The 144,179-nt window shown below is 39.7% G+C and overlaps 2 protein-coding genes across 6 annotated transcripts in view; both read right to left on the bottom strand.

Moving 5' to 3' along the window:
* Positions 1–12,496: 12,496 nt before the first annotated feature.
* igdcc3.L (immunoglobulin superfamily, DCC subclass, member 3 L homeolog) lies at positions 12,497–79,156 on the bottom strand. Its single transcript, XM_018253289.2, has 14 exons — positions 78,266–79,156; positions 63,884–64,189; positions 38,031–38,175; positions 37,667–37,797; positions 36,753–36,890; positions 36,159–36,317; positions 28,458–28,623; positions 26,528–26,775; positions 23,394–23,558; positions 22,283–22,471; positions 19,133–19,237; positions 18,615–18,753; positions 17,203–17,410; positions 12,497–16,570 (listed from the first exon to the last, which is right to left on the bottom strand). Exons 1-14 carry the CDS (start codon positions 78,327–78,329, stop codon positions 16,439–16,441), a joined length of 2,295 nt encoding a protein of 764 aa, XP_018108778.1. The 5' UTR covers positions 78,330–79,156; the 3' UTR covers positions 12,497–16,438.
* Positions 79,157–92,475: 13,319 nt separating this feature from the next.
* The window catches only part of igdcc4.L (immunoglobulin superfamily, DCC subclass, member 4 L homeolog), a 59,768-nt gene continuing 8,064 nt past the window's right edge, over positions 92,476–144,179 (bottom strand). Inside the window, exons 1-20 of one of the 5 annotated variants that reach the window (XM_018253291.2) lie at positions 140,938–141,138; positions 118,871–119,164; positions 115,164–115,305; positions 114,189–114,322; positions 112,483–112,623; positions 111,970–112,125; positions 109,170–109,580; positions 108,878–109,042; positions 107,067–107,204; positions 106,347–106,517; positions 106,015–106,239; positions 105,417–105,524; positions 104,411–104,594; positions 104,131–104,258; positions 103,127–103,297; positions 101,898–102,035; positions 100,547–100,652; positions 96,892–97,126; positions 96,638–96,802; positions 92,476–95,303 (exon numbers count right to left, since the gene is read on the bottom strand). In XM_018253291.2, coding sequence (XP_018108780.1) covers positions 94,794–95,303; positions 96,638–96,802; positions 96,892–97,126; positions 100,547–100,652; positions 101,898–102,035; positions 103,127–103,297; positions 104,131–104,258; positions 104,411–104,594; positions 105,417–105,524; positions 106,015–106,239; positions 106,347–106,517; positions 107,067–107,204; positions 108,878–109,042; positions 109,170–109,580; positions 111,970–112,125; positions 112,483–112,623; positions 114,189–114,322; positions 115,164–115,305; positions 118,871–119,164; positions 140,938–141,007 — 3,792 coding nt within the window. In that variant the 5' untranslated portion in view covers positions 141,008–141,138 and the 3' untranslated portion in view covers positions 92,476–94,793. Of the gene's footprint in view, positions 95,304–96,637; positions 96,803–96,891; positions 97,127–100,546; positions 100,656–101,897; positions 102,036–103,126; positions 103,298–104,130; positions 104,259–104,410; positions 104,595–105,416; positions 105,525–106,014; positions 106,240–106,346; positions 106,518–107,066; positions 107,205–108,877; positions 109,043–109,169; positions 109,581–111,969; positions 112,126–112,482; positions 112,624–114,188; positions 114,323–115,163; positions 115,306–118,870; positions 119,165–140,937; positions 141,139–144,179 lie in introns of those variants that run through there. The other 4 variants (XM_018253290.2, XM_018253294.2, XM_018253293.2 and 1 more) reach the window with 4 other exon arrangements.

The raw sequence follows: 144,179 nt of genomic DNA on the forward strand, positions 1-144,179 counted from the left end.
CAGACAAATAAGCTTTATAATAATGCACAAGGGAATCTACACCTGACCAGCAAGATATTTAATCTATAGCCCAACACTTCGGGCAGATTTATCAATGAAAATTCTAATTTTTATATTCAAATTTCAAGCTATTTTTAGTGTACTTCGACTAGGAAATATTCTAAATTCAAATCGAATTTGGAAAAAAATTTCGAATATTGAAATTTATCATTTACTGTCTCTTTAAAAATTCGACTTCCACTATTCGCCATCTAAAATCCTGCTAGAACCTATTTGGAGTCATTTGGTGGACTTTGAAAAATCATTTTGAAAAAAACTTTGAAAAAAGTTTATTTTCGAAAATACTTTGAATCGAATTCGATCACATAATAGATTTGAATGATCAAATACAGCCTATTCACTTGAATTTTAAAAATTAAATTTTTTTAAATTAATTTTGGTTGTTACAGTGCTTTTGGCAGAGGAGTGCTGGGACCACAAAGGTCAGAGCTTGGACATTCCTTATATTTTACCTAATTATCTTACAATTGTTACCTAATATAATATGTCCTTTGGTGCTTTTATCTGAGTTTTTTTCCCTAAAGAAGTTAGTTAGCTAGCCATTCACTGGCCTTCTATCAAAAACATTGACTTTCAGGGATCCCGTACCTCTTGGTAAAAATTCAGTGTTTGAAAATGTTATGAGAAAATATGGCATTTCTTCATCCTGTTTGTTACTGTGTTTTTTTCCACCAGAACTTACTGTAGTTAAAACGACCAAAGTCCATCACAGGTTTAGCCCCTCCCAATGAACCCCAGCACACATACCTACACACACACACTGAAACTATATACAGTATACCAATATCTATATTGTAGATATGTTAGTAACACTGTAGCCTTGGCTATTATGCTTGTCCGAGAAATCATGCAGGGCATTCCACAACCTCACTGTCCTCACTGTGAAAAACCACCTACGTTGCTTCAAATCAAAAGTTATTTTCCTCTAATCTAAAGGGGTGGCCTCTGGTACGATGATCCACTTTATGGAAAAATAGATCTCCCGCTAGTGGTCTATAATGTCCTCTAATGTACTTGTAAAGTGTAATCATGTCCCCTCTCAAACGTCTTTCCTCCAGAGAAAACAACCCCAACCTTGACAGTCTACCCTCATAATTTAAGTCTTCCATCCCTCTAACCAATTTAGTTGCACGTCTCTGCACTCTCTCCAGCTCATTTATATACTTTTTAAGCTTTTTTTTAAACTGCACTGCATACGCCAGATGAGGCCTTACCAGGGACCTATAAAGAGGTTGTTTGAGTTAATGCCCTTTTTTTATGCAAGACAGAATTTTATTTGCTTTAGTAGCCACAGAATGACACTGCCTGAAATTAGACAACTTGTTATCTCCAAATACCCCTAGATCCTTCTCATTTAAGGAAACTCCCAACACACTGCCATTTAGTGTATAACTTGCATTTATATTATTTCTGCCAAAGTGCATAACCTTGCATTTATCAACACTGATTGCAACAAATGGATTGGATGTGCTCAAACTCTTCGCCTTCTTTTTCAAAAGGGAAGTAACTTAAATTGATTTATTAATGTAACCGCTCACCCTATTACTGGGTGGGTCCAGGTGCAAATGCCCTGGACCTTCCGCTTAAATAATTGCTTTCACAGGCATTCGTTTACAGGTTACTCACCGCTCAAGGTCCTTGTGCAACGCCCCAAACTCACAGCTTAGGGAGACTTGACAGCCAATATATTTCCAATGTTGCGTGCACTTCCACAGACCAGCAGACGACGGTGATTAAAAAGAAACTTTTATTAACCCAACACTCCTCCTAACGCATTACGTGTTGTGTCACACGTACTCATCGGCAATGCCTATGCGTTAGGAGGAGTGTTGGGGAAATAAAAGTTTCTTTTTAATCACTGTCGTCTGCTGGTCTGTGGAAGTGCACGCAACATTGGAAATATATTGTTTATCAACATTGAACCTCATTTTCCAGTTTGCTGCCCAGTTTTCTAATCTAGTCAAATCACTCTGCAAAGTGGCAGCATCCTGCATGGAAACTATAGTTCTGCACAATTTTGTATCATCAGCAACAATAGAAATGTCTTCCTAAACTTGTACGTGGCACAGGCAAAATTTCAGAAAAAAATAAAATTGAAAGACCATTCCTTAATCTTTGAGCCTAGATCCCTAAATTCATACCTTATTTTCTCATTAGTACCAATATGTACTAAGACAGCTGGGTCATGCCCAGCCCCACCCAATAATTTGTCTACCCGATCAACCACATGCCGAACTGGCACCAGGAAGACAACAAACTGTTCCGTTGTAGTGATTCGGAGGTCAGATTATCCTATCCACTTTGCTAATACTTGAATCCCCTATAACCCCAATCTGTTTTGGCCTAGCTCTGCTCTCCTACCCACCACTACTAGAGAAACTGGTCTCCCTGCTGTTAGAGAGATCAGCCTCATCTAAAACTGCCAATCCAGGGTTCACGCTCTCATCTTTTTCACACAATCTGGCGAATGTGAGCAGCCTCTTCCGTTTGCCCACACTGAGGGGCTGATTCACTAAGCTCGAGTGAAGGATTCGAATGAAAAATACTTCGAATTTCGAAGTATTTTTTGGGTACTTCGACCATCGAATTGGTTAAATTCGTTCGAATTCGAACGAAATCGAACGAATCGAACGAAAAATCGTTCGACTATTCGACCATTCGATAGTCGAAGTACTTCCCCTTTAAAAAAAACTTCGACCCCCTACTTCGGCAGCTAAAAGCTACCGAAGTCAATGTTAGCCTATGGGGAAGGTCCCCATAGGCTTGCCTGTGATTTTTTGATCGAAGGATTTTCCTTCGATCGTTGGATTAAAATCCTTCGAATCGTTCGATTCGAAGGATTTAATCGTTCGATCGAACGGAAAATCCTTTGATCGATCGATCGCAGGATTAGCGCTAAATCCTTCGACTTCGATATTCGAAGTCGAAGGATTTCAATCCGAGGGTCGAATTTCGAAGTATTTTTAACTTCGAAATTCGACCCTTAGTGAATCGGCCCCTAGATTTTCTATAACCCACCCATCTGCCTCATCATCCTGCTGCTGCTCTGTTGCCCCCAAACTATCTGACCCAGCTAAGTCCTGCTCGGTGAGCAAGAAACTCCTTTAAAGATTGCCAATGGACTGCAGTGTTGCAATTAGTTGCTCTGATATAACCCTTTAAATTGGCAATTTGTTCATAACCGCCACAGAGGTAAGCAGTGGAACTCTTGCTCCAAATCTGCATACATATGGCAGACTGTGCAATGGATCAGACCTTCAATCTTGCTAGCACTGGCTTTGTTAAATAATAGCATCAAATCCGGCCGTTCAAGTGGAGTAAAATAAAACACACTCATTAAATAATTCCCCATTTACACAGCTTTTTACACCGTTTTTCTTCATTGCTTGTTTTGCACAATATGAGAAATAGGCCTGACAGTGTACCCTCACCCTAGTAGAAGTGATAATACCTGTTGGTTGGTTTCACTTGGTTACTAGACCGTATGTGACTTTTATATTAGACATTTTGTCTGAACAGCCTATCATTCCATTTCATTACGTCTTTGCAAAGAGCGTGATATTCTCTCCATGCTTCCCACATTATTCAGTCTCCCTGGGACAGGAGTGCATGTGGTGGAGGAGGCTGCGGCAACAATGAGATGGAGCGGTGCGAGGGGGGGTGGCGTGTGTATGAATGGATATGGAGGAAGGCTAGTACAGCTGCTCCCAGTTAAATTTTAATAAGAGGAGACATGAAACGCTTTGAAGCTGAACTCTGACATCTCAGATGAAACGCTTGTGATCCTGTAAAGACCTGGAGGTTGCACAAGTCAAAAGACAGCTGTGTCCATGTAGCAGCATTCCCATAACCAGAGAATGAGTGTGTCTACCATTCATCCTCCCACCGCCACACACTGAAGCGCAAGTGATGGAATCTACTCATAGCAAGATGCCTTGTTTGACATAGATGTGTTTACGCTAGTGTTTTTGTGTAGAGAATATATGTGGAGAAACTTTACAGCTCCAGTCTAAGCTTTTGGGAATGCCGTGTCTTGTCACTGAGCGACAGCTGCAGAGGCCTATATTGGGGCATGTTGGGGCCTGTATATAACTGGGATGCGATGGAACGACCGTCACCCATAGACTCCATTTTATCCAAATAATCCACATTTTTAAAAATGATTTCCCAAGGTCCGAATATTCTGGATAACTGGTCCAATACATGTACTAATAAATTGTCTTGTGCTTGATCCCAACTAAGATATAATTAATCCTTACTAGAAGCAAAACCAGCTTATTGGGTACATGATTTTCTAGTAGACTTGGGGGCCCATTCACTAAGTTTGAGTGAAGGAATAGATGGAAAAATACTCGAATTTCGTAGAATGATTTGAATAGATCGAGCGCAAAAACTCTGCGACTATTCGCCCATTCGATAGTCGAAGTACTGTCTCTTTTAAAAATACTTTGACTGCCTACTTTGCCACCTAAAACCTGCCGAATTGCTTTAAAAGCCTATGGGAAAATCCCATAGGCTTGTTTTCTAAGTTTTTGATCAAATAAAAAAGGCATTAGATCGATCATTCGATCAAATGAAAATCCTTCGATCAAATATTCGATTGTGCGACTATTCGCCGGCGCGTAAATTCGCCCGTTTGCCTATTCGATTCTATTCCCCAGTCGAATTTTGAGGGATTTAACCCCTCGAAATTCGACCCTTGATATATCTGCCCCTAAAGGTATGAAGATCCAAATTGATTTTTAATTGATTGTATTTAGAATTTTGTCCATAAGATAAGGCTCATTAACTTTTCATCTTTGCAGTTTCTTAAGACCGTGAAACTGAAACTGTCTCCGAGAGAAGGATTCTACGATTATAGGGGAGGTTACTCCATTTTGCTACATGGGAGATTTTGTTGGATGTTAATGCATCAACAAATGGGATCCTACCAGCTGCACACATCTAAAAATAACATAACTGAAATTAAAATCTGAGCAGCAAATGAAATTAAACATTTACCATCCAACATGGTATGACAGCTTGTAGGTAACACTACGGGGAAGATTTACATAGGGTCGAATATCGAGGGTTAATTAACCCTCGATATTCGACTGCCAAAGGTAAATCCTTCGACTTCGAATATCGAAGTCAAAGGATTTACCGCAATTAGTTCAATCGAACGATCAAACGAAAAATCGTTTGTTCGAACGATTAAATCCTTCGAATCAAACACTTAGAAAGCCTATGGGGACCTTTCCCATAGGCTAACATTGCACCTCGGTAGGTTTTACTTGCCGAAGTAGGGGGTCGAAGTTTTTTTTAAAGAGACAGTACTTCGACTATCGAATGGTGGAATAGTCGAATGTTTTTTAGTTCGAATCGTTCAATTCAAAGTTGAAGTCGCAGTCAAAGGTCGATGTAGCCAATTCGATGGTCGAAGTACCCAAAAAAAACATTCGAAATTCGAAGTTTTTTTTTATTCTATTCCTTCACTCGAACTAAGTAAATGTGCCCCTACATGTTGGTGTTTTCATCCAAAAAAAAAGAGGATCGATGGACTTTCACTTCTTATCAAATTGATCATCATTGATTGTATGATGTAGAGGCATCAAAATAAGAAACCATCCCATAGTATCTGATTAGACTTTACATTCTCAGCCCAGAGCATGGGATTTTGTAGTGTCCCACAGAATCTCATGCTGTTGCAATAAAACATTTTGTTGGATTGATAAGTCTGTCAGTCCAAAGTCTCATCATATAGTTCAACCCTTAAAGACATTGATCATATAATTTTACAGGCAATGAATGGTGGGCAATTGAAACAGTGAGAGAGTACACTGAGAGGTGGATTAAGGTGGTAGGTACCATCGCTTTTTTCACACAAAAAAATCTAATTTTAAAGATTTTGTATGCCCCAAAGCAGCAAAAAAATCAGAATCTGAAAATACTCCAGCTGAAACCTGCGAATTCATGTAAAAGTCAATGGCAGAGGTCCATGTTTTTGCCTTCACAATTTTCAGGTGTTTCAAGGTGTTTGACGCTGGTTTTTGCTCGAAATCTCGAAGATGTTTTTTGCCTTTGCGATTTTCAGGTGTTTGCTCGAAATCTCGATAAATAAGAGCTTTTTAAGCCTATATACTCAATAAATTTGAGGTGTTCATAAAAACGTTTTTTCAATCCAATTTTTTCGAGTTTAATTATTAAAGGAAAACTATACCCCCAAACAATGTAGGTCTCTATAAAAAGATATTGCATAAACAGCTCATATGTAAAACCCTGCTTCATGTAAATAAACCATTATCATAATAATATACTTTTCTAGTAGTATGTGCAATTGGGTAATCATAAATAGAAAACTGACATTTTAAAAAACTAGGGCCACCCCCTGGGATCGTACGATTCACTGTGCACCCAAACAAACTATACTTCTTAGGTCACATGAGCCAATTAACAGACAGAGTTGTGTCTTTTGCTTCAACACTTCTTCCTGATACAATTAGTGTTGTAGTATTTCTGGTCAGGTGATCTCTGAGGCAGCACATAGACCATCACGAAATGGTGGCTCAAGGCAACAGACATAAAACGCTATATTTACTTAAATATATATACCAGTTTGATAAGATTCTTTAATATGTCACTTAATATGATGTTAACTATCTGTTGCTTAAGTGTTCTTTTTGGGGGTATAGTTTTCCTTTAATAAATTAGCCAAATTCGTAGATGGGAGTTAGGTTGAGTTTGTTTCTGGTAAACTATGAGAAAAGTTTTAGTAAATAACCCCCTTAAACATTAAATAAACCCAATAGGCTGGTTTTTGCTTCCAATAAGGATTTGTTATACTGTATCCTAGTTGGGATCAAGTATAAGGTACTGTGTTATTATTAGGGATGCACCGACTCCACTATTTTGGATTCGGCCCAACCCCGGATCCTTCGCGAAAGATTCGGCCAAATACCAAACCGAATGGGTGGGAAGGGGCAAACATTTTTTTATTTCCTTATTCCTTCCTCTCCAGCCCCCAATTTGCGTATGCAAATTCGGATTCAGAAGGATTCAGCCAATCCGAATCGTGCTGGAAAAGGCCAAATCTGCACTGAATCCTAGATTCGGTGCATCCTTAGTTATTATCACATAGAAAAGGAAATCTGTTTTAAAAATGTGCATTATTGTGATAAAATAGAGTCTATGGGAGACGGTCTTATCGTAATTTGGAGTTTTTGGATAATGGGTTTCCAGGTAACGAACCCATAACTACTTTTTATGAAGAATAATTTCAGGAATGTTTGTGATGAATAAACATAAACGGTATTTTAATCTGATATATATTGCAATGGGTATTAAACACACTGAACTGTTATACTAGGACTTTATATATATATATACAGTATATATATATATATATATATATATATATATATAGATATATATATATATAGATATATATATATAGATATATATATATAAAAAGTTTTTTCCCAGGGGTAACCACCCTGATTGCTGTATGTATTTGGGCATATATTGGTTCTTATGTTTTTTACAATGCTGGAAATAATATTGTGCTGTCATAATGACTCAAATGTTCCCATAATGGTGGAACTAGCATGGCCTCTTCACAATGGCTGATGATATCATTATGATAACATTATTGTGCACATGTCATTGTGAATGGCAGGACATCACAACTAAATGTGTTATTGTGTATAGTGTATCCTAATGTACAAGTGACAGAAGGAAGTGAGAAATCCAAGAGAAAATGTGGCCTCCCAGTCTGCTGAAATGCAGCATTTAAAATAAAGTGTATGTAAACTGAACAAGGAAGCCTTTTACTTCTGATATCCTATTAGATTTCCGCGCAAGGCTGACCCCTGGAGCAGCTCAGCACAGTATGCTTTGCAGTCAGGCATTAGACAAGAAGGATCTTTCACTCTGCAGAGCTGTAATTTCTTTTACGCCTTCAATAAATCCTCATTATTTTTTTACTGCTCCATAAAACTGTGCATAAAAACATCACTGCACTTGTTTCTTTGAGAGCATCTGAAAGTCGTTAATGGCTGGTTGTATCTTTATTTTTTGGCCTACTTTTTTGATATGCAGAGATGCCAGTGCTTGCATAATGAAGTAACCCCAATGTCTTGAAATGGGCCTTTATTTGGACTAAAAAAAAAAGATCTACACCTTCTTGTTAAATTGACACCCATCCAGCTACATCCCAAACCTTGACTTATTTGTGTTCTTGGATTTATCTACAGCACTGGTTTCCAACATTCATTTAAGGCCCATAAATACTGAGCAGCAAAGGTAGCAAGCAACCCCACAAAGCAGCAAAGGTAGATCAGAAAGATGATCTATCTGTGAAAAAGATATTGAGCTGGAGAGAGTGCAGAGATGTTCAACTAAACTAGTAAGAGGGATGGAAGATTTTAACTATGAGTATAGACCCTCATGGTTGGGGTTGTTTTCTCTAGAGAAAAGGTGCTTGTGAGGGCACATGATTAAAGTAGAGGCAGGGCCAGAGCTAGGCAGAAGAGAGAAGAGAAGTGCCTAGGGTGCAAAGCTTGGGGGGCACTAGGCTCTTACCTCTTATGCAGCCTACCCCTTTTCTAGGGCCTTGTCCCTACACCACCTGAAATTCGGATTTTCATGTCCCATGGGCAGCTAGTGTGTGCACACTCTTGTTCATGCACTTACCAGTTTATTCAATGAAAATGTAAAGAAATCTATGGAATTCATGGACAGGCTACAGGGCACTACACAATTCAGGGATCTTATTGTATGGTCATAAAGGAGAAGGAAAGTTGTCTGGGACTTGGGGGTGCCAAATGTTAGGCGCCCCCAAAGTGCAAGACGACTTTCCTTCTCCTTTAAATAAAATATACTAAGCAGCTGATAGAGGCACAAAGGTGGATAGTACTATGGGCTTCATCATTCCAAAGACTCCAAAACAACAGGAGCATTTAAAGTTGAACAACCCCTTTAACTTTCTGAATAGCAGTCTTCAACGGGTTTGGAAATGGTTTTCAGAATACAGACTTGCCGGGACGTTAGTTATATAAGTTTGTTTTCGGTGTTCAAGTTGTGGCTCTTCTTCCCTTCATTGGAAATGTTCCCACTGGACCAATAGTTGTTGTTTCACCGGGAGCAGAATCGTATCTTGTGTAAACAGCACCCAGTCTAATCTGGACATATATTGGCAGGATGTGGGTGCAGGGAATTCTTGTTCAGCAACATTGGGAGGGCTATAGATTTCCTAAATCACACTCTTTTGTACAAACCATCATTCATCACGCACTCGATATGTGTACAAAATATAGTTAAAAAAAAAACAAGACTTTGGTCGAGCTAGATCTATTTTATTTTCAATTACATGTAGCCACGGGCTAAATTCTAAGCAGAACATTGTACAAACTGTCTATCCATTCAGTTCTAATTACCACAGATCCAAAGTGATTCTGAATATCCAGACAGACATATGCACCACCAATCAGGAACATATTCCACAGTAGAGCAGCAAACTGAGCTAGAAATCTTCTACTAGATCACAAATCATCTGGGACACACGTTTACTATATTCCCTTTAGTGAGAGAGGAACATGAGATACTGTAAATTAACATTCAAGTGCTTCATTGTTATCCTGATTCACAGGTTACCTTAACAGCATTTAGAATCCAGGCAAGCTTACCGCTTATAAAAGTTCAAATAAAATAATAACAAAAAATGAAAATGCAGCATTTGACGGATGAACCAATGACACTGCTGCTGCTTGGAGGATGCTGGGAGGAAATAGCTTAGAGAATGGCAAGATGCTTATCCTTGTCTTTAAAGGAGAACTAAAGCTTAAATAAAGAAGTAGCTATAAATGTTGTACATTATATTTTGTGCTTCTGTACCATTCCAAGGTAACCACAGCCCTTTAGCAGTAAAGATCTGTGTGTCCAAAGATGCCCCAGTAGCTCCCCATCTTCTTTTCTGCTGATTCACTGCACATGCTCTGTGCTGCTGTCACTTACTGAGCTTAGGGACCCACTCACAATATACAGTACACATAGAATAGAAATGTCTCAATATAAGGCTGATTAGTAATTAATACCGATAATTACTACATGGCAGCACAGAAACCAGTGCAACTAGCATCAGCCTTGTAGCATTGTAGCATCATCTTATATTACAGACCAACCTCATTTTCTGCTTGATAATTTGCAACACCCCCTAAGTTTAGCTTCTCAACAGCTGCTCAGAGCCCACTGAGCATGTGACTGTTACAGACACTTTACAAGATGGTGACCCCCTGTGACAAGTTTGAAGTCCTGGATCATTGCTGCTATTGACAAGCTGAAACTTTAGGCTGGTGCCTAAGTTTAATATATAAAATATGGCATTTTTAACCATATTCATTGTTAGGGTTTAGTTCTCCTTTAAGAGATATGTGCTTGCTGTGACATATATCTCAATGATAAGTCTCATCTAGGAAACTGGAAAGATGTGCAGTCATGTGTCACACCCAGATCATATATGCATTCTATGACAACAGTACATGTAAACAATCCCACAACTGCAACTACATGCCAATTTCTTCCAGCACTTCCCTATTTTATGTATATTTCTATTATATATATATATATATATATATATATAGCTATCCAACATGTCTTTCAGCAACCCGTATAAAGCAGGGGCGTTCTTGAAAAATGCATAATTCAGACCAGAGGGGTCAGATGGACCCATAAATTGGACAGAGTCTTGGTGGATTGTGACATGTCTAGTTGTAGATGGCCATGGTTAGGCCAGAATGGACAGGGTCTAAAATGTCATGGTTTTTAAATGGAACTATTGGGAGGTATAGGAATTTGAGTTTAATGTGACCAAGCTGCATAGAGGTCTGTAGTGTAAAGTCTAAAATGAATGATAATAAAAAAGGAACATGTTGAGATATATTTTTTGACAGGTTAGGCAGAAACCTCTTAAGCAGATGTCACTGATTTCTTCTTCCCACCCCAATTGCATGAGAGACATATCCTCTTCCTCTACAGGCTGTGATTCCTTTTTGTCAGATGCAAAGAGACAGAATATGCATGTCCCTTTAAAGGGAGGAAAATCTGTTCCTTCAATGGTTAAATACAGTATGACATCTAAAAGTGGCACTATCATAAGCCAATAACATGACTTCTATGCAGTATGGAATGTAATCGATATTTTGTTTGCTCTGTACAGTATCTGTCACTATCTGACTGCTTGCAATAAGCATTGGGGTTCTTTATATTTAGGGCTTGCATTGGCTCATGAGGTTGCTATGCAGTGAAAGATATTGGAGCTCACTGCATATACAGTATGTTTTTTGGGTACACTGTTACATAAAAGAAACAAGAAGTGTTTAATAACAAGCTTTGTTTTCTTAAAAGGGTTGTTCACCTTTAAACTAACTTTTATTATGATGTAGAGAGTGATATTCTGAGACAGATTGCAATTGGTTTTCATTTTTTATTACTTGTGGTTTTTGAGTTATTTAGCTTTTTATTCAGCAGCTCTCCAGTCTACTTCAATTTTAGAAATCTGGTTGCTTGGGTTCAATTTACCCTGGCAACCATGTACTGATTTGAAGAGAGGGCCTAAATAGTAAGATGAGTAATAAAAAGTAGCAGTAACAATAGATTTGCAGCCTTACAAAGCGTTTATTTTTTTAGACGGGGTCAGTGACCCCCATTAGAAAGCTGGAATGAGTTAGAAAAAGAAGACAAATATTTCAAAACTATAAAAAATGAAAAAAAGGCAGGCCAGTTGGAAAGCTGATTAGAATTAGCCATTCTATTATGTAACTGTGTGACTTGTATTATTGAGTTCAATAAACCACGCCTGAATTCAAAAAAAGAATTAGCCATTCTATACCATACTAAAAGTTAACTCAAAGATGAAATACTCCTTTAAGTCATCCCATTCATATACATTCATAGAGAGGGAATGTATGTGCCCAATATGAGATAGGCGCTCAAATGTTCCTGGTTTTGTAACAGAAAATGAATGAAAGAACAGCCCTGCTCCATAAAATATATTTTCCCTTTGATGACATGGAGAGAGCTTTAGAGAGATATTTCTAACTCGTGTGATCTAATACAAGTTTTTTTGTGAGCAACCTGAGTCTTCTTTCCTTTTTTAAACTAAAGTAATAGTTGTCTGTGGGTCCTGATGACGATATGAGTAAAGATTGACAGATTCAATACCACTACAGCTTTTCTATATCCTACTGAATTCAGAAATAGTATTGTTCATGATAGTGCCCCTTTAAGTATGAGGAATAAAGATTAGCCACATTTTTGGAAGAGGTTTCCTGCAGTATAGAAAACATGGAGTCAGGTCCGGACTGAGAATTAAAATAGGCCCTGGCATTTCAGGTACACAGAGGCCCAATCAGCCCACATAGAGGCCCAAACAGCCTCCACCAGCCCACTAAATACTGACTTTCTATGGGACCTTATAGCAGCCCCTCTGGCATTTGCCAGAACTCACAGATTGCCAGTCCGGGCCTGCATGGAGTATTATATTGTGCCATTGTTGCTATAGTGTTTCAGTCCAAAGGCTTTGGGCAGACCATATGTACATAAGTGCTATAGTAGTTCATTGTCCATACACAGCAATGATTAAACATCACATCACTGAGTATTTCTTTAGGAATATTCATCTGCAACTAGAGTTGAGCCAACCCAACGAGGGCACAAAAGAGCACCTTTATGTTATCATTATTATGGCAGATGGCATGTTCTGGATTCCACTGAAGGCAATCTCCATTCAGAAAATCTTGACCTGGTGCCAGGGAGAAAAAAAAATAAAATATATGCACCACCAGTTATTTCTCCTCTGACTGAGAAGTATGACAGAATAGGCATCAGACACACTCTGAGATTGCACATCCGCAATCTCCTATTTATCAAAGCAAAAAAAAAAAAAAGAAAACAAAATGAGGTAGCAGTTTGTGTTCAAAGTTTGGATGTGCATCACATTTAACTAACATAATGAAAAGGAAAAAAAAAGACCTTTGCATTCAAAAAACATTATTTGTGAGGAGCTAGTATAAGGAAATGTTCCTTACTGAACTGTACTTACTGCTCAAAGCATGCTTCTTCTAGAATCTAGAAATCACATCAAAGTACATTCATCAAGTGGTGCCATCATATCTCGCATTTTTTACTGGTTAAAGGGATCTCATCTTCCTCAGTGATATCTTTAAGTGAGTAGTGACCAACATCACCCATAATTCTTTTGGATTTGGCAGTTATGCAGGCCATGCCTGGAAGGTGAGATCTGGCTATATGACCCCGTAGCTGAATGAATAGACTTGTGGCAAATATGGTTGCAGATCTGCACAGGTAAATTATTTGGGTAGTTATCTAAAGGAGCAGAGCAGTACGGTGCCCCATGATAGCCATTCAGCCAACGACCTCATACTTGGGTTGAGGAAACTAACCAACACTTACATTTGGAGTCTATTCTATTTCAAGCACATTCCAGTTGGTTCTTGGGTTCTTTTAAAATCTGTGCACAGGTAAACATTTAGTTTGGTTGATATTGGCTACTAGGCTTAAGATGTGAATAAAAGCAGACTACTCCAGCTGATATGGTAATGTTTATGACTACGATGGACAACCTATTGTTTAAGATCAGTAAGGGGACCCATACAAACCAATTAGGCCAGTAACCTCATACTTGGGTTACATACAATCTATTCAATTCCAAGCCTATTTTACCTGGAATTTTGGTTCATTTTGAACCCAGTGTGATCACACTGGACATAACTAGCCAAATGTTTGACTTATGATAAGGTGAAGCAGTCTCTGTGGATGGGATATACTGGTTGTGCATGAATAAGTCACTCTCAGCAGCGTAACTACCAGGGGTGCAGGGAGTTCAATCACAACGGGGCCTGCTTGGGGCCTGCCTTAGCCACGAGTAGTGGTATTCTGGGTGCAGGGAATTTTGTTGGTGCATGCTGGGCCCATTTGTTGCTAGTTACCCCACTGGTCCCTCTGAGAAACTGCTGAAAGACCAGATTTCTGAGTGTAATAAACCCCTCATACATGTTACCAACACTGCTCAATGATCTGGGCATTTCACAATTTACATTAAACAATAGAGATGGAGTCCCAAGTAATGCAAAACATGTCTTCATTTGCTGTGGGTGCCCAACCTGAAAACCTACAGCTGCTTTTTAACTTCCAGCTCCCTATAAATTAATCTTACATTGCTGAAATGAAATGTACTTTTTCATATTGTTTTAATGTTCTGCAATGTGATGTTCCCTAGAATTCTACAACTGGCTATTGATGCCAATGCCACCATTTGATGAATATACCGCTTACAGCAGAAATGTTTGATTTTTTTTTTTAAGACAAAAAAAGAGTAATATAGCAATCTCTTGGTATAGAAAACCAAAATATTCCAAACAGCCATTTTCCTCTGACATTTTATATCACTGGAAAATGCAGAGATGTATTTCTAAAAAAAAGCATAAAGTAGACATTTTTTTTGCCTCTGAATATACAAATTTGCAAAACATCAGCGCACTACGATATAATAATCTCTTTCTAGGAGTAATAATCTGAAATACTACGCAGTATAATACAGGTTAATCAATCCATAGCACACCCAGTGCATAGTATAGTAGGCAAAGTGCGCAGAGACAACCTGCAAGGACTATTCACACATTTTTGCATTGTTCAAACTGAATGATATAATATTACAAATAGTATAGTTACACTACGGAAATGTGTAAATAACTGATTTCTAAAGTAGCAGAAAAGGGCTGTATTTTAATTTGCTGCAGTGTCATTTGCATAATAGCCCTGTTAAAGGAAATTATACCCTCCAATAGGCATTATATCCTAAAGATAAATATGCAGGCATAGCTTTTTATGTGCAAAAAATAAACATTCATCATAATTGCCTTTATGAGTGGAAAGTATTCTACTGCTGGCGCAATAATGGAATGCCTATGCACAGAAAAATCAATGCCCTCCTACTATAATGTCTTTCAAATATAACTACAGGCTTAATCTCATATAAAGGGTATAGTATCCTGTATTCAAATTTGTGCTGAGATACACTACTTTCAATTCTGCTTCTATCTGCTACTATCAAAATCTTATCAAATCCTTGTTTTCTAGTTAAGTACAATTCATTATGTGGGATGATGCGCACAGGCTGATATTATAAGATAAAATGCAATCAATGCATGGGGATAATTAAGATGGAATAATAGACTATGAAAATGACTTTTGTTTGTAGCTTACAACTTCATACTAAATTCAGTATATGTAATACATATTTTTGGGAGGGTCCTAACAATTAAATCCTTATGTTCATTGTTTGCTCTGGGGCATGTAATCAGTTAGGTCCCAACAGGAAACAATGAGATTTTTTTTAAAGTCAGTTACAGGTAGTGCTACGACTCTCCTTGTATTAACTAGGCATTATACAATATGGGAACTATGTCACTACTATGTCTTTGAACTCTCCTGGCATGTGCAGCCTTGTGTACTACTATATTAAGAAAATGGAGCAGAAAGCATGTATCTCAACACACTGGGCAATAAAATGGCACCAGCTCTGTATTTCCAGTGCAAAAAACAAACACATTTCACATTGTTATCAAGGATTGGTGATGGTTTCACCGCTACTTTTTCACTCTTACTGTACAACGCAGAATATACCTTATTTTTGCATTCCTTATTTTTCATTAGATGCACCCTTCTACCAAATTCGAGCTAATGTTTTGCTGTATTCTCCCTGGAATCCCAAAAATAAAAATAAACAAAAATCCTAAATACCAGAAGCCCACTGTAGGGCAGGTGTCTGTACTGGCCGTCTACTAGGCAGACAGGAAAAAGAAGCAGATCGTACTTGAAAACATTCATCCCGGTTGAGGTAGTTTTGGAGAATGACCTCTGTATGGACTTCATGTTATTCTTTTTATCCTTCATTCTTCTCTTCCTTAACAGTCAAGGAATTACAAAATGAATAGGTGACCAAACTTAGAGAGCAGCAGACCTTACTGGAGTATCCCAAAGGCCATAACAATCATCTCTAATAAATGTAATTATAAACCAGTCGCAACATAAAACATTCCCAAAAATGTCCTTCAGCCCTGCAACCAAAGGGCTTAAAGCAGGTAAATTATATGTGGTGGTTGACGAAAAAAATGGCTGCTTAATGTCTTTTTAAGAACAACAGTCCATAAGTGCTAAGTTCTCACATAGAAAAAAAAGTACAAAACTCTATCAAAAAGATGCCAGGGGCTGCTGGGTTTAGAAAATGGAGACCTGAGATTGAGTAAAAAGCTCTGCCAGATCAGGCTGGCTAAAGCAGCGAGGATTTTGGGTGAGTTCTGATTCAGAGGGAAGTCAAATAAGATCAGTCTCTTTTTATTGGCGGAAGGTTTGGAGTCTGGGGTCCAGGAGGGTCTTCCTCAGAAAACTGGACTTCATCCGGCGTGATTGTGGACACCAGTGTCTCATCCACAGTGGGTGGGCTAACTGGGGGACACTAAAGGAAAAGAAAATTATTTGAATTTACCCCAAGAATCAGTTATTTTGTATACAGTACAAACCATAGATGAACAGCATCATCATTGACACAGAAGAAACATTGAGGTCTGACCTGCATGACTTATAGTTGCATTGCTTTCATATGTTATGGGGATATAGGCAAGTATGAAGTTTGTCATGCGGAGCCCAGTGGTAAAGCCACTGATGGGGTTGTTATTACGTTTGAAACGTTTTTAACAACTAAATCTGCAAACATTTGGGGGAATATCTCCCATTGAAAAGTCATATAATGATTGCTGGAATACAGCAATAAAAGCAGTGTCGGACTGGGCCAACTGGAAATTGGGAAAAAGCCCGATGGGCCACAGCCTTCAGGGGCCTCTTCCCCAGCTGAACCCAATCACAGGGGATTAGGAAAGTAGTCACATGCAGGCGGGCCTGGGAGTGGCACGAGGTTGGGTGCTGGGAGGAGGGCTCTTCAGTTCTGACAGGGGACTGACAGTCGCACTCTCGGTGGGCCCCGGGTGCAACATTCCGATCGTCAATATGTGACACCAATACTACATACAAAGAAGCAAAAGCATAGGTTGCTGAAAGGACATTGTTATAGGAAGAAGTTTGAATTCTCACCAAAGTACTGCCATCTTGGTGTGGAGATGCATGAGGAAAAAGATGTTCCATCTCATTGAGATCGCTTACTTTCTCCTTAGAACCTGGTGCCTCATAAACCCTCAGAAGAGTGCCATTTTGACTGGCTCCATCCGTAGTCCTTCCACTTTCAGCACTGGTTGGCTGTGGGACAGAGCGCTGTTCTTGCACAGATTTACACTTCATGAGCCTTTAGTTAGTAAGGAGAATAAGAAAGTCATGTATTTGTGCCAAATATGTTTCTTCATACCCAAATAATACCTCAGAGCACAGGGTTACAGATGATTGCTTTGTGTTACATGACCAAAACAAAGTTAAAAACACCATGGTTCCTTTGGCTGGTCCAATAGAAACTATCCAACATAACTGGGACACAAAAACAAAGAACGGGGAGTGAAGCACTTTCCATGTCTTTTAAGGTTGAGGTGGCAGCCCCAAAAGGAACAGACGCAACAGGAAATAGGAGAGGGCGAAATGGAAATAAGGGTTAAGGGGAAAAATAAAGGAGGAGATTCAGGGAGGGAAAAAGGGGGCAGAGCTGGAGTGAGAGAAAAGAAATCGCTTTGTTGCCCAGTACAGTTAAAGGAATTGTTCGGTGTAAAAATAAAAACTGGGTAAATAGATAGGCTGTGCAAAATAAAAAATGTTTCTAATATAGTTAGTTAGCCAAAAATGTAATGTATAAAGGCTGGAGTGATTTGATGTATAACTTGTCAGTCAGAACCCAACTTCCTGCTTTTCAGCTCTCTTGGTTTACACTGACTGGTTACCCTGGCTACCAGGCAGTAAAGTAACCAATCAGAGACTTGAGGGGGGGCCACATGGGTCATATCTGTTGCTTTTGAATCTGAGCTGAATGCTGAGGATCAATTACAAACTCACTGAACAGAAATGTACCATGTGGCCCCCCTTCAAGTCGCTGACTAACTCAGAGTTATAGAGCTGAAAAGCAGGAAGTTGGATTCTGGCTGTTTTATTAGAAATCTGTTCACTCCAGCCTTTATATATTACATTTTTGGCTAACTAACTATATTAGAAACATTTTTTATTTTGCACAGCCTATCTATTTACACAGTTTTTATTTTCACACTGAACTATTCCTTTAAGACATTGCCTAATAGTCATGGAAGCACAGATGCCAGCTATCAAAATGCACCTACCAGAAAAGAATTCTTGGAGCATTTGGCCACAAACATGGCACACCCTCTTGAAACTCAGCCATACCCTGTTGCTACCCAGCCACACCCAGTTATACCCTGACCACACCCCTAGCCTTGCCCAGTTTGGAATATCATTATGGATGACTCACAACACATATAGGAGGGTTAGCAGTTCTGTAAATGTATGAAAAACATGATTAGAGTTGGCTTATAGTAAAACGTTTAATTTCTTACCTCCCACGATAGCTGAAGATTAGGAAGAGCACACAGAAGATAATACAGGTCACTCCAATGTGAATACCAATGATGATACCAGTAGTAGAGGATTTCGGCCTCTGTTCGTCACTCACGCAGTTACAGGATGGGTTTAATACTGCAAATAAGTAACAAATGTAATTGCACTACAACATTTATAAATGTTATTATAAATATGCTCCACTAGGTGTCACTCTGGGTCATTTTATATAATTCCAGTAGTGTACAAATAAGAATTCATATCTATAAATTGTGCTTCTTTCTCTATTAAAAAGGGGGAACATATATCCATTAATGCCTATCTTGCAATAACATGCCCTTAAATAAGCATGTATGTAAGTAAGCTTTAGCTATGTGTAGAATATTTCTTTGTTGCATATTTACAGATATATGTGCACCACCTCTGGGTAAGGGGGATATCCAAAACATATTTATTTTTTCAAAGTAGGGGTAAAGAAAGGCTAATAGGGCATTTCAGTGCTCTATAAATTACTCACCTGCCCGTGCTGATGCTTCCTTTAAGGACACAAAGCGTACAGTAGAATTGCCATCTCCATGTTGGTTGAATGCCAGAAGCTTCACCTCATAAACCACTAAGGGGTCTACAGAGAAGAGATTAGCAATAATGATGATTATACTATCAAGTTGTTACTCATTCAATTGATTTATTTCTAAAACAGTTGAAAGGAAGATAAATGCTAGAGATAAATGCAAAATATTGGAAGGAAAGTCATCTGTACAAATTAAGCTGTTAATATTTAGATCTAAGGTACAGATTATGCCCAGACTGACAAACTGTGGATTCTGGCAAATGCTGCTATTAGATGCCATAGACAATAGTGGTTATTGGGCTGGTGGGATACAGTTTGGGTCTCTATGTACTTGAAGTGCCAAGGCCTATTTTGAATCCAAATCTGGACATGGCACAGATGCAATAGATGCAGACATGATGGTCCTTTACACCTCTAGTTAGACCTCAACTAAAATTTTGCACTGCTTTTTAAAACATATTACTGTCTGAACTTGAAGGCTTTAGAGAAGACAAAACAAATCAAGGTTCTGAGAGATGTGCAAGGTTTGTTTCCAACAGGAGAAAACAAACGGCACATGATGATAAACGTCTATTAATACAACCGACAAGGTCAATATTAAGAATTCTCATAGGAACTCTTTATTCAAAGCGATTTGCAGGCAGCCCATTGTGGAAGTCTCTGTGACAAATTTACTTAGGTGTGAATTTTCACTTTGGGAAACTTTGCCATAACTTTGCCGCAACTTCTTTAGATGTTATTTCGTAGAGAATAAGAGTATTTATCAAAATGTGAAACTTTGTCTCAGCAAATGAACACTGGTGTACTTCTGCCCAGTGAAAAGTCATCAGCACGAAAGTTTCTTACTGAATTTTATCTAAAGTTACTTTCTTCTAAACGAAACATCGTTAACATGCTTACGTTAATTTAAATATGGCGGATCATACAGTTTATATATGTCTTTATTAGTGATGTTAGTGAAATTGCTGGAAGTGGCCACTTATTATTAAAAATGTCCAAGGAAGCAAAATAAAGACAAAATAGATCTATTGTGCTTGACATGAGCCTACACTAAAACAAATATGACGTCAGCTTCAAATAGTCAAAAAAGTATAAACTCAAAAGGATAAAAAAGTAAAAAAAAAAAGTATAAATAACATACATTTAAAAATTACTCCTTTTAAACATAATCCCACATTAAAATATCAAAAAACTTGAGGATGTAGTTTCATTTTATCAATTCGCCAGGTAGACTTTGATGAAACGGGTAATGTATTGGAAAGTTCTCACGTTGATAAATTCAAGGATTGAGGGTAAGGGTATACCTGGAGATTCGGGGAGATTTAGTTTCCTCACGACTAAACTTTGAGTGACTTCGGAAATTGAATTGCTGCGAGTGATTTGGCAAAGGCGTTTTTTCATTGAAGCAGGAGGAAGACACGGGGAAGCAGTTTGGGGAGATTAGTCACCCAAAGAAGAGGCCATTAGTCGCCAGAGCGACTTAATCTCTCCGAATCTCCAGGTGTGCCCTTACCCTTAATGATCGTTCTCCTGGGTGAAAAATTCGACTGGCGAAATGGTGCAAAACTTCTCTTGCTCTGAGCTTTTTGGCTTCACCTTTTAGTAAATTAGGGATGTCGCAGCACATTATCTACCTTTAAAAAACAAACCCCTCCCTTTCCTAAGTTTCAGCCTTCGAGCAGCTCATTATCAGAGGCTATCAGAGGTTATCAGCTATTCATCTGCTCATTGAGACCAGGAGATGCTAAAGTGAAACTGGTTGATTTTTTTTGTCCTGGAAAGGACTTAGAAAGACGGCAAGGTCAAGGAGCAGGGCTGGCAGGGTAACATAGTGTGGAAGTTAAATGATAAAAGGCATGAAGCAACTGTGGTCAGGTAGGTAATGGTGAGAGGATCTGCAGGATCTAAAAAATTTGCCCAGTGTTTTTAAATGCCCCCTAGATGGTTTAGGTGACCATCTGTCTAGGATTCTTCACTAATTCAGTAAATAGCCTGGTCCATATAAAGCTAAGCACTCAATTATCCCTTTAGTTAGACCACTTGGCATATTTCTGAATCAAACCTTGTCCTTGTATGTTAGTTCATCCCTTGTTTTGATCTATTCTGGCAGTTTATGCCCTCCTCGACTATACCCTCCTCTTTGTCAGTCTCAGTCTCCATCATCTGGTGCCCTCTTATTCAGTGTGATCTCTTGACCCGGACTCCAACTTCCTGACATCTGGCATACTCAAGTTTGCTAGTGTTGACTTCTAGTCTGTTTTCTGACAGCTAGTATTCTGCCTGCTTTCACATCCTGTCTTGTGGTTGGGCACAGCATGAATTCTGCCTGACCTGGCCAACTAATGCTATGTCTGGAATTTTTGGATAGGGAAACACAGGTGGGGTAAAATGAGGGTTAAAACGGTTAATATAATCACCAGACAATGTTGGAGAGAGTGATGGAAACATAGGAGGTGATGTGTAAAAGAAGGAGAGGTGGATGCATGACTATAGAAGAAGTATGACTTAGGTATGTTATAGTAACTGGTACTCTATAGAAAAGTTCAGAAAAGTTCAGAGCTTGGGTTTATGCTTATGTAGTCTTTACCCGTGAGTGGGTATGAACAGGAGTTGGAAGCAGGGTTAAAAAAACAAAATCCTGTTTTTAAAGGAAACATGACTTGCCACATTTTGTCCTGTAGAGTCAGCCTCTTACATTCTTTTTATGCCATCATTTTCACATCATAATTCCAAATGCCACCCTTTCACAGTATTTTAACTGCTGTACCCTTGCATATCTTTTTATACAATCATCAGATCACAGTCTAAGAAGAAGAACTTCCCCAGGTCTCTTTTTTCCCCTTACACAATAGAATATTGGCAACCTTAGGAACACTGTGTATTCTTTTTTACTGACACATAGTTACATAGTTAAATCAGGTTGAAAAAAGACAAAGTCCATCAAGTTCAACCCCTCCAAATGAAAACCCAGCATCCATACACACACCCATCCCTACTTTCACATAAATTCTATATACCCATATCTATACTAACTATAGAGTTTAGTATCACAATAGCTTTTGATATTATGTCTGTCTAAGAAATCTTGATCCTTACCAAGCCTACAGATGTTATAAGCTGTGATATTGCTGGGCAGGAGCATGGGGCCAGTGTAATTTGGTGTTGGTACCTTGCGGTAATACAATTTAAAGCCCTCATTCTGGCCCAGTTTTATTGATGGTTCCCATGCGGCCTGGATGGCTGTACTGTTCAAGACCTTAATGTACAGGGATGGTACAGCAGGAACTGTAAAAGAGGAGAAAGTACAAGATGTAATGACAAGTACATTGCAACTTCTTCCCCAATCTATCAACTCCTACAATCTTTACCTCAATAATATTACATGACACCAGGGTTGAAAAAAGAAGGCTGCAGTTATTATTTAATAGTAGGAAAAACATTAGATAATGTGTAATATTAGTAAGTTATCCTTGCAGCATAATGGTTTGTAATGAACATATAACAGTTGTAATCAATACCAACTTTCCTCCAATAGGAATGATATGAGACTTGCTGTAAAGCCTAGTTCCTACCTCCTTTTTTTCCAATCCCAGATGCTGACTACCTTCCCCCTCAGGACCCCAGGCCTTCCAAGCTACATACAGTTCTTGTCAAATATCCCCAAAAATTTACCCCTGCAGCTCAGTCAGGGTACACACACCACCAACTGTAACAGAAAATACTCCAACTGAACCTCATAGAGAGGGAGGGTGGGATGCTATTATTAGCTGTAGGTCCTGCGACTGGCTGGAACAGAGAAGGGAGGTAGGAATACACTAACCAGCATGGAACTTCTTATTTTTGCCCAGGACATCCAAACTAGCAAATTCAAAATCCCCAGGGGAGGTGAACAGGGCTGCTTTCCTAACCCTGTCATGGCTTACATCCCTACAATCAATTGTGGGTCACTGTAACCACAGGCTGTGAATACTGATTTATTAATCATTTTTCATTTGGCTCCACTAAAATCAACCAAAGTCTTTGGGACTTTGCAACATCAATACCATTTGGTAAAGTCAGACCCTAGAAATTGTTTCCAGGTTGTCTTAAGAACAAGAAAATACATACTTCAGTTGATGTGTAATAGGAAAACAATTTCACATGGTTGCGGCACCCAGTAATGCTGCACTCTCAAGATTTCTTCTATAATATGTGACCAAATACCTACCTTCTCCCAAGGTGCTTTGATGTACACTAATGGATGCTTTGCTGGCACCTCTGGAGGTATAAGCTTTTATGTAAAAACTATAAGTAGTGGAAGGTTCAAGGTCTGTCACCAGTTGCTGGAAAGTGTCCTTGCTCACTGCCTCTTGATATTCCATTTGTACAGGGTCTGTAAGAAAAATAAAAATCTATATTGTTAAATTGCCCTAGTAACCATGATTACAAGTAATGATTGTTGCATTTAAGCACTGGAAAAAGTACATTATATTATATTGTATATTAATGGTGAGCCCCATGCATTGGTTACCAGTGTTTCAATATCAAAGCTGTTGCTCCCATTATAAGTCTAAACGAGCAGCAACTTTCTATTCTATTATCCATTAGGACACTGCTCAGCTTTTGCCAGTGAGATTTTGACTCCCCCCATTCTACATTCGTGTTTTGTTTACTCATGATGCCTATCTTGGTTTTCACCACAATGGCTGGAGATGTGTAAGTGGATGATATCAATACATTACTTTTTCAAGGCTTTAAAAAGTGTATTTTTTCACAACTCCTCCGTAACTGAATCCATGGAGATAACACAGTCTTGAGAGATGAACAACAGAAAATAGGCAAAATGGTGGGAGGCAAAGTGCAGTATGCTGGCCTGGCAATGAAAAAGTACTCATTCACAAAGCCAGTCTTCTTAACACCCCTGTATAATATCTTGCTCTTTCAAAATATGTTTTGATTCGTGTTTCCTTCTTTTTCTATTACAGCTACCTGCTTTTTTTTTTAGAAAAATTGCATCTGCCCTTTAGAAAAAATTATGCTGTTAACTGACCCCCATTCCCAAGCGGTGTAGTGGCTAAACTCATATAGAAGACCAGTTTTGAACACTGATATTTTAATTTCCTATGAAGAAGAAAGCATTTAAGAATGTTGTCAGTAGCTGATACAGGTTATGGTACTTATATGTTTATGTAAAATTAACATGAACAGGGATCTGGGGCCTAATGAAATATCCTCAGCTATTTATAGAACTTATTTTAGATTTAGCCCAGCCACTTTTTCTGATTTGCTCATACTGTCTTCATCAGGTATGGTACCAATTGACTGGAGAAAAACTGGTGTAATTCCAATATTTAAACAGATGTTTACAATCTTAACCTGGGAAGAAGATATTGGCACACAAGGCATTCAAGTTGCAGGGATTACCCTGCTCGTTTATTGTGCGAAGATGCAACGTTTCACGGACACGCTCCTTTGTCAAGCATGCTTGCATCTCCGCTCGGGCGTGTCCCCAAAACGTTGCATCTCCGCACAATAAACGAGCAGGGTAATCAATGCAACTTGAATGCCTTGTGTGCTGATATCTTCTACCCAGATTGAGTGAGGTTGCCAAATCCTCTAATATTGAGCACCGGGTGTGCGACCGTGTGCGACCGCTTGCTTGTTTTGCTTGTACAATCTTAACCAGTAATTACAGGCCTGTAAGTGTGAATATCTGTTATGAGCATTGAAGATTATGTCCTGGACACTGGAATAGGTTGTCCTTACAGCAAAACAAGTGAAAAAGCAGTACTGCATGTTCCATACCTGTAAAAAATTTTATACATCTCCTTTGCTCAAAGAGAACAAAGGGTGTCCCAATGGCATATATTACTGGGCCACACAGAAAATATTTTTTCAGGCCCCCAAAATGTCTAGAGGTTGACCAGTTTTACCAATATTTATTGGATTTGCATATGAATTAGGGCCTCATGGACCCCCTTTCAGCTGCAGGGTTGGCTTTCCTAACATAGACCAAAAGATTAGTGCACTGCACTATGAATGTGATCCCACTGCCACTACTGCTTCTAAAAGTCTGTCTTAAAAATCAGATCCATTTGACATAAATATATTTCAACAGATACACGTTTTCTGCATCAGCCTGGAATGCTGCGTTATTGAGCCTTTTTCACCCCTGCGTAATGTTGTTCCTTAAAAATGAGTGCTATGGTGCTGCTGGAAGAAGGACACAGTAATGACATGCCTCAGTCAGAAACAAATATACTACTATCATTCCCAATGGACTATTTATTGTATAAAAATACTTGCTGTGTGGCAGATGATAAAGGTTAAACCTTTTAAGATGATTCCAATTTTCAACTGGGGTTAAATAACTAATCTTCAGCGAACATTCTTAATGCAAATTGCTCTGATCTTGATGGTGATTAATCCAATTACATGTAAATTATTTGCGTTCATTTGTATTTGAAAACATTAAGAACTGTACTTCTGGGCCTCTGATCAGACATATAGTAAAACTTTAGGCAGTAAAGGAAACATTCCTGATTTATAGGCATATGGAAAATCGATATGCAACGAGTATAATGCTCATATATTATGTGGCTGTCCAGCTTGTATTCATTTACTGTCAGGTTCTCCATCTGTTGGACCACTAGGCCAGATTTGGCCCACCAAGGGATTATTATGGACTCCACCACATTCTATGTGTAACATAGTTTTGTTATATTCAGGGCCCCGTTCATGGGGTGTCTTAGATAACTGGCCCACTACATTGTAAAAATTTGATATCACCGATCTACTGGTTGGCCAAGGATTTGGAGGATTTCTCACAAAGTGACTCCCTTTGCAGAAGGTATAACATTTCACTTGAAATCAATCAACTTAACAGGAAACCCTGTAATCAAGTGTCATCCTAATAAGGCATAAAATACCAAGAGGGCAGTTGTTGAACCAGATGCCATCTGCAGACTGCTCTGCTCACTGATCAACAAATGTGGGCACAGTTGTACCAGGATTTATACGAAGTTTATTCCACTAGAAAGAGGACAGAGGTCAAAGGCCCTGACACTTGTGAACAATACCAGATGAAACATTGGGATATTTTTGACCACACCTTGGTCCACTAAGATCTTCCACACCTTAAACTACCCATAACCCCCATCAACTTTGTGATAACAGTTTGCTCTAGCCAAGTGCTATTCTGCAGTGGCTTGCTAAAATAACGATACTCCATTATTCCAAGGATCTATAAAAACATTTCTGGAAATAGATTTACAGAATAGAAATACAAGAATCCGGAACAGAGTGATCATTTAGATCAGGGTTCCAGGCTTGTGTGAACAGCAAATGTTCAGCAGAACTTACCTGCAGTTTTCTGAAGGTGCACCACATAGCCAATGATTTCCTTTGTGTTATCCAGTGGTTCACTCCAGGACACTTGGATGGAAGTGGATGAGACAGTGGTGGCTCTGATGTCTTGGGGTGGGCCTGGCAAGCCCTCTGCCCAGAGCACAGACAGACGGGCACTAGCTTGGCTGGAACCAGCACTGTTCTGTGCTACACATTGGTAGATAGCCTCATCTTCTTGACTTATTCCAGAAATGGCCAGAGAGCTAAGGGACATAAATGGTGTCAGTCTTAATGGCATATCCAAGATCTTTCACCCAGATCCATTTAAACCTGGACAAATGCCAACCCCGCAACAAGGGGATGATTCTAGTGTTTTGTCCCCCTCATGCTGAGCAGAAAAACGCTCTCGCAACAAATCACTAGCATTCCATGGGTGCCATTTGCTTTAAGCTACAAACAATGCCTATAATCTACCATATTTACAATCATTATAACTATTTAAGTAGGGTCAGTTTTATCAGAAGCCAATCAACCTGTCTGTATGTTTTTGGAGTGTGGGAAGAAACCGTAGTATATGTAGGAAACTTTGCATACACTAGGAGACTGTAATAGAGCTGTAGAATATGTTGGGGTTATTTAAATAAGGGATAATGATGATAATACTATTTATCAAAGTTGTCTTTCTTTAGAGAATCCATATTATTTAAGCTATAGTTTCCCTTTTGTGTTTCTTAGGACACCTGGTAAGTTTAACAGATGTATCTCTGCATGATCTTGCAAATGAACGCACAAATAATGAGCTGCTTCTCCTTGTGTAAATTTTGAAATTGTATACATGTGCATATTGTTTATCCTGACAAAAAAGTGCTAGGGGCTATTATGGCTTTCCTGGGGGTTCAATCTGGAATGCCAGATTGCCGATTATCTCCCTTAACCATTTAAGTCTCCATGAACCAGTAAATCTAACTGTCCTTAGAAAAGTGGCAGCTTACAGCACAGTTGGCCATGAATTGGTTAAGGAGTTGAAGTCAGAGACCTTCTGGCTAGGGTTCTTTCGCTACTGAAATGAAAGCCTTTAATTACCATGGTAAGATGGAGGGGGGAAATCAATAACTCTCAGTGCTCTGCTTATTGGTTGTCATGGTTATGTTTCCAGGATACAAGTGACTCCTCCCAAAATTCTAGGATTACCCCAGCACCTCTCAGACTGGATGTGACCCCTGAATCCCAGGCATATCATAGGGACCAGCAGCATCTTAACAACCCTAAAGGGGTCAAAATGTTCAGGGTGTACTATTGATCCAAGCTGTGTCCCACATTCTTGTCCTCAAATAACCCCCAACACATCAACAAGCCACTAAAGGCAAATCATAGCTGTGCTAGTATACGACTACTTACATATTATCATACACTAAAAATGATCATCTTTCTCTTCTCTCGATCTATGACACTTTCAATTCATTGCAGCAGTGTTCTATCCTGATTTTACAGTAAATATGAATTTATCCTATTCATTTAGCTGCAGTTAATGTTTGATGTGTCTGCATCGGCCTAATTATGGTCTTATCATTGGTTTGGGGTCAGTTCTGTTTGGCCTACCACCTGGTGGGCATATAAATGAATGCAGGAATATTTGGCAACCTCGCCATATCAATGGTTCTTTACATGTATGGCCAGCTTTGTACAAAATACATTACATTTAAATCCCTTAGTGAAGCCAATAGCTCTGTGCAATGTTGTTAACCTTATCATTAATTACATGGCATACTGATTTTGATTTGCTAATATAGCTGCTTAATTGTCCAAGTGCAGTTGCCCACAGTAATCAATCTGATGTTTGCTTTCACTTTCTATTTTGCACTTGATCAATGAAAACTAACTGCTGATTACTTGCTACTTCTTTAATGGCTATTTTAGCTATTTTCCCCAGTCTTTATTCTCTTACCTGTTGTTGTTTTTTAACTTGATGTGTCCACTGGGTTCCAATTCCTGACCGTTCTTCAACCAGGTGATCTGAGGGGGTGGTTCACCCTGTGCCAAACAAGTGAAAATGGCGGTGGTACCAACAGGCCGAGTTATTGACTGTGGGTGCTGGACAAATTCAGCTGGAGCTAAAAAGAAAAAAAGATCAATGCATATATGATCAATGACTTTAAACCTAAGAGTTCAGTGAAAAGCTATGCATTAGAATCATAATGTAAGCAGTTACCATTGTCACTCCATAATACTTTATAAATGTATCTCCTTCCCCACCCACACCTTGGTGCCCTTTCTAGTGAGATTCCATGGAATCTTCTGGCCTGGACCATAGTGTAAGTATGTGGACAGATGTAGCATTAATCTACAATTACTTTCAAATGTATTCATTATTATATCCACCTTTACTAAACCAAACGCTCACGAAAATTGTGAGATACTCTTTTGCCTGTACTCCCACACTGTCCCATCTACAATATATGTTCTTAATGCTGACACTCAGTTACATTACCCATACTCCTCTTACACTAAGACCGCTATCCCTTCATACAAATATGTGGTTGTCAAACTAGAGCGTAAAGAACAATTTCTCCATCAGGTGTATTTATATATGTGTTTATTTTAGCTCTCCATTAGTGATGGGCGAATTTATTCGCCAGGCTCAAATTTGTGGCGAATAAATTTGCAAAACCGCTGCATCAAAAACGAGACATCAGCGTCGTTTCACAAATTTTTCGCCGTTTCCCGAATTTCGCAGGATATTCGCTAATTTTTCAGTGAATCGAAATGCCCCAAATTCGCCCATCACTACTCTCCATGCATTTTCAGCATTGGAATGTATGATTAGGTCAATTTTCAAGCATTCACTGCTATATAGAAGATGCCAGCTGCAGAGAAATGTATCCACAGGTAAAGAATACATAGCAGCTACTCCACCTGTGTGTTTTGAGCTCAGAACATTAATGTTGGCCCTCAGGGAGTATAGGATTTATGTTGGCTCACTGTGCCCCCCCCAAGGGCTTAGGCTAATTTGGCAACAGAGGTGGGCTGCTCTAGCAACAGAAAATAAAGAAAGCAGATGGGGTTGGTAGGAATATGAGGAACTGATGCAATAATAATATGTTTATGGCGCAATTAGATTCTCATTTGAAATCTAAAATTGCAAAACTAAAAAAAAAAACTTGCTTATAGATACCTATATCAGTATATAAAGTACTGCTGTTATTGTCAGTAAATGTTCTACTTAAAGGAGAAGTAAAGCCAAAAAATTAACATGGCTAAAATGCCATATTTTATATACTTAACTTATTGCACCAGCCTAAAGTTTCAACATCTCAATAGCAGCAATGATCAAGGAATTCAAACTTGTCACAGGGGGTCACCATCTTGTAAAGTGTCTGTGACACTCACATGCTTAGTGGGCTTTGAGCAGCTGTTGAGAAACTTATTGTAGGGGTTGTTGCAAATTATCAAGCAGAAAATGAGGTTGGCCTGTAGTATAAGCTGATGCTACAAGGCAGATTATTAAATTCTGATTCTAGTTGCACTGGTTTCTGTGCTGCAGTGTAGTAATTATCTGTATTTATACATTTATATTTTATGTGTACTGTATATTTTGAGTCGGCCCCTTAGCTCAGTAACAGCAGCACAGAGCATTTGCAGTAAATCAGCAGAAAAAAAGATGGGGAGCTCCTGGGACATCTTTGGAGGCACAGATCTTCACTGCTAAAGGGCTATGATTGTCTTAGGCTTGTACATAAGCCCAAAATATAATGAATTTCTAGCCTATTTCTTTAATGAAACTTTAGTTCTCCTTTAAACCATAGCTAATATGGTGCAGATACAGAAATCATAGTAATCTGCTTGCAACCAATTAGTTAGCATCCAATCAGAATAAACCTGCAGACCATCAGTAGGTGCGCCCTGATGATTATTTAGAACCCCTACCCACCAAGTATTATGGACAAACTGAAGGCAAAGGGAAGATTTAGGGTGCCAGAACTTGGAAAACTGCTTAGAAGTGACCTGAGAAATGTCAGATGGCTCTAAGCAAAGCAACATCACAAAAACAAGATGGAAAATTGGCCAGTAATGTAAAATGTATGCTATAAATCAGAAACCTAGCATCTACTTCCATAAGTTATTTCACATATGCAGATACAAATGTGCAGTTTGAAAAGCCATTTAATATCTTTATCTGCTTTGTGCTGCAACATGACATTTCAAAATGCTCTCATTATGACTCATTTAGTTATTTTTACTAGTAATGGCCTTGACATTATGCAGCAATAGTGGTTGTACATACAAATTAGAAAAAAGTAGTTCTTTTTCTCTATAATCTTTAAAGGCAGTACTTTTCTGACACAGAAAAACAAACCAATGCAATTGATATAAGGACTCATGCTTACAATATAAAACTAAAGAGTAGAGTGTGAATACTGAACGTCAACCAGATATGAATGAATGAAATAAAAATAGTTCAATATCTTCCACATACAACTGCTATGTGCAGTGACGTATTTACATAAGGGCGATCCTGATGGTCACCTGTGATCTTTAATACTAAGGGGTGCTCAATGCCATTGAAAGGGGCGAGGTTGGTACAGATCAAGGGTGCATATTTGGTGGATCAGGTGCAGCCCAAAGCAAATTAATAATTAATCCACCCCTGTCTGTATGGGAAAAATGGAAGACGGGTTTCTCCAACAGTGGAAAAGACCAAAATTGCCTGTACAGCCTGTCATCTGGTTTAATGGAAATGGACCACTGCTAGGATAGGCTGATTTTGACATGTGAATTTCTGGGCTTAAAACCTTCTGGGTGATGAGTGGTTGGTATTACAATAATTGACAGTTGGTAAAGGCAGTTCTGGGATTTTCTCCACCAGTGAAAATACACCAGTTGAGTAGCCACCTAGCCTGATGTTAGCCTAAGAGACATTCCTTTAGGAATAAATACCTATACTATACTTTGCACAAATTTGCCTCAAACTAGTAGGAGGTCCTTTAAAAGTGGGCTGTAATGTACCCTACACTTTGAACCATATTCAATTCAGTGAGAAAACCTACCTATCTCATGGTTTATTTCATGAAAATGCACTAGAAGTCTGTGAGTACATCCAGATTTGAATTAGAAACATATTTCTTTTCTCATTTAATTGAGTTTTGCCAGTCAGTACCATGCACAATGGTTTTTCATGCCAGAACTCCCAGAGACACCTTGTACTTTGCACCTTTATACATATGCACTTTCATTTAAATATGTATCTGGCAAGAAGGCCAGTCTTATAAACTGTGAAGTCCCAATTTGGACTGTTTTTGTGGAGCCTCCTACATTGGCTAGAAGATGACAGGGGCTGTGAGGCTGAGCAGGCAAATGGTGGCTTTTGACTGCCTCTGTAAGGCTGCTTGTTTATGTCTTCCCCAGCATTTTGTGGCACATTCTGGCTTTCAAGCGTTTCATGATGACACACTGCTGCCTCCAAACATTTCATAACACACTAGGGCCCTGTGTCCCCCAAGCAGCTCATAACATTGTGGTCTCCGGGCATTTTATAACAGATACAAATTCTGGGGTTCATTTACCAACACTGGGCAAATTTGGCCATGCTAACCAATCAAATTCCTGCATTCATTGATGACTGATTGGTTGCTGTAAGTAACTGCCAATGGGCAAATTTGCCCAGTGTTGATAAATGAGCCCCAGTACTAGTCACAGCCCCACTGGGTGCACAGGGTGCAGGGCACAATTGGGCAAAATAGGTTCCATTGCCCTAAGCCAGTCCTGTGTGGCATTATTTTCCTAAACATCCCCAGTGCAAATATAACAATGAGCAGCATAGATACTCTGACTAAAAAAAATGTAAATGTAGCCAAGCCCTACACTAAAAATCTCCTCAACTAGTCAGTGCTGGAAGTAAAAGACATGCTGGCATTCAGTGTTCACAATACTGTTAAGGAGCTTCTGATGCATATTGGATTTATTCCAAACCAATAGCAGATGTCCGCACCACCTGACCATAAACACAATAGAGGGGCACTGCCCAGTCCTACCAGTGCACACAGCCCACTTTCCCACAATGCACTGCTTCTGAGTCAGGGCATGTCAGGTATCCTCACACAAGACCTGCATTTTGAATGGGGGACTTCACAATGTTTCAGGGGTGGGGGTCAGGGAGAGATTGTGAGGGGGGAGAATGGGAGGGGATGAGGGGGACCGGCACAGATTCAATGCACAGATTTCTCCCTTTGTCACTGTGTCTCTGATTCTTTCTGCCTAAGAGGGAGACGTTGCTGTGAAAATTCTGAGACAACCAAGGAAGCGAACGAGAGGTCCGAAGCATTAACATCTCTATTGCCGCAGTAGGCGGAAAGGCATCTTTCTGTGTGCTGTGTCTGAGGGTCCAGCGTTTCAGTCAAAAACAGAGTACTGGTACTAAACACACAACAAAATATGTCATAGATAAAGATGTAAAGGAGATCTTTTAATTTCACTTCAGAATTCATCTCAGACTGCAGTAAAAGAAAGAAATGACACTCCCTGCTGTTGCCCTTGGTTACCTACACAAGCATAGTCTTCTTACAAAACTATATGGCAGCCATTTTGAAAACGGTGCAATGATTTACAAAGGGTATTCTCTATAGTCTGTGTATACTACAAGTACCAAGACTGATATTTTTTTACTGTGCTTGATATCAAATCAAAGAACCATAACAGTTTCAACAGCTTAGGAATAAAAGCTTCATAGTAGGATCAATACCACAGGATTCCCCAGACTCTAAGGATGGGAGGGTGACTTTTGTGTAAACATTTTTGCTCTGAAAATGTCCCTACTCTCTATAGCTAGTATCAGACTAGAGGGAACAGCAGTAAGTGTAAGCGGAGAGAAACAAAACTTTTAATTTGTGGCAACATTCTTTATATTCTAAATTCTAAAGCTATATGGGGGGCAGGAGGGATTTAATTCATATACATATATAGGGTTGCCAACTTGCCACCTGTCTGGTTTTGACCTGGATAGGCCAGATTTTTGAGGGGCTGTCCAGGGCAAAACTGCCTGCTCGGTTTTACAAATTAGGAAATCAGGGCAGGATTCCCTAAAATTGATCCCACTAATATCGCCACATTATAGCGCAGCCACCAATGACACATCCCGTCCCTGGTACATCATGTGCCGCCCCATTACATCACGGCCCTGTCTCCCACTACATCACAGTCCCACCTCCCTGCCCGAAGTTAGTCGGGAGGAAAGGTGGCAACCTTAGTTGAAAATGGTGTTGCATTTTACATAGTATAACACTTCAGTATATGTTTGCTTAGCTGTTCAGTAGACGCACAGGCAGATTAATTTATGAATCACCAAATAATCACAACTGGGTGGCAGATCAGGGACACAATTGTGACATCACTTCATGAACCTGTCTTTAAAGGTTGCTTTTTATAAGAGGGAACAGGGTCTATCAATCAATGCCCAAACATGCAAGGGAACTTATAGGAACATATTTCATATTTTAATATTTATATTATCAGGATTTGTATGAAATTGATACACCCAAATAATTTGCCCATTTATAAAAGAAATGATTACTGTGTCAGTCATGTTTGTTTCTGCCCATTGGTTCTGCACTAAAGAGGCAGTTTACCCTGTTGTTCAACATGAGTTCAGTAAATGTGGCTTGCGCTAAAAAAATTGCCAATTGTTTAAATCATGAAAAATGTATGTTTTTTGTTATTTCTTGAGCTAAGCAGGGCAAGCAGGGAAATGAAGGCTCTTCCATGTTTAGTCGTTGCAAGGTAGATAATTAGTGAACAGATAAACAGTCAATTATGCAAGGGGCTTATCTGTGCACTGGTATCTACCGTGCAAGGAGCAAACATGAAGTAGCTCCAGTTTCCTTGTTTGTACTTTTTAGCCCAAGATATATAAAACAAATATTCTGTAACTAAAACAATTGGGGGAAAGTCTGCGTCTCTGAGTGTATCGATATTAATACGGGTCACAGCCCCACATTCAGAGTCAAACTGCTGCACACTTCGCAGCCACGAGAAACACGTTCCCCTTACAAACACCACCCCCCACTTCAATGAGGGAGATGACAATACTGAATTACGTCTAAGATTGACCCACAGTATATTCGTTTCAGTTTAAATAATTCTAAATTCTACCCCAGCGTTGTCTGTTGTTTGCCCTCCCCTTCACCCATAGAACGTCCCACCCGGTATCGTTCGCGGATCGGTGGCCTATAGCAAGCCGTATTCGTTTTTTATCCCCCTGCCTAACAAAGCTAAAAGGCGCCTGACGCGCGTTTCTCCTGCTAATAGCAGGCTTTATCAAAGGCCTTTGACTCTGAATGTGGGGCTGTGACCCGTATTAATATCGATACACTCAGAGACGCAGTCCTCACTGGTTTCTCCTTCCAGTGGATTGGGAGGGCTAAACCAGTATTGAAGGGGTGGCTAACTGGAAAGTTAAGCAATTCAGACTGGGCATTTTACCCACTGTTTCCTAGTGAATGGTTAATTTTCATCATTCCTACCCCGTGCTCATTCCGAGACCCATTTAGTGGTCTACCCTCCACCTCTGTGCCAGTCAATTTCGACTATAGCCCTGTTTTTTCCCCCTGACCTTACACTTCTTTTAACGTTTTCCTGGACTTATATATTTTATTTAACTATTAATAAAAGTTAAGTTTTAGCTTTGATTTGTTCTGTGAGCCATCGGATCCAATGGTGGGGAGGTGCACTACGTAGGGTTAACTTTTTCTCCTTCTCGTAGATAAAAAATGGAAACTCTATTTATATAGTCATCTAGTATAGTCATATAAAGTTTCCATTTTTTATCTACTACTTTTGGACTGATCAATACGTGAGTTTACCAGTGTGCCCTGCACCAACATTTATGTTTTGTACACGGATTGTCTGCTCCCCTGAGCTGAGGGCCTGGGGCTGGAGCACCTAGGCCACGTCTCTATTTTGGTTAGTGATTCCACAAGTTTGAATTTGCTTTATGCTTAAAATGTTCTTTGCTCAGACATATGTCCACCTCTGACATGAGTACAAAATAAAGTTATTTTTTTTAAGTATTCTACCTCTTACCCATTCTCACTTGTACATATGATGTCAACATCCCTTATCCTCAATATTTGTCTTTTCTTTGTCGCCTACCCAATCTCTCCATCTCTTTGTATTTTCTATACATACTCACTAGTCTCTTCACTTTCCTCTCCATATCACACAGCAATCTTTTCTGTCTCTCAAAATGATCCATTTCTATGTCTACTACCGAACTTTTCTATCTAATATGCATGTTCTCTGCACCTCCAGCTCACCCATCTTATCTCTTTGTGGTTCCCATTTGTGTCCTACCAAGTTTTCTTTCCCTTGCCTACCCTCTCTTCTTACTTATTCACTATTTCTTTATCTGTCAGAACTCTCTTTCTTTATTTCCTACCATCCCTTTCTGCCACCTGTTTCGCATATTCTAGGAATAAACAGCCTACACATAAACATTGTTCTGTCTTTTTTTTTCGGAATCTCTTGTTCTACATTTTTCTCTGTGTCTCGCCACTCCCTCTATTCCTGTTTCTTACCCAGTATTTTTTTCAGTTTGCTACTAGGTGTTATGATCCATTCCTCCAAAGAGACACTGCAATTCCTATTCTCTTCTTACCTTGCACCACCAGTCGTCCTTGTGCTGTCCGGCGCACTCTAGTTCCAGGTTTGTTTGCAGCACACACATAAACCCCAGAGTGATGAACAGTCAAGTCTGAAATCATGAGGTTCCCATTCCCTACCACCTGTATACCTTCCACGCCAATTGGGCGTCCATCTGCAAAACAATTGATGAGAAGTACAGAGGTACTGGTCATTTCCTTCAGGAGAAGTTTATGTACTGAAGACATTTGACGGCTGGAAAATCGTGGATTGGCAATGTGATGTCTCATATAAATAGCTGCTCATTAAAAGAGGATGCTTTGGAAAGATCTTTCTAGCTCCAAGCCTTTCTACAAATTATACAGGTACATGGGGTGTGGTATGCCCTACATGTGTAAGAATTAAATTGATGTTTAGGTGCATTGAAGAAGCCTTTAACACATGTAGAGTATTTAATAACAGACACTGAGATATGTGATTTTGTGAATTAAAGTCTTTTTAGTATACAGTTTACAAAGTATGACTGTATGATTTGAAGGAATGCATGAATAGATTTCAAAATACATTAAGAACCAAATATGGTACTTTATATAAATAAGTCATATCTCACCAAGTCGGCTCCAGGATACAATAGGACGGGGGTTTCCCGTGGCCATACACTCAAGGATTGCTGTTTGATGAATTGTCTTAGTGAGGTTCTCGGGGCCAACCAGGATCATTGGGTCTTTGTAACCAGTGGAATGGACATCTAGGAAACACATTATTTAATTACTTGTCACACATTCTAGGCTTCTTTGAACCTGTGGCCGTAACTTTGTCCCAAAAAAAAAGAATTGGAGCAGTCAATTGGTGACCACTGGCTTTGTTTATGAACTGTTCAGTGTTATAGAATAAAGATGCATATATCTAGATTTCAAAACTTCATTGCCTAATCTCCATTGGCTGCTGTTGATCAAGACAGATATCAAAATTATTTCTATCTTCAGCAATATAAATTCTATGGGGGAAGTGTAATAAAATTCGCAAAGAGAACACATTTTCGATGAAAAAATTTGCATGTTGCAATGTAATATTATTTATTAGGCTTTTATTGCATTTTGAACCTTTAACGCCTGCTTGAAGGTGGCGTAAACTTAGAGCAACTTTTTCATTAAGAAGTTTTATTACATACACTGCACACTATCGCCAGCTATAAAATTCTCAATCACTATCCTACTGTCATGTGAGGGGCAAGGTGTTCACAAAGGCAAAATTGTTCACGGCGCAAACATTAATTCACATTGTGAACAAATTGAGAATGATTTTTGCATTAGTGACCAATATTACAGTCCCCCCATGTGTTTTAATTTAGAAAGTAATAGTCAGACAGGTAATTCAAGCCTTTGAAGATGTTTCTGCTACTTTTACAGTGCATTATGTGAATAGGCACAGCCCTTGATAAATACATGAAACACACTATTATAATTAACTGCTTAAATGATTATATAGCATTGGTTTCATGGAGTAAATTTTAGGATCCCACACCTGTGACTTTCAGGGTTGCGGAAGGACTGTACTTCACGCCTGCTGCATTGGTGGCCACACATCGGTATGTACCGGCATCTTCAGCACGTATCGCAGTTATCTGTAGGACACCGGTTGGCAGTAGGGTGTACCTGTGTAGGAAGTGAGAAAGACGTTATTCTAAGGCAGGGGTTTTTTAATCACTTGGGTTTGAAAGGCCCTGCTACCTCAATTTCAAGATGACCTGACCATCATGGTATTTTGACATCATTACACAACTGTTATACATTTTTCTTTAAACATGGTATGTTAAATATTTCAAGTGCTGCATTATATTGCATAGTTTTGCTTCTTCTACAGATAAAAGTTAAAATCAATCTCTCACCTGAGGTTCCATGTATCAATAATCTCTCCATTACGTTCCCATACAATTTCTGGTTCTGGTAGCCCATGGATCTGGCATTGAAATCTAGCTACGCCACCTTCTTCTAAAGTCGTATCTTGCGGGAAGATGTAGAAATCAGACATGACTGCATAAAAAGAAGAGAGCTATTATTATTATTATTTTTATTTCCCTTAATGCATATAGTGTCAACAGGAAGGACTATGCAGTGTTATAATAGTGTTAAACCTGCACTTTTACAACTGCCCTCAGGCTCACCAAAAGGCAAAGAAGAGACTGTCCTAAATCATTATTTCACATTAAAGGATTGTAAAATAAAACATTAATAGACATTATATACAGTTGATATTGTTTTTTGTTATAGTTTATTCTTGAAATGGTTTGATGTAGCTTATGTATGCTTTAGCCCTCAAGAATGTAATCACATGTAATCGCATTGGGGAAAGATTTGGGCTGTTTTATTAAATTTGAGTTTAATTAGAAAGTTCAGGAAACGGGTCTATTTATGAGGGTTCTATAGTAAAATTGACAGCTTTTAGAAGTCACAGAGGTGTCCCACAACCATATAAAGGCACAGGAATTGACTTTTTTTTGTAAAAATCTATTTTACAGGTTAATAATGGCACTTGAATTGTATAATAGTGAACTCTGAAGACACCTGTAAATCGGCCAGACCCAGGTAAGAAGCATTACATGAATAATGATCAAACACTGAGCAATATATTGCCAATATATAAATAAAAAGGTATTAATTGGGTTGTGGCTGATTAATCCTCAGTGAATGTTTGACCAAATACCAAACCGAATTTGCAAATTATAATCTGAAAAAAAAACCAAAATAATGTTTTTCATGTTAAAAAAAATATGTTGCATTTAGCTGCCCAGCACATGACTTATCTGTTTCCAATTCAGTTAGGCTAATCACTAAAGAGTCAACAGTCGTCATCAAAATTCCATGTAGTGCTACATAAAGCTCATTGAGCTGCAGTTGTATAAAAAAAATCTGTAAATGTCCCAAAATGCAATGCCCATGCCCATGGCATGAAAACACACATCTTTGCCACCTAGCCATAACATCATTATATTTTGTCTGTAAGGGCTACAAACTATTGTAAGTGATTGCACCATACAGAGGGAGAAACATTTCCCCAGTAATGAACACAAACCAATACAGTTTTCCCTCAGTAATGAACACAAACCAATACAGTTTTCCCTCAGTAATGAAGACAAACCAATACAGTTTTGCCCTAGTAATGAACACAAACCAATATACTTTCCCCTAGTGATAAATGCAAACAAATACACTTTCCCCAGTAATAAATACAAACCAATAATTTCCCCCATTAATGAACACCAACACTCTTTCCCCCAGTAATAAATACAAACCAATACACTTCCCCCCCCCAGTAGTGAACACAAACCAATACATGCAAACAGTACTTTACATAATATTGTAATTTTTATGTCTGCAATGTGCTGGACCAGTTTACAGCGGGAAATCACTAGATAGAGCACTGCATATAGCTGTTTGCCTTTATATTTTGCTCAAATGCACATCAATAATCACTACCCTAGGTTTTCCACTTGTCAGCAAGAATTCTGAAACATGACAAAGAACTATGCTTAAAAATGCATATCTCTGTATTTCAAGGTTTTCCTGAGAAAAACCACCAAGGTCTTCATGACCTCGTAAGTAACTAAATACATTTATCATTGCAATATTGGTTTTGTTTTTTGCTTATTTCCTGCTTTTTACTTCTGCTCCAACTACAATTTGCTGCTTCAATTCCAGGCTTTTACCTTCAGTCTATATATATATATATATATATATATATATATATATATATATATATATATATATATATATATATATATATATATATATATATATATATATATATATATATCCTATTTTGCACAAATTCTCCTGTCTTTATCCCTTCATTTAAACTTCTTCTCATCCCATTGTCTATTGGTGCTGATATCTAGTTCTGCTTCCTTTCCAAACACCCTCTCAGCCAATGGGGTAATTGTAATGCCCCATCCAAATCCATCGCTTTGATATCACATTTGATTCCACTAAGTCTTCCAACCTGGGGTCTCATTTTGCTAACAATAAAGGGCAATATAAACATACAAATGAAACGGTTTATGTTCTTTTTTTTTTTTCATTTTACTTGAAACGTGAAGCTTTATAACTTACTATTGTTATATTCCCTTTATTTTGGATGCATGGTTGTAACTAAAGAGGAAGCAGACCCTAGGGAGTCTGGGATGTATAAGGGGCCCAATGAGGTGTTAAACGATAACTTGTCTATTGTACAACTGCAGAATTTATCAGTGCCTTATAAATAAGGTGTATAAATAATCATTATAATAACCCGCATTCATTTCTGGAGATGTGTTAGTCCAAGAATCTCACCACCCGCTACTGTCTAGTCAAGAATGAGAAATCACAGCAATAGCCATTTATAGATTCTATAAACAATAGAGAGTATGTATTTAGGAAAGCTTACTGAGTGATCTGTTTGATAACCTATTTTTATAAATGGCATAAACATCAACAAATTATATTGGTAAGGGCAATTATATTATTCCTTTAAACTTTTAAAATCCCCATGACCTAGGACTGATTAGGAATCATTTTATATGCCTACTGCATTAATGCCTATCAACTAGTAGTGCAATGTGTATCTTGCATTTGAGCAGATTACCAGCCAACATGTGGATTACATGTTTCATGGGGATTTTCATATTACTTTAAAGAGATCATCTGCTGTAAACTAGAAGTCATGTGGATCATGTTAAATGAAAATTTCAGCACCAGATGACAACATGACTTTATCCTGTTCCTTTCATTGTTATATTCCAATGATGCTTGCACAGCTCGTATGGCGGAGTTAGTATTATCTTTATATCATCACGTTTGTTCCTAGGGTAGGTCTCAAAGAAACGTAGGAGCCTGCCCAGACTGCCAAACAGCGACATGTCTATGCTGTAAATTATACCTGGGTTTTTTGAAGGTTTATTGAAAAACCATTAAACAAGAGTCAAGTTGTTGCCTGGAAACCTTCCGTCTGTATGAAAGAAAATATCTCTCACTATGATATGCTGTTTGGAGTATGCTGATCCTGGACAGGTTCTATAGGTATACGAGTGAAAGTAAGACACATTGGTCCCTACAAGATAACAAGGCTTTAGAACATTTGCAGTTCTGTTGCCGTAGTGCTTGGTGACAATAGAGCAGACTTTGCCTTTTTATCCAAGTGGCAGTTGGATGCATGTAAGTCTGCCAGTAGACACTCTTCACATTGCAGTTCACATGTTCTTGCTCTTCAGGCTGTCAGTATAGCACTGGATGTCTGGACCTTTTCTTGTGACAGTTGTGTTCAACTGAATGTTGGAAATGTAAATCTTTGTTTGAAGATATTGTTTCTAAATGACAATAGTGCCGCTTCTTTCTTTGATTGATGACAATGTGCTAAAATGACAGTTGGGCAGACACAGGTGATTGGCTTATGATCATGCTTGCAGTTTTTGAGTGATATGTGTTTCAACCTAGTGACACTTTGTCCAAGTAATGATAGGACACATTCTGGTCTTTTCAGATGCACTTTGTCCAAGTGACAATGGGCTACACTGAAGTCCTTCCATGCTTGTGCTGTATCAAAGCAGCCATAGGAAAGATTTTGGCCTTTGCATGGTGACAGTGACCTGATCACATCCTGCCAATCAAATAAATGTGAAGCATCACTGGGCAGCAGCCTCTGGATCTGACCTACATTCCGCTGGGGCAGCCAGAGCAGGATTAATGCAGCTTGTGCAGAAAATCCTCAGGAACCAATGCTGCCCACCATTCTCCCTCTGTGCTGCATATGTAGCATTAACCCTTTCCACTTCCCATTAAAGCATTTGTGGTGCTGGAGGTTTTTTTGAGGAAGGGGAGTCTCTACACCAACGACTGTTGTTGCTGTATAATTTGTGAAAGCAACTTGAGGAATTAGAATAAGAAAATATGCAACAGGATAAATGTAGAAGATGATATCTCCATGTAGACTGCAGGGAAGTAAATAGAAATACCAACTGCCTATTGAACTACAATCTATTAGGACAGCAGCCTGGCTTCTGACACCTCTTATTGGCACAGACCCAACGGAAGCTGTCTCTCCTATTTGCAAAAGTAGGCCAGATTCTCACGTGACTGGAGCTGCTCTTCAGCAATTCCGGCTCGTTTGGGGTGAAAGAGCTGAAAATAGCTCCTGCGGTAACTGTGCCTGCTAGTCAGTTGGGAACTGTGCCAGGTGTCCCCTGTAATTCTCACACCCTAGGTGTCCAGCATGGATAATCATGCCATTTCTTCTTAGACTGTCCCACATGTAGAAGTCCATTGGGGCAACTTAGTATCCTAATGGTCACCATGTTTTCATGTGTAAAATTTTTTTCTTTGTTAGTATCATCCACCGCAGAGTACATACATAGTAACATAGTGACATAGTAAGTTAGGTTGAAAAAAGACACACGTCCATGAAGTTCAACCTTTTGACTCTTTTTTTTTTTTAACCTGCCTGCTAGTTGATCCAGAGGAAGGCAAAAAGGAGGACAGTTACACACACAAATATATATATATATATATATATATATATATATATATATATATATATATATATATATATATATATATATATATATAAATATATATACCAATAGTTTCCAGACCAGCACTCCCTTTAGTATAAAAAACATAATTTTTATTGTTGCATAGTATCAATATCCAACGTTTCATCCTTAAAAAAGGTCCCAGTGGGGACCGAAACGTTGGATATTGATACTATGCAACAATAAAAATTATGTTTTTTTACTAAAGGGAGTGCTGGTCTAGAAACTATTGGTGTATACAAGATTACCGTGCAGCCCTCCTTCTATCTAAATTAGCCTTGGAGTGCGGATACTCATTGGAAAGTTTTATATATATATATATATATATATATATATATATATATATATATATATACATGTTTTTGGTTGCTGTTCCTGACGAAGGTTCTGGTTTAGGACCAAAACGTCAAATAAACTCTCCTTTTTTGCACAATTTACAAACCCTGAGTGTGACAGTCTTTACCTTTTGATATAATATATATATATATATATATATATATATATATATATATATATATATATATATATATAATATGGTCAAAGAAAACCAGCACCAAGGGACTTGAAGTAAGCCAAAACTGTATTTAAAGCATATGTATCACCGACGTTTCGGTCCCCATTGGGACCTTGAGAAAGGTCCCAATGGGGACCGAAACGTCGGTGATACATATGCTTTAAATACAGTTTTGGCTTACTTCAAGTCCCTTGGTGCTGGTTTTCTTTGACCATATTGTATACTAATTTATTCCGTGCACAGGGGCAGCCATTAAGAGGCTTACCTGACATGTGGTGCTGTCTACCAGGAAAATTTATATATATATATATATATATACAATATACAGGGTTTTTTCAACCACTGCTAACAACATAGTTAGAATTGCTATCTACAATTTAGTACAAGACTTAATGACTGTTCTACAAGCCTTCTCTCTCAAAAGCATGTCCCCAAGTCCCTAGCAATGGCTCTCAGCCAAAGCCTTAATGATGCCTTCATCAAGTGCTTACAGGTTTCAAAGATATACACACCACTCTGAACATTGTGGCTTGCCAATGCCAATTTGTCTTATCTCTGACTGAACAGTAACTACACTATCCATTTCGAGTGTATTGGATAACCATGGCAGTGTGAGTGGGAAGAGGACCCTGCCGCCATTTTCTTGTTGATCCAAATACAGCAAGACAAAAGCCAACAGTCTCATTATAGCCCATCCTTTTTGTGGGAATACAAACCTCCTCACTTGTGGGGATGTGTCATTTTATGCTGCAATTATCAAGCAAAATTTTAAATGCTGGCTTTAACAGGAGTGCAATTAGAGTTCTTTGTTTGATACAGTAATGGGCAGCCATATCACCACCAAAAAGGAAGAAAAATAAGAGGTGCTTCATTGTCCTGTTCTGTTTCACTGAGTGAAATTGCTTAATTAAAATAATTACAATTCTCTAGTATGTCTGGTTTTCCCTTTACTCTACAGCTCTCCCTATCAAATGATATGATCACAGAGTCCCTAGATTGGGACATCTGGCACTGTACCATTCCATTTAGAGTGTCACCCTTTATTTGCTGCAAGGGAGTCAAGGTAAGGCTCTAACATGACCGGGCTTTAAAAAGAAGGCAAAATCCCTTAGTCTGAGTGACAGAAATTGTTGCAGACAATCAGCAGTCTCTTTAGACAATGTGAAAGCTCCTTGAAAAGCATCAAGCCTAGGAACTGAAGCATTACATGTTACAACCAGCATTCACTTGGCTTAGCAGAAACATCTAGTGCTTGAGTTCCTACAACAACTCTATCGTGATGCCTTAAGCTGCTGGTTGTGCTCTCGGTGTACAGTTCATTATATATTTAACAGACATTTCTGAAAGCCTTTGGATCTAGCATGTTCACATGAACATATTAATTGTTGGAGTCAACACCCCTGAAAATTGCCTGTGTGCCCATCAATTGCAGCAGGTACTCAATAATAATCACTAGCTTTGATGATGTTACATAAATAAATGCCTATCTGTTATTTTGGAGAATTAACTACTGGAGACTTTGCACAGCCCCCGGCACCAGCTGCATTTAGTTGTGCTTTAATGCTTCACTCCACCAGGTTGTGCAGTTTCATAAGGGAAGTTGTAACTATATGAGCCTGTTTCTTTTTAAATGCTTACATAGTAGCAATTCATTTAGTCCCTCTCTTAGTCTAGGACAGGGCTGTCCAACTGGCGGCCCGCGGGCTGGACCCCCCCCTTCTGTGGCCCCCCAGATGCTGTCTCTTCTTACCTGTCTGTTTACCATATGTAAACTTTAAAAGGTATCACTTCAGAGATTAACTGGCCCCTGCATTGTTTAAACCTCAAATTCAGACTCTAACCCCCTGTATTGTTCACACCTGTATTGTTCACACACTTTTAAGGGGAATTTCCTTTCTTTCTTTTTTAAACCCTGATTTGCTTGGCCTTTAATAGTTTTTCAACTTTATAAACCCCCTGGGGGCAATATAAGGGATTGGCTGCTGCTGGCTCAGGTACATGGGGCAATATGGTGGCTGCTGGCACAGGTACACAGATGTTTGCGGGCAATGTGATGGATTTTTGGCTGCTGCTGGAACAGATACAAATTGGGGAAATATGATGGATTCTTTTGGTTGCTGCTGGCATAGGTACAGATTGGGGGTAAAAATATGATGGATGTTTTGGTTTATGCTGGCACAGGTACAGATTGGGGACTGGGGGCAATCTGAGGGATTGACTGCCATTGGCATAGGTACAAATGGAGGCAATATGATAGGTGCTGGCACAGGTACAGGGGGCTATATGACTGGTAAGGTGTGAAATGGTAATGCAGGACTGGGTGGGGGGCATTGATTGAAGCCTTTGCCTAGGGTGCAAAATTACCTTAGCCCGGCCCTGCCTCCCTGTGTGTGCCATTCTCTGCTTGCCCAGTGCTGCTTGTGTGTGCCATTCTCTGCTTGCCCAGTGCTGCTTGTGTGTGCCATTCTCTGCTTGCCCAGTGCTGCTTGTGTGTGCCATTCTCTGCTTGCCCTATGCTACCTGTGGAATGGAAGCCTGTTAGGGTTTTGTTCTTGGGGTTTGTTAGCATTTGGTAATTGTTGTTAAGGTGTTTAATCATGTGTTGGAGGGGGGGGGGTTGTTGTATTATCCACAGGGGAGGATGAGGAATATGGATTTAAGGGTATGTTTTTAACATGACTTCAATTTTTCACATATGACTGATGAGGGATTTGCATGCAGTGAGCACCAACCATTTGTTTTTTTTGCTGTACTGCCACCGTTAATGTGGATATGATCTTAAAAGTTCTTGTGGTAATATGGGTGTGGTTTACAGTGGGTGTGGTTTAAAAGGAGGAGTGACCAACACTGACTTCCATTATCGGCCCTCCACCATATAGGCCAGTAAAATTTTGGCCGTCGGTACCACAGATCTTGGACAGCACTGTTCTAGGATATCCATTCTTACTCACAATAGAGCAGTAGTCTTTAGACATTTTTGGTTCTGGCCCCCTTTACTCTCAAATATTCTGTTGTGTCCCAAAATGGTACAGCTATATGAAAATATTGTTTGTTTTAATAGCCACTCCTCTATAGTTCAACTGATATCCAGACCTTAAATAAGCACTCACCCAACTACAGCAAAAGGTGAAGCAGAGCCTCAAACTGCTGAGGCACCAAGGGCTGCAAAGGGCCCTGAATAATGTGCAATCTCAACAAATATTTGGAAAAGAGGTCCAGCCTGCCAACTTCCAAAATGGCTGGTGGGCACACTACAAAGTGGGACTTTATACCTTCTAGATATGTCAAGCAAGAAAAAATCTGCAATTACAATGGTTTTTTTGTGTTGTGATCACAGAGAATTTCCGTGCTCGGATTTCTTCCTTTCATCTAGAGATGAAAAGGCAGATGCCCAATAGTGGAGACTGCATGAAGTGCCGATATATGAGACGGAGTTCATTAACTAAACTTATTCTTATTGCTCCAATTTTTGGTACTTTATTTATTAACTATATTAACTTTAATAGGACAGCAAAAATAAGTCTATGGCAGCATAATTGCTTTGTATCAGGTGCTGTATGAGGCCCCTTCTACCCCTTCTGTACAATCTGGCATCTTAAGCACTGTGGCAGGGAAATAAATCTTATATAACATTTATATTGTTTCTTTACTGGCCGCAGTGTGCTCAGGGAAGCCAGTAAAGCAGCTCATAACCTTTTATAAAAGAATCCAGCTATGATATGGAGGCTGAAAATGAGCCAGTAAAATATTTAAAATCCTTGTAAAACAGTTTGTTTTTACAGCCAGAGTGAGGGGAGCAATGTGGAGCTGGCTCCTGTTCTGTGCCACGACTTAGACTGGGAATTTGCTCAGGAAATGTTGCTCAGTGCAACAAGCATTAATTCTGTATATGTAAAAACAGAGTTGGAGTTAGAAAAAGAATGGGACCCTGAACACTGCAGGAAGGCTGGGTATTAGAGGTTTGGGGGAATTCTATAAATCAGGATTGTCCAACCTGCAGCCTTCCAGCTGCTTTCTGATGGAGCTGGAGGCTGCAGGTTGGTCATTCCTGTTTGTATTTACTGTTAATGCTATACAGGTATAGGATCTGTTATCCAGAATTCTTGTGACCTGCGGTTTTCCCAGATAAAGATTATTTCTGTAATTTGAATCACCATACCTTAAATATGCAAAAAGTTAACATTTAGAAATACCCAATTGTTTTGCCGCCAATATGGTTCACTGCACTTAGTTAACATTAAGTAAAAGGTACTGTTTTATTACTACAGAGAAAAAAAATTGTCTTTAAAAATTGGAATTACTTACTTAGAATGAAGTCTATGGGAAATGCTTTTCTGGATAAAGGGTTTCCAGATAAAGGATTCCATACCTGGACATTAATATGTCCTTTATCTACGCTACCTGGTGTAGAGGTGTTCGGGTGCCTCCAGGTGTCATGGGAGCACCACAACTAATAAACACAAATATAATAAATATAATCATTTATTTTTATTAAAACACACAGGTATTAAATTACAAACATTGATGGCATCACAGTCAGCCCACCAGAAATCAATATTACGCCTGCACTACTCAAGATTTAATGCTACCCCGTTCTGTTTTACACCCAGAAACCAATACAATATATAGGGTGCCATTGGCCTCACAGCAAACTGTTGTTGGAGAACCCCTAATTTTGCCCTCAGCTCAAATATCTCAATCTCTATCTCCATGTTTATTACATCCATTCTCTTTCCGATTCTACTTAACTCCTGTATGTGTCATGATGTGAGGTGCTGACCCTTTAAAAATATGTCTCCTGTGTTTGAAGCTCTTTTTCTTTGCCCCCCTGGGCCCTTAATGTCATCTAATCTGCATGGAACTCCCTGATACCCTCTCATTTTAGAACACAATCTACCCCTCAAAATTCGCCTGCTACCTTACCGCTATATATCAGGTTGTATCCAAGGACAAACTTTGGTTTCCCCACAGTTCAGCACTTGCAGGTCCTCCTCCACCTGTTTGAGACGATCTCCAAGTACAGAAAATAAAGTGCTAGAATCCTCAAAAATTCATTGAGGAGGGGGATTTAACAGAAAGAATAAAATATAGTATAGTATTTTTTTAAAAAAATTTTTGTTTTTTGTTTTTTAAAAAATTATTAACACCCACCGTGATTATTGTCGAAAAAGGACCACGCTAACCATTTGCAGGAGTACCCGATCCAGAGAGACGTCTGTATCTTCCGAGGGACGCCAAGGAGACACAGCGACTTTCGCGAGACTTTTACCAATCCCTTTGCAGTTTTACCGATCGTGTTTGTGAGTGTATTTTTATTCTATTAAACTGTTTTAAAGTGATCCCTGCACATGCCCCTCTCTATTTTTATCCATATTGCAACAACCCGGATAGTAGAAAAAGAGTGGAAACAGCGCGAACAGGACCTATCAGACGCTCTCCCTTAACTCACATTTGGTGAGTGAGCTGCACAACCGGTTGTACCGGAATTGTGGCAAAGTATTCTACGTTATCTTTCCTCTAATCCATAGAGTGTGGATCTTAAACGGAAAAAAATCTAAGGGGAAGTTTAACCCACACTAAATATTCATTAATCACATTAATTTTCACCTACTGCACAATGAATGTGTTTTAAGTAATGAATAATACTGCATTCACTATCACTTGGAGAGAAATCGCTGGCATTTATTAATTCACCGAATAAATTCACTTTTTTCATTTTTTATTTTTTTATATATTTTTTTCATATTTTTTTTCATTTTTTATTTCTTATTTGTTATTTTTCATTTATATTTTCAAAATTTCACAACTTCACATTTTTTTTGGGCTCTCTTCTTCTAAGTTAAATAAAAGAACACTATTATCACTGTCAATAATCACGGTGGGTGTTAATAATTTTTTAAAAAACAAAAAACAAAAAATTTTTTAAAAAAATACTATACTATATTTTATTCTTTCTGTTAAATCCCCCTCCTCAATGAATTTTTGAGGATTCTAGCACTTTATTTTCTGTACCTTACCGCTATAGACAGCTACCCCTCTCTTTTACCAGGACAGGCATGAGATCTGCTGTCTGGAAACCCATTATCCAGAAAGCTCAGAATTACAGAAAGTCAATCTCCCATTGACTCTTTTATATCCAAACAATCCAATTGTTTAAAACTGATTTCCTTTTTCTCTGTAATAATAAAACAGTACCTTGTACTTAATCCAAACTAAGATATAATTAATCCTTATTGGAAGCAAACCAGCCTATTGGGTTTATGTAATGTTTACTAGTAGACTTAAGGTGTGAAGATCCAAATTACAAAAAGATCCATTATCTGGAAAGGTCCCAAGCATTTTGAATAACAGGTTCCATATCTGTATTATTATCAACCTAATTTATATACAGTATTGACTGACATATTCTACAGAAATTTTGTATCTGTTCCTGCCCCAGTGGTACTTTCACCTTCACAGGCACATATCATGAGCAATATTATCATTTGAACTGCTTGAGTGTGGGAGGAAACCAGAGTACTGGAAGGAAACCCATCCAAGTAATTCACATGCCTAAATTATAAAGATGCAGCGGAGGAGGATTAGGCTGCTCTAAACTCACCCCCTGTGTGTTCTTCTAGGTGCAGCTCCACTTTAGTGCTCCGAGTGCTCTGCCATCACTGTTCCCACTGAAGTATATTAGCTCAAGAAGACAAAAAGGCGGCACTCCGGTTAAAAGAAGGTGGTTTATTCCAACAGGTCACCGACCAACAACACGTGATGCGTTTTCGGGAGTAAGTCCCTCAATCATAGCCTATGATTAAGAGAGTTACTCCCGAAACGCATCAGGTGTTGTTGGTCAGTGACCTGTTGGAATAAACCGCCTTCTTTTAATCAGAGTGCCGCCTTTTTGTCTTCTTGAGCTAAATTATAAAGAAACAGATCATTCTTGTGAATCCCAGATTCCTTTAGGTATCTAATTTAAAATTTTCAGCAGCCCTGGACTGGGATTCAAAATAGGCCCTGACATTAGTGATGAGAGATTGAATACAATTTTTGTTTCTGCGACTTTTTTGTTTGGGCAAATTTTTCTGCTGCAAATTTTTCTGCTGTGAATTTTTGCCACAGTTTTGCCAAAAAGTTTGCACATGGTACGATGCGGAATTTTTCTGCGAATCCATGGCTGGCGAAAATAATGACTGTTAATGGCATCTTACATCTCATGTGCCAGAACCCACAGAAGCCAGTCCTGGCCTGATTGTCAGGTAACCTTTTTTATTTACAAAGTTCTAGCCACCCCTTCAATAACAACAGATAAACCCATACACATACAGGGGACCTCATTATCATTTAAATAAACCCTATAGGTTTGTTTTGTTTCCAATAAGGATTAATTATAATAGTTGGGATCAAGTAGAAAGTACAGTTAAAGGAAATTAATTTAAAAAAAATAATTAATTGTTAAATTAAAATGGCCTTCCCATAATTCTAAGATTTCTGAATAGCGTATTTCCAGATAATGGATCCCATACCAGTACTGTAAACATTTTCTTTGTACAGTAGATTCTTCCTTCTGAGATAAGCGCTGCTTTGCTCATTTTCTAAACCATATGCTTTCTATTATCCAGCGTTCATTGAGTATTGCTTACATGGGCCGCTGCTGTCGGCAAAGGGTTAAGTGGAAATGCTTTCATTTCCTTTGGTAGTTGTAGTTTTTTTTGTCCTCTGTATTTCATTAGCAGAGTTTCTCCCCAGGGGGTTTCAGAGGGGCCAGCCAGCCTGCCAGCTTAAAGCAAGGTCACTGATTCCACTAACCCGCCTGACCTTTGAACATAACCGTGATGTATGGAGACAGCAGAGAGGGAAACAGAGAGGGGGCAGGGAGGTGAGAAAGAGGAAAGGAGGGGTTAGTGAGTGCAAAAAGGGTCAGGGAGAAATGGATTGACATGGGCCCAGCAGATACAGCTACCTATGTACACCGCCACTAGAAAGGGGTTCCCTTTATTTTTGAGGGCATCATATTGTACATAACTGTAACAAAGGTTTATCCAACGTTCCAATGGTTGACATGGATAAACCATTCCCTAACCATACCCCTCAGGATTGAGAGTGGTAATAAAATATATGGCAGCTGAGGTGCATGGGTGAGAAGAACATGCAGAGTGCAACGGGCAAGCTGAATACACAGGGGCTGAATCATGAACATTGATGTGCAGCTACCCACAGCAACCAGAGGAATATAGCTAATTGCTGATGTTTGCTTAATAATTCCTCGTTGCACTGGAGCAATTAGTCCCGATGTTAGTAAATTAAAGCCTAGAGTAATGCACCAAGATTTATCGCATGAGAAAAATGGCATACACATGACTAAGGGCTTGTGGAGCAAGAAGAACAAGGTGGAGATTCTAGTTGAAGTTGGTGGAAATGTACAGCAGTTACATGGTTAATGGCTACACATTTGTGAGTGTGGCACTGCAGCCCTACAGGCACAATATTGTGACCTTGGATGAGGACAGCGGGGCCCTATGCTGAACTCCGTTCTAAACCATGCATCAACGTTATCAGTAACACCAGGAAATGAAAATGCCATAAAAGCATTTACATATCATGTCCATGTAGGGTAATGGCACAGAGACTTGTTTGAAGTAGTCTAAAGAGGCAGCATTAAATGCCCAAAACACAACCTCCTTAGGGTCAGGCCACACAGGCAGATTCAGGGAGATTAGTCGCAAGGTGACTAATCTCAATTTTTACTAATAAAATTGGTACGTCTTTTTTTGCCGCTTCACAAATTTTTTTGCCGTTTAAATTTTTTTTGGCGAATCGACAGATTCACCCATCACTAAACATGTGCTAATTCCAACACCATGTAGTCAAAGAAAGACATTTTAAAATATTGCAGCATAGATACAAATTTACATATTATTGTCTGATAGCTGCCAACTGTCTGATTTCCAGGAACTGTCTCTGTGCCAGACGGGGCAGAAATCAGCCTGCCGAAATCCACTGGCTGATTTCAGCCCCCGACCACTAGCCGAATCTTCTTGTCTGATCGTGTCCAGAACCTTTGTGTCAGCTCCGGTGCAAACAGACTTGGCAGATTTTGGTGCAAAATGCAAAGTCTCTCGTTTCTTTGCCGAAATCCATTCAGTATGTTTGAGCCGGAGCCAACACAAGGCTGATTTCTGCTTCGTCTGTCAGCCTAAAGCTGATCAACTGCTCAGAAAAGTTATCACCACTGATCATTTTTCAGTGTCCGCTCTTATTCTGTAACAGTTGTTGAAAATAATAATAATAATAATAATAATAAAAGGCAATTGGATTTTTATAACTATGCCCACAAAGCACGTTATATAGAGTTGGGGTGTCAGATTGTGCCCATCTCTGTTTCTCAGTTTCCCGTATCTATAAATGATTGTGTGACTTCCGGAACAGACAGAAAAGCCAATCAGCAGTATCATAATAGAGATGAAAAAAAAAAGGCATAATATTAAATGTATTTCCAAACAATGGAGAAAATGGCAACATTCAGATTTGCCATGTGTAAATTGACTAATCTCATCTAAGAATTATTCACCTCAAGTCAGTTGAGGCTAATGATTAACTTCCACTGCATTCCTTTCTAACGTGAATAACCTTAATAACACTATAGAGAGTGGTCATTCCCTTAAGGGAGACGTAATATTGGCAATCTTGTTCTTTGAGAAAAGGGCGAATATTCAAGTAAAGCAGGCTAGCACACACAGCGAGTTAAACCGGGGTCATACCCCTGGTGCGTTTATTACGTCACAACGTTTCGGGGCGTTCCCCCTTCGTCAGGGAACGCCCCCGAAACGTTGTGACGCAATAAACGCACCAGGGGTATGACCCCGGTTTAACTCGCTGTGTGTGCTAGCCTGCTTTACTTGAATATTCATCTTTTTGGGGGTGCCGTCTCCCTAAGGCTTCCAAGCACCAAGCGGAAACGCTACTGAAGGGCCTGAGTGTGCACGTGACCTTCCTTGTACACTTTGAGAAAAGGGGGCATTTATAATGCAGAACCATGTGCAAAAAGGCCACAATAGGCCATGTTTTGCACTTTACACACTATGTTCTGCCTTACTTGTATTGCTGCAGGTATTTGCACTACATTTCAGAGAACAGATACCTGCCGCCCTAACTTAGAATACAGTACTGGCTGCATTAGTCCCGGGCCCTACATGCACAGTGTCTCTTGAGTGCACCACCACACTTCTGCCCACAGCCGGCTTCCACCTGCCGGCCTCCCTTAGTTTAAAATGGGCATCAACGTTTAATGTAGTAGAAGGGCTGAGGAAGGAGGTTTATAATACAGGCCCCCCTGTCCCCCTGGCCCTCCTGCAACTGCAGAGCCTGCTGTATTGTAGTTACTCCACTGCTTATCGTCAACACTAAGAGGGTAATTTACTAAACTCCGAATGCAAAAATCACGAAAAATACGTGATTTTTTTATATAAAATCAGACTTTTAAAAAAATCACGAATTTTTCGGGAATTTATTAAACCCCGAGGATGTAAAAGTCTTTATCTGAAAATCCGGCATCTCAGACCTGTCGAGGTTGCATATAAGTCAATGGGAGAAGTCCCAATGATTTTTTGATGTGCGCTGGGGTTCGGGCAATACCCCAAAGTTTTCAGAGTTTTCAGGTGAAAATTACGAAAAAATCATGAAAATCGGATGAAACATTAGTGAAGATCTGATTTTTTTTCTTGCAAAGCAAATTTTTGGGAAAATCTAATAATAAATAAGTGTAAAAAACCCGAGCGGATTTGATCGGAGTTTGTAACAGAAAACATTGAGATAAATTCGGACTTTGATAAATATCATTCTTGTTCTTGCTCTAACACTTGTGCACCGACAATTTGAAAATAACATCTATGGTTCTTGATTTTTTTTTCTTTTATGCTAATTCTCTTTAGTATCAGATTTAAACATCAGATTGCTAAGGTCACCCACCCACTCTAGAATCTCAAACAGATGGTTTCAATAAAAGATGAATAGCCAGCACCTGAATAGAAAAAAATGAAAGACAAGAAATGGAAAAAAAAAAAAATCGAGAAAACACCACAAGCTGCTCAGCTTTTTCTTTAATTTTATTCTCAAAATAGGAGAACAATTTAGCCAAACAGGGATGGTCCAATTGTGCCCCTCCATCTGCTGTTAAACTAGAACTCCCCCCGGGCAGCCTTCACCTGGAAGGCCTCACTCTGAACATCACAGCTTTATAAAAACACATTTCTCCCTTACTGGTTGTATTTTTACCAAAGGAACACTTGCCTTAAATTCTAAAAGGGGCCTCTGACTCTTTTTTGCATCAGTATCTGTTTGTCTGAAAACGACATAAAACAGGGACATATGATTTATTTAGTAGTAATAGGAAGACTATAATAGCCTGTTTCTGATTAGGAAGTTGGCTGAGCTACTCCACTGCATCAGCCTGAGATAAAAGACTTTTGTCAGGTATTAAAAGGCAGGACTGTATAACTGCATCAAACTCAGACAGCAGAAAAGTCCATAATTCGCCCATCACCCAGGGCAACCCATAAAGACAGTTTTTAAATGTGAGGCCTCTGAAACCCAACCTGAGTCCTCAGCTCCACGTCCCAAAACAAGAGGCCAGGCAGCAGATGGAAGTTCTTCTGTGTGTGTTACTATGCATTATTGTCTAGCCCAGTGTGAATGTTTATGGGTAAAAAAAGAAAGCACAAAGCCACAAATGCCAAGGGAGATGACTCGTGGAAGAGGAGGGTTGATTTTTGCTGCTCCTGTCTCATTTGATTATTTTCTGTTATTACTCACATTTGCTGCCATTAATTAAAACAAAGAAATCTGACACACTTCGATCAGACTTGCTATAATCGACATATCAAGTATCTCATCCCCATTTGCTCAGTAAATTACAGACCATGGTACAGGGATGAATGGCACCATATTATAAATAAAAACATTAAGAGAATTATGAGTTACCAGTGACTCTTTTATGAGGGTGTGCTTTTCACAGTTGGACTTAGCCCTACACTGTATTCCCTGTGGGTAAGTGCCGGCAAATCAGGACTGCTGGCCATGAGAACTTGCAGTCGGCAGGATAGCCGTGCACCATAAAAAGACTTTCTAAAACCTTTTTCCGTTCAGTTGTTTTCAGATTGTTCACCAGAAATAAAGACTTTTAAAGTTTAATGTTCCGATTTCTGATGTTTCAGTCTGGCCACTCATTAATTCAGCTGCAGTCAGAACTGTTACAATTTTCCCACTTTTAGTTGATCCATTTCTCAGCAGCATCTCTGGAACATTAGCAACTATTGTATCAATTCTAACCATTTTTGAAACTCACAGATTCTGCTCAGCATTGCCAAGGATAAGAAATGTATCAACTAAATGTATCAATTTAGAGTAGTTTACTGAGTGATTCCCCCCCCTCCCAGAGCTGCTTTAGAAAGACGTAAGCAGGTGAAAAAATAGTGATGGGAGAATTTCTCCCGTTTTGCTTTGCCAGAAAATTCGCTAATTATTGAAGCTGGTGACAATTCCGACACCCATTAAAGTCAAGTCAGAATTGTCGCCAGTGAATTTTGGAACTTTATTTGCCAGCAGTGAAACGCAGAAATTTGCCACAAATTTGCGCTTGCCGAATAAATTCGCCCATCACTAGTGATAAATGAAAATGTAAACTTCAATATTAGAAGCAATTGAAATAGGCCTTTATTTCTTGTGAATTATCTGAAAACAACTGAACTGAAAAAAAAGTGTTGGAAGGTGAACAACCCCTTTAATATAAAAACTTTGTTTTGGTTTTAGTTGGGCTTTAGTTGCTCTTTAAAGTAGGTGTGGCTTAAAATATAGGGCCAGGTTAAGTATTCAAAGGGCATAATGAAATGGCCAATAAGTGCTTTTAAGAGCTATCCTCCAGTACTCTGAAATATATCCTGCACCCCCAGAGACCTCTACCCTGCACCCTGCAAATTGTGGTAAAGTGTGCATAACTTACTACTCTGCCCCTTTCTCTTGCCCCATAGTTATGCCTTATGATTATTAGCCATCCAGCCAAGTCGAATTTCACTTAATTCATTGAATTAAATAATTAATAATATGCCAGTGGCTTTTTTAAGCTCACTCTAACTTAGGGACATGGCTGTCAGCGATAAATTTGTGCTACTGTGGGCAACAAATATCTGGAAAATGCTTCTCCATCAATAATTGAAATCAGCTGTGGTAAAACCTACGAATCACAAAGTCGACAGAAGTTTCCACGAGAGGCAACTTCGGCGACTTTGGGACTTTCTCAGATGCCTCCTGCCAGGCACAAGGTATTGACTCAAAAAAACAATTATAAGGGTCTTAATCCCTTGATCTTGTGTGGCGACCTGCCAATCAATTCCTAGATGCATAGGTGGAGTCATAACTTTAGACCCATTTGCCAAACTTTCAGAAAGAATTTGTTGACATTGATGGCAAGGAGTAACAGTCTATGAGATGTAGGAGCAGAAATGTAGGGTGAGGGGATCCATGAATCCTACCACTGTACAATACAATAAAATAAAATACCTTCTTGGACTATGTCTACTTTGCTGATTATTCCCTTGTTTTCTGAATTAGAGGGATCATGTGATTAATTTTTTCACAACTGAATATTCATTGTGTAATAACCTTAACTTGTAATATGATGAATAGTCGTGTGCAGCAGTTTCACACTGATAGAATTAATATTGGGTGCAGTCATAGTGGATCAGCATAGAAAGAATATTTTGCCTATACCACCAAAACCACAGGGGCAACTTGCTAAAAGTATCTGTAATATATACATCAGATATATCTAATCTACTGTTTCAACTATTTTCCAACTTTCAGCATCCAATGGCTAAGGTTTTCATCACAAGTATTTTACAGTATAGGGAAATCTTTATGCACAGAGATGCAAAACATTCATGAAATGGAGGCACCTGAACATTTCCAAAGGCAAACATGCTGTTTGAGTCAGCTCTGAATCATAGCAACCTGCCTTTAATGGTACAGATGACTTAACACTGTGACAGTAAGCCTATAGGGTGGATAGAAATGGGAATGTAGTTGGCACGCTGAGCTTATAGTTTAAAACAAATTCTTTAGCTGGAGGCATGCTCCTATCAACAACTTGGCTTTTGGATACTGTTCCAGTGCCCCTATATGTAAGAAAAGCGCAGATGAAAAATCGAGACTACATTTTTGTTAAAATAGAGTTAGATATAAGCACTGATGTAAGGGTCAGGCCACACTGGGCATTTGGGGAGAAAGGAAGGCCAGGCGACCAAATCTCCCCAAAACACCCAGTATGGACTTACCCTAAAAATTGTTTGACACAATCAGTCTAACCCTCTGGAAGGGAGGGTGATTTTCCAACCCCCGCAAGTTTCCTAGTTACCTATCCGAGCTGAGTGTGATTTCTCAAACTAGGGAGCTAAGCAAGCAAAGCAGGATACTGACCTTGATTTAGAGAAGGTGATAGGAAGTCACCTGATAGCAGTATTAGGTACAACTTGAATGTGATAAATCTGATGTGCTGATAATAAATACTGAATTTGCTGAGTCTTTGGTGCCTGACTGGTGCTCAGATACTAACCCCAGATGTGTGGAAAATGCTTTCTTTATTCCACGTGAGTCAAAATTTGTTTTATCAGCATGGCTAGGTAAGAAGTGCCTCCCACTGCCGCAGGCAGTCTCCTTGATAGGAAAGGGCATTCTGCCAGTCTCTCTGTAGCAGATGATGGGTTAAACATCGCTAGAACTATGCACACAGACTCAAGCCTCCTCTTATTGGTTGCCTCTGTTGCGCCAAAATATCATTAGTTTGGCCCAAAGGCAGCCTCTTCTGTCATTGTCCCTCTCATGTGACCTGTGAAAATGAGTCAGTGAGTCGTGTTACGGGGAAGAACGCAGCCCTGCTTCAAAGGCGTAAAAACTGGGCTCTGCACAGGCACAAAGGGGAACCATTAATCTTAAAGGCAGCAGGCAAATAGGGGGATGGGATGCTGCCCTAGATGGGAAATTACTCAAGGCCCCAAATCTTGCAAGATGGAGCCCACAAAACCCCCCAATCTAAGTGCAAAATGAAAAAAAAATACCATTTGCCTATTTAAAATAGCATTCATTTGGAATAAGCCAAGGTTATTCTGTGTTCTGATTGTGGCCTTTCATCTGCAGCGATATCAACACTGCAGGCTCCATGCCATCTGGCTCATATTATTAAGGTGACTGGTCCTCCCCATTATCCATGGAAACTGATGGTGCACTGTTCTATTTGAAACCTCGCTCCCCGGCAGGATGCATTATTCACAAGCGCCCCTAGATAAATGCCAAGCCTCATCACCATACCTATTATAAGCAAGCTGTGCAATTTGAGAGGGGAAAATTAAAGGAAGAAAAAAAAACTGGATAAAAGAGAAATGCTGGTGGATTTATGGCTGTTTACTACACTTCCTTCTAAACCAGCATTGTCAAGCTGAAGGCCTGCCAGTCATGTTGCCCCCCTTCCCAAACGATGTTTGATGAATAGACTGTCCTTATTCCCCTGTCATTCAAAGTTTGGTTCTCAGAAATGTACAAAAATGGCCTATGCCAATATTGACTTTTCACAGTCCTTTTTTAGAACATTATCAGGTTTCCAATTGGCAGGGGTTAGACTACTGCACTGGTGATGGAGTAGAAATTTTGAAAGCCTAATAAAGGCTCAGCTACAAATACTTCTATTATCAATGCTATGGCACAGAGTAGTTGTTTGTGTTCCGAAGGCATGTGCATTTTAAGGTACACCCCCTCTTGACTCACCAGTTACCTTCTGGGGTTCCATGGTGTAGCCTTCCTCATCACCTAGACTGACGTCCATGAGCAATTTCCCAAGCCAGCCATTTCACTCTAATTCTTCTTAGAACTGTCTCTCAAAATAGGAAGTGAAGGTCCTTATGAGCCACAGAGCCAGGGGAAAAGATATCTTTTAAAGAGCCATCCTATGTAATGGTGGGATATTTAAGCGGGGTGTCTGCGTATGTTCTTGGCAACCTTCTCCGGTAATTACATTCCTTTGTTGTAGAATCCTAATAATGTGTCTAATGGAGACCCATAACATAATGTATCACTAATCCTTTTAGGTCTCCTCCTCCCTGTAATGGTGACATTACTGGATGTTCCTGGTTTATGTTCTGACCCCCTGTTCTACTGTACATCCTTCAACTCATGAGTGCAAATAAAGATCTATGGCACATCTCCAGCCAATTTACCCAGCGTGTCAATTCATATACTAATTCATATCTCTGTGTTATCCTTAACCTGCTGGTGCTGGGCATTCAATATGGGTCACACTGTGTGCATGGGATTTATGCAAGAGGCAGCTAAAGGAATACTTGCACTCCACCATTTGCACCTGCAGGGAAATCATCTCTAGTATGTGCTCTGTTAATAGTTTAGAAACAATAACAATTTGAATTCTCCATAACTGCTTGAAAATGAACCAAAGAATTGAAGAGTAAAGCTACCTCTCATTATTAAAATGAAATTCATTTAAATGAAGTTAAATTACCCCCCCCCTTCCCACTATTTTACATACATTACAATCTGTGTTTTGAATTTAACAAATCTGTCACTGAAGAATGACATGGACATACGTTACAGTATTTCTTTAGCCTGATAATATCAAAATGAGCCATTGGTAGGCTGGCAATTGATGCTGGGAATTTGTTGCTGTGCCACAGATACATGCTCTTGCCAGAGTCCCCAACACTTATATAGGGATCATGATCTTACCCTACTCTTCCCCTCTTTTTGTTCTAAAAGCTTATATAGACATCATCACATCATACTATACCTGATATCTCACAGCCACAGTCCCTTCCCAGAGACTATTATTCCACTGCTACTACAGGCACCATCTCTCCCTACTATACCTGCTATCCCACAGTCACAGTCCCTTCCCAAAGACTATTATCCCACTGCTACTATAGGCACCATCTCTTCCTACTATACCTGCTATCCCACAGTCACACTCCCTTCCCAGAGACTATTATCCCACTGCTACTATAGGCACCATCTCTCCCTACTATACCTGCTATCCCACAGTCACAGTCCCTTCCCAAAGACTATTATCCCACTGCTACTATAGGCACCATCTCTTCCTACTATACCTGCTATCCCACAGTCACACTCCCTTCCCAGAGACTATTATCCCACTGCTACTATAGGCACCATCTCTCCCTACTATACCTGCTATCCCACAGCCACAGTCCCTTCCCAGAGACTATTAACCTCAGTGGTCCCTTTAACCCCAGTAATACTATAGGCATCATCTCTTCCTACTATATCTATTCCCAGAGGCTATTTATTTACAGTACTTCCTACTATTTGCACCATTATACCAAACTATATCTGCTATTCCTTAAACACCGTCTGTCACTGCTGTCTGAAGAGTAAAGAGCAGGGTATGGTGTGTTCATTGAGCTTTAACGTCATTTTCCAACATACAGATTTCAAAGATATGAAGGGCCCAGGGCAGTCAGTCAACCTTGCTTGACGATCTAATAAGACATCTCAGTCCAGCTGCACTGTACTCCTTCTAAAACTAAAGACTCATTAGAATTCACAACCATCACCAAGACCTGTTAACAGTTATTATAATATGCAGGACAACTTCAGAGATCTGTGATCTGTTACTCATAGCAACCTCAAACAGAAATGCCAATTAATTATTTCATGATTACTAAAGATGGTTGCCTGATATTATTCTAATTTACTAGTGGGAATTCCAATTACTTGAGGTCTTTAAACCAACCATCTAAGCTTTACCACATTCATTAAAATATCTGAAACCACCAATTAACTCACATTTTTAAAGGAAGGAAATCCTTTTAATTGTCATTACATTTTCTATTATTCTCTCCTGTTTTCTACATTTCTCCACATTTGTACTGAAAGTTTTGTAGTATTCAGTTTCCCAAATATACATATTTACATAATATTATATATTGAAATACCCTAATCACACATTACACAACCACGCAATCACACATTTACAATTCCTGGGTGTGTACACAATGCACTTGTGCTTACTTGCACTCATCTATCTTAGTACCACATGCCAGTTAATCTTAACTAGGTGGTAACTACAGGGCTGTTGCGTTGTGGGAAAAACATTTCTCAGAGGTTGCATATGCCAAGTAAAGAGAGAAGATTCTTCCTTTGCACTTCCTCTGGGCAGGGCTGTTGACGCCTGTTGTAAACTTTACACAATACAGGTATCGGACCTGTTATCCAGAATGCTCGGGACCTGGGGTTTTCTGTAGAATGGATCTTTCTGTAACTTGGGTCTTCATGTCTTAAGTCTACTAGAAAATCATATAAACATTAAATAAACCCAATAGGTTGATTTTGCTTCCAATAAGAATTAATTACAGTATATCTTAGTTTGGATGAAGTACAAGGTACTGTTTGATTGTTACTGAGAAAAAGGAAATCCTTTTTAAAAATCTGGATTATTTGGATAAAATGGAGTCTATGGGAGTCAGCCTTTCCATAATTTGGAGTTTTCTGATAATGAGTTTTTGGATAAGGGATCCCATACCTGTATATAGAAAAAAATAAACACACAGCAAAGGTGTATCCTATTGTCAGTCATTAAATGCTTCCAATAAAGGTGTCTCTTACTGGTTTTCCTTGCCATTGCTCCGTGACCTAAGGTCTACCTTCAAATGACACTGGGTGATTCACTTGATGTCCTAAAATATTTAATGGGTTTTCACAGACTACAAGTGTAATCCTGCTGCCTGATAAAATGCCATTTCTGAAGAATATTATGAAGTAGGCAGTATTTCACAGTGGAACATGCAAAACTCATTTCATTATGTTAGGGAATTGATCTGCACCCCAGACACCAATCCTAGCTCTCAAGCTCTAATGGGCAGGGACTCCCTGAGCACAATGTACAGTTAATAGCACTATATCTGACTAAATATAAAAACCTCCACTGATAGTTAGAGCACATGGAGCTGAGTTCATGGGACTTGCAATGTGAGTATCATCTCAGCTGCCTTCATTTCCCACCAATCAATGCAGCCGGAGAAGGACGCTCAGCAAGTAAAGGAGGCATTAGCTTTGTCATTTGGACATTACTATATATATATATATATATATATATATATATATATATATATATATATAAATAAATAATAAAAAGACCTCCCCCACTAATAATCTACTGAATACAGCCAAGCACCAAATGAGAGTTGTGGACACATCAAGCTCTTCTGATGTTATTTACTTATGCCTGTACATGACTGAGCTCACTGTCAGATGAGAACCTTGCTTCAGATAGCAGTTTACAAGGATCAACCTCTCTGCTCCAAATTTCCTATTTTTCCCTATTTTAAAATGAATTATTTTTTTGTGTGTAAATTGTGATAGGACACAGATTCCATAGCACTCAAATACTGATATGCTCATGGATGCTGTTTAAATATCAACAAAGCCTTGACTATGATTTAACAAAACAACGAGCTAGGGAAGAGGTAGTGATAATGAATATACCATTTCTGGATCACCGAGATAATTGTACTCCCCCTTTAATTTTCAATGGCCTAAGACCTTTAAATATATTTTTATAGAATTCAGTAGTTATTTAAATTCACGAAGACTATTAAAAATGGCTGAAAAGATGATAATCTAATAAAAGGGAAATGTTACATTACAATAACATGTAACTGCGACGTCTTTTTATTGTGCAGAACAGAATTGCTACAGCTGATTGCACATTTTATTTTATAGCTTGAAGCCTTGAACTGAATATACTGAGGTTACATGATAGAATGAATACCTCCATTTATCAATATTCATTTGGCTAGTATATATTTTTTTATATTTGTCTCAATGGACAAGGAAATCAACAAACAACACTTTTATCACATTATACTGTAGCTCCCAGTACCCCAAAGATGCATTTGAAAGTGCACAAACCCCACAAATGCATCAGACAACTCATAATTCATCCAAAGGTACCATTCACATCAACCTGATATTGGATGGCAACTGGACTGCCAAGAAATAAAATATAGGGAATATCCTAAGCGTGACCTTCCAGTTGTTGACGAATAGCAACTCCCATAACCCCCTTGTGAATTACTGTAGGACCCGTCTCACCTGAAAAGCTCCCTTGCAAATCAAGTGAAGTCTATAGGTCTTGACCCCAGTATAGGGAAATAGTAACACTACTTCTTCATATTGCCTATATATAATACGTGTGTGTGAATTCGTTTTAGAGGGTTAGATCTAAATGATGACCATGATATGTATATGAGAATCTGTTGATTTAGGCTAACGGTGCCTAACATTTTAAGCAAATTTCACTGGACTTTAAGTGACTATAAAAAGTATAAGCATATCCACAGTTCACAAAAATGATATAATTGACTGCAATAGGACTTTGCTAAAGTGGTAACTTTGCTATATATTAAACATAGATATCCACCTTGTTCATTAAAACAAAATGTATGTAGTATTGGAATGGTGAAATCTAATAGATATTACTCATCACCAGAAAGCAGATAATTGAGAAACTCCTGAAATAAATATAGGATAACAAGAAATATGCCTGGTTTTATTAAACTTCTAGTAACATACTGTACTGGTTATGAGCAAGAATATAATGAGAACTCACCTGCTGTCTGTACTTTAGCCTTGCGGCTTACTACTGACCCAAAGCGATTCTGTGCCACACAGTCATATTCTCCTTGGTCAGAGGGTTCATCTTCATGCACCGAGTGAAAGAGTGGAATGTACAGTGTGCCATTAGGCAAAGGCAATGCATGGGCCTTGTTCCAAATGGGAGAGCCATTCTTCCTCCATGTGATGGTGATTGGTTGCACCCCATCTGCCGAGCAGAAAAGAGTCAAAGGCTGTCCTGGTACAGCAACTTCATCACTGGGTTCCACTGTGAACACCAACTCCACTGAGTCACAGTAACCTGCAGATGATCAACACAGGGCATTACAAACTCTGGAATAAACAGGACTCTATAATATCACTGCCCAACCAACTATAATCCCAATTATTCTGTAAATCATTATTATTTTGATTATTTCACATGGTAAATGTAGCTTTGAAACCATTAAACACTATAAAACAAAAGTCGCCGTACTTGGCAAATTTAGGAAAATAGATAAGAGGCACATGGAACATGCACACTGTGATACTGATTTTTCATTATGAACACCTAAAAGGAATTAGGGCCCCCATGAACAAGGGCAGGTACAGCCCACCTCTGGAGTGTGAGATAGACAGTGTGAACTAGTAAGAGCAGTTAAGTGCTCCACCAAGCAGATATAGTGTGGGTAGGAATAGTTAGTGAAATCCCTTTGAGGCACACTGATCCTGGTAAACTGGGAGAAGAAGAGACTTAAGTGGAACCATGTGATGTAATGATGATTACTTTGCTCATTGTTCTTCAATAAATTTTGTTTCAGAACCACTGGTGCGCAAGGTTCTTTGCAAGGGTCCAGCTAAGGAGCGGAGTTGCATTTTGCAGTGATTGATTTGTCATAGAGAACCGCTGGATAGCAGTACCCCTGCGTATATAACCTTGCTTGCATATCTTATAGCGTATTTTATCCCCTATAATCTATCTATACAACAATATCTTTCTGCTCATCTACTGCTGCTGTATCTAATAACCTCTCCCTTTGTATGAGTGATTGTTTCCAAGTATTATCCTTCTCTGATATTAAACTCTGAAGGATCACAGGCACCTCCTTTGCTCTGAAAAGTTCTTGTTTGGGATAGAAAAGTTTTTTTTTTGGAAGACCTTTAAGTAAATCCCTTCACTTTATTAAGAGAAAAGGAGGGAGGCGGAAACAGATCATTATTCTGCATTGCTTGTTTTCTGTGGGGTATGTTTGCTGCCGGCCTCAGTTATTGGCTCTTTATGTCTCTCTTTTCTTTTTGCCTTAAATCATTGCATCCATTCCCTCGGTCTAACCGCCAGACAGCATCGCTACACACAGACACACAAAAGATATTCAGCCTGTAAAAACTGCAAACCCCAGCAGCATCACCCAGTAACCTTTTAATATTATTATATTATATATATGATTCTATCTATTTGTATTCTTACCTTTCCCAGGGAACTAGAAACCTGATTTATATTTGATATTTCAGCATAACAAAATTATCCATGAGCTTTATTAATTTAGTTGCTTTCCTCAGAATTTTTTGGAGTTCCACAACAGCCTTTTTATGTGAGCTTGTGCCAAATACGGCACATTGTAGTCCAACACAAAAAGCATGCTTTCATCCCAAGGGTCTGAATGCCTTTTCATGTATGGTAATATATTGCTGGCTTTTGCAGCTGTTGACGGTCTCTGTGCATATTTTTTCATCTATAATTACCCCTTACACGGTAAGTTATATGTTGAGCGATTTTGAGCTTGGGGGATTTTTAATACCAAAATTATCTAAATGCAAATATTCAGATATAGACTAGGCATTAATACAATACCAATAAATCACACAAACATCTAATATATGGAAATGTATAGATTCAGAATTGAAAAGAACATATTCGTCTATAAATGTAATCGAAAGATACCAGGTTTTAAGGTTGATCACATCATAATCATCTAATAGTATGGCCTGGGGCCACACCATTCCTTTTCTAAAGAACTGTGGCCACATCTTAACTCCAGATTGTCTGATGGCCTCAAAGAAAAGCCAACAACACACAAATATTTTTAAAAAAATATCATGTTATATCTGTAATCTTTATACCATATTCGTTGTAGGGATTATTGTGAACACTTTATAGTAATGCCATTTATGTGCAAGAAAGATAACAATGTTGTGCTGTGCTTTTGAGGGTGATGCTCTAAGACCTGACTATTGAGCTTTTCCAACCTGGGATAGAGTTTTTCATTGAAGGATTACTCTGCTCTGATGGCCCTGCCACGCAAAAATTGGCTCAACACCAATTGCTGCCCATCATTTACATATGAATGTCCAACATTGCCCCCATGGGGGAGCACACTAATCTGATTCCCATGATGACAAAGCAGCACATACATGGGCATTTCACTGAAGAGCCCCTTTAAATCATGGGAAAAGAAGAAGTCCATTCTCCCATATGGTGTCATCTGTGCCGATTCCAGTGCCGGGCCGCATTTATAATGACCTCCACCAAATCATTAGCAGCACTCATTTGTTTTGCAAACACAAAGGAACATTAACAAACACCGGCATCACCAACACAAGGGAAAATCAATCTAACTCAACTCAGACAATGGCATATAACTAACATACACTGGGCGTTACATACAGATCCTGGAAAACAGCAAAAGTAGCAGAGAAAAGGAATCAATTAGGTCTATGAATCATGGTCTATGGTCAGTTGTGTGTTTCTCACCTCCTTTCTGAATTAGACAGGCTTCTCTTTCACAGATTTTTCTCCCCTAAACTGGTGCACAAAACCAAAATCACTGGATTCAATGTATTAGTTGCTTTGGTTTTGATTATATAATTATAATATCGGGCTAATCCGATCGTGGGCCCTAGGGCCCAATGATCGGATCCTAACGAATGGGAACGGGCGGTCAGATTGCGGGACCGCATCAACGAACAGATGTGGCCACGATCCGACAGGATTTTTTGTCCCATCCGATCGAGATCTGGCCGACTTTCGGCCAGATCTCGATCAGGGAAGCCCGTGGGGGCCCCATACACGGGCCAATAAGCTTTTATCGGCCCGTGTATGGACACCTTAAGGTAAATATCTTCAAATATGTCATTTCACAAGAAGTCTTGTGAAATGCATAGCATAGCTGGGATACAATGGGTTTTATTTGACAGACACTTACTGAGCAGCATTATAACTTAGGGCCAAGAGGTGTTAAAATTGAATATGCTAACTGGATATCAAAGTCAGGTCAAGCTAACAATGTAGGCTGGTAAAAGTTTAAGCTTAAAATTCTTGCTTGCTAGCGTACAAAATGTTATAGGAACTGAAATTGTTTTGCTTGGCACTTAAAAAAGCCCCTAGAATTCAGACAATAAATAATATAAGAATAAAAAGAAGTTGTCTAGACAGGCTAATGCATAAAAATCTGCTTCGTACAAACGATGCTTAAAGGGGTGGTTCACCTTCAAACAATTAGTTGTTTTCAGATAGATCACCAGAAATATCGACTTTTTCCAATGACCTTCTATTTTCTATGTGTGACGGTTTTTCTAATATTGAAGTGTAAAGTGTCATTTCTCTCCTTCTGAAGCAGCTCTGGGAGGGGGGGGTCGCCGATCCTGTAAACTGTTCTAAAAGGATACATTTAGTTGATACATTTCTTATCTTTGTCCCTGCTGAGCAGAATCTCTGGGTTTCATTACAGGCAGCTGTTAGACTTGATACAATTGTTGCTAATACTCCAGAGATGCTGCTGAGAAATGTATTAACTAAATGTTGCAAAATTGTAACCGTTTAGAGTGCACCTTGCAAATAAATCTATCTTCTGAGTTTGAGCAGTAGCCCTGTGTCCAGATAAACTATCAAACTCTTCAGGGGGCCAGGGCAAAATTTGATCCAAGGCTGCCCACTTACCTGCCTCAAGTTCCTTTGCTCCCAATTAATTCCTTGATTGCACCTTTCCCATCCAAGCAATATCTTTGAACCCCTGTATGTCTGATTGCGCATTAGCACTTTATACTGCTGGTCTTTTTATCTTCTGCCTGGATAAAGATGAGATTGCATTGCCTGTAGTTACACCCCATGGTAGTAGCCACACAGTGGTAGTAGGCACATACATGTTTAATTAGTATGCATTAGCCATAATAATCAGTAGTGCTCCGGATGTTGCTGAGATACAAATTCCCAAAGAATTCTGTTAGCTGTAGTTCAACAAAATCTACAGGGCAACAGCTTGGCCATATCTGTTTTTGAAAAGCACTAACATATAAATGCAATCAAGCCAAAGCAACAACATTAAAAATGACCAATATGAATATCACCCTTTTGACATGAGATCAGTTGTCCAAGGGACACCATTATTGCTGGGGCTCATTATGAATCCCCTCAACTGCATTCTACAATGCTTAAACAATAAAGAGAGCAGACCCTGCTGCTGTGGGGTGGTACAAAAGGGACTGGTAGGGGTTAAATCCCTGGTTCCGTGCAGGTCTCCCCCTTCCTCTAGATTAGGAGGGGTTTCAATTTTAGGGGTTTATTAATGTATTTGGGAATGCCAATGGTCACCTTTAAGTTAACTTTTAGTATGTTATAAAATGGCCAGTTCTAAGCAACTTTTCAACTGGTCTTCATTATTTTTTTAAATGTGTTTTTTAATTATTTGTCTTCTGACTCTTTTCAGCTTTCAAATGGGGGTCAAAAAAATATACAGTCCTGCTGCCCCACACATTGCCCACCTGTTCCCAGGTTAAGAGCTGACAGCTTTCAGCTTGTTCATTAGAGGAATTATTTTTTATCCTTGTGGCCTCAGTCACCCCTAATGCAGGTAAAGCAGTAGGAAAAACGAAGGAGTAAGCATCGTGTCCTCAAGCACTTGAGAGCCCACTTAGAGAAGAGGAAAGCGCAGCATTTGTGAGCTTGATGTGTGTGACCCTCAAGCTTCCTCCAATTACACATCACTCGCTTCCCCTAGGGAGGATTCCCAGTAGCTGACACAGTTGGAAGTTATTACGTTACACAGATAATTCATGGATGGTATTCAGGCCTTTTCTCACCAATATTGGGACATTCCCCAGCTGCAACCCATGGATTCTCTGCAGAGCGGCATCTGTTTTAATAAATTAGCATGTATCATACTTTTCACATCTTCTCTTTCCTTTCATATATATAAACAATTTGTTGTAGAAAGAGGGAAATGTATCACGCGCATCTTATTATTTAAACAGATAATTACTCTATAGGTACTGGCTACTGAAAATGCATTTCCATGGGTCCGTTCCTAACTGCAGCTCCAGAAAGGGTGGAAGTGGACGTGGTTTGGTACAATAGGGTGGATAGAAAAAAAGATATCCAAAGATTTCTAGATAAGTTCAAAAAGTTTGAATGTATTTATATGTGCCTTTTATGCTTGAGCTACATGCATGAGAAGGACCTTGACTTGGCCTTATCTGAAGTAGTTAATGAGTTGCAGTTCGGGCCACAATTTTAATTCGGCAGAAGATGCAAATTGTAGTTAATTTTGGAACAATTGAAAGTGAAATATTCTCTTAATGAGCTCCATTTTACTCCAAATACACTGACTAGTAAGTCTTTTGAGAATTTTCCCCTAAGCAGTGGACGCATGATATGGTATTAATGATGTTCACACTTGAATAAACATGGATGGACAATCTGCCCAGTCCACTTGCACCACTAAAAGTCATTGGCCGGCATGGCTGTTCATTTTGGCTTTTAAGTGGTTGCAGCCCAGCATCATAGTTTGACCAGTAAAATGCAGATTTTGGCCATAAATTAATAAATTAATAAAGTACTGAAGTGGACAGCAACCAGAAATCCACTGTTGGTATCTCTGGAATTATTTTCTGTATTAAACCCACCCACAATCCTGTTTTCCTCTCTCTCTTGATGATATGCAAAATGTGCTCAAATGTGCTCAAACGTTAAGCTTTTCTTCATTAGTCAAATTAGAAGGATAATGTTGGGCCAATTAAATGAGCCCTCATCTGGGTGCAGCTGTCTATGGAATGCCAAAGTCTGGCAGTGAGCCTTAACCTTTTCTATTCCAAGGCCAAGTTATTAACCCTGAAATGGAGTTACATAGTTACATAGTAACAAATACAAAAAAAAACAGATACAAAAAGTATTTGTAGAAGTGATACCTATATTGGCTAACAGTAAAAATACATTGCAAGCTTTCAGAGCACCAAGGCCCCTTCGTCAGGCAAAATACAAATGAAAGCTAGAAAGGCACAGCATATGTACTGTTAGATCAGTGAAAGGTATTCATGGCCAATAAATTAGGAAGTTACAGATAGATAGAGATGAATTGTAGAGATAATACAATGAATTAGGGTGGGTTGTAAATAGTCCAGGGGTCTGGATTCAGTCCGGTCACATAGTGTGACATGAAACCTGACCCTATATTAAGGCCCTGTCTTAAAGTGTTAAATAACTTCATACATTTGAATTCATAAATCGTCCTTTCCCATACATTGGTGAACAAATTGTGCACCAGGATAAACCATCACAGACATAAAATCAACACCAAATCATGTGATACACTCGTGGGGCAACACTTCTGCAGTCAAAATCACAGTCTTCAGGACATGAAGGTCTTAATTCTAAAAGGGAACTTTAGGGGGCCCATTCATTAAGTTCGAGTGAAGGAATAGAACTTTGATTTCGAAGTGTTTTTTTGGCTACTTCGACCATCGAATGGGCTACTTCGACCTTCGACTTTGAATTGTAGGATTCGAACTAAAAATCGTTCGACTATTCGACCATTCGATAGTCAAAGTACTGTCTCTTTAAGAAAAAACTTCAACCCCCTAGTTCGCCACCTAAATGCTACCGAGCTCAATGTTAGCCTATGGGGAAGGTCCCCAAAGGCTTGCCTAACTTTTTTTGGTCGAAGGATAATCCTTTCGATCGTTGGATTAAAATCCTTTGAATCGTTAGATCCGAAAGATTTAATCGTTCGATCGAACGATTATTCCTTCGATCATTCGATCGAAGTATTTGCGCAAAATCCTTCGACTTCGATATTCGAAGTCGAAGGGTTTTCATACCCCAGTCGAATATCGAGGGTTAATTAACCCTTGATATTCGACCCTTGATGAATTTGCCCTTAAAACTGAACAGGAAAGTGCATTGCATTACAGTAAACTCAGTAATGGGGGTGTAATGATTTGGTTAAAACAAATGTCATTATGACAAGAACATGATATGTAGTTGGTCCGTTGAAGCAATGGCAATTGTCATTAGAGCCCGTAAAAAAAAAAGAACAAGCAGTCATTAATCTTGCCCTGATTTTTTTTATACTCATCCTGGCCAATCACCTTTACACTTCATTAATTCTCATTACAGTTGTTGTGACACTATTTACAATATTTACAGCATTCTGGGTGCAACATTTTTAGCACATGTTCTTTGTGTATATGGAATGTATAGAAACATAAACACAGTAATAATAATAAATATCACGTATACAGCTAAGAAACGCACTTAGAATAACACAGCATCTTACTCCATAATTAATTAGCATATACATTTGCATATAAAAGGCCCTGAAATCCAGCAATTGACATAAAATTAAATTACAGGCAAGCATATTGACCCTATTACTATTAACTTAAAGAGCATATTAACCAATGATAATACATTCGTTTTGGGTAAAAGTGGCACATTGCTAAACCCAATAATCTTTATAGTAGAAAGTCCATTTATAGTTATTTCTGGCAGTGAATTTAAAGCTGTTACAACCTTTCCCACACATGGATTTACCACTGGGTCTAACCCATGTGTTGGGAAGTGGCACATGAGATTCTGCTTCTAATAACACCATACACTGATCACATACTGCTTAGGTTGCTTAGGCTCTCTCTTATTATTCACTGTACAGATTGCAGCTATTGCTTATCCACTGTGTATGATAGAGCTATCTCTACTTCACTTTATATGATACCGTAATTCACTGTACAGCTTAAAGTTTTCTCTTATTCGCTTAATAGTTATCTCCTTTTCATTGCCACTATTTATCTCTAATTCACTGCACATCATACATTATCTTTTATACATCATGCAGCTCACTCTTATACACTGTACCTCATACATTATCTTTTACTGTATATCATTACTATCCACTGGACAATGGACAGCAGTCTCGTATTTGATGTATTGCATGTAGAGTACAGTGATTTCTTATTTACAGTAAAGCATGGAGATGCCTCATTCACTGTACAGTATACAGCTGTCTCTTAGTTATATTGTATTGTATGTGACTCTTTTTATTGACTATACTGTGTGCAGCATCTCTAACTCACGATTCTGCATAGCTCTTTCTTATTCCCTGTGCTGCACAGATCTGCCCTTCACTTATTGTATGACAAATAGCATTACTCTCCAACTGTCGTCTCTCTCATTGTACTGCATTCAGCTATCAAACTCTCAGTCACCATTCATATCTAGTTTGTGCAGCTGTCTCTCCCTCTTCTGCACTTCTCTTCCTTTCTCCCACGTCTGTACTGTGTGCCACACTGCTATTATTATTATTGCTATCACTCCCCTTACTGCACACTGCTCTCACATCCCACTTCACAATGTATGACATGCAAATATTGTCTTCTCTTTGCTATTTTTTTATTTAAAAAAACTGTCTTTCCATGTTCTCTCTGTTATAATATGCACAAATCTGTCTTTCACTGGCCTCTCTATCTCATACACACATATATCTCACATCTCTCTTATTGTCTCTTTTTTTCTCACTATGGGGAAAATTCACTAAGCGACGAAGCGCCTAACGCTAGCGTCAATTCGCTAGCGTTGGGCATTTTCATTACTTCACTAACGAACGCTGGCGTAGATTCGCTAGTGTTACTTCGCACCCTTATGCCTGGCGAATTTGCGCAACGGACGTAACTACGCAAATTCACTAACACGCGCATTGTACTGAACGCTACCTTTTACGCTAGACTTCCTTCGCCACCTCAGACCAGGCGAATCGCAATAGAGTAGATAGGGATTTCTTCAAAAAAAGTTCAAATTTTTTCTAAGTCCCAAAAAACGCTGGCGTTTTTTCTATATTATGAGTGATAGGCTGAAAAAGATCGAAATTTTTTTTGGGGCTCCCCTCCTTCCCCCCTACATTTCCTAACTCATGGCAACTTAACTACACAGTGGGCACATGTGTAGGGCAAAATAAAAATTTTATTTGATGTTTTGAAGGTTTCCCAGGCATTTGTAGTTCTGCTACATATTCCTCCATTGTAATTTGAATTTGGCGCCGTATGCAAATTAACCATCGCTAGCGTAACTTCACTTCACTTAGCGAATCAACGCTAGCGCAACTTCGCAACCTTAGGCTACCCCTGAGCGCAACTTCGGATTTTAGTGAATTTGAGGAGCGCTGGCGAAACTACGCCTAGCGAAGTGTGGCGAAGTGCGGCGAAGTTACGCCTGGCGCAACTACGAATCTTAGTGAATTTGCCCCTATCTTTGAAAGTAAATCCAGAGGGACAACATTTCACTGATATTAAAGTGGTGGTTCACCTTTATGTTTACTTTTAGTATGTAATAGAATGGCCAGTTATAAGCACCTTTTCAATTGGTCTCCACTATTTCTTTTGAATTATTTGCCTTTTTCTTCTGACACTTTCCAGCTTTAAAATGGGGGTCACTGACCCCATCTAAAAAAATTAGGGATGTACCGAATCCAGGATTCTGGCTTTTACAGCAGGATTCCAATGCGGCCGAATCCTTCTACCCGGCCAAATCGAATCCAAATCCTAATTTGCATATGCAAATTTGGGGTGGGGAGGGAAATCACATGACTTTTTGTCACAAAACAAGGAAGTAAAAATGTTTTCCCCTTCCCACCCCTAATTTAAATATGGAAATTGGGGTTCGGCATACAGCCGAATCTTTCACAAAGGATTCAGGGGTTCGGCCGAATCCAAAATAGTGGTTTTGGTGCATCCCTAAAAAAAACTAATGCTCTGTATGGCTACAAATGTATTGTTATTGCTAATTTTCATTATGCATCTATCTAAGCAGGCCTCTCCTATTCATAATCCAGTCTCTTATTCCAATCAATGCATTTCTAGGGTAATTTGGACGCTAGCAACCAGCTTGCTAACATTGCAAAATAGAGAGCTGCTGAATAAAAAGCTAAATAACTCAAAAGCCACAAATAATAAAAAAAGAAAACCAATTGCCAATTGTCTCAGGATATCACTCCCTACATCATACTAAAACATAAATCAAAGGTGAAAGAAAGAAAGAAAATTGGTCAACAGCCTAAATGCAAGGAATTAGATATATACAAATGTAATATACATACAATACACATTATATATACAGTTTTTCTGTGCAAATCACACAGCTGTCATTCCTCTTAGACACACGTGTGGAACATGTTAGTTCTATGTACCTGAGAATATATCACTAATAATACTCTATCCGTACAAATACAACTCTCATTCCCTTTCTGTGTTACACATCATTTTACTTGTACAGTGTTCGGTGCTAAATGTCAGCGTAACAGACACAACTCTCTGCTCCTGCTTCTTTATGCAGCACTTTCTGTGCAGAGCCAGTGGTGTAATTCCGATGCTGCACTGGAGTTGTTGAAGTGGTTTCACATTTAAAGGGAAGATTAACAGATATGCACAAAGCCAGGCATGGACAAGACAATGGAGAGCAGGAAATTACAGAGAGGAGGAAGCAGGGGCCAGCAGAGCAGTCACATAATCTCTTACAGGAGAAGGGAGGGATGCTAGAACATTGGGCCACATGGGGGGAAATAGCCTGCCCCCTTCCTAACCTTATGCACCTTGTGATTTCACACCAGCAGTCACAGAATGGAGTAATACTGGTAGTTTCTGTGTGTGTTTGAACCTTTGTAAATAGAGAATGAAGCTCCTCAATAATATGAACGTAGCATATGAACGTAGCACAGAGTTTCACGTTTAAAATGAACCTACACAATGAATTGCTAGCAATACAGGTATGGGATCCGTTATCCGAATTACGGAATGAACATTTCCCATAGACTCCATTTTATCCAAATAATCCAAATTTTTAAAAACGATTTCCTTTTTCTCTAAAATAATAAAACAGTAGCTTGTACTTAGTCCCAACTAAGATATAATTAATAAGCCTATTGAGTTTCTTTAATGTTTACATTATTTTCTAGTAGATTTAGGGTAGAGGCACACAATGCTATTTATGTAATCCAGAATGTTTGGGACCCGGGGTTTTCCAGGTAACGGATATTTCCATAATATGGATCTTCATACTTTAAGGGTAGAGACACACTATGCTTTTTGGGGGAGATTAGTCACCCAGCGACAAACCGCCTCTTCCTCGGGTGACTAATCTCCCCACAATGCCTTCCCGCCGGCTAGAATCGAAATCACCGGCGGGATTGCACAGGAAGTTGCTTGAAGTTTCCTCGTGAGGCAATTTCAGGCGTCTTCGGAAAACGAAGTGTGCCTGTCCGCCAGCGACTTACAATATAGCCAGCGAGAGGCATTGCAGAGAGATTAGTCTTCCGAAGAATAGGCGATTTGACGCTGGGTGTCTAATCTCCCCCAAATAGCATAGTGTGCCTCTACCCTTTAAGTATGAAGATCCAAATTATGGAAATATCGTTATCCGGAAAACCCTGGGTCCTGAACATTCTGGATTACATACCTGTATATATAATATAGATGCATAGCTGCGCAGAAACTAGCACAGTCTGCAGCACGTATGAAGTGTAATAAGCCCTTGGGCCAGGGGCGTAACTACAGAGTAAGCAGACCCTGCGGCTGCAGACGGCCCAGGAGATACAGGGGGCCCCATGAGGCTCTCATTGATGAGCAATTTCAACATATATTGTTAAAACAGGACAAACACTGAATATGTTGGGGGCCCTAAAATTAATTTGCTGTGGGGCCCAGTAACATCTAGTTACGCCCCTGCCTTGGGCACAATGTTCCCTCTAAGTCACGTGTTTGAGCACATCCGTTTTGAGGTCAATGCACTCAGCAAATTGTAGCGTGCCCAAAGAATGTTGTGGTGCAGCAACCCTTCCATGGAATATTGGTATATGTATATTATTCTGCAGGTTCTAATAGATATGTCCTTCTTCCTAAGCCTGACAGTGATAGTCTTCTGACACCCAGGGCAGACTGAAACTGAGGCCAGTTTAGGAATTTCCAGAACAAATTTAAGGATTTAGGAGTAAGAAAATCAATATAGCTCTGAAGGGCTGAATTTGTGCGACTCAAGTCAGTGTACATTGGGCAGATACTGGTCTGATAACCTAAACAACATGTAGTTGATTCCAAAATAGAAGATGCTTAATAAACACCATTCTCTCTGCTGCTGCGCAAGGTCACTCAAGGGTCCCATTCCCTCACAGTAAGAATCCAGCACAGAAAGAGCAGGTGTAGGGAAATGTCAAGGAATCTTTTGTGCTCTTGCAGTGCCAGACATTACCTCTAGGGGGCTGCTGAGAGGATGGTTCTGAAAATCCAAATTTTAACCTAGAGTCAACTCTAGTTCATGTAACCCTTGCTTTGCCAGAACCAGCAATATACCACTGCAAAGCTATTTTGAGCAATACAGGTATGGGACCTATCCAGTGCTCTGGTCCTGGGCTTTCTGGATAACAGATCCCACCCTTAGCAGTAACATGAGCTCAAAAGCAAAAAAAAAATCTATGTAGGATCATATTATTCATCATCATGCAGCTCTTGTGCAACTACATTTAAAAGTTTCAACAGCCTTGTGGTATCAGTAGATGCTGGGAGCTGTAGTTCAATAACCATCAGACCTTGCATTTGCTTTTGCAGAGATTCTTTTCTTTCCCACTGCATATTACTGCTATGTGAGGCCCATTTAGTTACTGCTTGCATTCCCCTAATAAAAGTAACGATCACTACAGATTAATGATGCCCGTCTCCCATGTTCTACAGGGAACCTACAACGGCAATGAATGCACATTACTGTCAGTTTGGCCCATTATTGCTGCTGGAACGGTAAGTAGGTGGGTAAGGTGGGTAGCAAATGTCACTGTTATGGATAATTAAATTGCCCACTAGCATCAGTTATAATATTTTTTATTTACCAAATAATATTTGGTGATGTGCTTAGCAATGTCAGTCTTAGCAAAGCAGTCCTGGGTTAAAAACACCATAATAACCCTAATTATACAGGATTATGATAGTCTTTGCTCTCAAACAAAAGGAGCCCCCTGCATTTTTGAGCAGAATGGATTAATCACGCCTGACAGAGCCAGCTACAGACCACACAGTGTATATACAGTGTGGATGTTCATGCAGGCAGTACAGCTGTCTGTACAAAAAGGGAACATAAGCAAAGATGGGCAATATACCCCTAGGGCTTCATTATTATAAGCAATAATCTAGAAAAGATGTCACATCTTATGTCGCTGTTATCCCAGTCTTTAAAATGCACAGGTAGCATTAATTTGTTTGCCCTAGGGGTTTCCAGCCTCTTTGCCCAGTTGTATTGGTGGTACAACTCCCAGGATCCTCTACCGCCACTGTAGTTCAGCAAGAGTGGGGGAGTTAAACATCCATTTACTGTTATTTTCAGCATCACTGATATTTAGGATATCCCAGCAGTAAGCGTTTAAGGCACAGACCATAGGTAGCTTGTTGTGTGTCCTGCTCTCCGGTTATTGCCATTTGGCACAATTCCCTGCTGCTGGGAGACTTGTTGACACAGCCATGTGCTTTACTAGTGTAGTAGACAGTGAGAGTGTTACACACCCGGCTCAGAGACAATGCTTAGACCCACTGTAGCCTTAATGCAAAGGGATGTTCTGATAAGGGATGCAATGGCAACAGCATACCAGCGGTACCCAAACAGTTGGTTAGATGGTGCAGAATTGCTTGGGACACATGCAGCAGATAAGAGAAGCAAACTATACAGAGCAGTCAGTGACAGGCAGTGGGGTAATAACACAGTCATGCAAGAGACACACTCTCTCTAATCCAATGAGAGATATCTGTACCTATCACTGTACAATGTGCACAAAGTTATAATGGAGCAGTGACATTGCACCCATGCACCGCACATGCAAGAAGCCCAACGGGTGCACAAATGTGCCTTTATTGACAGTTACATGACCTTTTAATATAACTGCGTCTGAAATATTTAAGTATGTGTCTGGGTTAAGTGCCCCCTCTTCACCTGCACCCCCCCATGCTGATGCTGACAGTACCTGCACCCATTCTCAGAGGTGCAGCAATGACATTAACCCCTACTGTGGCAAAGAAAATCAGCAGTTCTATTCCCTACCATGTCCTAAAGCCTCACTGGGTCCCTTAGGGGTTAAATCCAAGACTGTGCATTGCAAGTACTTACCCAGGAGAGATATAATCAGTCCTACTGTAAATCCAAAGGACCACGCACAGCCTCCCCAAGCCATAGGTTCACTTTGTAGTGTTTCCAAAAAACAGGAGAATGCTGTAAGGCAAGAGCAGAGTGGAGAGAGCAGACGCACAAAGAAAGCCAGACAGCCAGGGGGGTTCAGTCACTCCTCATTGGGACAATTGGGGACACGTTTGCATCATCTTGAGCATGCATTAAAAATTGCCAGCATCCCCCTTGCTCCTAGAGAGCCATCAGTGTGAGTGTGTGAGTGTGTGTGCACTGAACCAGCAGCTCCCAGGTCCCCCTCCCCTCCCTCTCATCACAGTTCTCTTGAGGCCCTTTCTGGGGAACAAAAGATCCAGCTTGTGCTTTCTGCCAGTGCACTTTTTAGGCAAGGGATCCCCAATGCGGGAATGTGGATTTCAGGAGGAGCCAATCACAGATGCCTGCGATTCCTCTACCCTAAACCTTGTTAGATCACCACTGCATTTTTGCTGCTTTTTTAATGATGCATGAGAAGATCTTTATGTGTACCAGTTCCAATGTATTGTGTCAGTTCTCTGAGCATAAAAATCTCAATATCATCTTATACTGGTGTAGGGGAATAGATCTGATTGGGTTTTCGTGGACACCTTGGAAACAAAAAGCTGGAACAAAAGACTGAACCTCCAGATATCATAGAGACGGGCAAGAAGAGAATGAGTGATAGTAACAGAGAGATAACATCAAGTCAGTGTGAGGATGGAAAACACCAGACAGTGGGGGTGGGACAGGACAAAATGATTGGGACCAAAAAATCAGACACAGTAACAAGTCAAAGTTTGAGATACCAAGATAAACTATGAATACATTGAACACATGTTGGTGAGCTGAGGAGGAGGAATGTTTGATTCCAAGATAGATAACAGCAAGAGAAGAGAAGAGGAATAATGAGTATGGTTGGTACCTGTACAGAAGAAATAGAATGGGAAATATCAAGCACAGTAGAAAAGAACACAGGATTTGGGACAGCTAAAAAGAGAAGCACAGGGGGGCAGTAGGGAGAATGGAAGAGGTAGGGACAGGTGAGGAAACCATAATTACCTAAATGAATATATGATTAGACAGACATTGGGATTATACAGTATCAGAGGCATTGCAGCAAGCCTAATATAGCAAAGGATTCTTAGACACAGTGACATATCCTAGAAGTCTACAAGATATCAGGTAGATAAATGTCCATAGAGTTGAACTTTTCTATGTTTTTTAGCTTATGACAGATCCAGAGGAAAGCCGTACAGTATTTATTCTGCTTCAGAGGGGAAAAGATGTGAATCAGCAAACTATTTGTACTGCCACAAGTACCATTGTATTTTTTAGATCCTAACAAAGTACACAACAGGGTTAAACTGAAATCAAAGAGAAGGCATGTCAGGGAGAAGAAACTGTCAGAGTGAAATAGGAAAAAAGAGCGGATATGGGATGCCCCAGGGAGACTTTAGAATGGGAGCTACACTGCACCAGATCATGTATTTATAAGGAGCAAGAGAAAGGAAGAAAGATTTCCGGGTGGGCATTCTCTCTATGGGATGCATATTTTACCCCAAACTAAAATGGGAAATTACAAGAACAGAAGGAACAATAGAATTTATCTATATTGAAGGATGAAAGAGGTATGTGCACAGCAGGAGCACCAGATTGGATCACAAGCTGAATCAATGTTCCAAGCTCCCACAGCTGTACCAATGTTGCTGCTTCTCTCTGCACTATGGCATTCCTTCCACTCCTATCATTTTACCCCCTGCTTTTCACCTATACTGCTTTGTCTTTCCATTTACAGCTCTTATTTCTTCCATTGCATTGTTTAACATCATTTAGCACATTGACAATTGTAGGACCCCAAGGCAGTGTTTGCCCTTCCAGAGTTTTTATTTATTATTAACCCCTGTTTATTTAGCGTGCATGTCCCTTATAGTTTTTGTCATACTGGGAATACTGGGAAGAAAACGGAATGGAAAGAAAAATGCTGGTAAGAGAAATACCCAGAAAAAAAGAAAAGTTGTGGGACATCATGCAAGGATCTTGGGGAATAATGGCAAAACAGGTAATGTAAAAGAATGTATAATGGCCTCTGAATACAATTTTGGGCAGGCAAAGTTGTCTTTAGGAGGTTTAGTTAGGTAAGATTCCATGGAGCTCACCATATAGTTGACAGTGTAAAAGCTAAATAATGGCTGCAGGATAACAGATATAGTAGGATGAAATGGTGCTGTTTAGTCACAGTGGGATAATAGACTTTTGGAAGGGACTGTGACTGTGGGATAGCAGGTATAGCAGGGAGAGATGGTGCCTATAGTAGCAGTGAGATAATAGTCTCTGGGAAGGGACTGTGGCTGTGGGATAGTAGGTATAGTAGGGAGAGATGGTGCCTATAGTAACAGTGGGATAATAGTCTCTGGGAAGGGACAGTGACTGTGGGATAGCAGGTATAGTAGGGAGAGATGGTGTCTATAGTAACAGTGCGATACTAGTCTCTGGGAAGGGACAGTGACTGTGGGATAGCAGGTATAGTAGGTAGAGATGGTGTCTATAGTAACAGTGGGATAATAGTCTCTGGGAAGGGAATGTGGCTGTGGGATAGCAGGTATAGTAGGGAGAGATTGTGCCTATAGTACCACTTTGGTTAATAGTCTCTGGGAAGAAACTGTGGCTTTGGGATAACAAATATAGTAGGGGGAGATGGTGTATATAGTAGTGGGGATAACAACCTCTGGAAAGGACTGTGACTGTGGGATAGAAGGTATACACTGTAGAAGGGTAACAGTAAGACTATATTAGTTGCAGGGACAATATCGTCTTGTAGGGACTGTAGTTATTAAATAGCATGTATATTAGGGAGCACACTGTAGTGCAAACTGCAGCCTTCAGTTGTATCTGAAGTGCATTTCCCAACAACTACAGAAAGATTAATCCATTCAGATGATTCTATTTTTAAATTTTACAAATATGAATACAAATAGTTGTCTCACTACTGTGAAAGGAAGAAAAACAAATTAGTTGGAGTCCAAAATACAAAGGAAGGAAGATGGAATTGATGGAAACAGAAGAGCAGGTGCACTACTCTCAAAAGAGGGGCCATGAAATAAAACAGGTGGGAATTGTATCCAGAGCCATCTGGAGATGGAACAGGAGAAATGATGGGAAATACCCACAGAGACATGAAATAATATGATTCCAGTGAAAGAAAAAGAATGGGTCAGATGAGAAATTCATATCCACCCAAACAAATATGAATATGGATATTTCTATCAAGAGACAGAAACAGGATCACAAGGAGGATTGTGGGTGAAAGGAAAACTTGGTTTAAATACAATGGAATTACATAGAAAATGACTTTGCTCAATGGGGGGAAGAGAGTGTAGAATGGAGTATTCCCACAGAGTGGAACAAGGACAGGAGATGGGACGGGAGGCCAGATGGTACCTACCAGTGAGGGGGATGGGAGAAGGAACCAGAAAACAACTACAGAAAACAATTTTCATACAGTTAGTTAGGGAGATGAAATTGGATGTGAGTTCAGCAGAGGGAGATATCAGTATAAATGAGAGCTATAAGTAGAAAAGAAGGAAGATACAACTCACAATGTCAACTGAACACTTGACATAACAGTGTCAAGTATCTTCTCCCCCTAACCAGGTTCAGTTTCCCATTTCGGTATCTTCTCAGAAAGGCTAAAAAAAAAGAAATTCTAAATGATGGGTTATCAAGAGACATGGATAAGACCAGCAATTGCAGATATCAAGAGAAGGAATGACTGCTAAACTACAAAAGGTAGAACATATCAAGGTATTCATTCTTTTTCCTTAGAGCAGAGCTTCGTCCACATAGTGGGTCAGTCCTCTTCCATACCTTGTGAATGGGGGCCAGATCATGTTTAAAAGATCCCATACAGAAAAATCTGAATCACAAAATACACTTTGTGGAGGCTACATCTCCCTTCTGGAGGCTTCTGTTTGGACAACCTTGCCCATGAGAATGAGCTGAAATGTCCCTGGCAGTGTTATCCACACTCTTCCCCTGTTTCTTTAGGCAGCGATGGAAATGTAACATGGCATGGATCAGAGGCTCACTACAGGGCACATCCAGTTACTGTAGATTCCTAGGGAAATCTAATGGAGATCAGCAGTTCCCATAGAAATTAATCAGTAGTAAATAAGACAAAAGACCTCCACCCTTTCACTGCCACGTCGAGAAGGATTAATTTATTGGAACAAACAAGGCCACAGACTACAAATTGCAGGCGTCTCATGTGACCAATTGATGATGCAAATATAATTAACCCTGCAAGATCTGGCCCTTTCCCCACCATCGCCTGACTTGCTGCAGTTGCAGGGACAAATACATTCACATTGTTTTTACTTCTTACAAACGATCACCACTTGCTGGACCAGATCTCACGGCATTGCCATCAGCTGGCAGCTTGATCAATGTGTTGTTGGCTTGCTGTCAAGGAAAGGGTTAAAAGCTTTGGTGGAGTCCCCCACTCTATCTGTGAAGGAATAGAGGATCCAGGCAGGGGAGGTCTAAGGATAATATGAAATATTCATTAGTGGGATATGGAATGCAGGCAGCAGAAAGGGGCATTAATGCCTGTAGGGCTGACTGTCAGCTTGATGTGCATCTGGGCATAGAGAAATGCACACTCAGAGTATACATTGCAACCAGGGACCAGGCTTTTTTATTTTCTACATTATTGTCATTTCTATCTGTCCCTTTAATAATCAGGATACCTGCCATCAGAAATGTCACTCTGGCATGGCTTGTCCACTACTTGTACAGTTGCATGCATTGTCAGCAGAAAGAAAGGCAAACATGAAATCAGTTTATTTATTGTGCAGAAAACATCAGAAGGCTGTAGAAGAAGGCTGTTGTTTATTGTGGGGGTGCAGCTTTTTCAGCACATGTATACGTGGCATGTCCTTAATGATAGTGGTGCCCTGGGCAAAATAGAAACAAGGACTGGCGCCAATTACTGTATATAAAGCAACTCTCACAGTTATCCTCCTGATTCCCTGTCTCCTTTGTATCCATGACTGACTCTACAGATCCCTCTTATTACCATGCTTATTTTACAGAATTTGGCAGGTTATAAAAGTTTGAACATATCTTTGTGGGTTTTTTTTCAGTTGTTACAGTTTTGCTAATGAAGGTGAATTGCCCTTTAAGAGAGTCTTACTTCTCCCAAGGGACCTGTTATCTTATATTGTTACAATTAATTATTTGCCTATCTCAAAATTGTTACAAAAGTATCTCATCTGCAGCTGTGGCTCTTCTGGGCTCTCTGCCAAAAGTCAATTAAGTTAGAAACATTGTTTCTTTTTCAGGCTGTTCAGTGCAGAGAAAATCCTGACTTTTCAGTACAAACGAGGGACTGCGAGCTGTCAAAAGAGGGACTGACCCTCTGAAAACGGGACAGTTGGGAGGTATGCTCTTTGGCTAAAAGTAGGACCTATCTAACCTTGTATAGTAAGTCTATTGAGAATGTGCAGTCATAACTTAAGGACTGAGATATCTAATGGATCGGCACCCTTTGAAGAGAGTGCCCCTCATTTATAAAAATTCTTATCACAACCACCAGCCAGTCACATAATATGATAGACAAAAATCTAACCCTTAACTGCCTTCCTTCTGCCCCTACTCATCATCCCTTCTGGGTTTCTTTGAAGAGGCAGTGCCGTAGTTTGGGAAATTCTATTTTAGAGGGTTATGTAAAGGCATTGGCAAGTTTTGTCCTGTCCCAGCAACCCATAGCAACCAATCGGCAGTTAGAACTGAAAAAGCGAACATCTGGTTGGCAGCTATGACTTACAAGGAACTAGGAAAAGCTTTTGCCCACGGTACCACATAATGCTCCTTTGTTTATCAGCAAAGGGATTAAATCGGCGAGAGATACTAAAGTCTCAGTACTGGCCGGAGCGATGATTTTCCCGCAGTACCTTTTCTAATAAAATTGCCTTTTACTTTAAGCTTGGTGAATATTCATAGCAACAGACATCATTTTCCCACTGTGATTTGTGTAACACCCCCCCCCCTCAAATGGGAACAGCACAATAGTGTAATTGGGATATTCAGCTATGTACAAAGGTTGCCGCACTTGTTAATTCATGTGGAACAGCAGCCGTGCTAATTCAGCATCTCAGTGGGGCAAAATGCTGTCCTACCACCTGTCTTTTAGCTCCCTGAACATTGCTGTTTTTGTTCTGCACCTACATAAAAATTCAGGTTTTAAATGTCCCTCTTCCTACCAATACACAAAGCCATGAATGAACTGTTCAAACAGCTTAGATTAATATTGGGAACTACACTGGATTCTGTTCCTCTACTTTGTTCCATTGACTATTCACATGGCCACTGCCCTTTATTTAAAATTATAATCTTCCTTTCTATAAACTGAATTCTAAAGGTCCATTTTTTTTCTCACAACTGTTCTTTATTGCTTTATTATTAGGACTTTACTCACACAGGGGTTTGGATTAAGTGCTTCTCTGCAGCTGAGTCTGTAATAGGAAACGGTGTCGCAAAGGGATATTACGCTGAATAATTAGAGATTTTTACATTGATACATAAATTATAAAAGAAAGGGGCACCCGTGCATGAGACAGGCAAAGTGTATGGCTTTCCAAAGCTAAACAAGAGGTGCAGAATGCAGGGAGAGGTGGTAACACAGACAGATATTTGGTTCACATGTGGCTGGTGTTTTACTGGTCTGTTGATTAATTCAGAAGAAAGATAAAAGAAGGGTAAATTTGGGCAACTTAGAGCATTTAGAGCCCTAAGATCCTGCAGCAATAACCATAGGCCCAACCTGCAGTTTGTACCTTACATTAGAAAACACTCACTTCCCAATGCATTCCCTGGCACTCCTTCCTTGCACCTCCTCAATCAGGGAAGGACACTATAAGTGGACAACTGGGGTATCAGTAAGAGCTGGGGGACTGAAGGTTGCTCAGTTATCACTGCTATGTACTGTAAGGCCACACGAGGAGTTTCGGGGAGATTTTGTCGCCTGGCGACTAATCGCCTCGTCTTTTGAGCGACTATCTCCCCGAACTGCCTCAGCGTTTTTCCCCATAGGCTACAATGTAAAGTCGCCTGCGCTAATGCACATGCGCCGATGCGTTTTCTATAGTCGCCCGAAGTTGCCTCACTTTATAAACCAGTAAACCCTAAGAACAACAGCAGGATTTGCTCTGCTGGTGTGTTTCCAAGGAAGATTATCCAATAAATTAACAATAAAAAAGTGAAAAGATAAAAAAGAGTTTAGTATTTATGTTTAAATGTAATCACCACTTGTGCTTGTGAAATGTGACACCGGACTTTTAGTTGCCCTTTAAACACACAGACTATGAGCAATGCTGTATAAGGATTCGTTAAAGTTTTATTTCCACAAAGTTCTTTTTCACCAATTAATATAGCAGGAGTGCCTACTCACAGACTATTACTTTCTCCCAGTGCATTTCAGAGATTAGTCTCGCTTGCTGTAAATTTCTTCTCATGGCAAAAATTGTGCTAAAAAATGATCACTTCACAGTTAGACACTGGGCAATAAGATCTCGAGCTTCCGATGATTCGGGAGCCGGCAAACCTATGACTCGCGTTTGTGCTCCAGTGAGAGGGACACTCGCGTAACAGCTGGGTTAGAGACGGAGGAGAATTACGTCTCTGAGGAAGCTGATTGGCAAAGAAACGAGTCAGGTGAGAACATAACTTCCAGGAGCAGCTGGAGTAGGAACAAGAGTGAGGTGATTGCCAGCTACCGAATCACAGCAAGCGGGACATCTTACTGTCTAGTCAGTAAGATGTCAGGAACAGCCTGGACTCAAACTCTTGTGTGTGCAGTTCTGGACACTTGCACTTACCTTGTGAGCCCCTGGAGGCTCATGAGGCTGGTCCTGACCTCTTCATCGATGTTCCTGACTCTGCCTGTTCCCAGTATGTGTCTTCCCTGGTCTCCTCCCATCTCATTACCCTCATTTATTTCCCATTTTCATTTATGTCCCCTTTATGAGCCCAGCCCTGACCCTTGCCCAGCGCTTGGTTATTGCGTATTTCCCTGCAAATGATCCAAGCATAAGAGAAGGAAGAGGAACTCCAGCAGTATTATTGCAAACAACTTTTTATTCCAGGCAGTGGTAAACACAACATGTTTCGGGTTCAATACCCTTTATCAAGTGAAAGTATTTCCCTGCAAGACTTGCTGACCTTGTTCCAAGTTCCTGTATTCCCAGCTCCTGTGTTCCAAGTTCCTGACAATAGCGTTCCTGTGTCCTGATCCCTACCTTCATGGATTTCCCGGTATTGACCTTTGCCTGTGTATTAACTATTCTATCGCCTCTTGATTTTGTACCTTTATGACCTTGGCTTGGTTCTGACAACAATTCATGTTGCTGTTTTCCTCATCACTGCCTTTATTCTTGTGCACTGTTCTATGAGTTTAACCTTTATTTAACTGTGTTTATTATGGCTTCAAGACTCTGTCCTGCAATCTACGGTATACCCCAGGCTTCCCACCTTACCTGTTACCTCCAGAGTACCTCTCTGCAGTGTCAGAGCGTTACAGAAGAATAATTTTTTAGCACAATGAATTAAATGAATGAATGAATTACTTTTATACTTTTTAACAAATAAAAGGTTTTACACTATGGGCGATGCGCCTCTTTCCTCTTAACTTTGTTATCATGAGAAGCAAATTTACAGCAAGCGAGACTAATCTCTGAAATACACTGGGAGAAAGTAATAGTCTGTGAGTAGGCACTACTGCCATATTAATTGGCAAAAAAGCACGCTTTGGAGATAAAACCTTAATTAATTCTTATACACCACTGTTTATGGTCTGTGGGTTTAAAGGGCAACTAAACTCAAAAGTCTGGTGGCACACTACACTAAGTATAATTTTCTATTATTTCCCTGTTTTGTTGTACTCCTTCGACAGCCTTAGGGCGCTGATCATTATTACATAATCTGCATTTGATACAACTGAAAGACTGTGTAGAGATTGGCAGAAGGAAGAGGACTGAAGGTTCTTCAACTATACATATTGCGAACTGCAAATTGTAAAGCTCCAAGGAAACCTATCACAGACCAGACTCCCTGCAGTAGACTTAAATGGCAACCATATGTCACCAGAAGAGTTACAAACGCATGTTTATGGGTTTAAAATCAGTGGTCAACAGGTTGCCATTCACTTCAGAAACAGACAACCCAAGTGAGGAGGGACATTTCTCTGCTGGATGAGCAAACACCTGGAGTGTCATGGGCCTTACCACTGTCAACAAGCAAGTATAATTATATGCTCTCTATGTGCCCTACATTATATCCGCTCTATGTGCCTTCTGGGTCACAACAAAGGAAATACCTTCAAAGCAAAGAAATCTGTTCTATTTACAAAATCTCACAGACTCTAGGCTTTCTGCTCTTGTCACCATCTAGTGGCAACATCACAAAACAAAGATAATATTGATTAAACGGAAAGGCCACCCCACAAACAAACTGTGTCTTTACTCAGTTTCCTTATCGATAATATACATTACCATTTTAGTAAAAGATGACGAGGGGTACTGCAGGGATGACTGGGCCCCACAGCACCCCCAACATATCCAGAGGTTGTCCTGTTTTACCAATATATGTTGAAATTGCTATTTATTTGAGACTCATGGACCCCCTACAGCCGCAGGGTCTGCTTCCTCTGTAGTTACACCCCTTGCAGGGCTGGACTTACATAGCTGGTGCCCCTAGGCCCACTGCATGTCGCCCGTACTTTTATTCAATTAAATTTTCATCATCAGGACCAGAGCAATGGGGATTGGCGCACAGGAAATTTAAAAAACTATCGTATCTTCTGCGCATCCTCAGTGTTTCTGAACCAATGTGGGTGTAGTTGGGCAGCCCCTAAAATCCTGCAGCCCTAGGCCCAGGCCTTGGCGGCCTCCATACAAATGACCCTGGTGAAAAAGAAATCACAGGTTGGTCAAACCATTAACAATCAGAGGCCACTTTAATTGAATCAGATGCACAGCCTTTCACATGGCTAGTATACAGGCACACACCTGTTTGTGTAGCAAGGTCTACAAACAAGCAAATTATTGCCTGGGTTGGCCACCCATATGCAGGACCAAATCAGGCTGATCCTATTATTGTTGGAAGAGAACAGACAGAGATTGTTCCAGTGCATGTTACTTAATGCAGGGAGCGTCTATTGTTGCTTAGCAATGTCATGTTTGACCTGTAACCCTGTGTGGTTTACTTCTTCCTCTTCCTGTTGCACATGTTATGCTGAGTTCTATAAAGCAACCAAGTTGGCGTGTCTGTCCTCACTTACAGAGAAGCTGCACATGCAGTTCAGATCAGCTCTCTGCTAACAACTATTGCCCCCTAGATTAGAGACTGGATCATACTGAGGCCTAAGGAGACCCTTCAGGAAGGGATTAAACAATGTAACCATGTCGTCCTCATCCAATGGGATTTCTTATTCTGCCCAATAGTCAATTCAGCAGAGCAGGCAGTAACTCAATGAGTGCTTATTAACTCAGTGGCTAAACATAGCTCTCAGTGTTACACTGTAAATAACATTAGAAAACATAGCCCCCCTGTAACTGTCCCTGGCAGGTTGTAGGTCTGTATGGGTATTAGGGATGTGAACATAATGTCTTGATTTTTAATTTTCAGATGTTGGGAGAAAGACTTGCAGCCTATCACAGTAAATCTTACATTTACACTTTCTGCCAGTAGTGTTTAGACTTTTTTGGTTCCCTTTCAGGTCCAGTAGTTGGTCAGGCTCTCTTAGCTCATAATAATACCAGATACATGAAATTACTGCTATATCGGTCATCCAACTGTTGTCAACTTGTACCAGGCCTAATTTGTTTATCTTAGGTATATTTGCTGGGTAACAATTGTACCTTGAAAATTGCATAGCTGTCCCAAAATCTGCTGCTTTAACTTGACTCAACCCTAAGATTCGATTCATAGTATCTAACCAGAAACAGGTATGGGACCTGTTATCCAGAATATTCGAAACCCGGGGGTTTCCAGATAACGGATGTTTCCGTAATTTGGATCTTCATACCTTAAAGGAGATATTATTAAAAAAAAAAAAATGAATGAATGAAGTTGTTAGGAATAGGAAACTGGCTACAGGATCGGGTACAGAGGGTGGTTGTTAATGGGACATTCTCTACTTGGAGTAAGGTTCTTAGTGGGGTCCCCCAGGGCTCAGTATTGGGTCCACTTTTATTTAACTTGTTCATTAATGACTTAGGGGAGGGTATTGTAAGTAATGTATCAGTGTTTGCAGATGACACAAAATTATCCAGTCCAATTAATTCCATCCAGGATGTGGCATCCTTGCAACAGGATCTTGATAAACTGGCAATCTGGGCAGCTAAGTGGCAAATGAGATTCAATGTTGATAAATGTAAAGTCATGCACCTGGGATGTAAAAATATCCTAAATATTCGGAAGGGGTTTTTTACAGTGAGTGCTGTGAAGATGTGGAATTCTCTCCCTGAATCAGTTGTACAGGCTGATACATTAGATTGTTTTAAGAAGGGGTTGGATGGCTTTTTAGCAAGTGAGGGAATACAGGGTTATGGGAAATAGCTCATAGTCCAAGTTGATCCAGAGACTAGTCCGATTGCCATTTTGGAGTCAGGAAGGAATTTTTCCCCCTCTAAATGTGGCCATAGACACACAGATCCGATCGTACAAATCGAGGATTCGTACGATTTTCGGATCGTGTGTGGCGTGATCTTTCGCCCGGCGGAGATCGGTCGTTTGGTCGATCAGTTACAGTAGGTTTGATTTTGACCCGACCGATCCCGCCGGAGCTCATGGCACATCATAATCTGATCGTTCGGCCATACGTCTGAACAATCAGATTACCCCCGATATAGCCATGCCTGTTAATGGCATATCGGGAAAGATCCGCTCGTTTGGCAACATCGCCAAACGAGCGGATCTTTGCATCTATGGCCACCTTAAGGCAAATTGGAGAGGCTTCAGATTTTTTGCCTTCCTCTGGATCAACTGGCAGATAGGTAGTTAATAAAAAAAAAAGGTTGAACTCGATGGACATGTGTCTTTTTTCAACCTTACTTACTATGTATGTTACTATGTAATAGGCTGGTTTTGCTTCCAATAAGGATTAATTATATATTAGTTTGGATCAAGTACAAGCTACTGTTTTATTATTACAGAGAAAAAGGAAATCCTTTTATTGGGTTATTTGGATGAAATGGATTCTATTGGAGATGGCATTTTTGTAATTTGGAGCTTTCTGGATAACGGGTTTCCACATAATGTATCCCATGCCTGTATAATATATATATAAGTCACGAGGAGTTCCATGACCATATAAAAGCACAAGGCCGAAGCACAGGTCATGGAACTCCGAAGTTACTTTCCAACAAGGGGTACTTTATTTATTATAATACACAAGTTTCAGTGAGTCATGTGACAAAAATTACATTACTACTCACCGTTTATAACTGATGACATCACTAGTCACCATTTATATAGTGAATAAAGTACCCCTCTTGTAAATTATAAGGATCTTATAAGTTACCAAGGAGTTTCATGACCATTTAACACACGCGGCTGAAGGCCGAGTGTTTTTATACAGGTCATGGAACTCCGAGGTAACTTCTAATATCCTCATATTTTGCAACTGGGGGTACTTTATTCATTATATTACACAAGTTTCAGTGAGTCATGTGACAGAAATTACATCAGAACTCACCGTTTTTAACTGATGACATCAGAACTCACAGTTTATAAGGATATCATTTAGAAGATATTCATGGTTTTTAAAGTACCCATTGTTGGAAAATATGAGGATATTAGAAGTAACCTCAGAGTTCCATGACCTGTATAAAATTATTATATGGTCATGGAACTCCTCATGACATATAATATCCTTATATTTTACAATAGGGGGTACTTTATTCACTATATATATATATAGTGAATAAAGTACCCCCTCTTGTAAAATATAAGGATATTATAAGTTACCGAGGAGTTTCATGATCATATAAAAACACGAGGCCGAAGGCCGAGTGTTTTTATACAGGTCATGGAACTCCGAGGTAACTTCTAATATCCTCATATTTTACAACTGGGGGTACTTTATTTATTATAATACACAAATTTCAGTGCGTCATGTGACTGAAATGACATCAGAACTCACCGTTTATAACTGATGACATCAGAACTCACCGTTAATAAGGATATAATTTACAAGATATTCATGGCTTTTGTGTATTATATATATATATATATATATATATATATATATATATATATATATATATATATATATATATATATATATATATATATATATATATATAGTGAATAATGTAACCCCTCTTGTAAATTATAAGGATATTATAAGTTTATTATAATACACACGTTTCAGTGAGTCATGTGACAGAAATGACATCAGAACTCACCGTTTATAAGGATATAATTTACAAGATATTCATGGCTTTTGTGTATTATATAGTGAATAAAGTACCCCCTCTTGTAAAATATAAGGATATTAAAAGTTACTGAGGAGTTTCATGACCATATAAAAACACGAGGCCGAAGGCCGAGTGTTTTTATACAGGTCATGGAACTCCGAGGAAACTTCTAATATCCTCATATTTTACAACTGGGGGTACTTTATTTATTATAATACACAAATTTCAGTGAGTCATGTGACAGAAATTACATCACTACTCACCGTTTATAACTGATGACATCACTAGTCACCGTTTATAAGGATATAATTTACAAGATATTCATGGCTTTTGTGTATTATATAGTGAATAAAGTACCCCCTTTTGTAAAATATAAGGATATTATAAGTTACCGAGGAGTTTCATGACCATATAAAAACACGAGGCCCGAAGGCCGAGTGTTTTTATACAGGTCATGGAACTCCGAGGTAACTTCTAATATCCTCATATTTTGCAACTGGGGGTACTTTATTTATTATAATACACAAGTTTCAGTGAGTCATGTGACAGAAATGACATCAGAACTCACCGTTTATAACTGATGACATCAGAACTCACCGTTTATAAGGATATAATTTACAGGATATTCATGGCTTTTGTGTATTATATATATATATATTGTAAAATGTACCTGTATATATATTGAAAAAATGCAACTTTGTCTGCAGTCATCCATCCACTTTATTTAAATCTTATATACTATATTGACATTTATAAACAAAATTCATATTGGTACATGATAAAACTGATGTTAAAATTTAGTAATACTGTTTTTTTAAACTTTATTTTATTGACCTTTGGTGAATATAGGCTATTGGGTATCCCCCATTTTAAGCGAAGGGATCATATTAAATATGTGAACCCCCCCATCAGCTGACCTGGTTAGTGACCAACTTATTATATTGAGCTGAGTGCATAGAATTGCAGGAGGTCACACTATCTGAGTATGAGACTGATCACAGGAAATTTGCTAGCAAATACGGAGCACAATACGAAAAGGTCAATTCATTTTTAGCGCCAGGGAGTTCTGGGAATAAATCACACCAGGGAATGCATACACCACACTGTAACCCCGGTGGGTGCAATGAGTTAGAAAATGAGTCTTGGAGGTTGTGAGAAGGCACTCACAGAGTGCGTAGAAAGGGAGGCATTGTTACACATGGGAAACTGTGTAGCAGCTCCATAAGTCCCAGACAGTTGTATTGGTATTGGTGTCTGTAACAAAATCATTTCCCAGCTCAAGTATGAATCCATTAACCAATGAGGAGTTAAGATTCATCCGAAGAGCATGAGAATCCTTTGGATTCTTTATTTGCTTTCTAGTGAATTTTAAAGGGGATCTTCTGAATTTTTAATTGATTGTATTTAGAGTGTGTCTTATTTCAGTGAGATGAAGCTTATATTAAATCTTCATTTTCACTATAGATCCCCTTTAAGCCTTGGATGACATTTTGGTGGCAGTGGCAGCAAATTGGCATATTTTCTGGAGATGTTGCCATTGCACTGCCAAAGGGGAGCTTAGCTTGATACGTAAAAATTCCCCAGATGCAATAAATTCATCCAAATTTGGCATAAAAATTGCTAGAAAGCAGATAAGAAATTTGCCCAGTGATTGTTTCAACTTTAATAAATCTAGGACCTAAACTTGGAATGTAACCAAATGCACCAGCGCAGAGATACACAACAACATCACCTGTCAGTAACAAGATCACACATGCACTGAGCTTTGTTCTGGGAAACCCAGTGAATGTGTATTGTACCAAATTCAGGTTCTCAGCCAGAGATGTCAATTTGTGTCCCACCAACTGTTTATGAACTACAACATCCTAACACATGCTTGGTTTGTGTAGGGTTTCTGCGAGTTTTGGTTTCGAGCAGCTGTCCAACTCCAGATGCCTTGAGCCTTCAAAGGCCATGATATAAACTATCCCCACTTGGGTGCAGGGGAGATTAACGCTAAATTGATGATGAAATTGCCTGTTCTAGAAGCAGAGCAATAAGGGTAGGACTACATGCACGCTGCGTCTGCATCCGACAGTCGTGTCGCGACGGATCAATGATGCAACTTTATCTGACATTTCTATCTCTTACCTAATTTCTGTCGCATGCGACTTGTCAAAGGTGTTTTGTCGTAGCTCGTTGGATCCATGTAGTCTTACCCTAAGCCAATACCTGGCCTGTTATGGCATTTATGCAGAGAAGGTTGGGGAAGCCAACAAAGGACTGCTAAACAGCTGGCCTCTTCTTGGCTAACCCCATTTCATAGCCTTCATCATTCTCTGCTTATGTCTAGAGTTAGGCAACTCTATCTGGAAGGATGTGAGTCTGACATCTCTACTATAGGGAGTTGTAGTTTGCAACTGATGAAGGATCATGATGACCTTGAAATCCCTGCTGCAAGCTCTTTGGACAGTATTGTAAGTGGTAAAGTATACTTTCTGATGCTTCAAAGCTTAAAAGGCAACTTGTATGGTGAATTAAACTCTGACCCATCACCTGCTGGGGTTCCTGGCTTGGTTTCAGCTTCTTCCTTTGTTGACTAATACATGACTTCCTTTAGGCACATGGCTTAGTTTAGGTACAGGAATGTCAAGTCTTATAAAAAATAAAATTCATTATTAACAAGGAGGATTTTCAGCAGGTGAACTTCATGTACGGAAAATACTGTGAGAATGCAACACAATCCTCTGGTGAACTCCAAAGTGGTTAACTCCATTCACAGATATCATTTACTTGCTTCACAAGTGCGAGTGCAATATTAATACTCTTTGCTTTATAAAGGGCTGTCGCCAATGCAGAAGGGTCTGTTACCTTTACGCCATAGCTGAAACAATCCTGTATCCCCAGTTTTACACAATTGTGGCATAAAGTTGATGTTCTTTGCGTTCCTACTCTGCCTGGAAAGCGAGTTTGTTCCCTCAGCCCTTTAATTTTAAACAAACTCACACACACTTCATCTCAAGAAGCTGGAGTTTAGTGTCTCAGCCATTTAATGAGTCAGTACACTGCCTGTCAGGTGAACTGGGATGAAGTGAAGAAGCATGTGTATTGCTGAGTGCTAAGTCTTGCGGGGCTTTCAGTACAACAGAAACATCATCTGCAAGTGAGTCTCCGCACTCTACACTGAGAACATTGCTCTCTGTTGGCTGAAGATCCTGAGAGTCCACACTCTTGTGGAAGCCGTTGAGGAGGAGCTGGTTCTTTAAGTCTGTAGCATCTGTTTTTGTGTCTGTTTTTGTTGGGATTAATTCTTCTTCCCTCTTGTCTTGTCTTTGTTCCTCTGTTAGAGGCTGGACTTGAGGACTGGGAACTGTGGCTTGAGTTCCATTTATGGACCTGTCCTGATCCAGACTGAGATCTTCCTCCTCTTCTTCAGAATCCAGACCAGCACAATGTCCACTCCTTTCGGAGGCAGAGAAATCAGAATGTACAATGACGTCTGCCTCAACTTGGTTCTGAGATGAATTCCTGTGACTCCTCCCAACATCTACCTATAGAACACAGGTGAGAATATTTTATTTCTATCGGAGCAGATTTTATGCCATGCTGTATGTTAGATACAAATGAAAGGAACAGTTAATCAGAGACTTAGTTGAAGACTAAGGCCAGCACTTCCTAGTGGTTTTGTGAAGCAAGGCAACTGCAGCACTGAGGGGTATATTTATCAAAGAGTGAAGTTAATAGTGAAGTTCCGCCACTTTACATTCATTTTTAAAGGCATATTTATCAAAGGGTGAACTTTCACTTTCACCCATTGATAAATATGCCATTCAAAATCCCATAGAAATGAATTGTGAGTTGTGGAATTTCACTCTAGTGGCAGAACTTCACTCTTTGATAAATTTACCCCTGACTGTCTTCCAAGACTTTTATCTCCCCTGTTTCCTGCTTGTGAGCTGAACACTACCGGATGTTCAGACATGGCTGGGGACTTTATTTAACAATGAGTTATGCAGAGGATCAATTCAAACCATTCACACTCTTGCCTTTTCGTCAAGTTATCAGTTCTACCCAGCATGCCAGACAAATATCCCTAGGGCCACTATTGGGGAGAGAACAGGCAAGAGTCCCCACCAAATGGGAGACCCAGAGGGCTGTGGAATAGGTTAGGCTTGCCACTAAAAGGCCAATCTGTGCTCTGATTAGGGCATGTTTGGTTGTATCATGGGGAAATTTGGCAGATCAGTCTTGGGGCCAGGAAGGTCTATGGGGTACTAAAATTCCTGGAAAAACTCTGAATTTCTTAAAATGCTGGGGGATCTGGAGGTATTACCTTTTCTTGCTGCCTCACATATACACTCAGGTCTGTTGTTCATATAGTTATCTCCTGAGCTATTAACCACTATTTTTTTGCGAGCTCTGAACACTTGAATAGCATTATTCTGTGCAATACAGACAGGCCAAATGGTACAATAACTGGTCGGCATGATATTGAATCTGTGATTAAGCTTGGCCTGCCTTCTTTTGGAGATCTGGCCAAAGTGGGGTTTACACATTCGAGTTCGCAAAGGGAGGAAGCACACTAAAACCTTCGGCAATGCCTTTAAATCATTTATTCAGCAGAATGTGGCACAAGCTTTCGGGGGTCAACCCCTTCCTCGGGTGATGACTGAATAAAGTAAGTGGTGTGCCAGAGAAATTGTATATTGAAATACGTGGGGTTTACACACCCTGTAACTGAAGCAGCAGAGTTAGAGAGAGAATAAAAGAAACTATATCAGTAGTATGGTGTATACACAGCATTGGTGTTTCAGGGGTTTTTTTTTTTCATTAACTGGTATCTATTGGTCTTTTCTCCATGATATTCTATACAGCCCCTTCTTACCTTTAAGGGTTCATAAGAAAGGTCATTCAACATCATTCTTAAGCCTCCAGAGGACAATGGATTTGCCAAGCCATTTGCTGCTGATGAGAGGTCTCCAGTAATGGACTCCGTGTAACTAGTGATGTGATTAGCCCAGTTCTGGGTAACAGATCCATTCCAGGATGGCTGCAGGGCACAAGTAAGTGAGTTACTGAGTGACGGTACAGAAGGATACCTAAATGTATAAGGAGGTAACATAGTGTATGCTTACTGACCTTCATTTTCAGTGGATTTTTTTCCTCTGGTTGGGATGTTGTGACTAGGTTCTGTCCTATAATCAGATTCGTGGCCTCTGGAACAGGAAGAGATGGTGTATCTTCCTGCTGGGAGGGCATAAGTGTCTCTAGTTCATGTGAATCTTGACCATGACCCTGTGAGCAGGACCCCTGTCTGGCTCGCTGATAAGATGTGGGGCCTCTGCTGGAGCGAGACCCTATATCCGAGCTGTCTCTGTGCATAAATCAGACATATAAGACATATTTATAAAGCTGTGTAAAATAAGTGCATTGAGTCGCACAAACCATTTCCCAACCCCCCTTCTTAAGCTGGCCATAGACGCAAAGATCTGATCGTACGAATCGAGGATTTGTACGGTTTTCGGACCGTGTGTGGAGAGTCCCGACATTTTTCGTCCTGCGGAGATCGGTTGTTTGGTCGATCGGACAGGTTAGAAAATTTCTGTCGGCTGCCGATAATATCTCTGCATGTATTGCCGATCGTATGATTTTCAGTGGGAGACTGTCACTAGCTTTGTCGGACATAACTTTCGTACGATTGCTGTCAGGGGCAGAACATCGGCTGATCTGTTCTTTTGTAATTTATTTGATCGGAATGGTTAGTGGGGGTCGGGAGATGGGAAACTCTGATCTTACGATGATTCGTACAATCGGATCTTTGCGTCTATGGCCAGCTTTAGGCTGACAGTCATTGAGTTCCTTCTCCACTTTGTTCCATATTGAAGTGATCGATTCGGGAACATGACTGACTGTAATACTGATTATTGTTACCATCATGTATTTATAATGGATTCTGAAGAACTGTATCATGGGTTTAAGGAAAATAGAGACATTTGGAAAAGTATATCAAGTACAAATACTGCTCCTCTACCTAAGGAAGGACCAGGCTAAAGGTCAAACCTTCAAAGGGGAGCTGAACTGAAGAAATTCCAGCAACCATTGGTTTAGTTCCATTAGAATAACAAGATCAAATTGCCACTTTTGAGAAACTGTAATGGGAAAAAGGAGATTAAGGTTAAAGGGCACCCTGCACCAGCACATAGTAGAGTTTGGAGTATTTATGGTTGTGATTCAGCAGGTAATTACCACATAGGGCAAAGAACGTGTTCTCAATTTGCTGTTATGCCAATATAAACCAAGAGCAAGGAGGCAGGAAGGGTTAGTTATACAACATATGATATTATTGTCAGCTTTATTTGCAGGTCCTGTGCTTAAAACCAGTGGCATAACAAAAAAGAGAGCAAACCCCGTGGCTGCATGGTGCCTTGCACAAGGAGAGCCTGGTAAGGACCCAGAATATTCTGTTATTATGTTATTATTATTTTTCCACCCACCTCTACCAGCACCCATTATGTGAGGGACATTCATGCAGTGTAGGGTGAACACAGAGATCTGAAATTGCCCCCGGCATGACCCTACACAGCAACACAATCAAATACCCTGTAACCAAAGTCAAAAAGCCATTATACAGAGGGACCACAATGTAATGTAATACAAAGAAAGACATCACTGTCCTATACCAGTGATCCCCAACCAGTGGCTTGTGAGCAACATGTTCCTCACCAGCCCCTAACATGGTGCTCTTAGTGGCTTTAAAGCAGGTGTTTATTTTTGATTTCCAGGCTTAGAGGCAAGTTTTGCACAAAACCCTGATGTACTGCCAAACAGAGTCTCCTGTAGGCTGCCAGTGCACAGAGGGGCTACCAAATACCCAATCACAGCCCTTATTTGGCACCCAGGAACCTTTTTTCATGCTTGTGTTGCTCCACAACTCTTTTTATATTTGAATGTGGCTCATGGGTAAAAAAGAGTTGGGGACCCCTGTCTGATACAAAGGGATGCCTATGTGTTGGTGCTATACAAAATGTTTCTTTGTGATGCTGTACAAAGTGACATGATGCATGCTGATATACAAAGAGAGAGCTCACTGTGCTCTGGAATGTCTGCCATACAGTAATATAATATTTTCAGTAATTCTATGGAAACTAATTTTGCGATTTAACGTTTTGCAGGACATTAAATCTCTGGTCAATTGAAAGCAATGCCACAGGTGACGTCATATATGGATATTGCTCAAATCGGAATATATTCAGATTAGGGTTTCATTTTATGTGGAGGGTTTATTATTTGGCCAGATTTTAAAAATATATTTGGATTCCAAGAAAATCAGTCCTGTACTTCCTATTAATTGCTAATATAATCAAATGAGAAGTTATTTCAGTTCACATCATTTTTTATGAATGTGCATCAAATGGTTTGATTTAAGGGCAACTATTAGAAAAAATAAAATGTAATATAAGATTCAGCATACTGAAATAAGAAGTTTTCTAAATATAGGTATAATCGATTAAAAATTCTGTACCGTTTTTAAAAGAATCAAGTTTATGTTCACTATTCCTCTCTCAGCATCTGTTTCTCCTCATTCTCTCTTCATGCAGCAGTTGGGTATCAGATATTCATTGACAGTTAGATCCAATATATCTTATAGGGAGGCTCCCTTTGCCTAGAATATGTATTAGAGCTCAATCTATTAAAATCACCAGACATCATGTCTCTCTACATGCAGGATTTGTGCAAAAGGCAGATATTTTGTTAGATTTTGTTTGTACTGGAATCAGTTATTTAAGTGAGCTCTAATACATCTGCTAGGAAAAAAAATCCCTATGATATATTGGATCTAACTGTCAATGAATATCTGACACTCAACTGCTGTATGAAGAGAGAATGAAGAGAAACGGATGCTGAGAGAGGAATAGTGAAGATATACAGAATATTTAATTGATTTTATTTAGAACGTTTCTTATTTCAATATAATGAAGCTTATATTAAATTAATTTTTGTGATTGTTCCCCTTTTAGGTTTCTCTGCAGAAGTCTTATTTATCTGAACAGTTGTATTCATGGGCTGGGGCTATGGCATGGTCTCTTCTGCTGAGGGACAATAAAATAACTGGCAGAAGCTCCATGAAATTGTGTCCCTTAGGGGCATATTTATCAAGGGTCGAATTTCGAATTGAAAAAAATTCGAAACTCAAATTCAAAAAGACCAACCTAAATTAAGTTTAAGTTTTTTTTGGAAGAATAGGTCAGTTTTCGTTCAAATAGGTCCGTATGAGGCTGAATTCGAAACGTACAAATTAATAACGCATTCGATCGAATTTGATTTGGAGTTTTTCCCCAAAAAAACTTTTTTTCAAAGTCCACCAATTGACTCCAAATAGGTTCTAGGAGGTCCCCCATAGGCTAAAAAAGCAATTTGTCAGGTTTTAGTTGGCGAATGGTCGAAGTCAGATTTTTTAAAGAGACAGTACATGATAAATTTCAATTTTTTTGAAATTTTGAAGTACACAAAAATAGCTTGAAATTTGAATTTTTTTCATTCGAAAATTCACCTAAACCTTTGATAAATCTGCCCCTTAGTGTTAAAATCATCAATAAATGGCAGGATATTTGTAAGAATAATAGACCTAAATTTACATCATAATTGTAATCCCAGATAAAACATTTTGCATCATGAAAGACATGCAGCTCCAAACTGGCAACCTTTATATAGCCACAAGATATGGCTTTGTGAATGTGTCACGGCAGCCTCTATGGATGTAAATATCCATTTGTACCCTGTGTATTTCACTAACCTCTTCTTGCCCTGCTGGAAGCTGGCACACATACACAGCAAGAGGCACAGGAGACAAAGGCAGACCCCCACTATGATACCAGTCACAGAATTCATGTCCAGGACATCTGCTGGGGATAAGGAGAAGAGTCAGGGCCACACATAAACACTGCTGATGATTTGTAGAATATTATCTTGTGTGTTAATATTTAGAGTGTGATTGACATTAGCTCTATGGCTAGAGTCAAATATTGTCACTATGACATACTGTAACTCTGAATTCACTGTATTCTGGGATTATGTCTGTGGCATTGAATTGTCAGTGTAAAGGTGTCCTTGTATTGTCATATTGTGATGTATAAGTGTCTAGAGCTATTGTGATGGCAGCAGTGTTTTCCTTGTTCACGAGATTGTGCTGAATAGTTTAGCTCTACAACTCAGTATAATATGCCTAGAATGTAAAAGTGACATTACATTGTGTCTTAGCACTTGTGGCACTGTATACAATGTCAGCTCTGTATTGCGGGGTGGCATGAGGGTTCATGAAATGCTTCATATTGTGACTTTGCAGTAGTGAGACATTATAAAGGAAAGCAAACAAGAGATTTATGAATTGATAGGCCTATCCATGCTCAGTGTGTGTGGCCACGTGAATGGAGGAATAAATGAAGAAGGTGAGAAGGAGTTTGCACATACCTCCCAACATTTTGGAAATAGAAAGAGGGACAAAATGATTTGCCACATGGAGAACATTTTTTGACCATGCCCATTTTGTGACCGCACCACCTAATTACCATGTTCATTTTACAAAATTTGGCAGGTTATGAAATTTTGAACACATTTCTGTGTTTTTTTATTACAGTTTTGCTAATGAAGGTGAATTGCCCTTTAAACTGCAAGTCACAGTTTCCCCAAGAGACCTGCTTATCTTAAATTGTTACAATTGTATCTTTGCTCATCTAAAAATGTTACAAAAGTATCTAAGTGCACCTGCCACATATTCTGGGCTCTCTTGCAGAAGCCAATTAAGTTAGAAACTTTGTATCTTTTTTTCTGGCTGTTCAGTGCAGGAGATCAAAAAGAAAGTCAGAACATTTCAGTAACAATCTGGGACTGCGGCTGTCAAAATCGGGACTGTCCTGACCAGGGCAGGAACTAGTGGTAGGCAGAAGAGGCACGTGCCTAGGGTGCAGATGTAGAGGGGCGCCAGGCACATACATCTTCTGATGCTTTCCCCTAGTTCGGACCATTGTGCCCAGAAGCTGCGGCAGCTTTAGTCTGAAATCGAGTGTGAGCATACGCTCTTCTTTGCATTCGCGAGTACTGGAGGGGACAGTTGGGAGGTATGGTTTTCAATATACTTTGTGCAGTACCTGATAGTGTAGAAGGTAAAGTCTCCACCTCTAATACATTGGTGTAGGGTCCCCAGCCTGACACAGTTTTTGCTCCCATCTTGAAATAATATTTGGTCCCACTCTGCAATCCCTGCACCTCTGTGCTGAATATGTTTCCTGAAAAACAAGTACATTTTACCAGAACCAATAACAAAATCTCCTAAATGTTGCAATGTAGCGCTGATGTTTCTCCACTCAGTCATCTGCCAATATTTACCTTTTCCATCATAGAAAAAGAATGGTGATGTTGCTCTGCTTAGAACAGGCCAGAGAAATATGGGATGACTCAGCTCACCAACGTGTTTTTCCAAGCAGAGGAACATTACAAGAGAAGCAGGCGGCTCTGACAAATTTTACACGCAGTTAAAATAAAGTATCCTTTATCGGCCAGTTATCGATCAGGGAAGCCCGTCGGATGGCCCCACACATGGGCCAATAAGCTGCCGACTCGGTCTGTCGTCAGCTTTTATCGGCCCGTGTATGGGGGCCTTTAGCAGCGTTGCAATATTCATTCAGTCACTCACATTTTTCAGAGGTTCTAAAAGTTACTTGTAAATGTAATTGCTTTTGAAATCTGTCTTTCTGTTCTCTGCACTGCTGGTTCTGACCCCCCTAAAATAAGCAGAATCAAGATGATTACATTACATTGTTTCAAGGGTCAGACCCAAAAAACAGAAAGGGATAAACCGTTACTGCTCTCAGTTCCAATCACATTTACAAATATTGTGAAACCATATGAACATCTTTAATGAATGAATGTTGGGAAGTTGCTTAGAATTACACTTTCTTTCATTATGCAAAAAAACAGTTTTGGGTGGATGTAGGAAGTACCAAAAGTATTAAATTGAACACCATGGCCTTGTGACACTGTAGGGGATATTTTGGTCGCAAGTGCAGTGTGCAAATGGCAATTTGGAGACAATCGAACAATACAGCATTCTTTTTATATAATTCCAGTGTTAGTACAGTTGCCATATGGAGTTATTCCATAGAGAGAGAGAGATTATTTGCACTCACCATTCCTCAAGTCACTTGCTGGGTGCTATCCAAAATTAATTATAGAAGTCCATGAAAGCACTCACAGCGATCACCATCCAGTGTGTATCAACAAATCATTTATTAGTACATGGTGTATCAACGCGTTTCGGCTCACCTGGAGCCGTCGTCATTTATTTGCAGTTCTTATTGTAAGTCAACATGTTTCTTACCATCTCTGGTTAAGAGAGTCCACATCTCATCAGGTTGACTGCTGTTGGTCGTGTACATGAGCAGATATTGTGCAATGATTCCATTTGGTTCCACAGGGGGGCGCCAGTGCAGCTGAACAGAAAACTGGGACAGGGGCTGCAGTACCAGGTCAGCAGGTGGCGAAGAGGGCCCTTGAGAAGAGTTAGAGATTAAATGAGAGTTTTCAAGTAAAGTAAAGGTCTTTAACAGGATGCCAGAGATACAAAGGAGCAATTAGAATCTGGGGACTCTACATTTTCCATACGCTACACTTTTCAATTGTGCTTGCATTTAGTGTTTCCGTGAGAATAAAAACATCTGAAGTAACATGTAGAAAGCGTTTGCATATTTACAAAGCTGGTAGAGCTTTACATTGCTCTTGCTGTGTTACAAGAACCTTGTGTGAGAAATAACCAGTATTTATTGGTGATGATAAAATAATTGGCACTAAACACAGAATAGTTGATACATATACACAAGCATTTCTACATCATTCAGTGTTAGAATCCCCCCTATCTATCGTTCATCTATCTATCTATAATATGTCTATCTATCTATCCATCTATCTATCTTTGCTTTAAATGTGAGAATAATATGAGAAGTTATTAAACTATGACATGGGTAAATACCCCACCATTCCTTCACTGCTAAATCTTTCTCCTACATGGCCCATATAAACTGAAACCTGGGACTATAGGTGACCATACAAATCAGGTTGTTATACCCAGAAGAAAGACAAATAGTAGTGCAAAGATGCCAGCACACAATGTCACATACAAGTGTTAAAATATACAGAGGGAATAAATAATGTAGAATTGAATAACTAAGGAGCACAGCCATTCGAAAGCAATACGGCAGGGCTTCTCTATAGTGCTGTATACCTATTGCCCTGTCAGAGTGCTATAAAACCCTATATAAAACAGAATTATCCATATAAAAATGCCTGAAAGAGCTTCCTCGTAACCAAATAAGTGCTCTTACTCACTGTCTGGCAGTGTCATTTTCTCCATGATGTCACTATACGGCCCTTCCACACCGATGCCATTAGACCGTACTTGAAACTCGTACTTGGTATAAGGTTTCAAGCCTGAAACCAGGATCTCTTCAGAAGCACTAGTTAGGGAGACAATATGGAACTCAGAACTGAACATACAAGGAAGGTCTGTGTGAATAACTCTCCCAGCTGTATCCTGTAGTACAAAGAGGTACTAAGGATCCTGGGATTATGTGCAATAAAGGAGGAGGCCGTGAGATTCAGCCATTACCTGCCATGATAGGTCACAAGCGAGGCATTCACAGCTCCCAATGGCCCACAACGCACTGTGTAGTTGACAATTTTGCTTGTGGTGAAAGCAGGTTTTCTCCACCGTACCCAAACCGACGTGGAGCTGTTAGGTTCAACCTCAACATAACTGGGTGGGAGCGGGGGAATCCTCTGTGCAGGGGGGACTGCAGCAGCAAAAGAGAGTCCAACTAATGATAAGTCTATCTTAACAATACATTTCAATCAACATTTTCTCAATCAAACAAAGAACTCTCAAGCACTTGACAAACTTCCACCGCAGATGCTACAACCCCCAGGGTAAAAATACCAGCGCTGAGAAACTCACAAACATTGGATGGAGGAATTATCAACACATTACTCTGCTGCAAAAATTTGCTTATTTGCACAAGTGGGATTAATTACAACTGTGAATATATTGTGCACATAAACTGATTTCTGCAGCATAGTACTGCGTTCATAATTGTTCCCACCACTACTTGTAATTTTCATTGAATTGGATTGTCTGTTGAGTTGTATGAAATGTACATTATGCTGCTGCTTCATTGCACTTTTGTGCTCACTAGTGTAACTGGGGGAGAAGAGATTTATGCAGTAACATGGCCCATGTTTGTTGGGGAATGGTAACCCTAAAGCAGCCAATAACACATCTGCCTTCAATCTCTCTGTATTAAACTGGCCAAGCTTATTGCTGACTATCTGCTATAGAGGGGTTACTGGACCAGAGCAAATTGTGCATATGTAATGATGTAAGCCCAGAAATGTTTTATCAGATCAAACAAAGCTGACTCACATTGTTCCTACAATGAACAAGTACTGGTGGTACAGATAAGTCTAGGTCAGATACAACCAATCAAATCACAGTTGTACAAGCAGTAACATTAACTGAGATATATATTATGCAAGACTAGATCGATGGATACAGTATTCCTAATTGTTGTTATATCTCATCGAATACTAAATATTCAGGTTGTCAGTGTATTACCTACCTGGTGCAATGGAGGGAATCTGCCTGGTCCTTCCTTTCCATGTAACAGTCTGCCCTTCCTGATTTTTATTAAATGCCACTAATTTCACTTGGTACAATTGTCCAGGCACTGTCAGAAAGATGCATACATGTCAGACATTAGGTGCAAGTAGATAAATAAAGGCAAAGTACAGATCTCATTCTTCACACAGTAGCTGTGTCTGTCACAAAGTCGTGAGATGGATGTGTGTGTCACACTGATTTGAAATAAATATATGTGTGCCAAAGGCATTACTCCATTTTACTTTAGTGGCAATGGCCTCCACTCAAGTGTCTCAAGTAGGCAGTGGATTAATTATCCAGTCCCCTTAGGGGAAGCTGCTTGCTAAGTCTTATTGGGCCCCATGATTTCTGATGTTGGCCCTAAGCTTTTGACAGCCCCAATGACATTGGCCAGAATATACAGATTCCTAGTCTGAGCCTGGTGTCACATTAATAAGCCAGAAGAGTACATTGAGTTTTTTATTACTGGGGAATGCAAATTTGTGTGTCACCCAAAAAATGAAATCAGGTATGAGCAGGGTGAGCATTAGTTGTGTTTTACACCACACTTTACGCACTTAGCTGTGTTATTTCATATTGTCTCCTCTTCTTTTTGAGCTTGATAGGAGTCCCATCCCACCTTTCCATTTGCTGTTGACAGGAGCCACCAAAAGCCAGAGCAGGGCATATAAGGCGGTAATACAACCTGAAGCTAGTGATTGGAAACTCAACGTGGGGCACCTCCCAACTGAGGGTGAGGGAATCAGTGCGGGGAGTGACCTTCAGCTGCATCTGAGATGGGGCTACAGAGTACAGAAGAAAAGAATGGTAAGCGTAATTTGAAATGAAGAGGAAAGGATAAATGAGGATAAATAATTAAACACACAAGCTGGACATCACTGAAGTAGACCTTGTGTCTGGTTGTCTGTGTCAGGAGTGTGATGCTGAATCCAGTGGGAGGGAATTCCATAGCCTGCTGCTGTACTAGCTGAGATCCTCACTTTGTACAAACTGTTGGGCTGCACTGGCACCAGGACGGCCTGTGTCTCATTCCCTGGAACCTCCATGTAGGAAATGTCATCTGAGGAAGGAGAAGCTGGAAGTTAGCAGAAGTCTCTCTGCAGGAAGTTTTTGCATGTCCTGAACTCCAGCTTCTTGCCAAAAATAGAGCTGAATAATTTTATACTTAAAAATACACATTTATTGTATTTATTCTTGTATTGAAAACTGATATCTGAACCACAACCAGAAAAGAAAAAATCCTTTAGGCTGAAGTGGCTGCCATTATAGCAGGCTTCCCTATGTTCTCAGTTATCTTATATTGCTGTCCACTCCCATTATGGCTATGACTTGGTGGCCATACGCGTTACAATTACGATCTTTCCGACAACCATTGGTCGTAGTAAAGACCATTTGTCCACTCTACTAACGTTAAGAGCTGAATTGTCAGGTATGCAGGTAAAAACGAAAAGAACATGCACAGATTATCGTACGAAATACCATTCGTACGATAAATAATGGTGCATGTATGGATATCTTTATTTCTTTTTCTGTAATATTTCCCCTACCAGTCCAATATCTATCCTAAGGGTCTGTCGTTTGGAATGTCCAGCTAACATCAGACACTTACCATCTTTCTGAGTGCCATAATCAATGCGGTATTTGTTGACTTGCCCATTGCTCAGCTCAGGGGGTAGCGGTTGCCAGCGCACATGTAGGCGCAAAGGGGAATCACTGTGAAGGTTCAGAGTCGGGGCAGCTGCTGGAACTGTTGAACATAGCAAAGCCCATTAGTCATTTCAGTATACGCACTATATACAGTTCTAGCGGCAGAACAAGACTGGGAGGAATTAACAGAGACCATTATTTTCTATGCTGAACCGCCAAAATTGGCCAACAAACGGGCACAAATGCAGGTATGGGATCTGTTATCTGACAACCTGTTGTCCAAAAATCTCCAAATTACAGGAAGGCCATCTCCCATAAAGTCTCAATTTTAATCAAATAATTCAACTTTTTTTAAAAGAACTTCCTTTCTCTGTAATAATAATACAGTGCCTTGTATTTGATCCCAATTGAGATATAATTAAACCTTATTGGAAGCAAAACCAACCTATTGAGTTTAATTTATTATTATATTTTTTTAGTAGACCAGCAAACCCTAGGCCCTGAGCATTCTGGATAACAGATTCCATACCTATATGGTCCCCAAACTGGATCATCTTGGCCGGCAGGCTTAATTGAATGCAGAACCACAAGCTTCATCTTGGGAGATGTTACTTGCCTGCCTTTTAAATAATCAAGCCCTTCCAAATAAGATTATGATACATGGTTTACCTGGGCAATGTAGGTGATGAAAATACTTGTTTAATTAATTAATTTAGGCATAGTTTGAAAACGTCCTAAATTAACTTTAATTATCTCCTTTGTACAGGTACCGGTAAATGGGCAACCGTGAGATTGTTATTCTTAATACTAATGTTTAAAATTTCTGTTAGACATATTTAGTATTATATAAGACATTCCTAATTAGTGTAATTTCTTTATATTAGATGCTTTTCTGTCATTTACACTTTGTCCTCAATAAAAAATTGCATAAAAACAGAACTAACTAAGTCATTCCATGTTGTTTAGACCATCCTGCAATCCTTGTTCTTTTACAGAGAGAAACTGTCCTTCTTCTTTAAGTATTCCTAATTGTGGAGACTGCAGACATTGGTTTCTCCCATCAGGCTTAGGCTGTCGGAGTATACTACTACATTTGTAAAAGTGGTATTGCTTTATTCCAAATACGGACACTGCATTTAGGCACATTAATAAAACTTGTAAGTCTATAGAAGACTTTGAGATTCAACTATGTCCACATCCACTGGGCAATGCATCAGCTTTATCTACTGTAATTCACATAGTTTCCTGATACTCTCACTACAGAAAATGTTAAAATGAAATATCTATTATGTGTACCTCTGGAAGTTGCTGTACAGTTTACAATACAGGTTTGAGATCTGTTATCTGGAAACCCATTGTCCAGAAAGCTCCAAATTACAGGATAGTTCTCTTCCATAGAGTCCATTTTAATCAAATAATTTAAAATTGCAAAACATATTTCCCTTTTCTCTGTAATAATAAATCAGTACTTTGTAGTTCATCCCAACTGAGATATAATTACTCCATACTTACTGGATGCAAAACAATCCTATTGGGTTTATTTAATGTTTATTAAATGTTTATTTTTAGTATTTTTCTTTAAGTATTTTTTTTTTTTTTTTTTTAAGTATGGAGACTCCTTATCTGGAAAAATCCAGGTCCCATGCATTCTGAATAACAGGTGCCATACCTGTATTCTATCCTCGATCATGAACAATGGTTATTACATTTCTCTTTGCAGAAGACTAGTTAATAAACTGCCTGGATGACCCTAATAACCTCATGTCTACATACCTTCATCCAGAGTCTTTATAACAACTGGCTGAGACGCACTGCTGGCACCTTGCTGGGAATATGCTACCACATAGAAGGTATACTTTGTCCCTGGTTCCAGGTCTCTAATGTATAGTTCTGTTGTATCATTATTTACTGCAAACTGGTATTCCACATTGTCTGAGCCTAATAGAAGAAAGAGAAGACTCTTGAGTTGGGGGGAAATTAGGGTTAAAGAAATCAGAGTCTGATTTGTTAGTTCCGTGCCAATGGCAGTTAATTGTAGGTCAGGATATTCAGGAAGGGAACTTACCTCCAGTCCTGGTGTAGTGCAGAGAGAAGCCTATGACTCTCTCCCAGTTACTCTCTGGCTGTTCCCATCCCACTGTCAATGATCTGCTGGAAACTGTCACTGCCTTTACAGCTTGCGGTGGGCCAGGCAGTCCGTCCTGAACTGTCACATACAATTTAGCAGTGGCACAGGCGCTGCCAACATTGTTCTCTGCCAAACATTGGTAGTATCCCACATCCTCCAGGGCTATCTGTGTGATAATTAGACTGCCCCTGGGCTGAATTCTCACTCTGCCATTGGAGAAAAGTGGCTGTCCATTCTTTAGCCAGTGAATTGTTGGTTCTGGCTCCCCCTCGGCCCTGCACACAAATCGAGCAGTTCCAGCACGGGCCCGAGTGATAGTCTCTGGGGGCTGGGTAATGATTGGGTGGACTTAAAAGAAGCAAAAGAGTGAGAGAAAGAAAAAATAGTGCAATTTTATGTAAGCTAAAAAACAGACTGTATTTAAAGGGGCAGTACACCTCTTTGCTTAACATGAGGTTAATGAATAGCGATTGTGCCAAACTTTTTGCCTATTGTTAGTGATCACAAAAAAATCTATGGTTTGTAGGGTTGCTACCTTTATCTCCAGGAGGGGGAGGCCAATAGCATCATGGATGTGGAGCAGTGATGTTGTGGGTGGGGCAATGATGGGTGGGTTGGTGGGTGGAGCTATGGTTGGCCAGTCGCTGGTCACCTTCCCGGTTTTCCAAATTAGGAAAAATGGGCAGACAGTTTTGACCTGGAAAGCCCTCCTTCTGAAAACCAGGCTGTCCAGGGCAAAACCAAACAGGTGGCAACCCTAAGAGTTTCTGTTATTTCTTAAAGGGCATGTAAAGGCAAAAAAAATAAAATCCCATTTTTACTTTCTTTAATGAAAAAGAAACCTATCTCCAATCTTCTTTAATTAAAAAATGTGTACCATTTTTATAAGAAACCTGACTGTATGCAGTGAAATCCTCCCTTCATTTACTGCTGTGGATAGGAATTGTCAGACGTTCCCTAACTGCTCTGCAGGGAAACAATCATACTTATGAACAGCAGGGGGAGCCCCCGCTTACTTCCCAGCCATGCAGAACTCAAGCAGCTTTGTTTGTTTCCCTGTACAGCAGTTGGCGACTGTGTAGAGATTTGTATTGGATTTTATTTTTGCCTTTACATCCCCTTTACTGTTACCAACTCCAGCTGCAGGGACAAAGATCATTGAGCCAGATTTAAACAGATAAACTGGGATTCTATTTGGAGGAATATTTTGCTGCAGCCACTGGTTCTGCAGAGTTGGAGAAAGTTTTTATTAAACAATACAAAAACAATAAAATCCACATTAGATTACATGACAACACAGGGCCAGTGCAGTCTGTATAATCTGATTATTAATCAGTCTTGCTGTATCGGTTTCTGGCAGATATTATTTGACTTCTGCTGTAATGATAAATTATGACGATGCCTAAGCAGCCCAGACCACACTGAGCATGTGCACAGTCTTGGTCTTGCAAAGATGTTTAAAAAAGTTACAAGGTGGTGACCCCATGTGGCCAACTTTGAAAACATAAATCATTTGTTTGATTAGGCTTGTGGTGCAGTAAGTTCTTGTTTATGTTTAGTATACAAAATACAGCATTTCTAGCCTTATTCTATTTTAGACTTTGCTTCCCCTTTAAGCTAAACAGGACAAATGGGGAACTGAAGCTGCTCCATGTTTGCTCCTTGTGATGTAGATAGTTAAATTATTGTTATACAATATTCCTACTTTGCTGTGACTATTTTGTTTGCAGTAGTCCATTATGCAGGGAGATTATTTGAGGTCTGGTTATATAATCTACCTTGCCGAGGTCCAAACATGGACTAGCTATAATTTCCCTGTTTGCCCTGTTTAGCTCAAGAAATAACAAAAATCCCCATTTTACCTGATTAAAACAATAGGCAAAATGTATATTCAGCACAAGGCCTATTCATTGCACTCATGTTGAACAAAGGTGTATACTGTCCCTTTATATTCATTTCAGGCTTACATTGGCAGAAACTGATAATAAGTTTGTATTATTTTACTATCCTATATTTCTATAGACCCAATTGTTTATGCAGTGCTTAACAAAGATTGCTCATCATTCACACAACACACACACATACATACACACACACACACACACACACACACACACACATACACACAATATACACACACACACTAGAGTTAGTTTAGGAGCTTATTAACCTTCCTGTATGTTTTTGTAGTCTGGGAGAAAATTGAGTGCAAATACTGGGAGAACATATAACACCCTTGCAGTTATTGCCCAGTAGAAGCAATTGAAATATTTCTAGCCTCCCAACCCTAGTAAATATGATCTGCTTTGCACAGTGCATTAGTAAAAAACAGAGTTGTCCATCACAACTACCGAGACATAGTAGTCAAGATGAAAATGGCTACGCTGGTGTACTAAAATTTTTATGAAGCTAGTTTGGGAGGAGGGGAGAGCAAGTGATGTGGCCAATCAACATCTGGTGTGATCACATCAATCTGATTGGCTGAAGCACAAAACCAACCAAGAGACAATCTGATGCTGTGCATGTATGAGATTAAATATTAAGCAGCATTTTGCCATTTAAGAGACCTGTACTAACACTTGCTAGTCATGCAGTACAGGCAGTTGGGTATCCCAAATCTCACTATTTTTGCTACATTCAAGTCTGCATTCTGTATATAACAATTGTAAATGTTATTCCACAAATCAGATTAGCGAATGTTTCGGGCTAACATACAACATTCACTGTCTCTCCTTACCCAGAACATGAAGTTGGGCTGCAGCAGTGACAAAATGACGAGTATGTGGCTTGTTGGCTCGGCACACATAGACCCCAGCATGATGCAGCTGCGCCTCTGGCACCAGGAGATTGGTCTCTCCCAGCACTTTGATATCAGGAGAGATTGGCTTTCCATCTGAAAATAAGAGACATACATTATATACCACTTCACACACACAGATTCAATATTGAGTTTCCAGTTCCAATAGGAAGGTGGTAGCTATGCTGAACTACTGCAGATCTACAGGGGGTAAGCATTTTGTAGTATAGCAATAATAGATCGATATTCAGAATTATATTACTTACATCTGTTGCATCTGTCCAATAGCTGACTTTAATCAGAATTATGTGAGTGTGCTTTTGTTCAAACAATGCATGCTTACTGTAAATGGAATTACACAGTGCTCAGGGGAAAGCCAGAAAGTTTTAACTACTGCTACAACCCCCAATAATTTCATTCTCACTACTAAATTCATCAGCAGAAATTACTTACCCTGGCGGATCCAAGAGATCAGAGGTTCAATATTCCCTTTAGCCATACATTCCATGACAGCACTTTGACCTTCTTCCACTGTCAGGTTTTGTGGTGCTCTAGTAATTGTCAGCTCCTCTGGCAAGGCATAAACACCGGCATCTGATTATGAGACAAGGAAAGTGTTTTAGGTAAGAATATTTTTGGTTACTCTTGTAAGCTTTCAGATGCAATCATGTATATTTGAAAGGCAAGAGGTGCCATAAGATAGAGACAGAAAAAAAGCCAATAAATGACAGACCTACAAAACAGGAGAATATATTAGGCATAAGGATATCATAAACAAACTCAGCTCTGTCATGTAATGAGAATTGTTTCCTAACAGACATAGGAGCCACTTTTAACTATACACAATATACTGTTGATCTCATTAAATATCAAGAAAATAAACCCAGCAATATATTAAAAACGAATACGTAATTGCATGCAGTCAGTATAGTTTTTAGAACATCAAATAAAGGCAAATTAATTTACTGTAGTTAGGCATTAGTGTGGGTATGGTTGCTATGGGTTACCGCCCCTGGGTAAACTTAGTGCCATTTATTACAAATGGGGGAAAGAGTCAAACTGCACAATATTGACAATTATTGAAGGAGGAAATTTGAAATTACTGGGGGGTGCCAAATGTTAGGACACCCTCAGTGATTTTAATAGCTTACAAGATACCCCAGGCCACTGCTAGTGTTAGCAGAAAAATGCACCAGTCCAGGTTATTTCTGTGCTAGCACCACAAAAGAGCAATCCTCTTCTTCTGTTTCTTCTTTCCTCTGTTCCCTGGGGCAGACTCATGCATGGCAGAGTGAAATAGCTGACTTTTTTTTATTAAAGTTCAGTTGTTTACTCAACTGTGCATGTCCATCCAGGCACAAAGAAAGAAGTGTGGGAACTCTTAAAGCGCAGTTATAACTAGTTTTTGTATTTTCCTTGTATAATGTCTAGTTGAAATATTAAGGAGCAAATGTTTAATTATCTGTCAAATTGTGCGTCTCTCTTGATTCTACAAAGATGACAAGCTGGACATACATGGGCCAATTTTAGCTGCTTTAGACTGGGCCCTTTCAGACTGAATTGATAGCTTATTGGACTGTTTATGGGGAGAAATTAATGGTAGATCAGATATGCAGCTTAATAAAACTTGGTCTTGACTAACTGCCACGGCTCTGTCTGGCTGCCCACACCCCTCTTTATCACGCTACATAGTCTACTGTTGTGTTATGGTAGCTTTAAAAGAAGCTTTCAGAGGCAGAACCAAGATCTTAAAAAGAATACTCCGCAGTAGAGATCCCCCCCCCCAAGTTTGCTCATATAGAGAGACATCATAAAACTATGCCAGTATTGGTGTTCAATTGTACTTGGCACAACATTGCAGGACAATATGAGAGTGGCTTTTTGCCAATAATACTTTTCACTTATTAAACCAGACTAGCTTTCTCTGTGATATCAACCTCCACCATGCTAATGAAATACAATGAAGTACAATGAAAAACTTCTACAGGGTCAGGAAAAAATGCAACTCTAATGGATTAGATACTTGTCTAATGCCATAATCAGTGGATAGCTGGAGCAATAGATGCATATAGAGAGAGAGAGAGAGAGAGAGAGAGAGAGAGAGAGAGAGATAACAGATACAACATAGATACTTAGGCATAAAAACAATCAGCTGCTACCTTGTACAACAGACAGATGTGCTGCATTGCTGTAGATGGAGTTCAATATGTTGGATGCCACACAACGATAAAAGCCTTCATCCTTCTCCTGGACCCCTGATATCTGCAGGACTCCAGAGGGGAGGGTAAGAAACCTTAAGACAATAAATGAAAGAATGAACATTAGTATATGATGTTTAACATAACAGGCTAAATTACAATGAGCCCATATGCTTTTATGATCCAAGTGCAAATAAAGTATACGTTTATACAGACACCTCGGTTATGGCTCAGAAAACTAGTGATTCAGCTCTGCCGGCCTAATAACAACATCAATTAACAGAATTGTAGAGAGTATCATTTTGCACTCTGATGGCATTTGTATTTTGCATAAAGTATTTGTCATCAAAGGGGATGTATTTTTATAAAAGACAACTTTTTAATTGTTCCTAATCATTTATTTTGCACGGTTTTTGGAATGAACTATTAACATTTCTATTCTGGCTAATCCCAGCCTGGAACTGAAAATGCTATTTGGTTGGCAATGTCATAACTATGTTGGGCTGGGCCCCCACGACACACACAAATAGCAGGTCACCCATGATTTTGTGGGCATCGCGGGTCACCCAAGAACCTAACCCTCCCAGGCTCCCTGTATAGAGGAAGCAAATATCCCTTAGAAGCCAGTTAGCAATATAGGTATAAATGGGAGAGCTGAGCTTCAAGATTTCTCATATCTGAAGAAAGTTTCCAAACCTTGTAAAAAGGTATTTTAATTTGTTTGAATTAGTTGTTGTTTTTTATCTTTATAGGTACTCTTTCTCACTTCTTCTTTTCCTGTACAGCTGCCATTAATGATATATGCAGAAATAGATGATCAGTCATAGCCTGGTCCTTGAGTGGTTCTCTTGTGTGGTGCAAATATTGAAGCCAGGTTGGAAAAGCAAATCAATGAGTCCACAATGAAATCTGCCATTCTGCTGCTGATATACCCACCTAGACTCAGCTGGAACCGGAGCCTGGTCTTTTTGCCAGGTGATCTCAGGAGGTGGAAACTCGGTAAAGCCACACTCAAACCTTGCCATGCTGTTCAGCATCACAGTCTGAGACTCAGGCTGTTGGCGGAAAGAGGGAAGACCTGGAGGAGATATATAAAATCTAAGTATTAGAATCTAAGTATTAGATCAGTGACCCCAAACTTAGATATATAAAATCTGCATAGAGCAGTGATCCCCAAACCAGTGGCTGGTGAGCAACATGATACTCTCAAACCCCTTGGATGTTGCTCCTAGTGGCCTTAAATCAGGTGCTTATATTGGGGGCAAGTTTTGGTTGCATAAAAACCAGGTGTAGTGCAGATAAGAGCCTCCTGTAGGTTACCAGTCCACATAGGGGCTACTAAATAGCCAATCACAGCCCTTCTTTTGCACCCGCAGGAAACATTTTTAATGCTTATGTTGCTCTCCAAGTAGTGGCGTTACTAGATGTTACTGGGACCCACAGAAAATTAATTTTAGGCCCCCCAACATAACCAGAGGTTGTCCTATTTTAAACCAATATATGTTGATATTGCTCATTAATTAGGGTCTCATGGATCCCCTATACCTCCTGGGCCTCCTGGGCCCCCTGGGTCTGCTTCCTTTGTAGTTACGCCCCTACCTCCAGTTTTTTTACATCTGAATGCTGCTCATGGGTAAAAAAAAAAAAAGGTTGGTGACCCCCTAACATAGAGTTACAAATTGCTCTGTTTCACCCTGGTTACTAAAATGTTGTATCTCAAATGTTTTTAGCACCCCTCCTCAGAAATAACAATTAGGTATGTTGTGTGCTTAGCTGGGAGAGGCCGAATAAAAATGAAATATCATCATCACAGGGTGCAGTCAAGTATAGGAGAGGAGTATATTTCATAGCAACAGAACAACAGACTGAGAGGCCATGACCTTAACATCTCAGTTTGGAAAGTAAATGTTTGGAATTAATATGCACAGATCTTTATTCAGCCGCAAGTACTGCAACGATATTTAAAGAAAGGGAACTTGATGCTTGCAACCACTCAAAGTTTTGACTAAACCGTTATGGTACCACAGGAGGAGCTGCAATTTGGTGTTTTACAGTGAAAATTGTGGCAATGCAAGTGCCCTTATGTCTTTTCATTAAAACAAACAATAACTGATAATTAAACAGACTATGTGGGCCTGCCTTTTGTTCCCATCACATTTCTTTATAAAAAAAAAGACGACAAGCTACAGATAGAAAAAAATTAAAAAAATACTGAAGTTTATAAGCTTGTCTATATTTCACTAATATTTAAAGGACATGTAAAGCCTACATTTTCCTATCATGTATATAAGTTGGGCATATATTCCCCACCCAAGCCACTTCATTTATACTGTATATACCCCTCCATTTGCCAGTGCCATCATATTTTTCTAAAACAGATCATTCCCTCATCATCAAACTCATTTTCCCTCATCATTGGTATCTGCAAACAGGACATGTATGCTGTAAAGTTCATGCAATGCAGTATGCAGATTTACACAGGCACAACATACTTTGAGAAAAAATTCTGCTGGGGTTGAGCACTGTAATGGTTAAACTCAGGGGAGGTGGTTGGGAGAAAAAAATAAGCGCAGATATCTAGAGCAGAGTTTCTTTGGGAACCAACAATGCTATCTCTTCATTGGCTGTTAGACTGGAGGGTATGTTTAGTAATCTGAGCTGAGAAGAACTGAGCATGCTCATGAGCCAACAGCCAAAGTAAATTCCAGAGGGAGGGGGCTGAATGGGTTAGAGGAGGAAAAGGAATTCTAAGTGATTGATTGGAAGCTGCACCCTTACTGTTAACCTTTTAGCAACCAAAGTGGCAGTTATCTAAAGATTTCAAAGAGGCTGTTCACTGATTTTTTGTGGAGAGGGTGTACATATCCATTAAACTGTCTACTCAACTCTTTGTTTCACGCCAACCCCAAAATCTGACCTCACTGTCCCTGAGAGCTGAATTTACTTTCTATGGCACCAAGCTGGTTAATTGTTTTCCAATTAAAAGAGAGATATTATTTGTTATGCAGAAGTAATGGGAGCAGTGGTACTTGATAAGATATTCAGCACAGGGATACCATATTCACCAGAGTGGTTCTGGCAAGCATGGGAAGAGGAAGGCTGTCCTAGTCTTCCAAGCGTTGGTTATATTTTAAACATAATAAGAAGAGAAGCCTCCCATTTCTTCTCATACAAATCATCAGACATTTAAGGGTATGGCCTATAATAAGGATCACGTAATGTTTCTTAGATAAACTGCATTACCTTGTGAGGTCCCAGGCAGCACACTTAGTGCCCTTATGATGGTTGCTTTTATTTCTATTAAAATACTGTAAAGTAGAACCATTCCCTTTAGAAAGATGTATAAAGTAGTCTTATATGGAATATAAGGAATGGAATATATATTTAGGAGAACACTGCAGAGTTTGTAGGCCCTGCAAATAGCAATATATTATTGGTAAACAGAGTCAGTTTAAACTTTTCCTTTCCTGCTGTGATCTTGGGATCGTATTGTCTAAGAGCAACTGCAGGGAGTTCTAAATAACAAAATAATGAGCTGAGAAAGTGGACACCCCCATCTGGTGCCTCATTTCAAAGAAACGCTGCTACACTGACAAGCTGGTAGGATCAGCGAGGCCCTAGCTTTAGCCCATGGATTGCATAATACATTTATGAACTCCCTCATGAAGCCACATTTTTGCAATGTGCAAAGCATATGGTACTAATCTAGGATGTCAAGAGGAATAATGCAGACAGATTTTAACTAGGTAACGGGCTTCCCTAATGAGCAGTGTATTTTGGGACTGCAGAGAATTTCCAGCTAAACATTATGTTTAAGGTGAATGCCCCCTTACCAGGAAATGATATATCAGCTTCAGAAGCAGAAACAAGTGTTGTGCTTTATTGCCCTTGTACATTACATATTGAGTTAAGCTGTATTGTGTATATCTATGATATGCCTAACTAAGTTCTCACTCTGTACTAGTTTCCAAAATTATTGCAGAGGTCTTCAGACTTTTTGGTTTCATCCCCCGCTATACACATTTATTGGTCCAACACTTGGTCAGGTGTCCTAAGCTCACAACATAGATACATAAATATAAATATAAAACTTGATTGTAACAGTCACTCTCCAATGGCTCTTGATATGCAAAATTGAATAAACATTCACCCTCATATTCTAAATTCCCTAGTCTGATTTCCCTTCAGGTTCCTACACTCGTCCATTAATTTGTGTCCAATACAAAGCCATATTGTCACTTCCCCCAACCATCCACCATGTTAACAAGCAAGGTCATTCTGAACCCAAACATTTCAATGTTCTTATCCTAGATCTTGCTCAATAATGTGCTTGTAACTTGAATCAACAATACATGAACATAATCTAAAAATGCTGAAGCGCTGCAGTTTGGGCATGTCTTATGCAGGGTAGCAATGCAATAACTTTGGGGCCCCTATTCAATCGAAGAATAAACTATATGAATCGAGAATGTTCAATCTGTGCCCCTCCAGGTGTGGCTGAACTCTCAGCACCCCCTGACAGCCTTCCAATTTAACAACAGCTTGGACTTCCCTGGTTTATATGATATATAAAATGACAGTATAGTATGAATGTCTTTTGCATTTGTATGGTGTGCATTTGTATGGTGTGTTGTGGGACCCACTTGCCAGTCTCACTGTGCGACTTCTGCCTGTTACAATCCCAACAGAGTCCTGGGCTGCACAGGAATATCTTCCCTCAATGTTGTCTCTTTCCATCTGCATTATGACCAGGGACCCATTGTGGAGGACTCTCAGGGATTCATCTGTGTTTAGGTGAACCCCATCCTTCTTCCAGGTTACATTGTACGGCACTTCTCTGCTGCCCACCTCACAATCTAAGATGGCTTCCTGGTCTGGTTGGAGCACAGTGTGTGTCTGGCCGGGGCTGCAGCTGAGGTCCAGTCTGATGGTCTCCCCTGCAATAGGAAATTAACAGATCATTTAGTAAGGAGTTGGGCTTCAAAGAGGGGAAAGCAGGGGAAATGCAAATAAGTTGTTCATTTTCAGAATAAAGATTCCATATCACAGAAACCTAATTCCAAACCAAAATATCTAGAAGCATTGCCTGCACAAATCTATTAGTCCCAGAGGTGAAAAGATGATACTGTATATGCATAGCCCCTATCATAAAGTACAGGCTTTAACGCAGTGATCCCCAACCAGTAGCTCGTGAGCAACATGTTGCTCTCCAACACCTTGGATGTTGCTCTCAGGTTCCTCAAAGCAGGTGCTTGTTTTTAAAATCCAAGCTTCAAAGCAAGTTTTAATTGCATAAAACTTAGTATAGTGCCTAAGTACAGCCTCTTGTAGGCTGCCAGCCCACATAGGGGCTACCAAATAGCCAATCATAGCCCTTATTTGGCACCCCAAGTGCCTTTTTTATGCTTATGTTGCTCCCCAACTCTTTTTACATTTGAATGTGTCTCACGGGTTAAAAAGGTTGGGGACCCCTGCTTTAACGTTTAGACTGCCAGCCATTTAGGACACAAAATTCTTTCTGTTCCACTAAAGACTGCCTGCTGCAACGTTCTAATTAACTACAGCACAGAGGTATTTTCCCAGGCCAATCTCAGAAGCCTTCCAATACCAGGAATAGGCTCTGTCTTTACTGGTGGTGAGGCTTAAAGGAATACAGTGTTACTTAAAGAACCAGTGTTTAGCCTGTGGCTCACCAGTCCAGTATATGGATTATACCTCCCACCATCAGAAGCAAGCCAATTAAAGCGGAACTGCTCCAGTTACCATATATGGGTTCCCTGGTTTCTGTTGCTAGCACTGATGCCTGTACAATTAAGAGATAAATATGTTGGCTGCAATGGAAATATCAGATATTGCATGCATGCATGGTAGGTTTAGTTTGGCTTGACACTAGATCTCCCAGTGGCCCCAGGTGTCAGTTGATCTAAAATCTGGCATTATGGCTGTACTGTTGTACCTTAGATGACTGCGGGAGTCTCATAGTTGGACCTCCTGTTGAAATGCAGTATTGCGTTCACCTGAGCAGGACCACCATCAAGAACTCAATTAGCACTCTAGTCCAGTCATCAGTGCTGACCCCTATGAGTTACTGTATAGTTCTTGATAATGCATTTTGAGCCCCAGAAACAATATGGCCTTGTTCAGTGGAGCTTTTTAGGGCAATTGCACATGAAGTGATTTGTTACCTGTCCCATGAGAGACAAATCACAGTAAAATACCTTGCCATCTGGTTCCTTTAGAAGGTGATTTGCTTCCAGTGGGAGTAGGAATTTCCCACAGGCAACAAATCGTTACATGTGCCATTGTGAGGTGGGGAAAAGGGAAGAAAAAGGGTCAAGAAACAGAAAAGAAGAGAAAGGAAGGGTGGGTATAGAAAGAAAGACATGCAGAAGAAATCAGACAAATAGAAGGACGGATGGGGGTAAGAACAGTTGGTAAACTAGAAAGAGAAGAAACTAGAGGTAAGTGAAAGTCAAATCAGGAGAGATCAAAAGAGCAGCCTAGAGAGCAATATAACAGAATATGCCTATGACTAAGGGAATGCTTTCCTGAAACGCGTAAGGCGATGATGTTACCCACCATGACACAATAAAGATACCTCTTTATACTTATCCGGAGTGCTGCATTTTTCTTTTGAATATAACAGAATAGGTTGGCACTATAAGGAATAAATGATAAGAACAAAAAAAGGAAATAGAGAGAAGTGAGTGATCCTGTTTCATAGGTCACTGCAGTACCAGTTCAGTATTATATACAGCTGGGCAGGGCAATACATTTGAAAAAACAACTATTATGAATGTGTTATGAAATCACTGAGATTTGATTTTTTACTTTTGAAACATCCAAGCTTGGGTCCTCCAATAAAGCACAGACAGCTGAATGATTGTAGATTGGATGTAATGTATCTTTTTACCCCTAATCTGAGGCCAGACCTCCACCATAACATGCTGTTTCAAATCATATTTATTGGCAGCAGTATCTCTGGATGCAGTTTATTATCTGGAAGAGACACAAGGTCACGCTGGTTGCAAATCGTTTGATGACTCATCACCCTTTAAATATAATCCATTGTGCACTGATCTGCAGGCAAGCAAATAGGGCCTGGAAATCACTTTTATTTTTTCCTTCATGTCCAAAAATGGCATGTACTAGCAAACCAGCACAAATCCTAAATTAAACCTTAGAGGGGGTGTCGTTTTACAATTAATAATTGGCAAGATGCAGAGAATGTATAGTTCTCCATGTTGGACTAAAGCTACTACACAGTTACTAGAATAACAGACCCTAGCAACGCAGAAGATGTTTTAGATAAACAGCAATGCACAGTGATGTTAAAATAAATATCTTTTGCATTCTCAAAGAAACCGGTGTGCTGGTCCCTTTTGAACATTTACATATTTTGACTTAGACAAGCACCTGGGAAGTGAAAACAGGGGACAGAGTGTGGGTACTTTCTACATTACTATATGTTATCTGATCCTGGTGTACACTGATTGGCTAATCAATTTGCTTTTAGCTATTTATTTGAATTTTTAACTAGAAAACACTGTCTTGATAAAGGTCCAAGATGGGGACCGAAACGTTGGCCTGTTTTCATTTTAATTAATACTAAATAAAAACGGTTTTTATTTAAAAATCCCAGTGTGCATCCAAACTTCTTCAACTATATTTAAATACTGGACACATGGATAGCACCTGGGTGAGCTGAAGATTCCATGCATAGGAGTGCTTGATCCTAACTTTTTCTATATATATATATATATATATATATATATATATATATATATATATATATATATATATATATATATATATATATATATATATATATATATATATATATATATATATATATATATATATATATATATATATATTTTTATCTATATCTATATCTATATTTATATATATATTCAATATGCTTAGCTGGTGCACTCTTAACTATCCACAGCTGCCTGGGTGCTGGTCAACACATTAGTATGCAGTAAACAAACAAGCCGCACTCCAAGGACTTCATTTTGAAAAATAAAAGTGACGTTTTATTCTCAACGTTTCGGCTCCTTAACTTAAATAACTTTAAATAAATCATATAGCATACCTCCAATAATTTTGGAAATAGAAAGAGAGACAAATAGATTTGCCGCGTGGAGCGCAGCCAAATTCTTTTGACCACACCCATTTTTGTGGCCCCATAATTACCATGTTCATTTGACAACATTTGGCAGGTTGTGAAAGCTTGAAAATATTTCTGTGGTTTTTATGTATTATTACAGTGCCAATGAAGGTGAATTGCCCTTTAAGCGGCAAGTCAGTTTCCCCAAGAGACCTGCTTATTTTAAATTGCTACAATTGCTTCTTTGCTTATCTACAATTGTTACAAAAGTATCTAACTGCACCTGCCACATATTCTGGGCTCTCTGCCAAAAGCCAATTAAGTTAGAAACTTTGTATCTTTTTCTGGCTCTTCAGTGCAGGAGATCAAATAGAAAGTTGGGACATTTCAGTAACAATCCAGAGGACTGTGAGTTGAGCTGTGAAAATCTGGACTATTTATGCTTTCAAACTTGGCGCATGCACAGTACAGAACTTTTCCAAAGAATTCTGTAGGGTGTGTATATGCCTAGTCTGAAGAAGCACAGGGTATAACTGGGAAAGAGGGGAAAGGTGACGGATGATTTCCCTGCAGAAAACTACCCTCGGCTGGTGTTCTTTTCCAATAATAGGATCACTGGCCTGGGGTAAGAGGTAAACAATTAGTCATAGGAGGGTGTCAAACAGACTGATACCTTCCAGTGACTAAAGGTGGCCATACACGGAGAGATCCGCTCATTTGGCGATATCGCCAAACGAGTGAATCTCTCCCCAATATGCCCACCTTGAGGTGGGCAATATCGGGCTGATCCGATCGTGGGCCCTAGGGCCCAACGATCGGATCCTAACGAATGGTAATGCGCAGTCAGATCCAGGGACCGCATAAACGAACAGATGTGGGCGCGATTCAACGGGATTTTTAGTCCCATCCGATCGGCCAGATCTCAATCGGGGAAGCCCGTCGGGGGCCCCATACACGGGCCAATAAACTGCCAACTCGGTCTGTCAGCAGCTTTTATCGGCCCGTGTATGGCCACCTTAAGGCTTTGCCTTGTCCTTTAAACTGAAATATATTAAGGAGACAAAGATATATTTAACTTTTGCATAAAAGAAATTCTTATAAATGCGTTGGTCCTACTGCACCATCTTCTCCATAATAATCATTTGACCGAATGACCTGAATATATTTTTCACAAACATCAATATGACTCAAATGAATTTAAGCTGCCTAATATGTAGCTGTATTGTCATTTTAAGCAATCTCATTTATAATTAATTGTTTTTAGCTCTTGCTTATTTTCCGGCCGGCTAGTTTTTTAATAGTTTAGCTTATTAAGCGGTGTTGTAAAGGGCAATAAAATCTATATTTAAAGTGATTGGATTCATTTATCTTGGCTTTGGTATATAAGAACTCCCCCTAGGTGCCTTCTAAAATACTATAGTTTTAGTGATCACTAATCCATTTTAGATCATCTGTGACCTGCATTTGGGGTTTAAAAATATGCAGCTATTTATACTATTCATGGGGAAAAAAGGTATGTAAATCCTTGCTAAAGGAACTAGAAGTATTTAGCTATATAGCATATACTGCCAGTCAGCTGTAACTAGGACCAGCAAGAAATTAAAGGGATTCTGTCATGATTTTTATGATGTAGTTTTTATTTCTAAATTACACTGTTTACACTGCAAATAATTCACTCTACCATATAAAATTTCATTCTTGAACCAATAAGTGTATTTTTTTTAGTTGTAATATTGGTGTCGAGGCAGCCATCTCAGGTCATTTTGGCTGGTCATTTGCTTTCAGAGAGAGCCAGTGCTGCACTATGGAACTGCTTTTTGCTATTGTTTCTCCTACTCAATGTAACTGAAGGTGTTGCAGTGGGACCTGGATTTTTAATATTGCGTGCTGTTCTTATAACTACCGGGGAGCTGTTATCTGGTTACCTTCCCATTATTCTGTTGTTAGGCTGCTGTGGGGGGGGGAGAGGTGATATCACTCAATTTGCAGTACAGCAGTAAAGAGTGACTAAAGTTTATCAGAGCACAAGTCACACGACTGGGGACAGCTGGGAAACTGATAACATGTCTAGCCCCATGTCAGATTTCAAAATTAAATATAAAAAAAATCAGTTTGCTCTTTTGAAAAAAAGGATTTCAGTGCAGAATTCTGCTGGAGCAGCACTATTAACTGATGTGTTTTGAAAAAAAAACATTTTCCCATCAGAGTATCCCTTTAAGGATCAGTTATGTAGACACCTGCAACTGTAGGTGGACACAATGGAGAGCTAATGCCACCACTCCATAAACAATCCTTCCCATTTTGCTTCGCTGAAAAATTCCCGAAACAGAGAAAAAAATTGTGAAACCGCGAAAAATTCGCAAAACACGTTGTCAATGGGTGTCAAAATTTTTTTTATGCGCAACAATTTTTTACTTGCACTACAATTTTTCTCGCTCCAAATGCATTAACGTCACATGAAGTTTTTTCTTATGGCAACTTTTTTGTCCAAATGCATTAAAGTCAATGGGCATTTTTTTATTATGGCGACTTTTTTTTAAATCTGTGACATTTTTGTCTCAGCGCTTTTTCCACAATAGATTTTTGCCACATTTTTTAGAAATAATTAGCAGATGACGAAATGCGGAATATCGCCGCAAATCCATAACTGGAGAAAAAATTTGCTCATCACTAAAGATGGAAATTAGAGACAACTTTAGGGGTCTGGGCTTCTGGATCTAGGGGAGAGTTACTTAGGAGTTACTGAGAATATATGTTTCAAAATAAGGTTAGACTTGATGGCCATGAACCTTTTCCACTGTAAACAATTACATAATTAGATAACCAACTGCAAAAATGCTTTATTTGTGGATTCCTAATAAATAGTGAACTCCTCATGATGATCTAGAAGAGCTTACCCTTCCTGTCTAAACACCTCCTTTTTACCTCTTCACTGCCTCTGAATATACTGTATAACACTTTCATTGTCCATTGTAGCCATGTTGCTGTCAAGCTACAGTAGATGTTCACCTTCTGCTCTTGAGCATAATGCATGCTGTTAAATTATCTTACCAAATCAGATTAAGTGTGGAAATGATTTTTCTCAAGAAATATGTCAATAGGAATCCATACTCCAGACAGTCATTCTAGAATCCAATAACTGTACTGAACCATTTTAAAGGGGACCCATCACCCAAAAAAATTATTCAAAATCCTATTTCATCACATTAGTCAAGCAAAATGAACTTTAATTACACTATATAAATTATTTGAATCTTGTTTCCTTCAGTCTGGGAATTCCTAATTCTAGCAAGCAGGCAGGAGCCATTTTGTGGACACTGTTATTAAGACAAGACTTGTATCATCTCAGAATCTGGTTTGTGCACCAGAATGTGGGACCTGATGTCCATCCCCCATGTCCTGGTTACACAATTAAATGGTGAAGAGAATGGGGGAATGTGAGGAGAGAAGTGACATCTAGGAAGCGCTGAATGGAATGTGAAAGTAATTGCCTGCCCCGCCTAAAGCATAAAATGAGCTTACAACAGCTATGAATGCTTTAATAAAAATAGAAATTGGATTTCATGTTTAATTTAAAAAGGACTTTTATTATACAGTGTTTTGTGTCTGGGTGACAGGTCCACTTTAAGTAGGGACTCAAATGTTGTTGTGGTTGGTAGAAGAATACCTCTGTGGACATTGTTTTCTTTCTATGCACTCTTAGTGGCTGTTCCTGTTGCAGCTTTGCTTGTGGACAGTAAAGTATAAAAAGTGACCCAAATGCTACTGGGGGGTCCTAGAATGATAGAATGTCTGCTAGGGACAATGTCTGATGCATAACTACAATATATATCAGATATAAAATGAGCATTCAGCAAAGTTTCTGGGATATGGGCTAAAAATATGTTTACCCAGTACAGGCATGGAACCTGTTATCCAGAATGCTTGGGACCTAGGTTTTCCAGATAAGGGGTCCATCTATAATTTGGATCTTTCTAACCTAAGTTAACTAAAATAGCATATAAACCTTAATTTAAAGCAATAGGATTATGTTGCCTCCAGTAAGGATTCATTATATCTTAATTGGGATCAAGTACAAGGTTTTGTTTTATTGTTACAGAGAAAAAGGGAAATCAGGTTTAAAAATTTAAATTATTTTATTAAAATGGAATCTATAGGAGATGGCCTTCCCATAATCTGGAGCTTTCCGGATAACGGGTCCTATATCCATTGAAAACAAATGAGTGGCTTTCTTCCAACGACCACAGCCCAGCAGAGTTGGACTGGGGGGCCCAGGGCCCACCGGAACTGCTGACCAGGGCCCCCGTCCCCCTCCTGCGACGTGTCGTGCCGTGCATGAAGGTGCGCATGCACACATGACTCCCCTTAGTGCAAAAATACTTTTTTTTTTTTAAATAAAACCAGCATCGGGTGAGGGGGTCTAGACCAGCGGGGGCCCATGAGGGTCGGAGCCCACCAGGTTTTTTCCCAGTTTCCCACTGTGCCAGTCCGACACTCCCAGTCAGGCAAACCACACAGTTTGCAGCTTCCTAATTAAGACACAAATTAAGACAATAAGGATAAGGATAAGGAATGCTATGTGTAGTCAATCTTTAGGGACACAAAGCATTGACCTTGATAAACTTATTAGAAAAATATAAAGGCAAAATAATAAGTGAGGGATGTGACACTTTATGGGGGCCCTGTCCTAGCCATGTTTATCATGACACATAAAGCTTCCACATCTTCTGTTATAATGCAGGGGTATACACAACAACCATATGTTAGAATAACGCAGGAGCTGTGTGCCTGAACTAGGGTGCAACTGCATTTGGATACACTCATAAAGAGTAGTGATGCCAGGAACTCAATCTTTCCTGCCACATGGGAACATTACATGACTGAAGCAATAAATTGCCACAGAGCACTGATTTACTTACACAAAATAAATTTATCCTCAGAGATCCACATGAGCAAAGCTTACGAGGCAAGATTTATAGCTTGTCTATGGAGCAAATGGGTTACCAGGATAGCAATATAAAGAGGCCACTGAAGGTCAGTTGCCAGTGTATAAATATTGCTTCTGTAAGGGGAACTCACAGAAGAAGCTCATGGACCTCAAAGAGATATTTATTGCACCCAGTCTGTCCAGGGTCTGCACATGCTTTAATTATACTATAATATAAGTTGACTCCAAGTTGTTCTGGTTAGTCAGTCAATGTTGATGAACCTCAATTTTCAAACAGTGCTACATATTATTATTGGGATCGAAATGTAGGTATGGTTGGTTGCTTTCGAGGTAATATATTGCACCGCACGTACAGCTCTTTCTTGGTCTTGCCTAACCACTAAAGCTTTACCTTTTCCCAAAATCACAGCTGGATCACTCTTAAAGGGATACTGTCAAAACACCAGCAGGGTGACTAGAGGGGGCAGGCCCTGGCCCGGGACGTGCAGCCAGGCCCCGCCCCCCTCCGCACACCCGGAAACAGCTGCATTTACAGCCGCATTTAGTTAAAAACACAGTGGTGCGCGAGCTGCCGGGGGGCCCTGAGGGGGTGCGGGCCCTGGCCCAATCGCATCCCCCTGCTCCCCCGGTAGTTACGCCACTGCAAAACACATCAGTTAATAGTGCTGCTCCAGCAGAATTCTGCACTGAAATCCATTTCTTATAAGAGCAAACTAATCTCAATTTTTTTTTATAGTTAATTTTGAAATCTGATATGGGACTAGACATATTGTCAGTTTCCCAGTTGCCCCCAGTCATGTTACTTGTGCTCTGATAAACTTCAGTCACTCTTTACTGCTGTTCTGCAAGTTGGAATGATATCACCCCCTTCATTCCCCCCCCCCCAGCAGCCTGACAACAGAACAGTGGGAAGGTAACCATATAGCAGCTCCCTAACACAAGATAACAGCTGCCTGGTAGATATAAGAACAGTGCTCAAAAGTAAAATCCAGGTCCCACTGCGTCACATTCAGTTACAATGAGTAGGAGAAACAACAGCCTGCCAGAAAGCAGTTCCATCCTAAAGTGCTGGCAAAATGAACTGAGGCAAAATGACCTGAGATGGCTGCCTACACACCAATATTTCAACTAAAAAAAAATACACTTGCTGGTTCAGGAATGACATTTTATATCATAGAGTGAATTATTTGCAATGTAAACAGTGTAATTTAGAAATAAAACAACACCATAAAAATCATGACAGAATCCTTTTAAGCTTTTTGACAAAATCCAGATGTGCTGTCACTAGGGTTGCCACCTTTTTTTAAAAAAATTTACCGTGACGTAAAAAGGGGGGAGCCACGTGTAAATGGGCGGACTGTGACGTAAAAATGGGCGTGGCCCCATCGCAAGAAGGGCAGAAGACTAAGGAGAGGTACGTTTCTGCCAGAGGGCCAAGGGCCCGTGTTATGGGCCAGTGTTATGAGCTCTTCCTTTTTTAATGTAAATCTACAGTGAAGTACAGTGGTTGTCACATATGCACAGATAAAAATGTACAAATTGAAGTTTTGCACAATTATTTATGCATGCATACAGGCCACTGAAAGGATAAGTAAACCTTTAACACAAGTCAATGTAAAAGTGCTGCTCTGATGTTCTTTTAGTTAAGAATTTTTACAAAGAAAAGGGAAATCAATTTTAAAAAATAGAGTTATTTGATTATAATGCAGTCTTCAGGAGTTTTCATCTCTGTATAATGGGTTTTCAGATAACGGATCCCATAACTGTACATACAAAAATACTGTTAAATGGTTATTCTTCTGGGTGCAAAGGAGTTTATTCACTTTGCCTCAGAATAACACTGCAATTTAAAAGTTTGGACCCTTGCTTGTACCCCACTTAAGAGAGCACATAGTGTGTAACACAGTAACACAGGGGTGTGTAGGTGACCCCATATATCTATTTGTTTATTATGCTGGTGCAGATGGTCTGTGTCTTGTTAGTAGGATGCCTGGACAGGAGTTTTTATTATCCCACTGTAAAATCCTTTATCAGTGAATGGGTTAATTGAACAATGAAGTTTTCTCCATTATACAAGCCAGTGATTTGAGACTGGAGAAGAGAATGTTTTCATGTGCCCAGGTCAGTGTATGCATGATACAGATGTTGGAACATGTTTAATAGATCTGTTGCCTTTTATCTCAAACAGCTCTGATTTATTTCACAGACCATATTGTAACAATTACACATTATCATCTACAATATTTTTAAAGTCTCCAAACCGCTCAAGCATAAACCAGTGGATGACAAAACTTGCCCTCCCCAGACAGATGAAATCTGGTACTGACAACTGCATATACGCCTTTGTGACAATATTTATTTACATACCTGTACTGGAATGTCAGTACTTTAATGTTCCTATATAAACAACAGATTTTGCATTGTTTGCTCTGCCATGGCAAAGCTTTCTTATCATCTCTACAGTCCTGCATACCTCCCAACATTTTGGAAACAGAAAGAGGGACAAAAAGGTTTGCAGTGCGGAGCGCAACGAACATTTTTTGACCATGCCCATTTTGTGGCCACGCCCCCTAATTACAAGTTCCTTTTACAAAATTTGGCAGGTCATGAAAGTTTGAACACATTTCTGTGGTTTTTATGAGTTATTACAGTTTTGCTAATGAAGGTGAATTGCCCTTTAAGCTGCAAGTCACAGTTTCACCCAAGAGACCTGCTGATCTTAAATTGTTACAATTGCTTCTTTGCTTAACTTAAATTGTTACCAAAGTATCCAAGAGTGCCTGGCACATATTCTGGGCTCTCTGCCAATTAAGTTAGAAACTTTGTATCTTTTCTGGCTGTTCAGTGCAGAAGATCAAAAAGAAAGTCGGGACATTTCGGTAACAATCCGGTACTGCGGGTTCAGCTGTCAAAATCGGGAATGTCCCGCGAAAAACATGACAGTTAGCAGGTATGGTCCTAGACAAATGAGTTACAATGAATGCAATTCATGTGTGCTTCAAGAGTAGAGAACAGCTCTTTGTAGCCCCAGGTGCACTATGTACCCAGCACTCAGGTAATTTGAAAAAAAAGTGAATCTTAACTTAAAGTGCCTCAAGGCAAAGTTTCGGGCCCCTGTTGCCTTGAGGCACTTTAAGTAGAGATTCAATTTTTTCAAATTACCAGAGTGCTGCTGTTTTTATTGATCTGCAGCCAAATGAGTTACAGGCACCTCCAGCCAGCAATGCAGCGATTCTCTTCCCATTCAGTCAGATGAATCTTGGGTTAGTTGTTACTTCCGGAATCATGATAATGCATTTTACTATTCCAATTGGGCTGTAGTTTTGTCCTGTAGTTTTGTTCACCCTAGGCACCAGACTCAAGGCATGGCCCACGGGTGCCTATATTATATATATATTATTATTTTAAATATTAATATGGTTTACTGCACCTGGCAAACACAACCGCAATTGTTGAATGCAAAAATGAACACAAAATTGTGCACACATCGTCACTCATAGTTCTTGCATCCATGCATGCTCTTTTCTCCGCTGAAGGAGAAGCCAACGCATTGTCCAGCCTGCTCGGGTTATTTATTTGCAAGTGCTCCCATTTTCATCCTGAAAGTGGCGGTAATATTTTTGACACTGCAGACATATGCCAAATAATTCACATGCATTAATAACTCTCTGTGCATAGGCATGCTGGAATTAACAGCATCCCCACTCTGCAAAGGTTAGCACAAGATGAATAATAGTGATGGATGCAACTTATCGCATGGCCACAATGATGCTGGAATTTTGGGAGAATTCTTTTGCATCCAAAAAGGGCACTTATCACAATGTTTATATTTTTTTTATTTACCTTTTCAGCCAAGGGCACATAATTGTCCTAAAAAACGCAGGCAGGGATAAGCTCCCATCCACCCCTCCATGTAGCTCCAATGACAGGCACAACATTGGCCTGTGTGCAGCTACACTGCTTGGATTTTGGAATGCATACTTGTGCAGCTGTTAAAAGGATTGTAAGCTTGGCATGGGTTGCAGATACGAGCTGGTAAATATGAATGTTGGTGGGGTCTACATATTGATACTTAGACAGGTCTCTAGCTTGAGGATCACAAGAATAACATCCCCAATTAAACAATACAGACTTTCATCTCCTCTGACTTAATAAGTGTAATATGTTTATATGTGTAGTAGCATAAAGAGTGAAAAAATAATACAAATATTATTATAAAGATTATTATAAAAATTCTCTATAGGCTGCATTCAAATCCATAAAACCCATAAGAAAGAAATGCAGGCATATATTCTCTGCAGAAATAATGTTCCATCTGCCGAGATAATGTGCCATGGATTCATTCTGACTGTATTAATTGCTTTATGCAATTAAACTGGGCGTATAAATGTCAATTATAGAGAAATCACAGCCTCTGCATATAAAGACAATTAAGAAAATACAAGGCAGCTGGCCCCACGCTGAGCAGGAATAATGGGAAGATCAGGCCAGCTAAACTAAACCCACTCTGTTGAACCTAAGCCTTTCAGCCCCTAGCAGTAAAAGGATCTGCCTGGGTAATATACAAAGAATGTAGGGCACTAGGATGCAGGTAAAAATTCACCAGATTATAGATGTGGTCCAGGAGCACCATTTCAGATCTTCAGCATAGGTAAGCGGAAAACCATCAAAGACAAAAATGGGTAAAAAAGTAAAAAAAAATATCATTATATCATCAACATTTCAGAAGCCAATAGTAAAAAAAATATCATTATATCATCAACATTTTAGAGTAAATTCAGAGTACCAACATGGCTCTTGAAAAGAGTCAAGGTAGTAACCTTCCACACACTTAGAAACTGAATAGTGATTGGTGCACCTGGGTAAAACTTTTGGATTGGTTGATTGGTTAATTGGTGTATTGTTTTGATTGGTGCACTTTTGTTTAAATATTTGAGGCATGGCTCGGTTTAGATGATTAAGGGGCAAATTCACTAACCTGCGGAGTTGCGCTAGCGCAGGCTTTGCCGCGCTAGCGCAGGCTTTGCCACACTTCGCCGCACTTCACCAGGCGAAGTTTCACCAGGGTGCCGCTAATTCACTAAAATCCAAACTTGCGTTCAGGGAGGCGAACAGTAGCGAAGTTGCGCTAGCGTTAATTCGTTAAATGCCTAATTTGCATACAGCGCCAAGTTAAAGTACAATGGACGTATATGTAGCAGCAAATACATTACACCACACAATCCTGGGAAATCTTCATAAAATAAAATAGAGGTGTTATATTGCCCTACACATGTGCCCACTGTATAGTTTAGGTGCCATATGTTAGGAAATGTAGGGGGGAAGGAGGGTACCCCAAAAAAATTTACGATCTTTTTCAACCTTTCACCCTTAAAAAAGGAAAAGACGGCAGCATTTTTTGGGACTTAGAAAAAATTTCAACTTTTTTTGAAGCAAGCCCTATCTACTCTATTGCACTTCACCTGGTCTGAGGTGGCAAGTTTGGCGCAAGAGGTAACGTTCAGTAAAATGTGCAAGTTAGTGAATTAGCGTAGTTACGTCCCTTCGCCATAGCGCAACTTTGCCTGGCGTAAGGGTGCGAAGTAGCGCTAGAGTAGGTCCACTTCGTAGCAAATTTACGCCAGCACCCGTAACGTTACGCGAAATGACGTCACGCTGGCGAATTTGCGCTAGCGTTAGGTGCTTCACACTTTAGTGAATTTGCCCCTATGTGTTTATGACATGAAATGCGTAAGGCTGTGGACACAATAAACTCTTTTCACTTATATAGTGCCTGGTGGAAGTTTGCCTTCTTTGAGTGCCTGCTCCAAAGATTGTTTGGATTTTCCGCTACCTGTGCTGAGGGCTCAGGGTGGTGCACCTGGGCCTCTTCCTCGATGTGGTGATTAATCACTTTCTACCTGGAGACCGTAAACCTCAGATTTATTATTTGTATTGTTCAGATTCCTATAAACCATTCAATTAAGAAATTGTAATAATATCAGGGCCTTTAATGATATTCATTTTTTTTAATGAATGTATAACTGATTAGAGAAAGCTAAGCCAACACTAGATGTGTATGTAGAGACCCACCCCCTAAAAAACAAGCACAGTTTCCTTAGGAAAACACCAGAATCCTGGAATCCTCATCCTGCACCAAGAAACCACAGACACCATGTATTTTGCTAGTGGGCCCCAAGAAGCATGGATCCAGAAAGGAGATATAAAAGCTGCAGGTAAAAAGTAATACAATGGACAGTAAGATATACTATATATATCAATCCTGAATATATGATTCAAGATTAGCCAGTATCCACCCCAGCCTTTCAACCACAAATTAGCATATTATTTCAAACTTTTTCAGTATGTTTACACATTTTATATTCATTACATGGGTTACTTCAGTATGATATGCATATGTCTGCAGCTCACAGAATGCTGTTTGTTAAAACTAACCAAAGAAATTCTCGAAGAACCTATCTACAATTAAACTGCAGTTGATTTCTTAGGGCAGAGACAGCCTTCCCACCAACTAGAATCAAAACTGCCAGTGGGATAGAGCTTTGTTTTCCGAAGTCGCCCGAAGTTGCCTCAATAAAAGGGAAGGAGCTTCCATATCCTTCCTCTTTGGACTCCACTCTACAAAGAGGGTGGATGTTGCTGGTTGTCTATTTAACATGGTCCATGTCCAATCACTTGGATAATTAGTAGGATTTTTTTGTAACAAAAGTATGTTGCAAGATGCATGTCAGAAAAAGCTCACTGCGTTATATTTTGCTTTAGATTATACTTTTGTATCAAGTATAGGAGCAGCTATCATTTGAAATTCTGTATTTATCCTGCCATGGAATGGGTGGTATTAGAAGTTAAATTAGCAGGGAATGTGCTGCAGTCAATTGTGTGTAAAACATTTTAGGGTTAGAGCTACCAGCACCTCCTGACCAGGCGCTATCTTCGAGTTTCCCTTTATGTGTCAATAGGCCGAGCAGACTTGTGCCTAAAGAATTAGCCACAGACATCATTACAACAACCTGACTTTTGTGCAATTGCATCCAATGAAATTCAGTTCTGGTAATTTTGGCAATTCTGCTTCAATTTCATTAGGTGCAACATAACTGTGCCAAGCACATCGCTCCCTGCCAACCACAATGATACTGGAATTTTGGGGGGAAATGCAGCAAAACTTGGTGATTGTGCTGAAAATTGCACTTTGCTCACTGCATTTGTGCACGTAGGCAAAATGGGGATATTAACAGCTAAAGTTAAAAGTTTGATAAAGTGAACTTATTGTACTTAGAGATGACAAATAAACACGGTAGTTATTGTGTTGGCCAGACCCAATTAACTGCAACTGTGTGCAATGTCAGCAGCTGCAAAGGCCAACAATATATCACAATCCAACACAATGTGCTATTATGCTTTAGGCTCTGAAAGCTATTAATGAGCAGGGAAAATGAGAGATGGGCAACAATATTCTTGAATGTTGTTTTTAGCTGTAATGAAAGACTGCTGTACCGGGCCCAGGCCTCCCTTGACAGCGCCGAAACCGCGCCGCACCTGCCGAAGTCCTAAACCTCCGAATTCCCGAAGAGCCCAAGTACCGAAGCAGCGAAAAGACCCAAAGCAACGAAGGCAGCTGAAGTTGAAGACCTGAAGCCGAGAAAAGACCCACAGCTACCAAAGGAGGTGAAGTTGAAGTCCTACTGAACACCAATGTGTTTTAAACCCCTGGCCACCAATGTATTATTTTAATACTCTATAGGCCCCTGCCACCAATGTTTTTTTTAAAAAAAAATATTCTCTGGGGCCCCAATGTTTTTTTTTTAACTTGTAAGGGAGGCCCTGGCGCCAATGTTTTTTTTTAACTTATAGGGGGGCCCAGGCGCAACAGTTTTTTTTTTGTTTTTTTTATAACTTGGGGGGGGGGTAGCAGAAAGAGAGAGAACAGCAGAGAAGTGTCGCCAACTTAAAGAGGTAGGTGGCCAGTAGATTTCCAAGTGAGACAATTGCTATGAGACCCTAAGAAGTCCCAAAGCACCAAGCTGGTGAGAACCTTATGAGGCAATTTATTCAGTGCTTCTATAGGATCAGAATTCAAAAGGGATACTAATATATAAAGTATATCTATGCAGCTGTGTAATCTATTTGTCTATCTATCTATTTGTCTGTTTATTATCTATCTATAATCTATCATTAGGTTTGCCACCTTTTCTGGAAAAAAATACCAGCCTTTCTCTATTTTTGCAATTTTTTCCTATAAATGACATTGGCATCAAGCATCATTTTTACTGGCCAGCCACCGTCCTGGCTTTTTGCTGAGGGTAAAGTAACAAGGGGTGAATAAGTATATGTATAATATACATAAAAATGTAATGTATACTGTATTTCTATATTATAAATACATGTGTATAATTTTTTTTTAAATACTTTATGGATGTTGATATTTTTGGACCCCCTCTGGAGTCCTTTCTCAAGACCTACAAACAGTCACAGATTATCCCACACCAGTGACACCAAAACCATAACATTATGGTAAAAAAATTATGCTACAGCTGACAAAAATAATAGAAAATAGGAGTTTGTAAAATGCATGCAAAAAAAACTAAGCAAGCAAAGCAAATATCTCCGGAGATCTCTAAAGATGTTGCACATAGCAACCAATCAGATCTTTGCTTTTGATTTCTAGAGGGCTGTTTAAATCTAATTGTTGATTGGTTGCCATGGGCCATATCTCCAGAGATCACCGGTGATATTTATCTCCAATGTTAGTAAATATGCTCATTGGTTCCTTCTAGAGGCCATCTTCATTTGTTTGGCATCTACCCCAGTCAACTTTTTCTGGGTCCATATCAGGGTCCCTAATTCCAAGCCACAGATCTAACCTTTAAATAAACCCAATAGGCTGGTTTTGCTTCCCATAAGGATTAATTATATCTTAGTTTGGATCAAGTACTAGGTACTGTTTTATTATTACAGAGAAAAAGGAAATCATTTTTAAAAATCTTGATTATTTGAATAAAGAGGAGCGAATGGAAGACGGCCTTTCCGTAATTCGGAGCTTTCTGGATCACGGGTTTCCGGATGATGGATTTGCTGTTCATTATATATTTAAACTTGCTTTGTATTTTTGCATGTATTTTACCATTTCTGGCAGAAAATATGAATTAAAGTGAGTTTCATTACCGATTTTAACCCATTTTTCGGCTGCAAAAATGATTGGCATCGGTTTTTTTGGGTTACACTGTAACAGACACAGGTTGTCCATCCCCTCCTCCACAAATAAACTTGACCTACGACATATGTTGGACCCAGTACATTCAAGACTACTGTGAGACTAGATTTGCTTAACCATTTGGCAGGAGGATGATCTGTTGTTAAATATTATCCCTCAGGGCCTTGGGACAGTGACCAAGAGTTGATCTTTGAACATAGGTTAGATTTTATTCCTAATGATATTCCTAATGACTATGTATTACTTTCAGACTTTTTTTGGGGGGGGGGGTAAAAATGTTTTCTAATATTATTGGACACTTGCAGTATTAGTAAAAGTTGTTTTTGTTTTTTTAATCTGATGTCTTAAATAGATATTTTACTGATCATTTATGGAGTAGTAAAAAGTGCACTTAAACCTTTAAGTAAAATGAGAGTATTCATATGCCCAAAAAATGCTAGTGATTCTTGGCAAACCACTATTATAACAATTAGGAAGCACTCTGCTACACTGAATGGAGAATTCAACCATTAACTAAAAAAAACCTACCCCCCTACCCTACGTAGATCTCACTCCCTCCTCCCACCCAGCTTAGCTGCCCCAACCCGGGGAAATGCCCCTAACTTTTTACTTACCCCTCAGTAAAGATTCAGGGATTGCAGTTCACGGCAGCCATCTTTCAGGTCTTCGGTAATCTGAGACCGGCGGAGAGGCACATGCGCAGTTGGAGTAATTTCACGGTTTGTGACTACTGCGCATGCGCCGAAATGGGCGGAAATTGCCGAAGCGCCGGAAGAAGACACGAAGACCCAGTAGATGGCTGCCATGAACTGCGATCCCTGAATCTGCACTGAGGGGTAAGTAAAAAATTAGGGTCATTTCCACGGAGGGGGGGGGAGCTAGGCTGGGGGGGAGGAGGGAGGGGGGTCTACGTAGGGTAGGGGGTAGGGTTTTTTTAGTTAACGGTTGAATTCTCCTTTAGAAATTAGATTTTACATTTCCTCATAGGTAGAATCACTACCCACAGGTAAAGAATAACATTTTGTGTTTGGTAGAAAGAAATCATATATGAACCATTTAGGAAGGGTAAGGCATACTCTGATTCAGAATATATTCACAAAACAAATCCATACGCTAACTATAATGCCCTTTAGAGGGACAAATCAGATTTTTCCAGAGCTTGCACAGCCCAGATTTAGACTCTGAGAACATTACATGCGTTTTGTGTGTTATTCATGCTGGATAAAACAAGGACAACTAAGAGTTATTGCTTGTTAAAGGAACAGTTTAGTGTAAAAATAAAAACTGGGTAAATAGATAGGCTGTTCAAAATACAAAAATATTTCTAATATAGTTAGTTATCCAAAAATGTAATGTATAAAGGCTGGAGTGACTGGATGTCTAACATAATAGCCAGAACACTACTTCCTGCTTTTCAGCTCTCTAACTCTGAGTTAGTTGAAGGGGGGCCACATGGGACATAACTGTTCAGTGAGTTTGCAATTGAACCATAGCATGCAGGTCAGATTCAAAAGCAACAGTTAAGACCCATGGGACCCCCTTAAGTCACTGATTGGTTATTGCCTGGTAATCAAGGTAACCAATCAGTGGAAGCCAAGAGAGCTGAAAAGCAGGAAGTAGTGTTCTGGCTATTATGTTACACATCCACTCACTCCAGTCTTTATACATTACATTTTTGGTGAACTAAATATATTAGACATTTTTTTTTAGCCAGTTTTTATTTTTACACTGAAAAATTCCTTTAAAACCAAGCAAGCATTAAACATTTTCTTGGCACATTGGTGTCTGGGGTTTCTGTTTCATTTGGGTCTGGGGTAGGAAGGGAGTAAGCATTATGGCAGCTTCCACACACACATAGTATTATACATATATGCATGCAGTTAAAGTGATACTGACACATATAATATTAATGTACATTATGGGGCAGATTTACAAAATTCGAGTGAAGAATTCGAATGTAAAAAACTTCGAATTTCGAAGTATTTTTTGGGTACTTCGACCATTGAATTGGTTAAATTCGTTCGAATTCGAACGATTCGAAGTAAAAATCGTTCGACTATTCGACCATTCGATAATCGAAGTACTGTCTCTTTAAAAAATACTTCGACCACCTACTTCGGTAGATAAAACCTACCGAAGTCAATGTTAGCCTATGGGGAAGGTCCCCATAGGCTTGCCTGTGATATTTTGATCGAAGGATTTTCCTTCGATCGTTGGATTCAAATCCTTCGAATCGTTCGATTCGAAGGATTTAATCGTTCGATCGATCGCAGGATTTGCGCAAAATCGTTCGACTTCGATATTCGAAGTCGAACGATTTTAGTTCCCAGTCGAATATCGAGGGTTAATTAACCCTCGATATTCGACTATTGATGAATCGGCCCCTATAAGTTACCTATAGGTCAGTTATTGTTAGTTGACGTTTCTAAACGTGACTGTTTTGCCAACCTGGCTGTCCCATCTCAGCCTGTCAAAGTTTCTAATGCTAACAGACTCCTGCTGCACAAATATGGCGGCCCCCTCATAGAGGAACATGGGGCATCAGACAAGTGATATAAAAGCATTGTGCTAATACTTTATGGCAAAGTTATAATTAATATTAATATAGATGTAAAAAGTGTTTACTTTCTGGAGTCAGTATCCAGGGCACCCATCAGGGGGGACAGAGGGGAGAGTTGTAGGGGGCCCCGAGGGTAAGGGGGGCCGGCCATGCCACACTTACTTGATTAGCCGGGCCCCCCATCTTTCTGAGAGCTGCTGACTTCAGGAAGGCATGGACGTTTAAGGGGGGGGGTCGCCCTAGCCACAAATGTTTTTTTATGGGGGGCCCTGACCACCAATATCTTTTTATTTTTTATTAACATGTGGGAACCCTAGCCACCAATATTTTTTTTGTTTTTTTACTGTGTGGTGGGGGGGCGGACCTGTGGGGTGCGGAGGGCGGACCTGTAGGTGGGGCTTGCGGTGGGCGCAGCCCAGGGGGCCCAGGAAATTTTTTCGTATTGGGCCCTGTGATTTCTGATGGCGATCCTGTCAGTATCTCTTTAAATAGGTCTCTCTGTGCAGAATATGCGTATTGTTATATGTTGAGTGAACAGTGCAATTGCATGGAAAGCGCAACCTGTAGCCTCCAGATTAACCTCTGGTATGATGGAGAGGGATCCTAGGAGCTGTTGTTCATTGACATATATTATCCCACATCTGTTATAGCAGCGTACTACAGGCACATACTTCACTACCCAACATTTCACACTTAACAGGTGCTTAAGCTTTGTGTGAGACAGACTATGGTGAGTTTCTACCAGACCACAGGGGGCTCCAAAATCAGCAGTTTCCCTTTGCATCTACAACAATGTCCTGGCGGCTCAGTATGCCCATACATCAGGATGCTGAATTGGATGAAACTCTAACAGCACACACAGCCAGCATTCTGCATAGCACCCTCTAAAAAAGACTGCAATCCTTCCCCCAGCGTGTTCATGTAATAAAGCAAGCGTCTTGCCCTATGGGGCACTTCTCCCCCAATGCTGCACCGTCATCTAGCAATAGGGGAAATAACACAAAGGAGCACCCAAAAGTCTAAGTTTAAGCCAGGTGAAGCCCAGAGTCAAGCACTGAAAGGGTAGACACTCACATTTAAACTCTACTCACCCGCTAAACATCCAGTTATTGAAATGCTCACCCAATGCCAGAATAAACATGCACTGAATGCTGATATAAAGTACAAGACAATAAAATCATTACATCTGAATCACAGGATTATCATTGCCCATGAGCTATCAGCCAGCAATCTGTAGTAGCACTTTAGTAGCCAATGGAGGCAGATAGAAAGCCTAGCAAGAGGCGAGGCACCCAGGTGCCAAAAAAGGCATAATAAATGAGCTTGTCAGAGCAGCATCAGGGCATCAATGCAACAACATTTCCATGGGCACTAAGTCAATGGGGTGGTTTGCTAACAGGCATCTTAATGAAACTGATGGGGCATCAATGTGTTTATTCTCAATAGTGGCATAAATATGCATGTAATGGAGGCAGGCAGGCAGGGTTTCTATATAGCATGTGTGAGTATCCTAGCAATGCAACTGTCCCCTTGGTGATCAATAAACCCCCTCCTTGGAGGAGACAGATGGTTAGATATTGGTATAAAACCTAATAATATAAGGAATCTAATCAGTACATGCTCATAGCATCTCTGGTGCCACTCCGGCCACCTACTGTGTGCCAATGCTGTGCACATGACTGGAATGCTGTATCCATCCTTTCATCTCTGACTCTGGCAAACAAAGGGTGACATAAAATTTGCACAGATGGCTATGTCGTCCCTTTATATCCCTGCAGGGTTACATGGCACAGGGAAAGACATGCAAACCTTTCATCATTATTTGATCCATCACCCAGCAGCACCTCGTGTGTATAAGCCCCCATGCACAGTACTTACTTGCAGCCACCACCAGGACACAGCCAGCCCAATGCAAACCCCACAGCAGAGACAGCCTTCCCAGCGCCATGTAGGGTGCAGCCTCCCACCCAGGCTGCCTGCTCCCCTCTCTCAGCACCCAGGGATTGCAGAGAGGGGCTCCCTCTCCCTCCAGTCAGACGCCATCTTGCACAAGTTTATTTTCTCCTGTCTCTCTCTCTCTCTCTCTCTCTCTCTCTCTCTCTCTCTCTCTCTCTCTCCTTTTTAACCCCCTTTATGTTTGTTTAGGCAGCTGCAATCTCTGTGTCCTTTTACTGCCATCTATTGGTTAATGTGCCTGTGCGAGGACATCATTCCTTACTGTCTCATGTTAACAAAAGGGTCACATGTTCTCAAGATCGGCAGCCCCCTCACTATTCACAGCAGGGGGGCAAATTGCCTTTTGGAAAGCTTGTGAAAAACATGGGAAAAAAACAGAAATAACAAATATTAAACTGCAAAGGGGCCCATGAAAAAAAAGCATTTCATAACATTTCAGAGATAACACTAGGGAATTGCCATTTATTCAGCTTCCCCTGCACAATAAACAATGTATAGGCTATACCCAGAGCGTGGTGCCTACTCCTTAAATGAAAACTATACCCCTCAAACAATGTAGGTCTCTATAAAAACATATTGTATAAAACAGCTCATACAGTATGTAAAACCCTGCTTCGTGTAAATAAACCATTTTCATAATAATATACTTTTTAAGTAGTATGTGCCATTGCATACCTCCCAACTGTCCCGTTTTCTCAACCCGCAGTCCCGCATTTGTACTGAAAAGTCCAGACTTTCTCTGCACGGAACAGCCAGAAAAAGAAACAAAGTTTCTAATTTAATTGACTTTTGGCAGAGAGCCCAGAACAGCCACCAGGTGCAACTAAGATACGTTGTAACAATTTTGAGATAAGCAAATAAGTAATTGTAACACTTTAGATAAGAAGGTCCCTGGGGAAAAGTTAGACTCATAGCTTAAATGGCAATTCACCTTCATTAGCAAAACTGTATTGACTGAAATATGTTCAAACTTTCATAACCTGCCAAATTTTGTAAAATGAACATGGTAATTGGGGGTGTGGCCACAAAATTGGGCGTGGTCAAAAAAATTCACTGTGCTACGCGCACCAAATTTTTTTTTTGTCCCTCTTTCTATTTTCAAAATGTTGGGATCTATGCCATTGGGTAATCATAAATAGAAAACTGACATTTAAAAAAAAACAAGGGCAGCCCCTTGGGATCATAGGATTCACTGTGCACACAAACATACCAACAAACCATACTTGTTCAGGTCACATGAGCCAATTAACAGACAGAGTTCTGTCTTTAGCTTCCACACTTCTTCCTGTTACAATTAGAGTTGTAGTGTTTCTGGTCAGGTGATCTTTGAGGCAGGTCACAGACCATCACAAAATGGTGGCTCAAGGCAAGAGATGTAAAAGGGCAATATTTACTTAAATATATATTCCAGTTTGATAAGATTATTTAATATGCCTATTAATTTGATATAAACTATATCAAAGCATATAAAAAAACGTGGCAAAATGAGTGCCTGAGTCTGAAGGAAGGAATAAAGTAGGGTGTAATAGTCACATGGGCAAAAGTCTTAAAAGGATTGTTCACCTTTGAGTTAACTTTTAGAGAGCAGCAACGTAACTAGAAGGGGACTTGCAGCCGAGACCCCCTCTGTACATGATTTTCCACGGAATCAGTAGATCAGAAACTGCCGGGGGGCCCTGGCCTAATTGCACCCCCTGCTCCCCCGGTAGTTCCTCCACTTTTTGAGAGTGATATTCCAAGATAATTTGCAATTGGTTTTCAGTTTTTATTATTTTTGCTTTTTGAGTTATTTAGCTTTTTATTCAGCAGCTCTCCAGTTTGCACTTTCTACAATCTGGTTACTAGGATCCGAATTACCCTAGCGACCATGCATTGATTTGAATAAGAGACTGGAATATGAATAGGAGAGGGCCTGAATAGAAAGATGAATGATAAAAAGTAACAATAACTATACATTTGTAGCCTTACAGAGTCAGAAGAAGGCAAAGCATTTAAAAACTATAAAAAAATAAATAATGAAGACCAATTGAAACTGGCTTAGAACTGGCCATTTTAAAACATACTAAAAGTTAACTTAAAGGTGAACCACCACTTTAATATTAACTGTGTATAGAAACAGTTTCCCTGACAGTGGGTGAAACAAACATAGGACCCATGTGTATCAGCAACTAAGATGTTTTATGTATCTATAGGACCTCATTGATAAAATTTAGCACCCATGGATGCTCACGTAACCATGGCAATCACAGAGCACCTGGAATAACATACGATACTGGTCATTAGTTTGAAGTCATTATATTCTACACTTAAAGGAGTACAAAAGCTTAACTAAAGAAGTAGGATAGCAGTAAAGATTTGTGCCTCCAAAGATGCCCCAGTAGCTCCCCATCTTCTTCACTGCACATGCTCTGTGCTGCTGTCACTTACTGAGCTTAGGGACCAACTCAAAATATACAATACACATAGAAAATAAACATCACACTATAAGGCTGATTAGTAATTAATACAGCTTATTGGTAAATGGCAGCACAGAAACCAGTGCAACTGGCATCAGAATTTAATAATCAGCTTTATAGTATCAGCTTATATTACAGGGAAGCCTCATTTTCTGCTTGATAATTAGTGACGACCCCTAAGCTTAGCTTCTCAACAGCTGCTCAGAGCCCACTGATCATGTGAGTGTCACAGACACTTTCCAAGATGGTGACCCCCTGTGACAAGTTTTAAGTCCTGGATCATTGCTGCTATTGAGAAGCTGAAACTTTAGGCTGGTGCAATAAGTTCAGTATATAAAATATGGCGTTTTTAACCATATTTTTAGGGTTTAGTTCGCCTAGAGAGCTAATACTGTAGATGGCAATGACACAAAACATAAATCTTGAAAATAGAAACGCTGCAGGAATCTAAAAATATTTATAGTGCTAACAGTTGGTACAATAAATACTTTCACAAGCTATAGTGTGTTTATTTTCAGGTTATATAAGGGTCCCTGGTAGTGGGACTAGCAGCTTGCAACCAACGCTACAACAAGTGGTTGGTATAGTTGAGCATTGCCTGGATTTGTTGTGTACAAAACATAAACCTGTTACTTTGGGGTTCATAAAAATAGACCAGCACCCAATGAACCTTAACCTTTACCAAGGTTCCTTATGAAACATTATATG

This window comes from Xenopus laevis, chromosome 3L, assembly GCF_017654675.1.
Source record: "Xenopus laevis strain J_2021 chromosome 3L, Xenopus_laevis_v10.1, whole genome shotgun sequence".
Lineage (NCBI taxonomy): Eukaryota > Metazoa > Chordata > Amphibia > Anura > Pipidae > Xenopus > Xenopus laevis.

Coding starts and splice junctions, on each gene's coding strand:
- igdcc3.L (XM_018253289.2), bottom strand. CDS start 78,329: ATGGCTTGGGGAGGCTGTGCGTGGTCCTTTGGATTTACAGTAGGACTG. Junction 22,472..23,393: donor TCAAAGCACCTTGGGAGAAG/GTAGGTATTTGG, acceptor CCTCTTTTACAG/TTCCTGCTGTACCATCCCTG. Junction 19,238..22,282: donor TTATAACATCTGTAGGCTTG/GTAAGGATCAAG, acceptor TCTTCTCTGTAG/ACCCCTTAGTGGTTTATGAG.